We start from the raw sequence: 144,179 nt of genomic DNA, 5'->3' as shown, positions 1-144,179 counted from the left end.
AATGGGATTGTGGGAGACATAGCAGTTTGGATAAGTAATTGACTTACTGGAAGAAAATAGAGGGTTGTAGTTGATGGAACATGTTCATCTTGGTGTCCAGTTAGTAGCGGCGTACCACAAGGGTCAGTGTTAGGTCCACTGCTGTTCGTCATTTTTATAAATGACCTGGATGAGGGCTTAGAAGGGTGGGTTGGCAAATTTGCAGACGACTCTAAGGTAGGTGGAGTTGTGGATAGTGATGAAGAATGTAGTAGGTTGCATAGAGACATAGTTAGGATGCAGAGCTGGGCTGAGAGTTGTCAAATGGAATTTAACGTGGACAAGTGTGAGGTGATACACTTTGGATGGAGTAATCGGAATGCAGAGTACTGGGCTAATGGTAGGTATCTAGGGAGTGCAGATGAACAGCGGGATCTCGGTGTCCATGGACACAGATCCCTGAAAGTTGCCACCCAGATTGACAGGGTTGTTAAGAAGGCATACAGTGTTTTGACCTGTATTAATAGAGGGATTGAGTTCTGGAACCGGGAGGTTATGCTGCAGCTGTACAAAGCTCTGATGCGGCCACACTTGGAGTATTGTGTACAGTTCTGGTCACCGCATTATAAGAGGGATGTTGAAGCTTTGGAGAGGGTGCAAAGGAGATTTACTAGGAAGTTGCCTGGTATGGAGGGAATGTCTTACGAGGAAAGGCTGCGGGCCTTGAGGCTGTTCTCGCTAGAGAGAAAGTTGAGAGGTGACTTAATAGAGACGTACAAGATAATCAGAGGGTTAGATAGGGTGGACAGGGAGAACCTTTTTCCAAGCATGGGTAGGCAAACACGAGGGGATACAGCTTTAAAGTGAGGGGAGATATGTATAAGACAGATTTCAGAGGTACTTTCTTCACTCGCAGAATAGTAAGGATATGGAATGCATTGCCTGCAGTGGTAGTAGATTCGCCAAGTTTAAGTTCATTTAAGTCTTCATTGGGCAGGCATATGGATGCAAATGGAATAGTGTAGATGGATGGGCTTCAGATTAGTAAGACAGGGCGGCGCAACATCGATGGCCGAAGGGCCTGTACTGTGCTGTAATGTTCTATGATCTATGTTCTATGTGTTCATGAGGAGATAACGCAGCTGAATAACAGATACACCATTCACCAAAATGAACAAACGGAATATCATCACAGGACGAAGGTGACTGGCATGCCCACAGAGGAACAGGAATCGCTCATAATTCGTTGTAACTTTCTTGGTTTCCTTTCAGTTCTGGTTAACGATAAAAAAAAGTCATTAAGCATCCTTTGTCTCACTCATTTAGACAGTAACAGCGACAGTTTTGAATTGTCATGAGCATTAGCATCATTGATCATCGAGTGTGGTGACCATCCTTTGTCATTACTGGAAAGTGCATGGCATACGCTTATTGTTTTAGATTCGTGACTACATTTCCAAGGGACAGCTGAGAGGGCAGTGTACTGAAGTATATTTAAGACTGAGATAGATAGATTCTTGGTCAGGAGGGGAATCAAGGGTTATGGGGAAAGGATAGGCAAATGGACATGAGGAACCAGCAATCAGCCATGATCCCATTCGAAGACAGAGCAAGCTAAAGGGGCCGAATGGCCGAATGCTGTTTCTATTTGTTATGGCCTTCTGATATGGAATGTTCTTGAATTGCTGCTGCAATGAAACTTAGAAAAAAAGTTTAGACAATAAAGCTGAGCAATATTAAAGGACTTGCACAGAGTTATGCATGGCATGGAAAAGGCAGAAATTGGGTATTGCTTCAAATTCGGTATTCGCTTGCTTCAACATTTTCCAGAAACACGACGTTAATGGAATGTAAAATAAATATTCTAAATCCAATTTTTCTTTTCAAGAGTCATTAACTGATTAAGCTCAACTCAAAGCTTGTCAGTGGGATCTAATTATTCGAGGGAGATACAGCAATGGTGCAAATATATTAATTCAGATTTTAATGTTAATTGCATTTTATTAAAGTTTTGGCAATATCTGATGTGATGACCAAGTTTGCGTTGCACAACTGGCGAAATTATAATTCTGACGATATCAATAGGGAAACATGTTTACCTCAATTTTCAGAAGGAAGGTCATGAATTAACCAAAGTTATTAACTTTGTTGAAGGTATAATTGAAACAGCTGAAAGGGCTAATGATGCAAACTTTGCATGCTTTAATCAGTAATTTGCCCTGAGCAAGTCACCCTTGTGTTGGGTCAGAAAGGACATTAGAAAATCAGGAACCGTTGAACAGCTCACAAAGTCTCGAATGCTCTGGAGACAAAGATTGAACAGGGAGAAGTGGTTAAAAGCAACTCTTCCCTACGTTCACCCTTGTCCCTCTCCGTTTCTTTTTTAACAGACACTGGTTATAGTAGAGAAAAACATAACAATAAAATTGTGCCCATCGAATTTCATGCAGGATACGGTCTCAGTTGTTCAAGGTAATAAATATCTTTGCCAGTGGGGGTTCTGAAAACACCGAACTGGGAGGATAATACTGGAACAAATAAACAATGGATAAAGTCAACACACCTCTAATTGATATGGAACTTGATTACTGAAGACTAATAGATCATCTATTAACAATGCATGTCTCTCTGGCTGAGAACGATTTTAAAGAGAATAGTTAGCGGGTACAGAGAAATTTCAGACCAATTTGTGGGCAAGGTATAAACTTCACATCAAGGAACTCACTGCATTTGATTATAGAAGACTGAATCTCCTTGCCCCACCATAAAACACACACGGAAACTAACATACTCACTAACACACTCTAACACACCAATTAACGCTTTAACACAACAAAACACACCCCAACGCATTAACACAGGCATTCTATTCCATGTTACCTTAAATAATATGACAATACCAAGAAAGTAAGTTCATAATAGAGTCAGGAGCAGATTTGATAACGACAAAATATTTTCACTAGTTGAGGAAATCAAGAACAGGGTCTATATAGTCTTCGAATTAGGGCCAGTGCATTCAGAGGAAATGTTAAAATGTATTTCTATACACAAAGATAAGTAGAGGAACTCTCTTTCGCAAACGGCAGTGAAGGCTGGATCAATCACTCATTGTAAATCTGAGATGGATTTTTTTTTTGTTAAGCAAAGGTATCAAGGGAGATTAGCCAAAAGCAAGTATATGTAAATTAGGTGACAGACCAGTCATGATCTTATTGAATGAAAGAACTGGCTGGAGAGGCTGAATGGCTTCCTCCTGTTCCAAAGTTCCTATGTTGCATGTATTAACAATTCTAGATTTGTCTTCAGCATGCGATTTGTACTGACAGGTTTGATCTTTGTGGAACCCCACATCGCACCACAGGGTTCTCTGTTCCCCTAAACTGGTGGTAATGCACTGTTATGTTAATAGTTATACCGAGTGATGACCCGTCATTTGCTGAAGTGATGAATCTGCAAGCACACACTCAACATAATGTTGCAAATGCTCACCCATTACTCCTTGGATCATGCACTTTCCACGGCTGTGATGCTATTTATGTTCCTCACGGCATCCTCTGCCGTATACACAATAGTATCGTGCTCTCATGGAGTTAAACCCAGCAATGCTGCAACAATAAGGCACATCATAGATTTCTCATCAATTTGTTATTACACATCGCCAGACCAGGATAGACTTGAAACCAGGCCTCCTCGCTTAGGGGTAGCGACACTGCAACTAAGCCACAAACGCCCTAAAACAACAAGAGTGACCTGTGTTTCTGTTTGAGCAACTACACCTAATGCACACTGACAGTGACACAGCTGCAATGTGAAAGAACACAAGTGGTCTATAGTTCTTAACCATGCTGAACAGATTCTACAGTCCTTGATGTCTACAGCACAACAAAAAGGCCTTTCAAACCATCAAGTGCAGATCAGAGACAAAGCTGTATTCTTCTGATCCTATGCAATTATGATTGACACTCAATCTTGAGTTCCCTTGACATCAGAAAGCCTGGTAACATTTTGAAGACTTTCACTCGATCACATGTTACCATTTTAATTTGGAAAAAAAGGAAATAAGGGGCACCGTTTTTTTTTTAATTCAGCAAAAGCCAGAATTGGACAATATCTCAGTCCATATGGTAATATGGGACGCCCAGCACACCCAATCCAGGCTCAACCATTCAGAATTCACGTCAGCACCCTACTCAGTTTTGCTCTCTTGGCTCATCATCAGTAATCCCTTTGTTTGCCTCTCATTTATTTAAAAAATCGCTATTCGCACCATCTATTTATGCTATTGACTGCCTCCCCTTCTGCCCCAACTGCTTTCGGTTCAGGTGAAGATTCAGTTGTCTGGAAATGCTCAAGTTGTTTCTCTCTTCACAAACGATACCAAACATTCTGAGTTTCTCCAGCATTCTCAGTAATAGTTTCACACCTCCATTATCCACAGGTGTTTGTCTTATTTCACATTTCCTTCTCCCGCTATTCCCAGGTGCTGCTCTAAAGGATCACTTCCAACACACTGAATCATCTTTTCAGGAAAATAAATGGACCGGGCAGCTATTCTGCTCATAAAGGAAATTTACTATCCTGTTCTTGCAAACATCATTGTCCTTGGTGAATGAACATTATTTTTCATTATTAATTTGTATAAATTACCTGAGGATACTTGATCATAATCTCAAAAAGTAGTATCACCAGTTCAGTTGTTAGTCAAAATCCATGAGCAACCATATATCCCTTTTCTGACATATTCCATGAACTGTTTAATTTAATGTTAACATGATTATTATTGAAACAATATAAAGATTTTCAGAGGAAGACTGACCCTGAGACCAGCTTGGCAATAAGCACCTCCAGAACCAAAAGCCATAATTAAGGTATAGGGCAAGCCTTTTCCGCACTATGCTGTGCTCAGGAGCAATGTCTTAACCCCGAGAGTGGTGAACCTGTGGAGTTTTATTTTGCCAAAGGAATGTGTTGAGGCAAAAACATTGAAGACATTCAATGAAGATGTAGATATAGTTCTTTGGAAAACAGAGTTAATAGGGTATGGTGAGGAATTGGGAGCAGATACTGAGTTGGACAATCAGCCACGATCATAGTGAGAGTCGGAGCAGGCTTGACCAACTGAATGACAGTCTACTGTTCCTTTTCACGATGTTTATTTATTTCTATGTCAATAAAATGTGCTGAGAATCTTCAAGGCTCATTGTCTAAAAGGCTCTGACTGAGCAGTACACGAGTACGATACAGCGAGCTCTGATTGTGCAGCAGACCAGTACCATACAGCATATTCTGATTGTGTAGAAAACTTGTACAATACAGCGTGCACTCTGCAGTGGATTTGCTCGATACAGCGTGTTCTGAAGATGAAGCACGATACAGCATGCTGGGTACAGTAGATCAATATGATGCAGCACTATGAATGTGGAGTAGACCAGTACGATACAGCATACCCTGATTGTGCAGTAGACCAGCACAAAACACCGCTCTCTCATTGTGCAGCAGACCAGTACGATACAACATGCTCCGATTGTGCAGTAGACAGGTACAATACATCACGCTCTGATTGTGCAATAGACAAGTACAATACAGAGTGCTCTGATTGTGCAGTGGACCGGTACGATACAACGTGCTCTGATTGTGCAGTAGACCACTGTTATGCAGCGTGCTCTGCTTGTGCAGTAGACCAGCACGATAGAGCGTGCTCTGTTTGTTCAGTACACAAATACAGCATGTTCTGACTGTGCAGCAGACCAGTTCGTGACAGCGTGCTCTGATTCTTTAGTCGACGAGAATGATGCAGCATGCTCCGTTTTGCAGGGGACAAGTACAATACAGCACACCCTGTGAGGTCAACCAGTACAATACCGCATACTCTGTGCAGTAGATCAGTATGGTACAGCACATTCTGACTGTGCAGTAAGCCAGTATGATACAGCGTTCTCTGTGCAGTAGACCAGTAGATGCAGTGTGCGTTGATTGTTCAGTATAGCAATATAATCAGCACGCTCTGATTGTGTAGTAGACTTGTATGATGCAGCATGCTCTGATTGTTCAGTAGACCTGTATGATATAGCGCACTCTGTACTGCAGACCAATACGATATAATGCACTTTCAGCAGTAGACCAGTATGATACAGCGTGCTCTAATTGTGAAGTAAACCAGTGTGATACGTCATGGTCTGACTGTGCAGTACACGAGTATGATACAGCACGCTCTGATTGTGCAGCAGGCCAGTACCATACAGCGTGCTCTGATTCTGCAGTAAACCTGTACAATACAGTGTGCAATCTGCAGTGGACAAATTCGAAACTGCGTATTCTGATAGTGAAGCACGATACAGCATGCTGTGGGCAGTAGAGAAATATAATGCAGCGTGCTCTGATTGTGCTTTACACCAGTACAATACCTCATACCCTGATTGTGTAGTAGAATAGTATTTAAAAAACGTGCTGTCATTGTGCAGTAGACCAGTACGATACAACATGCTCCAATTGTGCATTCGACAAGTACAATACATCGTGCTCTGATTGTGCAGCAGACCTGGACGATACAGCACTTTCTGATTGTGCAGTAGACCAGCACCATACAGGGTGCTCTGATCATGTAGAAAACTTGTACAATACAGCGTGCCCTATGCAGTCGACCAGTTTGAAACCGTGTGTTCTGATGGTGAAGAACGATACAGCATGCTCTGTGCAGTAGATCATACAATGAAGCATGCTCTGATTTTTCCTAGACCAGTATGATACAACATGCCCTGATTGTGCAGTAGACCAGTACGAAACAGCGTGCTCTGATTATGTAGTAGACCAATATGATATAACGTGCTCTGATTGTGCAGTAGACCACTGTTATACGGCGTGCTCTGCTTCTGCAGTCGGCTCGGGACAGTGTGCTCCGATTCTTTAGAAAACGAGTATGATTCAGCATGCTTTGATTTGCAGTAGACAAGTGCGACACATCACGCTCTGGGTGGTCGACCAGTACAACACAGCGTGCTCTGTGCAGTAGACCAGTATGGTACAGCACATTCTGACTGTAGAGTAGGCCAGTACGATACAGCATTCTCTATGCAGTAGACCAGTAGATGCAGTGTGCTCTGATTGTGCAGTAGACCAATATAATAAAACGCACTCTGTAGAGTAGACTAGTACAATACAGTGCACTTTGAACAGTAGAACAGTACGATACAGTGTGCTCTAATTATGCAGTAAGCCAGTGTGATACGTCATGCTCTGACTGTGCAGTACACGAGTATGATACAGCACGTTCTGATTAAGCAGCAGACCAGTACCATACAGCGTGCTCTGATTGTGCAGTAAACTTGCACGATACAGCTTGCACTCTGCAATGGACTAGTTCGAAACAGCTTGTTCTCATGGTGCAGCACGATACAGCATGCCATGTGCAGTAAACCAGTACAATGCAGGGCTCTCTGTGCAGAAGACCAGTTCGAAACAGTGTGCTCCGATTGTGCTGTAGACAGTACGATATAACATGCTCTGATTGTGCAAAAATCCAGGACAATACAAGATGCTCTGATTGTGCAGTAGACCGGTACGATACAACATGCTCCAATTGTGCAGTAGACAAGTAAAATACATCGTGCTCTGATTGTGCTGCAGAACTGGACAAACAGCAATTTCTGATTGTGCAGTAGACCAGTACCATACAGCGTGCTCTGATTTAGAAAACCTGTATAATACAGCGTGCCCTGTGCAGTCGACCAGTTCAAATGAGTGTGCTCTGATGGTTAAGAACGATTCAGCATGCTCTGTGCAGTAGATCAGTACAATGCAGCACGCTCTGATTGTGCAGTAGACCAGTGCGATACAGCATGCCCTGATTGTGCAGTAGACCAGTACGATACAACGTGCTCTGAATGTGCAGAAGACCGGTACAATACATCATGCTCTGATTGCGGGGTAGTCAAGTACAATATAACGTCCCCTGATTGTGCAGTAGACCAGTACGATACAACGTGCTCTGATTGTGCAGTAGACCAGTACGATATAACGTGCTCTGATTGTGCAGTAGAACACCGTTATACAGCGTGCTCTGCTTTTGCAGTAGACCAGCACACTACAGCGTGCTCTATTTGTTCAGTACACACGTACAATATGGTGTGTTCTGACTGTGCAATAGATCAGTTCGCGACAGTGTGCTCTGATTCTTTAGTAGACGAATATGATATAGCATGCTCTGATTTGCAGGAGACCAGTACGATGCAGCATGCTCTATGAGGTTGACCAGTACAATGCAACGTGGTCCAAGCAATAGACCAGTATGGTAGAGTGTATTCTGACTATGCAGTAGGCCAGTACGACACAGCGTTCTCTGTGCAGTAGACCAGTAGATGCAGCATGCTCTGGTTGTTCAGTAGAGCAACATTTTCAGCACGCTCTGATTGTGCAGTAGACCAGTATGATTTAACATGCTCTGATTGTGCAGGAGAATAGTATGATAATGTGTGCTCTGATTATGCAGTAGAACTGTATGATACAGCACACTCTGTACAGTAGACCTGTACAATACAGTCTGCTTTGTACAATAGACCAGCATGAAACAGCGGGCTCTGATTCTTCAGTACACCAGTGTGATACAGCATGCTCTGATTGTGCTGTAAACCAGCTCGAAACAGCGTGCTCTGACTGTGCAATAGATCAGTTCGCGACAGTGTGCTCTGATTCTTTAGTAGACGGATATGACATAGCATGCTCTGATTTGCAGGAGATCAGTACGACGCAGCATGCTCTATGAGGTTGACCAGCACAATGCAACGTGCTCCGAGCAGTAGACCAGTATGGTACAGCACATTCTGACTGTGCAGTAGGCCAGTACGATACAGCATTCTCTGTGCAGTAGACCAGTATATGCAGAATGCTCTGAGTGTTCAGTAGAGCAATATAATCAGCACGCTCTGACCGTGCAGTAGACCAGTATGGTACAGCATGCTCTGATTGCGCAGGAGAATAGTACGACAATGATTGTGTAGTAGAACTGTACAGTAGACCAGTACAATGCAGTGTACTTTGTGCAATAGACCAGTATGATACAGCGTGCTAAAATTTTGCAGTCGTCCTGTGTGATAAAGCGTCCTCTGACTGTGCAGTTGACCAGTATGATTCAGTATGCTCTGTGCAGTAGAACACTATAATAAAGCACACTCTGTGCAGTAGACCAGTAGGATACAGCGGGCTCTGATTGTGCTGTACACCTGGACGAAACAACGTGCTCTGTGCAGTAGACCAGTACGATACAACACGTACTGATTGTGCAATACACCAGTACAATATAGTGCACTCTGTATAGTCCACCAGTACGATACATTGTGCTCTGGTAGTGCAGTGGACCAGTAGGACAGAGCGTTCTCTGATTGTGCACCAGACCAGTACAATACAGTGTATTGTGCAGAGTACTGTAGACCAGGACGATACAGTATGCTTGGATGATGCATAAAACCAGTACAATGTAGTGCACTCTGATTGTGCAATAGACCAGTATGACACAGCGTGCTCTGATTGTGCAGCAGACCAGTACAATACAGTATCCTCTGATTGTCCAGTAGACCAGTATGATATAACATGTTCTGATTGTGCAGTAGATCAGTACGATATAGCGGGCTCTGATTGTGCAGCAGACCAGCAGGATACAGCCTGCTCTGATTGTGCAGGAGACCAGGAGCATACAGCCTGCTCTGATTGTGCAGGAGACCAGTACGATAAAGCATGCTCTGATTGTGCAGTGGACCAGTACGTTAAAGAATGTTCTGATTCTGCAGTAGACCAGTGTGATAAATAGCGCTCTGACTGTGCCGTAGACCAGTAGGATACAGCAGGATCTGATTGTGCAATAGACCAGTACAAAACAGTGTGCTCTGTGCAGTAGACCAGTACAATACATCGTGCTCTGATTGTGCAGTGGACCAGTAGGAGAGAGCATTTTCTGATTGTGCACCAGACCAGTACAATACAGAGCGCTCTGTGAGTTGACAAGTATTGTACATTGTACTCTGTGCAGTAGACCAGTATGATATAACATGCTCTGATTATGCAGTAGACCAATAAGATACAGCGTGCTCTCATAGTGCAGTCACCTATTATGATACAGTGCACTCTGATTGTACAGTAGACGAGTATGATACAGCGTGCTCTGAAAGTTCAGTAGACCAGTACAGTGTCATAGAGTCATAGAGTCATTGAAACTTTATTGCTGGAACAGCACAGCAGGTCAGGCAGCATCCAGGGAACAGGAGATTCGACGTTTCGGGCACAGGCCCTTCTTCAGGAATGAGCAGAGACTGTTCAGCAGGAGAAGATAAAAGTTAGGGAGGAGGGACTTGGAGGAGGGGCGTTGGAAATGTGATAGGTGGAAAGAGGTCAAGGTGAGGGTGATAGGTCGGAGTAGGATGGAGGCGGAGAGGTCAAGAAGAAGACTGCAGGTCAGGAAGGCGGTGCCGGGCTGGAGGGATTCGGCTGAGACAAGGTGGGGGGAGGGGGGATGAAGAAACTGGTGAAGTCCAAGTTCATCCCCTGTGGTTGGAGGGTTCCCAGTCGGAAGATAAGACGCTCCTCCTCCGACCGTTGCGTTGTTGTGGTTTGGCGGTGGATGAGTCCAATGACCTGCAACACGGACAACACGGACATCTACTACAAACCAACCGACTCCCACAGCTACCTGGACTACACCTCCTCCCATCCTGCCCCCTGCAAAAACGCCATCCCATTCTCCCAATTCCTTCGTCTCCGCCGCATCTGCTCCCAGGAGGACCAGTTCAAAGTACGTACAACACAGATGGCCTCCTTCTTCAAGGACCACAATTTCCCCCCCGACGTGGTCGACGGTGCCCTCCACCGCATCTCCTCCACTTCCCGCTCCTCCGCCCTTGAGCCCCGCCCCTCCAACCGCCACCAGGACAGAACCCCACTGGTCCTCACCTACCACCCCACCAATCTCCATGTACAGCGCATCATCCGCCGTCACTTCCGCCACCTCCAAACAGACCCCAGCACCAAGGATATATTTCCCTCCCCTCCCCTATCAGCTTTCCGTAGAGACCACTCCCTCCGCGACTCCCTTGTCAGATCCACACCCCCCACCGACCCAACCTCCACTCCCGGCACCTTCCCTTGCAACCGCAGGAGGTGCAACACTTGCGCCCACACCTCCCCCCTCACTTCTCTCCAAGGCCCCAAAGGAAACTTCCATATCCGCCACAGATTCACCTGCACCTCCACCCACATCATCTACTGCATCCGCTGCAGCCGGTGTGGCCTCCTCTATATTGGGGAGACAGGCCGCCTACTTGCGGAGCGATTCAGAGAGCACCTCTGGGCCACCCGGACGAACCAACCCAACCACCCTGTAGCACAGCATTTCAACTCCCCCTCCCACTCCACCAAGGATATGCAGGTCATTGGACTCATCCACCGCCAAACCACAACAACGCGACGGTCGGAGGAGGAGCGTCTTATCTTCCGACTGGGAACCCTCCAACCACAGGGGATGAACTTGGACTTCACCAGTTTCTTCATCCCCCCTCCCCCCACCTTGTCTCAGCCGAATCCCTCCAGCCCGGCACCGCCTTCCTGACCTGCAGTCTTCTTCTTGACCTCTCCGCCTCCATCCTACTCCGACCTATCACCCTCACCTTGACCTCTTTCCACCTATCACATTTCCAACGCCCCTCCTCCAAGTCCCTCCTCCCTACCTTTTATCTTCTCCTGCTGAACAGTCTCTGCTCATTTCTGAAGAAAGGCCTGTGCCCGAAACGTCGAATCTCCTATTCCCTGGATGCTGCCTCCCTGCTGTGCTGTTCCAGCAATAAAGTTTCAACTTTGATCTCCAGCATCTGCAGACCTCACTTTCTCCTCATAGAGTCATTGAGGCATATGTATGTACAGCATGGAAACTGACCCTTCGGTCCAACCCATCCAGGCCCACCACATATCCCAACCCAATCTAGTCCCACCTGCCAGCACCCGGACCATATCCCTCCAAGCCCTTCCTATTCATATACCCATCCAAATGCCTCTTAAATGTTGCAATTGCACCAGCCTCCACCACATTCTCTGGCAGCTCATTCCATATACGTACCACCCTCTGCGTGAAAAAGTTGCCCCTTAGGTCTCTTATATATCTTTCCCCTCTCACCCTAAACCTATGCCCTCTAGTTCTGGACTCCCCGACCCCAGGGAAAAGACTTTGCCTATTTACCCTATCCATACCCCTCATAATTTTGTAAACCTCTATAAGGTCACCCCTCAGCTTCCGACGCTCCAGGGAAAACAGGCCCTGCCTGTTCAACCTCTACCTGTCCTCTGATTGTGTGTAACACCATTACAATGTGGTGCACTCTGTGCAGGCGACCAGTATGATACACCATGCTCTAATTATGCAGTAGACCAGTGTCATACAGTGTGCTCTAATTGCGCAAATTCCCATACAATATAGTGCACTCTGTTCAGCAGACCAGTATCATACAAATTGCTCTGTGCAGTAGACCAGTACGATACAGTATGCTCTGATGATGCATAACACCAGTACTATGTAGTGCACTCTGCGTGTGCAATAGACCAGTATGATGCAGCGTGCTCTGGTTGTGCAGAAGACCACTGTGATACAGTGTGCTATGAATGTGCAGCAGACCAGTACGCTACAGTATCCTCTAAGTGTCCAGTAGACCAGTAGGTTATGGCATGTTCTAATTGTGTCGTAGTCCAGTACGATATTGTTTTCTCTGATTATGCAGCAGACCAGCTGGGTACAGCATGCTCTGATTGAGCGGAAGACTAGCACGATACAGCGTGATCTGATTGCGAGGTCTACCAGTACAATACTGCATGCTCTAATTCTGCAGTAGACCATTGTGATAAAGAGAGTGGTGACTGTGCAGTAGACCAGTAGGATACAGCATGCCCTGATTGTGCAGGAGACCAGTACGATATAACATAAATTGATTGTGCAGTAGACCAGTATGATACAGCATGCTCTGATTGTGCAGTAGACCAGTACGATACAGCATGCCTTAATTGTGCAGGAGACCAGTACGATACAATGTGCTCTGGTTGTGCAGTAGACCAGTACAATACAGCATGCGCTGATTGTGCAGTAGACAAGTAAAATGCAGCGTGATCTGATTGTGCAGTAGACCAGTACAATACAGCTTGCTCTGAATATGCAGTAGACCAACACGATACAACTTACTTTGAATGTGCAGTAGACCAGTGTTATACAGTGTGCTCTGCTTCTACAGTAGACCAGCACGATACAGCGTGCTCTGTTTGTTCAGTACACAAGTACAATACAGCGTGTTCTAACTGTGCAGTGGACCAGTTTGCGACAGAGTGCTCAGATTCTTTAGTCAACGAGTGTAATACAGCATGCTCTGCTTTGCAGTAGACCAGTACGATGCAGCAAACTCTCTGCAGTAGACCAACACGATACAACATACTCTGCACAGTAGACCAGTACGGTACAGCATGCCCTGATTGTACAGGAGACCAGTACGATACAACATACTCTGATTGTGCAGTAGACAAGTGTGATACTGCGTGCTCTGATTGTGCAGTAGACCAGTACGATACAGCATGCCTGAATTGTGCAGGAGACCAATACGATACAATGTGCTCTGGTTGTGCAGTAGACCAGTACAATGCAGCATGCGCTGATTGTGCAGTAGGCAAGTAAAATGCAGCGTGATCTGATTGTGCAGTAGACCACTACAATACTGCTTGATCTGAATGTGCAGTAGACCAACACGATACAACATACTTTGAATGTGCAGTAGACCAGTGTTATACAGTGTGCTCTGCTTCTACAGTAGACCAGCACGATACAGCGTGCTCTGTTTGTTCAGTACACAAGTACAATACAGCGTGTTCTGACTGTGCTGTGGACCAGTTTGCGACAGAGTGCTCGGATTCTTTAGTCAACGAGTGTAATACAGCATGCTCTGATTTGCAGTAGACCAGTACAATGCAGCAAACTCTCTGCAGTCGACCAGTACAATACAGCATACTCTGTGCAGTAGACCAGTACAATAAAGTGTGCTCTGTGCAATAGACCAGTACGATACAGCGTGCTCTGTGCAGTAGACCAGCACAATAAAGCTTGATCTGATTGTGCAGTACACCAGTACGATACAGCGTATGCAGATTGTGCAGTACACCAGTACGATACACCATGCTCTGATTGTGCAGTAGAACGGTCTGATACAGCGTGTTCTAACGGTGCAGTAGACCAGTGCCACACAGCTTGCTCTGTGCAGTCGCCCAGTACGATGCAGCACGTTCTGATTGTGCAGTGGAACAGTGCAATACACTGCGCTCTGACTGTGCAATGGACCAGTATGATACAGTGTGCTCCAGTTTAGCAATAAACCAGTGTGATACATAGCACTCTGTGCAGTACGCAAGTACGATACAGCGCGTTCTGATTGAGCAGAAAACTTGTAAGATATAGCGTGCCCTGTGCAGTCGACCAGTTCGAGACAGCGTGTTCTGAGGGTGAAGCACAATACAGCACACTCTGTGCAGCAGATCAGTACAATACAGCGTACTCTAATTGAGCAGTAGACCAGTACGGTACAGCATGCCCTGATTGTGCAGTGGACCAGTAGGAAACAGCAAGTTCTGGTTGTGCATAGACTAGTACAATACAGCATGCCCTGATTGCGCAGTAGACCAGTACAAAAAGGTGTGCTCTGATTGTGCAGTAGACCAGTACTATACAGCATGTCCTAATTGTGCAGTAGACCAGTACGATACACCTGCTCTGATTGTACACTAGTTCAGCACGAAACAGCGCGCTCTGATTGTGCAGTAGACCAGTACTACACAGCATGCCATGATTATGCAGTAGACCACTACAATAAAGCGAGCTCTGATTGTGCAATAGACCAGTACGATACAGCATGCCCTGATTGTGCAGTAAACCAGTCTGAAACAGAGTGCTCTGATTGTACAGTAGACCAGTATGGAACAGCGTGCTCTGATTATGCAGTAGATCAGTACGTTATCGCATGCCCTGATTGTGCAGTAGACACGTACAATACAGCATGCACTGATTGTGCCGTAGAATGGTATGATACAGCGTGTTCTGAATGTGCAGTAGACCGGCATCATACAGCTTGTTCTGTGCAGTAGACCAGTACGATACAGCGTGTTCTGATTGTGCAGTAGATCAGTGTGATACGTCGTGCTATGAGTGTGCTGTAGACCACTATGATACAGCACGTTCTCATTGTGTAGTAGATCAGTGTGATACATCACGCTATGACTGTGCCATAGACCACTACGATTGTGCAGTAGATCAGTGTGATACATGGCGGTCTGACTGTATAGTACACGAGTATGATACAGCACCTACTGATTGTGCAGCAGACCAGTATCATACAACATGCTCTGATTGTGCACTAAACTTGTACGATACAGTGTGCCATGCGCAGTCGACCAGTTCGAAACAGTGTGTTCTGATGGTGTAGCACGATACAGCACATTCTGTGCAGTAGATCAGTACAATACAGCGAGCTGTGATTGTGTGGTAGACCAGTACGACATAGTGTGCACTGACTGTGCATTAGACCAGTATGAAACAGCGCGCTCTGATTGTGCAGTAGATCAGTACAATGCAGCATGCTCTGATTGTGCAGTCGACTAGTACGATGCAACATGCTCTGAATGTGCAGTAGGCCAGTACAATACAGCATACACTGATTGTGCAGTAGACAAGTACAATATAACATGCTCTGATTTTGCATAGACCAAGACGATACAATATGTTTAGATTGTCCAGTAGACCAGCACGATAAAATGTACTCTGATTGTGCAGTAGACCAGAGTTATACATTTTCCTCTGCTTCTGCAGGACACCAATACGATACAGTGTGTTCTCTTTGTTCAGTATACAAGTACAATACAACGTGTTCTGACGGTGCAGCAGACCAGTTTGTGACAGTGTGCTCTGATTATTTAGTAGACGAATATGATACAGCATGCTCTGATTTGCAGTCAATCAGTATGATGCAGCATGCTGTGTGAGGTCGACCAGTGAAAAACAGCGTCCTCTGTGCAGTAGACCAGTACAATACATTCTGCTCTGTGTAGTAGACCAGTACAATGCAGCATGCTTTGTGTTGTAGACCAGTAGATGCAGTGTGCTCTGTTTGTGCAGTAGACCAATACAATCAGCACACTTTGATTGCGCAGTAGACCAGTATGATGCAGCATGCTCTGATTGTTTAGGAGAAAGGTACGATAATGCGTGCTCTGATTGTGCCATAGACCGGTATGAATCAGCATGCGCTAATTATGCAGTTGACCAGTACGATACAGCATGACCTGATTGTGCAGTGGATCAGTTTGAAACAGCGCGCTCTGATCGTGCAGTAGACCAGTATCATACAGCTTGCTCTGTGTAGTAAATCAGTACGATACAACTTGTTCTGATTGTGCCATAGATCGTTGTGATACATCGTGCTCTTAGCGTGTGGTAGATCAATATGATTCAGCACGTTCTGATTGCGCAGGAGATCAGTGCAATACAGTGCGATCTGACTGTGCAGAAGACCAGTATGGTACAGCACATTCTGATTGTGCAGTAGACCAGTACGATACAGCATGCCGCGCTTGTGCAGTAGACCAGTACGAAATAGCGTGCTCTGATTGTGCAGTAGACCAGTACGATACAGCATGCTCTGTGCGGTAGACCAGTGTGAAGCAGCGTGCTCTGATTGTGCAATAGATCACTACGATGCAGCGTGCTCTGAGTATGCAGTCAACTAGTACGATACAGCATGCCCTGATTGTGCAGTATACCAGTACGACACAAAATGCTCTGATTGTGCAGCAGACCAGGACAGTACAGCAGACCAGTACAGTACAGCATGCTCTGATTGTGCAGTAGCCAAGTACAATACAACATGCTCTGATTGTGCATAGATTGTGCAGACCAGTACGATACAATATATTTTGATTGTACAGTGGACCAACACGATATAGCATGCCATTATACAGTGTCTTCTGCTTCTGCAGTAGACCAATGCAATACTGCGTGTTCTCTTTGTTCAGTACGCAAGTACAATACAGCGTATTCCTACTGTGCAGTAGACCAGTTTGCAACAGTGTGCTCTGATTCTTTAGTAGACGAGCATGATACAGCATGCTCTGATTTGCAGTAGACCAGTACGATACAGCATGCTGTGTGAGGTCGACCAGTGCAATACAGCATCCTCTGTGCAGTAGACCAGTACAATACAGCATGCTTTGTGCAGTAGACCAGAAGATGCAGTGTGCTCTGTTTGTGCATTAGACCAATACAATTAGCACACTATGATTGTGCAGTAGACCAGTACGATGCAGCATGCTCTGATTGTTTTGGAGATAGGTATGATAATGCTTGCTCTGATTGTGCAGTAGATCAGTAGGATACATTGTACTCTGATTGTTCAGTAGACCAGTATCATACAGCTTGCTCTGTGCAGTAGACCGGTATGACAGTGTGCTCTGATTATTAGAGAAGACCAATATGATATTGTGTGCTCTGATTATACAGTAGACCTGTATGATATAGCGCTCTCCATGCAGTAAACCAGTACGATGGAACGCACTTTGTTCAGTAGACCAGTATGATACAGCATGCTCTGATTGTGTAGTACAACAGTAGGAGAACATGTCCTCTGCAGTCGACCAATACGATACTGTACGCTCTGTGCAGTAGAACAGTACAATACAGTGCACTCTGTGCAGTAGACCAGTAGAATACGTCGTGTTCTGATTGTGCAGTGGACCAGTAGGAGAAAGTGTTCTCTGATTGTGTAACAGACCAGTAAAATATAGCGTACTCTGTGAGTAGACCAGTATGATACAGTGTACTCTGTGCAGTAGACCAGTATGATATTACGTACTCTGATTATGCAGTACACCAATATGATACTGAGTGCTTGATTGTCCAATAGACCAGTACAATACAGCATATGCCGTGCAGCAGACCAGTATTATACAGAGTGCTCTGAATGTTCAGTAGACCAGTACGATACAGTGTGCTGTGATTGTGCATAACACCAATGCAATATAGTGCGCTCTGTTCAGGAGACTAGTATGATACTGCGTTCTCTGATTGTGCATTAATCGAGTACAATTCATCACACTCCATCTGGTTTATTGTGGTAAACACTGTCCCCTCAGAGCCGGCTCAGAACACCATGAACCTGTCCCCAGCGGATCCCACCTGTCTGCCCTTTTTGAGGAACTGGCAGCATCGTGTCTGCACTAATCATCTGTCAGGTGGCATCAGCAGCATAACCTTTGTGCCCAACCCCCAGTCGGCAGTCTTGGCTGGACCCTCTCAGAAACTCAGGGTGGGGTGGGGGGAGAGCGGTCCAGGGTGTTGGTAGGTGTTTGTGGACTGACAGCTGCCAAGGCAGTCAGCACATGCCCACATCCACCTACTCCCTCTCCGGCACATGGTTGTCCCCAGACCACCCACATATGAATGGAAGGGGATTGAGCACCTTCCAGCTGGTCAGTTCTACGATGTCGTCTTCTCAGTGCCAATTGCAGTCAGTCAATTGTGCCCAAACACAGGCCCCAGCACCGATCACACAACAACCAGCACCCAGCACCTAGAATCTAGCGTCCAGCATCCAGCGCTCAGCTCGCACCACCCAACATCCAGTACATAGCACCCAGCGCACAGCGACCAACGCCCAGCACTCGGGGAGACACAGATCTGTATCTGAACCCTGCTATCCCGGGGACTGAGGATATAGCCCATGTCCCCAGAGATTGAGATGTCGGGGCAGTAGTGTTAGGATTTGGGTGGAGTGAAGAGATATAATCAGTCACTGATATAGAGATGTATAGCATGGAAAAAAGACCCTTAGGTCCAACTCATCCATATTAATCATGCAGTCAAAGAGTCATAGAAGTATACAGCACGAGAACCCCTTTGGTCTGTTTCCCCAAAGTAGGGATTCTATTAAAGAGGCAATGACTTAGAACTGATATTCAAGTACTCCCTAAGTACTAAGACTATGACAGAGTTGCAATACCTGTATCATGGGTATCTCCTTTAAATCTCCAGAGCCAGACAGAAACTCTGAAAATAACGCACTCCCTCATTTCCAACCCTCAGTAAAGGAAGTACTCGCTCAGTACTAATCGTCTGACAGTGCCTCGATACTGTCTGTGTCCTCACCCTCTAATCATGTAGCGGCCATCAATTCTGACCTCATTACACTCAGACACGGAGGGAGTGCATCAGTAACAGATGGTCAATATTCAGCCAGTGCCTCTTTGTAATGGGGTCAGAATTGAGGGGGTGCTGCACAATTAGAGGATCAGTACTGTGATGTTAAAGCACTGTCAGAGGTTGAGAACTGAGGGAGTTCTTCCTTGTCAGAGGGTCAGAAGTGAAGAAGTGTCTTGTTGTTTGAGGTTCAGTTGTGAGGCAGTGACGTCGCAGCCAGTGCTGCAACATTGTCTGAGAACTGACAGAGTGCCCGAGCCCAATTCTCCCATTTTGTGGTGCCCTATTCTAATTCTCCCATCCAGTGCTGTCCTACCCCAATTCTCCCATTTACTTCTACACTGCACCAGTTCTTCCATTATCTTATGTGCTGTTCTAAATTCTCCCATTCAGGCGTGACCTGGCTGAATTCTTCCATGTCATAGTTCCTTGCAATTGTTCTCCCATTTATTGGTCCATTGACAGAATTTTTAAGTTTCCATCATGTACATCTCTGTGATTGTATGACTCTATTTAGGGCTCTGCTGCTCTTCACCAATTATCCAATTTACCAGTCCTGCACAAATCCTGGAACTGCACCATCTCTCCCATTGCGTATTATCCTGCCCCAGTTCTCCCACTTAGTGGCACCCTGCACCAATTCTCATATTCAGTGACACCGGCATGAATTCTCCAATTATCGATGCTCATTTGTCTTTTCTCTAGTGCATCTGTTCCATGTATTGTTTCCATACTCAATTTTGTTTTCATTTTGTCGTGCGCAGAATTGAATTTCCATTTTACTGATACGTGCAGCATTTCTCCTTTTGTGATTGCTGCTCTCATTTATACCCTCTCTGCTCAAATTCTCTAATTTTTTGGCACTGCCACAAGTTTTATAATGTAACGGCACTGTGCACCAAACTCCCATTTACTAATGTCGACCAATTCTGCCATTTACTCATACCCTGATGCTAATTCTTCCATTTGCTGATGCCCTAGCTCAATTCTACCATTTAGAGGTGCCCTACTCTACTTCTCGCATTTAGATGTGCCATGCCACAGTTCTCGCATTTACTTCCACTGTCCACCAGTTCTTCCATTTAACATTTCCTTGCAACAATTCTCCCATTTAGTTGTCCGCTACCAGAATTAGCTAAAATGGCCGGGCCGTACATGAAATCTCAAAATTACCAATCCTGCACAAATCCTCCCTTTAGTCGTGAACTGCACCCAATCTCCTATGAATTATTGTCTTGCCCAATTCTCCCCTTTGCTAATGTCCTGACCAAGTTCTCTTCTCATTGTTGTCCTGCATCAAATCCGATATTTACTGATGCCCTAGCCTAATTGTCCCATTTAGGAGTGACATAACCTATATCTCTGATTTAATGGTGTTGTACCCCAATTCTCTGATATATGTCCACTGTGCAGCTCTTTAATTTTGTTGTCCCTGCAACGATTCTCCAAATTAGGGCCCCACTTCCCTACAACAATTCTCCCAAATACCAATCTGGCACAAACCTTCTTTTGGATGGCAAATCTCCAATTGAGTATAGTCCTACCCCAGGTCTACCACTTCGTGTACCTATTCTCTAATTGACACAAATTCTCCAATTGTTGGTGCCCTGTATTAATACCCCCATTTAGTTGTCCCCTAATACACTTGCTTTCTCATTCGTGATGAGCTGAACCAAACCTCTAATTTACTGATACTTGCAACATTTCTGTTTTTTTATGTGATTCCCAGCCAGTATTCTACTAATAAGGACTGATCTAATACAATTCTTTAATGCATTGACAATCCTCACTAATTTTCTAATGTAATCGCATAGTGTACCAAATCTCCCAATTACTGATGCCCACCAATTCTCTCACATTGATTCCCTGACACCATTTCTCCCATTTATTAATGCCCTACCATTTGACTTATTGCTACATTGCATCAATTCTGCTATTTAATACGACACAGCCCAATTCTCACATTTCGTATTACGTTGTCCTAGTTTTCCCATTTCGTCTGACATGAATAAATTCTCCCATTAGTAGAACACTGCAGCAGTACTCCTGTTTAATACTAACTGCTTCAATTCTCTCATTTAGTGCCGCACTGCACTAATTCTCCAATTTCGTACTACACTGCACCATTTTTTTCTGTTTAAAACTACACTGCATAAATTCTACTGTTTAGTACTACATTATACCAATACTCCCATTTAGCGCTACATTGCCCCAGTTCTCCCATGTACAGCTACAATGCACTGATTCTCCCATTTATTGTCACACTGCACTAATTCTCCCAGTTAGTTCTGCACTGTACCAATTTGACCATTTCGTACTGTACTGATCCAATTCTCCTCGTTCATGCTTCAATGACACAATTCTCCCATTTAGTGCTAATCTGCACCAATCCACCCATTTCGTGCCACACTTCTCCCAATTCTCCTTTTTAAACCAAAATTCACCAAATCTCCTATTTAATTCTACACAGCACCAATTGTCCCATTTAGTGCTACTAAATTCTCCCATTTCGTGCTACATTGCATCAATTCTCCCATTTAGTACTACGCTGTCCTCATTCTCCCATTTAGTGCGATACTGCCGAAGTTCTTCCATTTAATATAACACTGCACCATTTTTTCCATTTAGTGCTACACTGCAGCAATTATTCTGTTCAGTAATACACATCTTCAGTTCTCCCATTTAGTACTATATTCCCATTTAGTGCTACACTAAATTCTCCCAATTAGTGCTGTACTGCATCAATTCTCTCATTTAGTGCTGCACTGCACCAATTCTCCTATTTAGTACTACACTGCGCCACTTCTCCAATATAATGTGAAACAGCACCAACGTTTCCATTTAGAGCCGACTTGCACCAGTTGTGTAATTTAATGATACACTGCTTCAATTCTCTCCTTTAGTGACGCACTGCACAAATTCTCCCATTTAGTGTCACTCTGCTTCACTTCTCCCAATTATTGCTGCAATGTGCCAATTGTTGCATTTATTGCAACGATACCTCAATTCTCCCATGTAGTGCTGCACGACCTAAGTTCTCCCTTTTAATAATACACTGGCCTAAATCACAGTCATTTACTGATACACTGCTTTAATTTTCCCATTTTGTGCTACACTGCACCAATTCTCTCATTTACTGGCACACTGCGTCAATTCTCGCATTTAGTGCTACACTGCAGCAATTCTCCGATTTAGTGCTACAATGCGGCAATTCTGCTATTCAGTGCTACACTGCCCCCCAATTCTCCCATTTACCACCGGACTGCACCAATTCTTCAATTTATTGCTGCACTGCACTAAATCTCCAATTTAATGCTACACTGCACCAATCTCCCGGTTAGGACTACACTGCTCCAATTCTCCCATTGAGTGCTACAATGCACCAACTCTGCTATTCAGTCCTGCACTGCATGTATTCTCCCTTTTACCACTACACTTCACCACTTCTCCCAATTAGTGCAACTTTGCACGAATTCTGCCATTTATTGCGACACTGTACCATTTGCCCCATTTAGTACTACACTGCTGCATTTCTACAACTTAGTGATACACTGGCAAAATTCTCCCGAGAAGTGCCAAGATGCCCCAATTCTCTGTTTTATTACTACACTGCATCAATTCTCCTATTTAATGCTGCACTGAACCGAATTCTCCTTTTAGTACTACACTGCACTAATTCTCCTGTTTGATGCCACACTGTCACAATTCTCCCTTTCAGCACCACACTGCACCAATTCTTCAATTTCGTGCAACACTGCGCCAATTCTTCCAGGTAACTCTATATTGTCTTAATTCTCCCATTTAGAGCTTCATTGCACCACTTCTGCCATTTATTGCGACAGTAACCTAATCCTCCCAATTATTTCTGAACTGCACTAGTTCTCCAATTTAGTACTACACACTAGCAAAACTTCCATTTCGCCCTTAACTGGATCGGTTCTCCCGTTTAGTTCTACACAGCATCACTTTTCAGCAATTCTCCCAAATTGGTGCATCACTGCTACAGTTCTCCATGGGAAGATACACATATAATTCTCCATTTTATTGTTACTCTCACCAATTCTCCCGTTTAGTTCTACAGTGCACCAATTCTTTAATTTAGTGCTGCACTGCAACTACTCTCCAATTTGTTACTACATTGCACCAATCCTCCAATTTAGTACTACACAGCAGCAATTCTCCCATTTCGTGCTACGAAATTCTTTCTTTTAAAAATATACTTAACCAATTCTCCCTTTTATTGCTACACTGCAACAATTCGCTTGCTTACTATGACACTGCGCCAATTGTTCTGTTTATAGCAACACGACATGAATTCTCCCATCAAGTGTTACACTGCACCAATATCCCTTTTGAGTATTACACTGTAACAATTCTCCCATTTAGCATTTCATCACACCAATTCTCCCATTTACTGATACACTGCACCAGTTCTATTTTGTTGTACACTGCACTAATTATCCCAATCAGTGCAATGGTGCACCAAATCTCCCAATTAGTGCTACACTGCATGAATTATTCTGCTTAGTGCTGGGATGCATCGATATTCCAATTTTGCACGACTTTGCACCATTCTCCCATTTCGCACAACACTGCATCAATCCCCCCATTTAGTGCGACAATGCATCAGTTCTCCCATTTCGTGCTACATTGCACGTAATGCCCCATTTAGTGCTACAATTTATTAATTTTCTTAGTTTGTACTGTACTGCACCAATTCGCCCTCGTAGCGCGACACTGCATCAGTTCTTCCATTTAGTGCTACACTTCAACAATTCTCTCATTTAGTGCTGCACTGCCTCAATTCTCCCATTTAGTGCTACTTCGCCCCAATCCTCCCATTCAGTGCAAAACTTCATTAATTCTCCCATTTATTGTTACACTGCAACAATTCTGTAAATTAGTGATACACTGACCAATTTATACCATTTTGTACGACGCTGCAGCACCTTTTCCATTTTGAGCGACAGTGCACAAATTCTCACTTTTTTGTCCGACACTGTACCAATTCTTACATTTAGTATTACACTGTAACAATTCTCCAATTTGGTACAACACAGCACCAATTCTGCCTTTTTAGTACTACACAGTGTCAATTCTCCCACTTAGCATTGCACTGTCCCAATTCTTCCATTTAGCATTACATTGCAACAATTCAACTACCTAACATTACACTGCACCAATTCTGCTGTACAGTACTCCACTGTCCCAATTATTCCATTTAGCATTACACTGCACCAATTCTCCCAATTAATACTAAACTGCACCAATTCTCTCATTTGTTTGCTGCACTGCACCTTTTTTTCTTTTGCAAATTGGTCCGAGACTGTGCCAATTCTCATATTTCGTATTACACTGTACTAATTTTCCCATTTAAACTGCGCTAAACAAGTTCTCTCATTTCGTGACATACTTCACCAATTCACCCATTTGGTACCACACTGAACCGAGTCTTCAATTTCGTGATATAGTGCACCAATTCTGCCATTTTGTGCCACACTGCACGAATTCTCCCACTTAGTACTACACTGTACCAATTGTCCCATTTATCAGTCCACTACAACAATTCTCCCATTTAGTACGACACTCATCCAATTCTCTCAATTCGTTTTAGACTGCACTAGTTCTCCCATTTAGTTCTACACTGCACCAATTCTACATTTTTATAATGCACTGGACGAACGCTCTAATTTAGTATTACACTGCACCAATTCTCCCTTTTCACATTACAGTGCACCAATTCTCTCTAGTAGTTCTGCACCACACCAATTCACCAATCTATTGCAACGCTGTACCTGTTCTCTCATTTAGTGCAACACTGCACTATTTCTCCCATTTAGTGCCTCACTGCACCAGTTCCTCCATTGAGTGCCAGACTGCCTTTTCTCCAACCCATCCATGCCGACTAGATATCACAACCCAACCTAGTCCCACCTGACAGCACCCGGCCCATATCCCTACAAACCCTTCCTATACATATACCCATCCAAATGCCTTTAAAATGTTGCAATTGTACCAGTCTCCACCACTTCGTCTGCAGCTCATTCCATACACGTTCCACCCTCTGTGTGAAAATGTTTTCACTTTTGGCTCTTTTATAGTTTTCCCCTCTCACCTTAACTCTAACCATATGCCCTCTCCTTCTGGACTCCCCCAACGCAGGGAAAAAGACTTTGTCTATTTCACCTCATAATTTTGCAAACGTCTATAATGTCACCCCTCCGCCTCTGACACTCCAGGTAAAATAGCTCCAAACTGTTCAGCCTCTCCCTATACCTCAAATCCTCCAACGCTGGCAACATTCTTGTAGATATTTTTTGAAACCTTACAAGTTTCACAACATCTTTCCAATAGGAAGGAGAACAGAATTGCACGTAATATTCCAACAATATCCTGTACAGCTGCAACATGACCTCCCAACTCCTGTACTCAATACTCTGACCGACAAAGGAAAGCATACCAAACGCCTTCTTCACGATCCTATCTACCTGCGAGTCCACTTTCAATGACCTACGAATCTGCACTCCAAGGTCTCTTTATTCAGCAGCACTCCCTAGGACCTTACTATTAAGAGTATAAGTCCTGCTAGAATCGCTGTATCAAAATGCAGCACCTCACATTTATCTGAATTAAACGCCATCTGCCACTTCTCAGCCCATTGGCCCATTCAATCAGGATCCCATTGAAATCTGTGGTAACCTTCGTCGCTATCCACTACACCTCCAACTTTAATGTCATCTGCAAACTTACTAACTGTACCTCTTATGCTCACATCCAAATCATTTATATAAATGATGGAAGGTCGTGGACCCAGCACCAATCCTTGTGGCACTCAACTGGCACAGACCTTCAGTCTGAAAAACAACCCTCCAACACCACCCTCTGTCTTCTGCCTTTGGGCCAGTTCTGTATCAAATGGCTCGTTCTCCCTGTATTCCGTGGGATCTAACCTTGCTAACCAGTCTCCAATGGGGAACCTTGTCGAACGTCTGACTGAAGTCCATATAGATCACATCTACCACTCTGCCCTCATCAATCCTCTTTGTTACTTCTCCAAAAAATTCAATCAAGTTTGTGAGACATGATTTCCCACGCACAAAAGCCATGTTGCCTACGCTTAATCAGTCCTTGCCTTTCCAAATACATGTACATCTTGTCCCTCAGGATTCCCTTCAACTACGTGCCCACCACCTAGGTCAGACTCTCTGGTCTATAGTTCCCTGGCTTGTCCTTATCACCTTTCTTAATCAGTGGCACCACGTCAGCCAACCTCCAGTCTTCTGGCACCTCACCTGTGACAATCGATGATACAAATATCTCAGCAAGAGGCCCAGCAATCACTTCTCCAGCTTCCCAAAGAGTTCTGGGGAATACCTGATGAGGTCCTGGGGATTTATCCATTCTTGTGCGTTTCAAGACATTCAGCACTTCATCCATTGTAAAAAGGACATTTTCCAAGATGTCACCATCAATTTCCCTACAGTCTATATCTTCCATGTCCTTTTCCAAAGTAAATACTGTTGCGAAATACTCGTTTAATATCTCCCCCATTTTCTGTGGCTCAACACAAAGGCCGCCTTTCTGATCTTTGAGGGCCCTATTCTCTCCCTAATTACCCTTTTATCCTTAATGTGTTTGTAAAAACCCTTTGGATTCTCTGTACCAATTTTCTAATTTAGTGCTACATTGCCCCAATCCTCCAATTTATTGCTGCATGACACCAATTCACCCATTAGTGTTACACATCACCAATTGTCACATTTATTGCTAGTCGGCAACAGTTCTCCCATTTAGTCAAATTCGTTCATTTAATGCTACACTACAACAATTCTTCAATTTAGTGCTACACTGCATCGAGTCTACCATTTAGTGCTCCACTGCACTAATTCTTTGCTATTCTGAACTAATTCTGCCATTTATTACCACCCTACAAAAATTCACCCCTATCGTGCTACAGTGCACCTATTTTTCAATTTCGTGCTACACAGCCAAAAATCCCTAAATTAGTGCTACATTGCCCCAATTCTCTCATTTACTGCAACACGTACAAACTCTCCCATTTCGAGCTAAACAGTCCCAATTCACCCAATTAAATTTATACTGCGCCAATTCTCCCGTTTGTTGCTACTCTGCGTCAATTCTCCCATTTCCTTGTTTGTTGCACCAATTCTCTCATTTAGTGCCCAACTGCACTCATTCTCCCGTTAAGTGTAACACTGTTCCATTTCTCCCACTTAGTGCAACATTGTCTTAATTCTCCCTTACAGTGCACCAATTCTCCAAGTTAGTGCTCTGTTGCCCAATTCTCCCTTTTTCTACTGCACTGCACTGCACCAGTTCTCCCTTTGAGAGCTGCACTGCACCGCTTCCACTGGGCCAATACTCTCATTTGGTGTTACACTGTCCCAATTATGTTTTAAGTACCACACTCCAGCAATTCTTTCATTTAGTGCTACACTGCACCAATTCCCCCATTTAGAACATAGAACAATACAGCGCAGAAAAAGGACCTTTGGCCCTTGATGTGGCGCCGACCTGTGAACTAATCTAAACCCACGCCCCTCCAGACTATCCCATCATCATCCATATGATTGTCTAAATGCCCCTAATTTGGCTGAGTTAATGCATGAGCAGGCAGGGCATTCCACACTCTCACCTATCTATGAAAAACGAACTTATCTCTGACGTCTGTATGAAAGCTATTACCTCTCAATTTGCAGCTATGCCCTCTCGTTTGAGCAGATACAATAATCCTAGGAAAAAGACTCTCACTGTCCACGCTATCTATTCCTCTGATCATCATGATTGTCTCTATCAAATCCCCTCATAGCTTTCTTCTCTCCAATGAGAACGGACCCAAGTACCTCAACTTTTCCTCATAAGACCTTCCCTCCAGAACAAGCAACATCCCGGTAAATCTCCTCTGCACCTTTTCTAATGCTTCCACATCCTTCCTGTAATGAGGTGGCCAGAATGGTGCCCAATATTCCAAGTGAGGCTGCATTAGCGTTTTGTGCATTTCCAGCAGAACATCACGGCATCGGAACTCAATCCCTCTACCAATAAAATCTCACACACCGCATGCCTTCTTAACAGCACTATTGGTGGTGGGCAACATGTGGGAGGGAATCCTGAGGGACAGGATGTACATATATTTGGAAAGGCAAGGACTTATTAGGGATAGTCAATATGGCTTTGTGCGTGGGATATCATGTCTCATGAGTTTTTTTGAGGAAGTAACAAAGAGGATTGATGAGGGCAGAGCAGTAGATGTGATCTATATGGACTTCAGTAAGACGTTCGACAAGGTTCCCCATTGGAGACTGGTTAGCAAGGTTAGATCTCATGGAATACAGGGAGAAGTATCCATTTGGATACAGAACTGGCTCAAAGGTAGAAGACAGAGGGTTGTTTTTCAGACTGGAGTGTGGTTTTTCAGACTGGAGGCCTGCGACAGGTGGAGTGACACAAGAATCGGTGCTGGGTCCTCTACTTTTTGTCATTTACATAAATAATTTAGATGCGAGCATAAGAGGTACGGTTAGTAAGTTTGCAGGTGACACAAAAATTAAAGGTGTAGTGGACAGGGAGGAAGATTGCCTCGGATTACAACAGGATCATGACCAGATGGGCCAATGGGCTGAGAAGTGATAGATGGAGTTTAATTCTGATAAATACGAGGTGCTGCATTTTGGGAAAGGGAATCTTAGCAGGACTTATACACTTAATGGTAAGGTCCGAGGGAGTGTTGCTGAACAAAGAGACCTTGGAGTGCAGGTTCATAGCTCCTTGAAAGTGGAGTCGCAGGTAGATAGGATAGTGAAGAAGGTGTTTGGTATGCTTTCTTTTATTGATCAGAGTACTGTGTATAGGAGTTGGTTGGTCATGTTCCAGCTGTACAAGACATTGGTTGGGCCATTGTTGGAATATTGCCTGCAATTCTGTTCTCCTTCCGATCAGAAAGATGTTGTGAATCTTGGAAGTGTTCAGAAAATATTGACAAGGATGTTGCCAGGGTTGGAGGATTTGAGCTGTAGGGAGAGGCTGAACAGGCTGGGACTGTTTTCCCTGGACGTCGGAGGTTGAGGGCTGATCTTATAGAGGGTTACAAAATTATGAAAGGCATGGGGAGGGTAAACAGGCAAAGTCTTTTCCCTGGGGTCGGGGAGTCCAGAACTAGAGGGCATAGGTTTGGGATGAGAGGGGAAAGATATAAAAGAGACCTACGGGGCAACATTTTCACACATAGGGTGGTACGTGTATGGAATGAGCTGCCAGAGGAAGTGGTGGAGGCTGATACAATTGCAACATTTAAGAGGCATTTGAATGGGTATATGAATAGGAAGGGTTTGGAGAAATATGGGCTGGGTGCTGGCAGGTGGGACTAGATTGGGTTGGGATATCTGGTCGGCATGGACGGGTTGGACCGAAGACTTCCATGCTGTACATCTCTATGACTCTATAACCTGGGTGGAAACTTTCAGTAATCTCCTTCCTGGACACCAAGATCCCTCTGCACATTCTCACTGCCAAGAATTTTTCCATTGATCCAGCATTCTGTCTTCCTTTCTTCTCAAAGTGAATTACCTCAAATTTATCTACATTGAACTTTATTTGCCACCTCTCAGCCCAATTCAGCAGTTTATCCAAGTTTATGACCCTGCAACCTGCAACATTCGTCCACACTGTCCACCATCGACTTTAGTGTCATCTGCAAACTTACTTACCAGTCCACCTATGCCTGCATCCAAGTCATTTATAAAAAAGAAAAGCAGCAGTTGTCCCAAAATAGATCCTTGTGACGCACCACTAATAACCGGAAAGCAGGCTGAATATTTTCCATCAACCACCACTCGTTGCCTTCTTACAGAAAGCCAGTTTCTAATCTAAACTGCTAAATCACCCTCAATGCCATGCCTCCGCATTTTCTCCAAAAGATATTATTGAAAACTTATCAAAGGCTTTACTGAAGTCCATGTACAGCATGTCAACTGCCCTATCCTCATCCACATGCTTGCTCACCTTCACATAAAACTCAGTGTTGTTTGTGAGACACGACCTACCCTTGACAAAACCATATTGACGATCTCCAATCAAATTGTTGCTTGCCTAATGATTATAAGTCTTATTTCTTATAATCGTATCCAAAGCTTTTCCTGCAACAGACGCAAAGTCCACTGGTCTACATGTACCTGGGTGATCTCTACTGCCCTACTTGAACAAGGGCACAACATTTGCAATCCTCCAGTCCTCTGGTACTATACCTGTAGACAATAAAGACTCAAAGATCAAGACCAAAGGATCCACCATCTCCTCCATCGCTTCCCAGAGAATCACTGGATCATTCCTTTCTTGTCCAGTGGACCTATCTAGTTTCATACATTCTCGAATTGGTCACACCATCTTCTTACTAACCTCAATCCTTTCTATTCTAATAGCCCGTATCTCTGTCTTTTCCTCTACAATATTCTCCTATTCCTGAGTGAAAATAGATGATAAATATTACTTTAGCACCACTCTGATTTCGACAGAGTCCACACACAAATTCCCACTTTTACTGGCCCTATTCCTAACCTAGTTGTCCCTTTATTCCTCACATACCAATAAAAAGCTTTTGGGTTCTCCTTTATTCTACCTGCTAAAGACTTCTCATGTCCCCTCCTTGCTCTTCTTCACTCTGTCTCTAAATCCTTCCTATCTAATCTATAACTCTCCATCGCCTCATCTGAACAATCTCGACTGATTTTCACATAAGCCTCCCTCTTCCGGTTAACAAGAGATGCAACGTATTCAGTAAACCAGGTTCCCTGATCTTACCACTTCCTCCCTGCCTGACAGGTACATACCTGACGAGGACACGCAGTACCTGTTCCTTAAATCAGCTCTGCCTTTCGATTGCCCCCATCTCTACATTTAGAAAACCTATTCTGTGCATCCTAAGTCTTGCTTAATTGCGTTATAATTGCCCTCCCACCATCTATAACTCTTGCCCTGAAGCATGTACCTATTCCATTCCATCGTTAAACTAAACGCTAACGAATTATGGTCACTCTCTCCAAAATGGTCATCTACCAAAAATATCAAACACCTAGTCTTGTTCATTTCCAAATACCACATCCCGCATAGCCTCCCCTTTTGTCAGTCTTCGACATACTATGTCAGGAAACCCTCCTGCACACATTGGACACAAACTGATCCATTCGATGTCCGAGAGTTGTAGAATTTCCAGTCAATGTTGTGGAAGTTATAGTCCCCCATGATGATCACCCTGTTCCTTTCAATCCTACCTAGATTCGCTTTGTCAATTCTCTCCTCCACGTCCCTGCAAATTTGTGGAAGCCAATAAAAAACTCGCAGCCGTGTGACCACTCCTCTCCTCTTTCTACACTCAGCACGTACCACCTCAGTCAACGAGTCCTCGCCAAAAGTGATTCCTCGTCAAAGGTTCTTTCAGCCACCGGCACACTGTCCTTGACTAACACAGCCAAACCTCCCCCTCTTTTACAACCATCACTGATCTTAGGGCTTCAGATTCGTAGACAATTGGGAACCTTCTGGGGAAGGTGGGACATGTACATGAAGGACGGGTTGCACCTGAACTGGAAGGGGACCAATGTCCTGGATGGAGGGTTTAAACTAGTATGGCAGGGGTGTGGGAACCTGAGCTATACACCGGTGGTGAGAGTTGATGGAGATGAGGCAATAGCAAGAGGTAACGCATCCATGGGAAGGAATTTCCTGAGAAAGAACCAAGGGATCAGTTAAAGTGTGTTTGCTTTAATGCAAGGAGTATCAGGAATAAAAGTGATTAGCTTAGAACATGGATCAGTATCTGGTGCTATGATTAGATTAGATTTAGATTACATTACAGTGTGGAAACAGGCCCTTCGGCCCAACAAGTCCACACCGACGCGCCGAAGCGAAACCCACCCATACCCCTACATTTACGCCTTACCCAACACTACGGGCAATTTAGCATGGCCAATTCACCTGACCCTGCACATCTTTTGGACTGTGGGAGGAAACCGGAGCACCCGGAGGAAACCCACGCAGACACGGGGAGAACGTGCAAACTCCACACAGTCAGTCGCCTGAGGCGGGAATTGAACCCGGGTCTCAGGCGCTGTGAGGCAGCAGTGCTAACCACTGTGCCACCGTGCCGCCCACTAATGATGTTGTGGCTATAACAGAGACGTGGTTTTCTCAGGGGCAGGAATGTCTAAATCCTGCATGTTCCAGGGTTTAGAACATTTAAAAAGAGTAGGGAGGGGGGAAAGAGGAGGGGGTGTAGCACTGCGAATCAGAGTGGGTATCACAGCTACTGAAGTTACTATTGTCGAGGAGGATTTGCCTAATGAGTCAGTATGGGTGGAAATTAGGAACAGTAAGGGAGCAGTCACCTAATTAGGGATTTACTACAGGCCCCCCAATAGCAGCAGGGATATTGAAGAAAGCATAGGTCGGCAGATTTTGGAAAAGTGTGAATGTAGTAGGGTTGTTGTAATGGGTGACTTTAACTTTCCCAATATTGATTAGAACCTCCTTCGAGCAGATGTTTTGGAAGGAGCTGTTTTTAGGAGGGTTTCCTAACTCAGTACGTTGACAGGCCGACGAGGGGAGAAGCCATTTTGGATTTGGTGCTCGGCAATGATCTTGCAGTGGGATCTTGCAGTGGGAGAGCATGTTGGTGATGGTGACCACAACTGCCTCACATTCTACATAGCTATGGAGATGGAGAGAAGCAGGCACAATGGGAGGATATTTAACTGGGGAAAAGGAAACTGTGATGCTATCAGACGTGAGTTGGGAAGCATGGACTGGGAGCAATTGTTCCATGGAAAGGGCATTATAGACATGTGGAGACTGTTTAAGGAACAGTTGTTGCGAGTGATGCATAAATGTGTTCCTCTGAGACAGGCAAGAAGCGGTAAGATAAAGGAACCTTGGATGACGAGAGCGGAGGAGCTTCTCGTCGAAAGAGAGAAGGCAGCTTACTTAAGGTGGAGGAAGTAAGTGTCTTGCTCAGCTCCAGAGGATTACCGGCAGGCGAGGAAGGAACTCAAAAATGGTCTGAGGAGAGCTCGGAGAGGACATAAAAAAGGCATTGCAGGAAGGATTCAGGAGAATCCAAAGGCATTTTGCACGTCTGTGAGGAATAAGAGAATGATCAAAGAAAGAGTAGAGCCGATCAGAGATAGCATAGGGAACTTGTGTGTGGAGTCTGAGGAGATAGAGGAAGCCCTAAATGTGTTTTTTTGCTTCTGTCTTTACTAAAGAAAAGGACCTTGTAGTGAATGAAACCATTGAGGAGCTGGTAAACCTGCTGGAACAGATAGAGATTGAGGAAGCTGATGTGCTGAAGATTTTGACAAATATTAAGATTGACAAGTCGCCAGGGCCAGACCAGATTTGTCCTCGGCTGCTTTGGGAAGCGAGAAATTTGATTGCTTCACCCCTTGCGAAGATCTTTTTATCCTCGCTCTCCACGGAGTCGTACCTGAGGACTGGAGGGAGGCAAATGTAATTCCTCTCTTCAAGAAAGGCAATAGGGAAATCCCCGGCAATTACAGACCAGTCAGTCTCACGTCTGTCATCTGCAAGGTGTTAGAAAGGATTCTGAGGGATAGGATTTATGACCATCTGGAAGAGCATAGCTTGATTAAAGGCAGTCAGCACCACTTTGTGAGAGGCAGGTCATGCCTCACAAATCGTATTGAGTTCTTTAAGGATGTTATTAGACAAGTTGATGAGGGTCCAGCGGTTGATGTGGTGTATCTGGACTTCAGCAAGGCATTTGATAGGGTTCCCCATACTAAACTCTTTCAGAAGGTCAGGAGGAATGGGATATAGGGAAATTTAGTTGTCTGGATACAGAATTGGCTGGTCGACAGAAGACAGCGAGTAGTCGTGGAAGGAAAGTATATTGCCTGGAAGTCAGTGGTGAGTGGTGTTCCACAGGGCTCTGTTCTTGGGTCTCTACTCTTTGTAAATTTTATTAATGACTTGGATGAGGAGAATGAAGGATGGTTTAGCAAGTTTACAGACGACACAAAGGTTGGAGGTGTCGTTGACAGCATAGAGGACTCTTGTAGGCTGCAGCGTGTCATTGACAGGATGCAGAGATGGGCTGAGAGGTGGCAGATGGAGTTCAACCTGGATAAATGCGAAGTGATGCATTTTGGAAGGTCGAACTTGAAAGTTGAGTATAGGATTAATGACAGGATTGTTGGCAGTGTGGAGGAACAGCGGGCTCTTGGTGTGCAGGTATATAGTTCCCTTAAAATTGCCACCCAAGTGGACAGGGTTGTTAAGAAAGTGTATAGTGTTTTGGCTTTCATTAAAAGGGTGATTGAGTTTAAGAGCCATGAGATCTTGTTGCAGCTCTATAAAACTTCGGTTAGACCGCACTTGGAATACTGTGCCCAGTTCTGGTCACCCTATTATAGGAAAGATGTGGCTGCTTTGGAGAGGGTTCAGAGGAGATTTACCAGGATGCTGCCTGGAATGGAGGGCTCATCTTACTAAGAGAGGTTGACTGAGCTCGGACCTTTTTCATTGGAAGAAAGAAGGAAGAGAGGGGACCTAATTGAGGTGTACAAGGTAATGAGAGGCATAGATAGAGTTGAGAGCCAAAGACTTTTTCTCAGGGCAGAAATTGTTAACACGAGGGGTCATAGTTTTAAGCTGTTTGGTGGAAAGCATAGAGGGGATATCAGAGGCGGGTTCTTTACGCAGAGAGTTGTGAGAGCATGGAATGCGTTGCCAGCAGCAGTTGTGGAAGCAAGGTCATTGGGGATATTTAAGAGACTGCTGGACATGCATATGGTCACAGAAATTTGAGGGTTAGTACATTAGGTTTACTTTACATGAGGATCAATTATCGGCACAACATCATGGGCTGAAGGGCCTGTTATGTGCTGTACTGTTCTATGTTATACGTTTTATTAATGAACGATCTAAACCCTAGAACCTGCAACACTCAATTCTGACCCTGCTCTATCCATGTCTCATAAATAGCCACTACACTGAGGTTCCAAACACCAATTCATGCTACAATCTCAGCTACCTTATTTTGGATACTCCAGGCGTTGAAGTAGACACAACACTTCAGTCTTGGCAGCTGGCTGTCACCACACTTCTTTGACCGTGAAATCCTGTTTATATCCGCCATATTCGCATCCTCCTGTGCAGTGGAAGTACACTACAGGTTCCCATTCCCGTGCTGAGCTAGTGTTAACCCACCCAAATAGCATGAGCAAATTTCCCACACAGAATATTCGTACCAGGATATTTAGTATTATGCTGCTCCAGTTCTCCCGTTTATTGTTACACTGCCCCAAGTCTCCAATTAAATACTACTCTGCACAAATTCTCCCATTTAAGTCGACACTGCACGAAATCTCCCTTTTGTTGCTACACTGCACCAATTCTCCCAATTAATGTTATGCTAACAAAACTCCCCCTTTTACTACTACATTGCACCAATTCTCCAATTTAGTGCGACACTGCACACATTCTGCCGTTTATTGCAACACTGCACCAATACCCCCATTTAGTGTTACCTGCCTCAATCTCATCAAAAATTCGAATTGACGTGCGACCAGTTTTTGGAGCTTGGAAACTAAGGCAGACATTGCTGCAACGTAACTTTGTCTCAAGCATTCAATGTAAAGATGTTCTGGAATTTGCAACTTAATCACTCACAAAGAGCTGTCTCCGTTTCCTACCTCTGCAAGGATTTATAAATGGAAATGTTTCTGTACACATTCACCCCTCTCCCTCAGTCAGACACCTTAGATTTTTTCACAGCCACTGTTTTATATTAACAGAGCACTGCTAGCGACTGTATAAATAGATAAAAGCTAGAGACATCAACATAGTTTGAAAATATTGGTCCCACACTAACATCTAGATTCTCTGACACCAATCCCACCGACACAGTGGACTGGGTAGATCATGTAGGGATAATTGCTGAGGTCCTGCCTCAGAATTTTCCTGCCCTCAGTGTGACTTCCAGGTATAACTCTGTGTGTCTTATATTTGTATATTTCCATCTAACACGTTGATATATCTGTGTGTGTGTGTGTGTGTGTGTGTGTGTGCGCGCGCGCGCGCACGCGCGCGTGGGCGCTTGTGCGTGTAGTGGAGAGAGAGAGATTGAGTTTCTGACTGTAAATGAGTACCGAGAGCGCGCCCCTATGCGTGTTCAATTTGAATGTCAATGATTTGATGATGGAACTCCTAACAGCGTCAGAGGCTGAGGTGTGACCTTATAGAGCTTTATAAAATCCTGAGGGGCATGGTTAGCAAAAATAGACAAGGTCTTTTCCCCGGGGTTGTGGAGTCCAGAACTACTGGGCATAGGTTTAGGGTGAGAGGGGAAAGATTTAAAAGTGACCGAAGGTGTAACATTTCACACAGAGGGTGCTGTGCATATAGATTGAGCTGCCAAAGGAAATGGCGGAGACTGGTACAATGACAATATTTAAAAGCCATCTGGATGGGTATGTGAACGGGAAAGACTTAAAGGCATATTGGCCAAGTGTTGGTAAATGGGATTAGATTAATTTGGGATAACTGGCCGACATGGCTGAGGAGGACCGAAGGTTCAGTTTCCTTGCTCTACATCTCTAGCAAGCTTGCTGACCCTGTGTCTTATCCAGATGAGGGTAAACCAATGAACACAGTGCATTGACAGTTTAACATCAGAAAAATTAAACGATGGAACAGGGAGTACAGACAAGTGAAAAGAAACGTGAAATATTTCAGTCCAGTTACAGGGCAGTGGACCATCTGATATTGATATATCACAGCTTGGCACTCTGCATCTGTCTCCGCCAAATCCAGAATGTCACCACAAATATTATTGGAACAGACCTAACACTGTGACAACAGCAAGAACCCGCAAATGATGCGAATTCTCCAATGATCAACTCCCATGCCTTGTATCAATGCCAACCCATCCCACCACATGGTTAGTGTTATAATCCAGGGCCTGACCTCAGAATCGGTATGACAATTTATTTAGGGAACAGGAACTTGTTTTATCTTTATTGTAATTACATTGTCACAGTGTGACCATGAAAATAAATCACATGTTTTCACAATTTAAACAAATAAGCTAAGGTTTGGTACAGACTGAGAAAGAGAGAACAATCGAGGATGTAATTATCTATCTCCATAGTTTTTGACTTGATTTGGACTGGGAACTTGGACTGCGGTTTAGAAATAATACAATGGACAGCAGAAGGAAATCGCTTTCTTTATGTCAATTGAATTCCAGTGAAGACTTTGAAGCAGTATGTTGTAATGTCACTAGATTGCAGACGATTGTGAGCTCCATGTGGAACAGTCAAGTAGACTTACATCAATATGCTCTCAATCTACTAGAGGGTAAACTATTGTGAACTGTACATGGAGCAATCAAACAGATTTACTTCATCATGAAAGACTGAGCACACATCACTCTGGCAAAAATCATAATAGCATTATATTAAATGTTTCCTTTGTTAGGAAAAATACTGTTATATTTTGGTAAAGATAACAAGTTTGGGAAGATTTAAAGATCCTTAAGGTAGCAATCTGAGCTGAAACGATTTGAAATTCGGTACAACCAAAGAATAAAAACAAGATATCTTCTGCAGACATTAGTTTAACTCAGCATGTATACCAAAAAATCAAGGAAACATCAATCTGGTGGAAATCAGAAGGGTTATGCACGATATGTCAACACTTTTGTTCCTCAGATGCTGTACCTGTTGTACCTTTCCCAATATTACACTTTATTGATTGCTTTAATGTGTGCTTTGAAAGGCAAAGCAGTAACAGTTCCTACTATGTTACATCTTACTGAACCTCAGTGTGGTGGGAAGACACAACGATCATTAAAGCAGAAATCTGAACCGAAATGAAATTTGATAAAATTACAGACTTAAACCGGAATGTATTCAACACACATTCATTTAATGCAAAACTGGTTTTACAAGCTAATGCTACATGATTTACTTTAACAAGTCCAGAAAATTATTGGATATCACATTAAGAGGACAGAAACATCATAATTGCCTATTAAGACTACAGAATACCTAAAGAAGAGATGTTGAAATGCATGAAGGATTTGCTTCAAAACATGAAATCATAATATGAGATGTTGTAGGTTATTGGCGTATGCAACTTACCTATTACAAACAGAGAGAGAATGATGTGGTTTGATTCAATTTCCCATTCACTGTGGTGTGTGCTGCATGCAAGATGCACTGGGGTTCTTAGGAAACCTTGCAAACGTACAACAACTACCATCCGGAAGGACAATGTCAGCCAATACATCGGAATACCACCGACTGCAAGTTCCTCCACAAGCCACTCATCATCCTGACTTAGAAATATAACGCTGTTCCTTCAGTTTTGTGAGGGATGGACTTCGAGGAATTCGATCTCAGGGAATTGCGTGTCTACATATGGCATATAGACAGCAGCAGTTCAAGAAGGCATCTCAACACCATCTTCACAAGGGGTAACTAGGGATGCTGGGGCACTAAGAAAGGAAAAGGTCAAGGGAATACAGTCAACTCTGACCTTGGTTCACATGAAGGAAAAGAAATTGAAATATAATGGATGTGGTGTACAGACTTCCTGTTGTAGTAATGCACTTTGCCAATGAGTTAGTTAAGAAAGTAGAACAGATTAACACCTTACATTAGTGGTTGAAATTTGTATTCTAACTTCCATTATCAATTAGAAGCAGCGTCTTTTTTTTTCAATAACAATTTCAATTGATTCTCGGAGAAAATTCTGAAGCAATATGGTCTGAATCCACTAGAGGGCAGACTATTGCAAATTCAACATGCACTTGCTTCACAACGAAAGGTCAAGGGAATTGCAGTTCGAACGATATCAGAATAAAATTGCATTCAATATTTGCACTGAAGACAAGAGCAGTATACAGTTTCCAACATTTCACATCTTGGTGAAGCACACTGTAATGAGAAGGAGAAAAGATCCACAAGGTAGCAATTTGAACCCAGCAGCATTTGGATATAATTACAGATCAATAAGAAGATATCTTCACCTGCAGCATTCTGTATACGTCCAAATATGACTTGATCCACTTATACACCCCTAAAACAATTATGCTGCAGAAGTGATTGGAAATAACATTAAGCATGAAACCATAATGTCATAAGACAGAGTAACAGAAGTTAGGCAATTTGGCATAAAACACTCTGCTCCGTCATTTTGCCATGTCTGATAGTTTTTTTTTTCAAACCAATTTCCCCACTTTCTTTTTGTAACCTTTGTTCTCCTTGGCAGTCAAGAAATTATCTAACTCACAGCTTTAAATAAACTCAATGATCTGGCCTCCATAGCTTCTGAGGAAATGGATTCCACAGATTCACCATTCTCTGGACGCCGAATTACATTGGAGGCAGGTCAGAACAGGTGCACTCGATTGATTTCTGTGATCAGTTGTTTGTCTTGTGAAGTGAGATTGAGCAGTTTAGGTAGACGCTCTCCGGAGTTGGGGAGATGGAGAGGAGGTCTCACTGAGGTCTATATGATACTCATGAAGCTTGAGAAGACAGACTGGAAGCTCAACAGTTTCCTGCATCCATTCTGCCACAATTAAGTTCTGAGCGGCATAGCCACTTTCTGAAAAAAATGGAATGAGGAGATGCTGCTTATTGCACCTGTTTGAAGGACTAACTGAATTTGTCAAATTCTTCGTACGGATAGCTCCACATTCTACTTAAAATTGAAACCACTTTAACACTTAAGATGGGAAAGGAAAAGTACTCATTCCTGCACAAAAATTTCACCAAAGATTATTACCACATACAATCTAGACTATCTTGATCCTCATCAAACCGTACTGGTACATCTTTTTACCAGTTAATTGCCCACTACCAGTAAATTATCGTGTCATTTTTTTATTCATTTGTGATATGTGGGCACTGCTGGTTGGCCAAAATTGATCATCCATCCCCAGTCGTCGTTTCCAATTGAGTATTTTACAAGAAAATGCCATTAAGGGCAGTGCAAACCGCAACTGCAAGATGTTTTTTGCTGAGATATGGGTATCACTGACCAGCCAATCGTATAATTCCCCTTTGGTAAGTTAACTGTCAGCTGCATAATGGTATGTCTCCCATTATATTTATACCAAACAAGAGTTTTGCTAGGACTCAAATGTCTGAGTTATGTGGAGAGTTTGTTCAAGCTCGGTCTTTTTTCCTTTCAAGGGTAGCAGACAGGTGTGTGTGTGTGAGGGGGTGGCAGGGGGTGGGGGGAATCATATAGAAGTGTGTAAGATCATGACAGGCATAAATGGAGCGAATGCACTCAATCATTTTTCCCAAGGCTGCGGAATCGATTACTCGACGGCATCCCTTTAAGGTTGGAGGGGAAAGAATAAGAGGAAACCTCGTGGGAACATTTTTCCACAGAGGGTGGTACGTATATGGAATGAGCTGCGGCTATATTAACAACATTTAAACAGCATTTGGACAAATTCGTTGATAGGAAAGTATTCGAAGAATATGAGCCAAATGCAGGGGAATGGAGTTAGTGTGCACGGACATTTTGTTCGGCTTGAACCATTTGGGGTCCTCGGGCCTGGTACTGTACTGAAGGAATCTGTGACTCCTAAGTCTGTGACTTCAACGATGATTTGAATCGTGCCCACACACTGTAACAAATTTCACATTTTTTACTTCATTGATGCAACTTATAAAACATCACCTATGAGAAATGGAGTATAGCTGAATAGTTTTCACTCATTCGTGAAGCATTCAAAGAAAGTAAAATATAAGGGCCTCATTTCTTCTCCTCAGAACTTTCAAAGGCAGAAGAAGACAAAGGAGGTGGAGATAGTGTTTTCCTTTTATTACTCTTTCTTTCCACTGACCAGCACGAGAATAAATGATCAAGGGACCGTCGACACTTCCTACAGTTGTTCCCTGAATTGACTTTGTGTGGCTGTATAAACACACACGTTAATGCATGAAATTAAATACATGAGCATGTAACCAGTTTCAGTGTCAATGTTGGCAGGAGCTGTGTAATTACCTCGATAATGTGGGTCATCTGTGGGTGGCACGGTGGCACAGTGGTTAGCACTGCTGCCTCACAGCGCTAGAGACCCGGCTTCAATTCCCGACTCAGGCGACTGACTGTGTGGAGTTTGCACGTTCTCCCTGTGTCTGCGTGGGTTTCCTCCGGTTTCCTCCCACAGTGCAAAGATGTGCAGGTCAGGTGAATTGGCCACGTTAAGTTGCCCGTAGTGTTAGGTAAAAGGGTAATTGTAGGGGAATGGGTGGGTTGCGCTTCGGCAGGTCGGTGTGGACTTGTTTGGCCGAAGGGCCTGTTTCCACACTGTAAGTAATCTAATCTAATTTGTTATCCTCGTAGATAAAAATGTCACAGAAAAATAAAACTTTCCAATATAATGAAGAGTAAAATAATGGACCTTTTCAGATTAGATTCCCTACAATGTGGAAACAGGCCCTTCGGCCCAAGCAGTCCACACTGACCCTCTGTAGAGTAACCCACCCAGAACCATTTCCCTCTGATTGATGCACTTAACACTATGGGCAATTTAGCATAGCCAATTCACCTGACCCGCACATCTTTGGACTGTGGGAGGAAACCTACACAAACAGTTACCAGAGGCTGTATTGATCCTGGGACTGTGAAGCAGCAGTGCTAACCACTGAGCCACCGTGCCGCCCACCTTCTTCAACCTTCCATCTCTCGGTCTCTTTGGCTCTCACTATTGCGTCCCCGGACGAGGTCTATTGGCAACTACAATTCTTCTGATGGTCAAGGAATTAAATGCGAATAGCAAAGAAATGGAAGCCAAGAAGCTAAAATACTTTGTAACCTGGAGAATGTACCCAATGGCGATGTGAAGAAGTTAAACTTTGTGCGGCAACCTCACTGTAAATGATTAATTACTTGTTCAGGTGCATGTGCAACCCAAAAAGGGTCAGAGATGGGGTGACCATTATAACTGTAGCCACTGACCTCACTCTGCAATACTTTGCTTTCAACCTCTCACAACATACTGCCACATATCGATCAAATCTGAACAAGACTGTGAACTACACTGTCAGTGACAAGTTGACTGAGTTCAGAACATTAAGTAACTTATAAACACCGATAGGAAAGGAAAGAATGTGTGAAGTTATCACTGAAAATGTAAAACACATTTATGTTGAAGATCAAGATCAGTAAAGCTGCTGTTGTCATGGTCACCATGGAAAGGCTGCAGTTTCCCCTAGAGAGAATTATCATTTTCAAAATGTTTTCTGTAAGTTAAATGAATGAAAGTTATTTAAAAAAGGAATGAATCAGGGAAAATGTCTCCAAATTTTGGGGTGAAATTTAGAAACGCTTGCGACTCAGAATTCCGTGCAATGTTATTTTTCATACGAGAAACAAAACGTGGGGACTGCAGATGCTAGAGATCAGAGTCGAAACGTGGTGCTGGAAAAGCACAGCAGGTCGGGCAGCATCCAAGGTGCAGGAGAGTCAACATTTTGAGCATAAGCTCTTCATCAGGAATTCCTGATGAGGAGCTAATTTTTGAAACTTCAACTCTCCTGCTCCTTGATGTTGTCTGACCGGCTGTGCTTTTCTAGCACCACACTTTTCGACTCTATTTTTAATACGAGTAATGCAAAGTGCGTCATTGAATAACAAATCACTGAGCACTCAGAATGCAGGGCCTGATATTTTGGCCTGTTTCCAGCTTTCTCCAGTGAATTCCTTTCAACTATTTGAAAATGTAAGAAAGATGTTGTGCTTAGAATAGATTGTGTTTGTTCAGATATGAAGACTGACAGGCAAATCAAATCAGTTTCCCTGTCCTTGTGTTTACAAAGCAGGAAAATTAAATGCTCAATGCCTCACAAAATTGATCTCAATGGTTCCTAAACAGACTCTTTGAAATGCCAGAACTAGACATTGTGAATAACCAATACTAGATACAAGGTCTATAAATCAAAGACTAAACTATTTGTTCACAATATATTAACCGAAGCAGAGCAATTTTAAGCAACAAAGTAATCGAATTATTAATTAACTTTTAACCACAATCCTCTTTAATTAGAACCAGTTCTCTGACACCAAGACAGAAAGACAACCAGGGACATTCAGAAATAAATGAAAAAAGAAAAAAACTAAATACGATGTACTAGTAACCTTGACTTAGCTGTTCCTATAATCTGCAAAACCACAAGAGATTGTACCTTTCTTGGTTTCAGATGACACTGATACAAGCAGAAAACTTACTGTAGGCTCCAAAGATATATTCATTTGATTCTTAGAACTGCGATTCTATTCTCTGAACTCTAAATATGTTGGCAAGAAAAGGACATTCAGGGAGCAAACAAAACTTTGTGCTATAGCTTTAACAGGCACAATCCTTTTGCTACAAACGCAGCCCAAGCACTTTCTCAGCCTCTGGCCTCTTCTACAATACGAAGAAAGCAGAGATACCGAAAATAGAATCTCAGTTTTAACGATCAAATGAATATTCATTGGAGACTGCTATGGGAAATCTCTAAAGAGATTTTAAGGCTTTTGATTAGGGTGAGGGTTTTGTGCTGAAGGGAGAGGATGAATTGAATGGGACTATTCTCCCTGGAGCATCAGAGGTTGAGTGGTGACCTTTCTGAAGTTTATAAAATCATGAGGGTCACACATCATGTGAAGAGATAAGGTCATTTCCCCAGGTTGGTGGGCTCCAGAGCTAATGGGGCATAGGTTTACGGTGAGAATGTAAAAAGTTTAAAAGGGACCTCAGGGACAACATTTTCATGCAGTGGGTTTTGCATGAGCTGCCAGAGGAAGTGGTGGAGGCTGAGACAATTACCACTTTAAATAGTGTCTGGATGGCAATATGAATAGGAAGGGTTTAGAGGAATATTGTTCAAATGCTGGAAAATGGGACTATATTAGGTCAGGATATCTGGTCGTCATGGACGAGTTAGATAAAAATGTTTGGTTCAATGCTGTCTAGCTATCTGACTCTTTCAGTGAGTGGAAAATGATTTGGTAGTTCTATGTACCAAGAGATTGATTTCTATGGAACTACAAAAATGCAAGCCAGATTTGAGAGAGATCTTTTTATTAACATGATGAAGCTAGTCTTCGCGAATATTTTGCTACTTGCAAATGCAAACACTACCAGGGAATATAAGATATGCAATTATTTCTTTTTCTATTGTTTGCTACATATGCGTCAACAGCTGTACTGGAAATATACGAGCCATTCTCCTGAATGAAAAATAAAGGTTCTGTATTCCTCTTCTTTGTGTTTCATCCCGTTATTTCTCTCTGTCCCCCCAGTGGGTATGAAAGACCCTTCTGTGTCTCCATCATGTACAAAATCCCCATCACCCCACATCCCCTCCCCACTGAGCCCTCGCCACAGGGCTAAAAGCAGTGGGGGTAGGGGGGTGTATATGCACTGACTATCTGACGTACCTTTCAACTGTGTGTGTCTTCATGCACAACAAGATCCCAAACTTCCCCCACCCCCTCAGCTCAGTGAGAAGGGGGCTTTATCTCCCCCAAACCCGCCCACCGGTTGGACAACAATGGGAGACACAGGGAACAACAAGATCCCACTGTGTTAACAGCATGTGCAGCACCAAGTGCTACTGAGTCCAACTCTACCCAGGGACAGGAACAGTGGTGCAGATAGCAGGATAGGGGGGAAGGAACAGATAGGGAGGGGGAGAGAATCCAAGCTAGATGAGGGACAGAGAGGTAGGGACAGACACGAGGGAGAGACAGAAGGAGAGAGATAGGAAGAGTGAAAACTGCTGAGTGTGAGCGACAGAGGGAGAGGCAGAGTGTGAAACCAGGGAAAGAGGGAGAGATCGAGAAACGCCCAGAAAGCGACAACGTAGGACAGAGAAAGACCTCAGGGAATGAAAGATGGACGCAGACTCCCAGGTAAACAATTGAAGTACAAACAAGATGATGAGAAAGAGCAGCCATTGAGAGACAGAGAGAGAGAGATTGACAACAGAAAGCAGGTGAAAGGGTGGGTGATTGTATTTGACAGATAGGACAATCCTCAACCAGGAACTGCAAGATCCCCCAGGGTTGATGGAGAGAGAAAGGTATGGGGGTGGTGAGCAGGGAGGTTGGGGATTGAACAGTTGAACAATTCCAGGAAAGAGGGAGGGCCCAGAGAGTTGTAGGAAGGGAATCTACGGGATAATGTGAACAGGATGGAGATGGGAATCACACAGCAACATTTAAGAAGCATTTTGACAGCGAAAACAGATACTGCGTGTAGTCAGGTAGCATCAGTTTCAAACGTCATCATGTTTGACTCAATAATGGTGGGCCGAAAGGCCTGTTGCTGTGCTGCATTGTTGTGTAAGTAGGAAATCAGTAATTAATGTGCCCAAGGCTGAATTAAAAAGAATTTTGATAGGCCATAGTGTTATCAATGTGATTAGAAATTATGCACTTTATGGTAAAATGCTGGGGAGTGTTGCTGCACAAAGGTACCTTGCAGTGCAGGTTTGTTCTTCCTTGAATGTGGAGTCGCAGGTAGGTAGTATTGTCGAGAAGGCGTTTGGCATGCTTGCCTTTACTGGTCAGTGCATTGAATATCGGAGTTGGGAGGTCATGTTGCAGCTGCACATGATATTGGTTAGATCACTTTTGGAGCATTTCATGCAGTTCAGGTTTCCCTCCCGTCGGAAGAATGGAATGAAACTTGAAAGAGCTCAGAAACGATTTGCAAGCATGTTACATAGGTTCGAGGGTTTGAGCTACAGGAAGAGGCTGAACAGACTGGAGCTGTTTTCTCTGGAGCGTCGGAAGCTGAGGGGTGACCTTATAAAATCATGAGGGCATGGATAGGGTAAATAGACAAGGTCTTTTCCCTGGAGTGGGGGAGTCCAGAACTAAATGACGTAAGTTTTGGTAAAAGGAAACTGAAGGGCATTTTTTTTCACGCAGATGATGCTGCATGTATGGGAATGAGCTTCCAGAGCAAGTGATGGAGACTGGGCTTAGAGCATTAGGGTCCACGTACTGGAAAACAGGACGAGATTAACTTGTGAAATCTGGTCGGTCTGAACGAGTTGGACGGAAGGGTCTGTTTCCATCCTGTGCAAAGTTGTGAACCCATGACTCTTAACTATTTGCTGGACACAGCACATAAACGTTTCAGCTGGAAGACCATTACCTTGCTTTTCTTAAGTCTTGGAAAATTTGAAAGGGTTTGAAAACACAACGATAACTGGAACCCCAACCAAGGACACTCAGAGACAGATCAGGAAGTAGGGACTTTCTCTCGCAGATATGAAAGACTCACATTTCGACCTTCATTGGTATCTAATCTGTTATAGAGTCATAGAGTCATAGAGATGTACAGCCCGTCCAACCCGTCCATGACGACCAGATATCCCAACCCAATCTAGTCCCAACTGCCAGCACCCGGCCCATATCCCTCCAAACCCTTCCTATTCATATGCCCATCCAAATGCTTCTTAAATGTTGCAATTGTACCAGCCTCCACCTTCCTCTGGCAGCTCATTCCATACCCATACCACCCTCTGTGTGAAAAGGCTGCGACTTGAGTCCCTTTTATATCTTTCTCCTCTCACCCTAAACCTATGCCCTCTAGTTCTGGACTCCCCACACCAGGGAAAAGACTTTGTCTATTTATCCTATCCATGCCCCTCATAATTTTGTAAACCTCTATAAGGTCACCCCTCAGCCTCTGATGCTCCAGGGAAAAAAGCCCCAGCCTGTTCAGACTCTCCCTGTAGCTCAGATCCTCCAACCCTGGCAACATCCTTGTAAATCTTTTCTGAACCCTTTCACGTTTCACAACATCTTTCCGATAGGAAGGAGACCAGAATTGCATGCAATATTCCAACAGTGGCCTAACCAATGTCCTGTACAGCCACAACATGACCTCCCAACTCCTGTACTCAATGCTCTGACCAGTAAAGGAAAGCATACCAAACGCCTTCTTCACTATCCTATCTACCTGCGACTCCACTTTCAAGGAGCTATGAACCTGCACTCCAAGGTCTTTTTGTTCAGAAACACTCCCTAATACCTTACCATTAAGTGTATAAGTCCTGCTGAGGTTTGCTTTCCCAAAATGCAGCACCTCGCATTTATCTGAATTAAACTCCAAATGCTACATCTCAGCCCATTGGCCCATCTGGTCCAGATCCTGTTGTAATCTGAGGAAACCCTCTTCGCTGTCCACTACACCTCCAATTTTGGTGTCATCTGCAAACTTACTAACTGTACCTCTTATGCTCGCATCCAAATCATTTATATAAATGACAAAAAGTAGAGGGCCCAGCACCGATCCATGAGGCACTCCACTGGTCTCAGGCCTCCAGTCTGAAAAACAACCCTCCACCACCACCCTCTGTCTTCTACCTTTGAGCTAGTTCTGTATCCAAATGGCTAGTCCTCCCTGTATTCCATGAGATCTAAGCTTGCTAATCAGTCTCCCATGGGGAACCTTGTCGAACACCTTACTTAAGTCCATATAGATCACATCTACTGCTCTGCTCTCATGAATCCTCTTTGTTACCTCTTCAAAAAACTCAGTCAAGTTTGTGAGACATGATTTCCCACGCACAAAGCCATGTTGACTATCCCTAATCAGTCCTTGCCTTTCCAAACACATGTCCCTCAGGTTTCCCTCCAACAACCTGCCCAACGATGGGGGCGGGGGGGCGTGAGACCTGGCCAGGCCCCCCTGAGTCAGGCAGCTGAGACCAGGCAAGTGGCGCTGAGCTTGCTGCCCATAACAGTTTGGCATCGACTATGTAATGAGCTGAGAACAATGTAATCAGGCAGGAAAACCTCCCTTCTGCTTGTCCACTCTACCTTCTCAGTCAAGAAGAAAGAAGCAAATTCACTGCAGGAGGGACAAGGACATCAGTAGATTGGAAAATTGAGGAGCTAATGGAGATGATGGATGAATGGGTTGTGGTGCATCAGAGTGACTGAGCTGTGGTTAGAACCAACACAGACACAGAGCAAATAGGAACAGGAGTAGGACATTTGGCCCTTTGAGCCTGCTCTGCCATCCAATATGATCAAGGCTGACTATCCAACACAGGGCCCTGTTCCCGTTTTCTCCTCAGATCCTTTGAGCCCTAAGAACTATATCTAACTCCTTCTTAAAACCATTCGATGTTTTGGCCTCAACTGCTCTCTGTGGGAGAGAGTCTCACAGACTCCTCAACTCACTCATAAACGGCCTACCATATATCCTTAAACTGTGAGACCTACCCCCACCTCGATTCTGGATCCTCGGGAACATCCTTCCTGCATTTCCCCTGTATCGTCATGTCAGAGGAGAGTTACACTTTATGTGGGGTAGAAGGTGCATGCATTCACAGGATCTGACCTTCTCTGACCAGGCCAGCATTTATTGCCCATGTCCACATTGTAGTCACATGTCGACCAGACCAGGAAAGGATGGCAGTTTCCTTTCCTAAAGGGCATTAGTGAACCAGATGGGGTTTTCCGACATTCAACAATGGTTTTATGATCACCATTGGACTTCAATTCCACCATCTGCCATGGCAGGATTTGAACCCTGGTCCCCAGAACATTACCTGGGTCTCTTGACTAATAGCCTAGCGATAATGCAACTAGGCCATTGCCTCCCCTTAATAGGTCATAGGCAGGGTCATTATATTATTAATCATAACTCGTAGTTAAACCCTGGTAAATGGAAGTAGATCAGGAGAAGCTTGTTGAAGCTCATTGGCTTCCTCTGGTTCAACTAGTTCTGCATTGTGATGGGAATTACTATAAAACTTGCGTGATCTGCAGCTCCAATCTCAGGGAGCAGTGTGATGGGGGAAAGGGGTGTTGCTACAGGATATATAGGAGACTGTGAATAGCCAAGACCCAATCCATCAATAACTCTGTCAGGAGATGACTCCTTGTGAATAGCAGGAACTTGCCACAAAATATCACAGAGAGATGTGAAGGGATTTTTGGAAATTGGTGTTAACCCTTTCATGTTACTGTTTGTGAGAAAATGTCAGAAGCAATAGGAAAGAATGATTTATAATCTTGATCTCTTTTCTCTGAAGAAAATGTACTGTATAGAATGTACATTAGTGGGAGAAAGCTATAACAGTATACATATATCAAGACATTTATAGAATGCACTCTATAATACAATCAGATTTCTCAGCAACTCACCATCAACATCTCCAGGGTAGTTATGGATGGGAAATAAATTCTGTCCCTGCCAGCAATGTCCACATCAAAAGAAGACATTTAAAAAATGTATCATGTTAATTATCTCTTGATTTGACAGTAATTATATATCATTATAGATCCCACACTACCTTACATGCTATTCTTCCCATTCCTTGGCTAAATTGTCAAGCTGTCCAGTATTCAGTAATGCACAAACAGAAGTTTTCTCTGAGATGTTAGGATAACGGTTGCTATCTGGTGGATAGGTGATAGCCTAGTGGTATTATTGCTGGACTGTTGCTCCGGAGACCCAGGTGGATTTCTGGGGACCTGGGTTCAAATCTTGCCAATGCAGATGGTAGAATTTGAATTCAAAAAGAAATCTGCACTGAAGAGTCTAATGATGACCATGAAATGGAAAAACCCATCTGGTTCATTCATGACCTTTAGGGAAGGAAACTGCCATCCTCGCCTGGTCTGGACCCACAGCGATGTGGTTGATTCTTAAACTGCTCTCTGGGCAATTAGAGATGGGCAATAAATGCTGACCTAGCCAGTGACACCCTCATCCCATTAATGAATAAAAAAACCCAGTAGATTTCCTGGTCACTGATTCCAACCCTCTCACCAGCAAATAAATGGAGCCTAAATCAATCTGTGGGCAACTTCACCTTCATACTGGGCTCTAACGTGAGCTTGTTTCCACCATTACTAAAAAACAACAATTTTCTGTTCTGTAACTCACCTTTGCATAATTATGTACATTTTCTTTAAATTTGCTACCTTTAATTTTAACAGTGGTTTCTCCTCTTAGAATTTTTCTTTTTCAGTGGAAAGCAACTGTTCTGTGTATTCTGAAACATTCCATTTGTCAGCCACTGCAACGGTATTGACATTAATCTTAACCTAATCTTAAGGGGTGGCAAGGGACCGGGGTTTGATTCCAACCTTGGACGACTGTCTGTGTGGAGTTTGCACATTCTCCCCGTGTCTGCGTGGATTTCCTCTGAGTCCTCTGATTTCCCTCCACGGTCCAAAAATGGGCAGGTTAGGTGAATTGGCCATGCTGAATTGCCCATAATATCCAGTGATGGGAAAAGTGAGGTCTGCAGGTGCTGGATATCAGAGCTGAAAATGTGTTGCTGGAAAAGCGCAGCAGGTCAGGCAGCATCCAGGGAACAGGAGAATGGACGTTTCGGGCATAAACTTCCTGAAGAAGGGCTAATGCCCGAAACGTCGATTCTCCTGTTCCCTAGATGCTGCCTGACCTGCTGCGCTTTTCCAGCAACACATCTCCATCTCTGATCTCCAGCATCTGCAGACCTCACTTTCTCCTCAAAGATTTCTGCCCACCACTGAGGTCAGGCTCACCGGTCTATAGTTCCCTGGCTTGTTTTTATCGCCCTTCTTAAACTGTCTTCTGCCACCTCACCTGTGAATATTGATGATACAAACATCTCAGCAAGAGGCCCAGCAATCACTTCTCTAGCTTCCCACGGAGTTCTCGGGTACACCTGATCAGGTCCTGGGGATTTATCCACCTTTAACCGTTTCAAGACATCCCGCACTTCCTCCTCTGTAATCGGTAATTTTGCAAGATTTCACCATCCATTTTCCTACAGTCTATATCTTCCATTTCCTTTTCCACAGTAAATACTGATGCAAAATATTCATTTAGTAGCTCCCCCATTTTCTGTGGCTCCACACAAAGGCCGCCTTGCTGATCTTTGAGGGGCCCTATTCTCTCCCTAGTTACCCTCTTGTCCTTAATATATTTGTACAAACCATTTGGATTCTCCTTAATTCTATTAACCAAAGCTGTTCGGAAACAAGAAACGAAATTACGAAGAAATCTCGCTGAAACTCTTGAGAAAGAGTCACTTGACCCGAAGGGGTAGCTCTGATTTCCCTCCACCGATGCTACCGCAGCTGCTCAGTTTTCCAGCGATTTCTGATTTTGTTTTTGATTGCCACTATCCGCCCTTCTTTCGGTTTTTATCTACTCTATCCAGTGTGTTTTAACACAGGCGGTTTCCACACACTCCCCACAGTTCAAGCGCAAAAATAACACTTCAACTCTCCCAAATAAATGCTACGGAAGGAATTAAAACTTTTTAACCTGTGGCAGAGTTACGTGGACGGTACAAAGAACACGTTCGAATTTCGTTCGCCTGCTGTTTCTGCGCAATTTTGTCGTTTGAGACTTCAAACACATCACATTCGACCATATGATGACTGTTTCGACACAAGACTGATAACTCCTATTTAAAAGGAACGCCCGAACAGGGACTTGAACCCTGGACCCTCAGATTAAAAGTCTGATGCTCTACCGACTGAGCTATCCGGGCTCTGCTTGATACACGGTTGCAGTGACACACACTGGTGAGCACAGAACAGTGTATTGATCTACTTTTGACTTCGTGGGTTGTTTGCACACTTTTCCTTTCTCATTGTTTTCCCCTATTCCCACAGTGCGTTCACAATCACATTACATCTGCAACAATACATCTCCGATCCTGCACCAGTTCCACACTCTCTCATCTTTTTCTTTCTCTGCGGTTGACTTGCAAGTTGCTTCCTAAAAATCAAAAAAAAAATTGCTCAAGCCTTCCAAAAAGTATTCACAACAACAAGGACACAAATTGCTCGTGAAAATTAACAGCTCTGGCAGCAACTGCCCAGAGAAAACACGGTTAATGTTTCCAGCCCAGTGAGAATTCGTCGCAGGTCACAAATTGCAATTCACCACAAGCTGCTCTCGATATAAAAAAAACACTCCGTTTTCCAAATGGCTGCAACAAAATGTCTCAAGCAAAGCATACGACGTGTAAGCGCTGCTGTTGGACTGGGCTGGACAACGCCAAAAATCACACCACGCCAGTGAGCGGTGCTCCGGAACCATTTCTCAATTTATGTTGGTTCCATCGTGTAGTGGCTTTCACGTTTGCTTTACCTACAGCAGGTCTTGTGTTCGAGCTCCAGTGGAGCCATCGTGTTTTAGTGCACTGTGACTGAAATGGGTTGGGAAATTGTAATACCCCGCAATTTGGCATTCAAATCTGAACCAACAATCCAACGTGCTGAATGAAAGATTGACATGTCACGCAGGGGCCCAAGGGGGACCAGACAGTTCGACAGTCATAGAGGTGTACGGCACCGAAATAGACCCTTCCGTCCAACTCATCCATAATGACCAGGTATCCTTAGCTAATTTAGAGTCATAGAGATATCCAGCATAGAAACAGACCCTTCGGTCCAACCCGTCCATGCCGACCCGATATCCCAACCCAATCTCGTCCCACCTGCCAGCACCCGGCCCATATCCCTCCAAACCCTTCCTATTCATATACCCATCCAAATGCCCCTTCAATGCTGGAATTGTACCAGCCTTCAACACTTCCTCTGGCAGCTCATTCCATACACGCACCACCCTCTGCGTGAAAAAGTTGCCACTTAGGTCCCATTTTAATTTTTCCCTCTCCCCCTAAACTTATGCCCTCTAGTTCTGGACTCCTACAAAGCAGGGGAAAGACCTCGTCTACTTACCCTAACCATGCCCCTTCATCATTTTATTAACCTCTATCAGGTCACCCCACCGCCTGCAACCCTCCAGAGGAAACAGACCCTGCCTATTCAACCTCTCCTGATAGCTAAAACCCTACAACCCTCGAAAAATGGTTGTAAATCTGTTCTGATCTCTTTCAAGTCCCACACCTGGGGACATGTGCAGGGTGTTAACTCCTCTTCTCGAAACGTCGACTCTCCTGTTCCTCGGATACTGCCAGACTGGCTGTGTTTTTCCAGCACGACAGTGTTCACTTCAAAAGGCATCTGGATGCGTATATGGATAGGTAGCCCCTCCCATCACCCAATATCCCCTACCTCACCATTGTATTATTGCTCCACACCCGTGTACTATTATACCCCGACACATACTGCCTGCCCAAGTACTCCCCACCCCCGATCAAATTACCCCCTCCCCAGACCTTTTTGCCCCCAAACCCTGCAGTGCCCATATTTTAGCATCTCACAATTCTTCCCTTCACCGCCCCTCGCACCGAATCGTACTGTCTCCCCCCCCCCCCCCCCCCGCCACACACACACACGTTTTGCCTCTCCCTCCACCACTCCTCCCAATCTTGCCCTTCCTGATTGGGCCACCCAGCGTTAGAGAGGGAAAGGGTTAAAAATGAGGGGGGTGAGGAAGGGGGAACACATTTACCCTCACTTTCTAACCTGCCTCTCTTTTTCTGCTCCTTCCCTAAGTTTTGCTTCTGCATCAATTATGAGGCCCTCCTCTCCATTTTTCACACGTTGCATTTTGGCTCCCTTCACTCCCCCCCCCACTCCTCCGTGCACTGTCCCTTTTGCCCCTGTCCCCCCTCACTCCATTATGCCTCCTGACATAAAAGCCCCTCTTCACTTCCCTCTATGCCCTATATTCAACTAAGTTCCTGGGCTTTGGCTAAATGAGTCTGTGTGGACGGATTGGCCCATGACTGTATCGCCTCCCCGCAACTCCATCGATGCACAGCAAGATCCCAGTCCCAAAATCCCTCAGGAAGAGGATGTTCAGCCCATCGTGGCTGCCCCCTCCACTCCATGAAATGATGTTGGTCCTCAGGATTTGCCCCCGAATGGCCCCCATTAAATCCCATTTGCTGTGGAGACCTCTCCTCCTTGCTACCCCATCATGCCCCCAAACCGTGAGTGTGTACAGACACTGATCATGGGATTGCACAGCAAGATCCCAGTGGCCTGCCATTCCCTGTCGCTCACCATCATTGAGAAAGGGGCTTTATCCCCTTTAACACCCGCCCAGTTTGTCCCTTTCCCCAAATCCCCCCTCCCCCAACATTACATTCCCATGGTTGTTCAGTCTGTCCCCAGTTTTGCACTCCCCACAAACCTTTCCCACCCACACCCTCCTGTCTAATTGCCCCCTGCTGGTGTAGCTTTATGTCCTCCACAAACCTATATCCCACATAGATTCCCCCTCCATATTTGATGCCCCCATCCTGTAGTACCTACTATTTTGCATTTCTCAACCTTGCCTCCCAACCAAATTGTACACCTCCAGAATTACCCCAACACGTTTGCCCCCTGCTAATTGTGCCCAGAACTGGAAGAGTAAAAATGGGATGGGGGGGCAAGAGCATAATTGCCCTCATTTTGTCCCCCTCCATTTTCTGCCTCCCTAGGTTTGTAAACCTGCACCAATTAAGCAACTTGAGAGACCTCCTTCCCCATTTCCGAGCCCATGCCGACCCCTTGGATTTCTGTCCCCATCCAACTCTTGCACTTTCCCTCAAACCTTTTGGCCCCCACCTTGTCCTGGTCCAATTGCCCCCTCTGCAAAAACTGCTACCTGCGTCATTCCTCTCTGCCCCCTCACTGGGTATTAAAAAAAACTCTCTGTGTCTCCATCACGTGCAAAAACCCCCATCATCCCGCCCTCCCCATTGAGCCCTAGCCCCTGGGCTGAAGGCGGTGAGGGCAGCGGGTGGATGTACACTGAGATAGAGGAGGAGATAGTGACATCTGTGTGATCAGATTATGCAGCAGTTCCCTCTCCAACTTTTTGCTCCTTTGTTCGCCCCTCCGTGGTAAAAATTCCAGAGACAGCCTAAACCCCACAATTCTTTTCTCTGTGTGTAAATAAACGACAAGGAGACAGGACAGTTTCTGATTATTCTCTCTCTTTGTCTCTCTGGTCCCAAGCCCTCCTCTGACAATTTCACAGGGCAGAAACGATGTGATTCTCTGTCTCTGCACCGTCCCAAGTTTCAGTTGCCGGATCCAATCTCCTCCTCGGCGGCTGGGAAGTTGCGGGGGGGGTGGGTGGGGGGGGGCTGGGGAGGGGGACGCACAGAGAAATAAAAATTGAGTTGAAGTTAGGTTATTAGATTACTTACAGTGTGGAAACAGGCCATTCGACCCAACAAGTCCACACCGACCCTCTGAAGAGCAACCCACCCAGACCCATTCCCCTACATTTACCCCTTCACCGAATACTACGAGCAATGGAGCATGGCCAATTCACCTAACCTGCACATTTTTGGACTGTGGGAGGAAACCGGAGCACCCGGAGGAAACCCACGCAGACACGGGGAGAACGTGCATGGCACGGAAAGCACAGCAAGATCCCACCGTTCTCTGTCTTCCACAATCTCAAACTTTACCCCGGGGCACTGGTTCAGTTTAATTATTGCATAACATCTCACACACACATAAATGTTTCAGCGAGAACGACCATTATCTTGCTTTTCTTAAGAATGGGAAATTTTGAAAGGGTTTGAAAACACAACCGTAACCGGAACCCGAACCAAGGACACTCAGAGACGGATCAGGAAGTAGGGACTTTCTCTCGCAGATCTGAAAGATTCACATTTCGACCTTCGTCAGTATCTAATCTGTTCGGAAGCAAGAAACCAAATTCTGAAGAAACCTCGCTGAAGCTCTTGAGAAAGAGTCACTCGACTCGAATGGGTAACTCTGACTTCTCTCCACAGATGTTACCATAGCTACTCCCTTTTCCAGTTAAAAATCACACAACACCAGGTTATAGCCCAACAGGTTTAATTGGAAGCACTAGCTTTCCAAGCGCTGCTCTTTCATCACCTGAAAGCTAGTGTGCTTCCAATCAAACCTGTTGGACTATAACCTGGTGTTGTGTGATGTTTAACTTTGTACACCCCAGTCCAACACCGGCATCTCCAAATCATTTTAACCTGTGGGAGTGTTATGTGGACGTTACTCAGAATGAGTTCGAATTCAGCTCGACTGATGTTTCTGTGCAATTTTGTCTTTTGAGACTTCAAACAAATCAGGTTTCACCATGTCACGCATTGATTGTTTGGAAAGGACTGAGAACTCCCATCTAAAAAAAAAAGCAACACCCGATCAGGGACTCGATCCCTGGACCCATAGATTGGATAACTGATGCTTTACCGCCTTAACTACCCAGGCGCAATCGCACTCAGTAGTGCAGTGACACACGCCAGTGAAGAGAGAATATTGCATTGATTTAACTTTTATCTTTATGGGTTTGTCGCACACATTTCCTTCCTAACTGCTTCCCCCTACTCTCACCATGCGGTCACAATCGCATTTCACTGGGAAGGTGGAGCGATAAATAGGAGGGGGTGGTTGGGGTAAGGCAGCTGAGTGTGCGGTAGGTAGATGGAAGCGGAGGTAATGGTGATAAAGTCGGAGAGGAGGGTGGAGCGGATCAGCGGGAAGCGGGATGGAGAGGCAGGACGTCATGAGGGCAGCAAGTCAGCTGCTCACTCGAACGGGCAGACCAAGTGTGAAACCCCCCTACACTGATATATGCAAAGACTGTAATACTGAACATTAAACAATCACTTTTCATTTTCTAATGCGTACTATGAACTAATGGATACAACATTTTTTTTTCCCTTTCTGTTTCACTCGGTTTGTGTATTTTGTATCGAAGATGCGTACCGGTGGCACAGTGGTTAGCACTGCTGCCTCACAGCGCCAGATACCTGGGTTCAATTCCCGCCTCAGGCGACTGACTGTGTGGAGTTTGCACGTTCTCCCCGTGTCTGCGTGGGTTTCCTCCGGGTGCTCCGGTTTCCTCCCACAGTCCAAAGATGTGCAGGGTCAGGTGAATTGGCCATACTAAATTGCCCATAGTGTAAGGTAAGGGGTAAATGTAGGGGTATGGGTGGGTTTCGCTTCGGCGGGTCGGTGTGGACTTGTTGGGCCGAAGGGCCTGTTTCCACACTGTAATCTAATCTAATCTAATCTAAATCTAAAACCTCGGTATTTTGTAGCTCAAATGGCACCAAGTGGGCCTGTACAGCAGACCCTTCTCTGCAGAGACAAAAGAAGTGCGGATGCTGGGAATCTAAGTAGCTGCAGGGAGAAGCTGAATTGACTGGGTCTGTATACCCTGGAGTGTTGGAAGCTGACCGTGATCCAACAGAGGTTTATGAAACCATGAGGGAAAAGAATAGGGGCAATAGGCAAGTTCTTTGTCGTGGGGTGGGAAAGATGGCACAGATCTAGGTGAGAAGGGACAGGTTTAAAAAGGATCGAAGTGGCATTTTTTTTTCACAAAGAGGACGGTGCAACAATTACAATATTTAAAAGGCACCTGGGAGAAAGTGAGGACTGCAGATGCTGGCGATCAGAGTCAAAAAGAGTGGCGTTGGAAAATGCACAGCCGGCCAGGCAGCACCTATGGAGCAGGAGAGTCGACGTTTCGAGCATAACCTGCTGCACCTCGGATGCCAGCTGAAGGGCTGTGCTTTTCAGGGACCACGTGTTTTGTCTTGAAAAGGCATCTGGTTGAGAAAGCTTTTCAAGGGATATGAGGCTCATACTGGCAAATGGGACGAGATTAATTTAGGATATCTGGTCAGCATGGACGAGTTGTACCGAAGGATCTGTTTCCATCCTGCACAAATCTTTGAACCTGTGGCTCGGACAATGCTATGGACACAGCACACAAATGTTTCAGCTGGAACACGCATTATCTAGTTTTTAATAAGACTGATTAAAAGTAACAGGGTTTGGAAATGCAACCTGCACCCGTACTGGAACCCTGGATGCTCAGAGACACATCAGAAAGAAGGGATTTTTCCTCACAGATCTGAAAAATTAATATTGTTTAAATTTTGGCCTTTATCAGTATCTAATCTGTTCGGAAACAAAAACAGAAATTATGAGGAAAGCTTCCTGAAACTCTTGAGTAGGAGTCTGGGTGTGAGGGGAAAGATATGAAAGGGGCCGAAGGAGGAACTTTATTCATGCAGAGGGTGGTGCGTGTATGGAATGAGCTGCCAGAGGAAGTGGTGGAGACTGGCACAATTACGGCATTAAAACGGCATCTGAATCGAGACATGAATAGAAAGGGTTGAGAGGATATCGGCCAAGTGCTGGCAAATGGGAGTAGATTAGGTTGGAATATCAGGGTGGCATGGACAGGTTGGACGTAAGGGTCTGTTTCCTTGCTGTATATCTGTATGACTCTCTGACTCTACCATCCTTAGAAATGGGTTCTGAACCCTTTCAGGTTTCACAACTGGGGACTGGTGCGGGGAGTCAGTGGCTCACCAGCACGGGCACAGCACATGCGCAAACCTCCTGCACTGATCTACTGATAGATTGTATTACTGAACATTATTACCTCACTCTCATTTTTCTAACATATACTATTAACAACTGGAATGAAAGCAAAATTGTTTTGTTCCATCGATTTCTGCATTCTGTATCAAAGGTGTGTACCTGGTACTGTTTACCTCAGATGGCGCCACATGCAACTACACTGCAAACTTTTCTCTGTAAAGACAAAAGAAACTGCAGATGCTGAAATCCAAAGTAGTTCCAGGGAGAGACTGGATACGCTGGGTCTGTTTTCCATGCAGCGTCGGAGGTTGAGAGGTGACTTCATACAGTTTCATAAATTCATGAGGGCAAAGAATAGGGTAAATATAAAAAGTCTTTTATTCTGGGGACAACGTTTTGGTTGAGATGGGAAAGATTTAAAAGGGATCAAAGGGGCATTTATTTTCACGCAGATGATGTCGCGAGTATGGAATGATTTGCCAGAGGAAGTGATGGATGCTGGTAATATTCTAACATATAAAAGGTATCTGGGAGAAAGTGATAACGGTGGGTGATGGAGATCAGCGTCAAAATGTGTGGCGCTGGATAAACACAGCTGGTCAGGCAGCATCCAAGGACCAGAAGATTCGACATTCATGTGAAGAGTTTATGCTCCAAATGTCGACTCTCCTGCTCCACGGGTACTGCTTGATCACTGTGCTTTTCTAGCACAACACGTTTTGACTTTAAACGGCGTCTGGAAGAGTATATAGACAGGGAGGGTTGAAAGGGATATGGGGCACTTGCTGCCAAATGTGAGTACATTAATTTGGGATATCTTTTCAGCATGGATGAGTTGGACTAAAGGGTCTGTTTCCATCTTGTACAAAGCTATGAAACTATGACTCTAAAAATTTCCTGGACACAGCAGATCAAGGTTTCAGACCGAACGCCCGCTATCTTTCTTTTCCTAAGAATGGCAAAATGTAAGGGGGTTTGAAAACACAACCTGTTTAGTAAACCGAACCCTGGACACTCAGAGAGACAGACCAGAAAGTCGGGATTTTCCATCGCAGATATGAAAAACTACTATCATTCACATTTTGACCTTCATCGGAATTAATCTGTTTGGAAACAAGAGTCAGAGACAGAGTCACAGAAATGTATAGCACACAAACAGACCTTTTGGTCCAATTCGCCCATGCTGACCAGATATGCTCACTTAATGCAGTTCCATTCTCTATTTATCCTATCCATGCCCCTCATGATTTTGTCAACCTCTATAACGACACCCCTCAGCCTGCGATGCTCCAGGGAAAACAGCTCCAGCCTATTCAGCCTCTTCCTGTAACTCAAATCCTCAACCCAGGACAACATCCTTTCAAATCTTTTCCAAACCCTTTCAAGTTTCACAACATCCTTCCAATAGGAAGGAGTCCAGAAATGCATGCAATATTCCAAACGTGACCTAACCAATGTCCTGTACAGCTACAACATGACCTACCAACTCCTAAACTCAGTGTTCTGACCAGTAAAGGAAAGCAGACCAAAGGCCTTCTTCATTATCCTGACAAACTGTGACTCTACTTTCAAGGAACTATGAACCTGCACTCCAAAGTCTCTTTTTTCAAAAACATTTCCCAGGACTTCCCATTAAGTGCATAAGTCCTGCTCTGCTTTGTTTTTCCAGAATGCAGCAGCCCGCATTTATCTAAATTAAACGACACCTGCCACCCCTCGGCCCATTGGTTGCTCTGAGCAAGATCCCATTGTGTTCCAAAGCGACCTTCTTCGCTGTCCACCATCCAATTTGGGTGTCATCTGCAAACTTACTTTTAAAAAAAACTGCTGTTGCTCGGAAAGTACCCTCAAACTCTTGATTTGGAGGTCCCGGTGTTGAACTGGAGTGGACAAAGTTATAAATCACACACCAGGTTGCAGTCCAACAGGTTTAATTGGAAGCACCAGCTTTCGAAGCGCTGCTCCTTCATCACGTGGTTATCGCCTGATGAAGGAGCAAAATTTCGAAAGCTAGTGCTTCCAAATAAATCTGTTGGACTATAACCTGGCGTTGTGTGAGTTTTAACTATCAAACTCGTAAGAAAGAGTTGCTCAAACTGAAAGGATAACTGTGATGTCTCTCTCCACAGATGTTACCAGGCATGCTGAACGTTTCCAGCAAATTTCTGGTTTTGTTTCTGATTGCCAGCGACCACTCTTCTTTCGGATTTCATCTACTCTGTCCAATACGCTTCTGTCACTAAGCCGTTTCCACACACTTCCTACAGTTCAAGGGCACGAACTGCACTTCAATACTGAAAAATAAACCCTCCAGTAGGCTTTGGAACATATGAACCAGATTCTGGATTAGAGGTGCTGGAAAAGCACAGCAGTTCAGGCAGCATCCGAGGGGCAGTAAAACCGACGTTTCGGGCAAAAGCCCTTCTTGCGAATCCTCTTGCAAGGATGCCTGCCTTGAAGAAGTTATCCTCCTCTCTCTACAAGGTATTCCTGATGAAGGGCTTTTGTCCGAAACGTCGATTTTACTGCTCCTCGGATGTTGCCTGAACTGCTGTGCTTTTCCAGCACCACTAATCCAGAATCTGGTTTCCAGCATCTGCAGTCATTGTTTTTTTTACCTAACATATTAACCAATGGGCGTGATTCGTGGCTTGAGTTCGAAAAATCCAGTCTGTTGTTTACTGAGCAATTTTCATTTTTCACACTCAAAGCATGTCAAAGATTGATTGCTTGGAGAACTGGGACTCAAAAAACAGCATTTCAACGGGTTCTTCGACACGGGACGCTCAGATTCGAAGCCCAACACTCTCCCCAATGAGATATTCAGGCTGGAGAAGTGATATTCATTGGTGAACACAGTCTTGAAAAAAATCAGGTTTTCTCACGTCACGAATTGATTGTTTAGAGACAGTACTGAGCAATCCGATTTTAAGACAGTGCCCGAACACGGACTTCAACCCTGGAGCCTCTGATTAAAAGTCAGATGCATTACGGACGAAGGTAAAGAGGCCCTGATTGCGAAATACCATCAGCGATACTGGTTAGTAGAGAATATTGCATTGATTTCGTATTTTCTGTCTGAGTTTGTCGCACAGATTGCCTTTCTCATTGCTTCCCCATATTCCCACAATGAGTTCACAATCACATTTCACCGGCACCAATACATCTCCGATCCTGCAACAATTCCACACACTCTCATCTTTTTTCTTCCTCTGCGTTTGGCTTGCAGACTGCTTCCTGAAATCCAAAAAAATAACTTCATCACTTCCAGCTCAAGCCTTCCAAACGCATTCACAACAACAAGAAATTGCTCGTGAAAAATCAACACCTCTGGCAGCAAATGTCGACAGAAAACACGGTTAATGTTTCCAGGCCAGTGAGACTCTCAGTGCTGAGAGAGAGAGAGAGAAAAACTCCATCTTTCAAATGGCTGCAAGCAGAAGGTCTCAAGCAAAACACATGAGGTGTAAGCGGCGCCGTTGGACTGGGCTGGACAAAGTCAAACATCACACCACACCGGGTTTGTGTCCAACAGGAAGGACAGTGAGTGAACTGAAGAAGAGGCGGAACTCCGAAATTGTCTGGTTCCAAATCAAGCCAAACACAGGCACCTGTGATTCACAGATGTGACTGCTTGCCTATAGGTTCCATAGTGTAGTGGTTATCACGTCTGCTTTACACGCAGAAGGTCCTGGGTTCGAGCCCCAGTGGAGCCATCATACTTTCTTGCACCTTGACTAAAATGAGTTGCTAAATTATGATTACTTGCGGTTAATGTGTAATGATGTCAGTAAGGCCGTTTGGCAAGGTTCCTTCCTGTAGGCTATTGCACAAAATAGGGAGGCAGGGGATTTAGTGGTTTGGATCAGAAATTGGCGAGCTAAAAGAAGACCGACCGGTGGTGGTTGATGGAAAATATTCATCCTGGAGTTCAGTTACTAGTGGTGCACCCCAAGGATCTGTCTTGGGTCCACCTGCTGCTTGTCATTTTTATAAATGACCGAGGTAAGGGTGTTGGAGATGGGTTAGTAAATTTGGTGGAGTTGTGGATAGTGCTGAAGGAAGTTGCAGGTTACAAAGGGACATAGATAAACTGCAAAAGCTGGGCTGAGAGGGCGCAAATGGAGTTTAATGCGGATAAGTGTGAGCTGATTCACTTGGGAAGGTGCAAGAGGAATACAGAGTACTGGACTAATGGTAAGATTCTTGGAAGTGGAGATGAGCAAAGAGATCTCAGTGTCCATGCACGTAGATCCCTGAAAGTTGCCACCCAGGTTGATAGGATTGTTAAGAAGGTGTAGGGTTTGTTAGGTTTTGTTGGTAGAGAGATTGAGTTTCGAAGCCACAAGTTAATGTGCAGCTGTACAAAACTCTGGTGCGGCTTCACTTGGAGTATTGCGTACAGTTCTGGTCACCGCATTACAGGAACGCTCTGGAAACTTTGGAGAGGGTTCAGAGGAATGTTGCCTGATATGACAGGAAGGTGTTATGAGGAAAGACTGTGAAACTTGACACTGTTTTTGTTAGAGAGAAGGTTGAGAGGTGACTTAATTGAGACATATAAGAAAATCAGAGGGTTAGATAGGGTGGACAGTGACACCTCTGATGGTGATGGCGAGTACAAGAAGCTTTAAATTGAGGGGTGATAGATATAGGAGAGTTGTCAGGGGTAGTTTTGTTTACACAGAGTAGTAGGGGCGTGGAACGCACTGCCTGCAACAGCAGTAGACGTGCCAACTTTAAGGGCATTTAAATGGTCATTGGATAGACAAATGGATGAAAACGGAATAGTGTAGGATAGATGGGCTTCAGATTAGCTCCAGAGGTCGCCACAACATTGAGGGCCGAAGGGCCTTTGGGGCGCAGTCATAGTCATGCATGTTCCATGTTCCCACAATGCGTTCACAATCGCATTTCACCGGCACCAACCCATCTCCAATCCTGCATCAACTCCACACTCTCTCATCTTCTTCTTTCTGTGCGGTTGGCTTGCAGGTTGCTTCCTGAAGTCAAAAAATAAATTCATCACTTCCAGCTGAAGCCTTCCAAACGCACTCACAAGGAGAGGGACACAAATTGTTCGTGAAAATCAACAGCCCTGACAGCAACTGTCGAGAGAAAACACGATTCATGTTTCCAGCCCAGTGAGACTCTCAGTGCTGAGAAAAAAAACAAATCCATCTTCCAAATGGCTGCAAGCAGAATGTGTCAAGGAAACCATGTATCGTGTAAGCGCCGCAGTTGGACTGGGCTGGACAAAGTCAAAAATCACACCACGCCAGAATATAGTCCGACAGGTTTATTTGAACGCACAGGAAAGGCAGCGAGAGAACTGAAGAAGGGGCTGTGCTCCGAAACCCTCCGGTTCCAAATCAGGTCAAACACAGTCACGGGTTGCTTTCAGAGCTTGTAGGTTCCATGGTGTAGTGGTTATCACGTCGGCTTTACCTGTAGAAGGCCGTGGGTTCGTGCTCCTCGACTGAAATGAGTTGGGAAATTATGATTGCTTGTATTTTACCATTCCAACGTGAACCATAAATCCAAAAGTTGCCAGTTATCGTGGAGGCCCGAGCGCACCACGCAGTTATAGAGCTTTAAATCATAGAAATACACCCACACCCTTCGGTCCATACAAGCCAGATATCCAAAGCTATGTTAGCCCCATTTGCCGGCTGCTGGCCCATATCTTTTAAAACCTTCCTGTTCATGCACATATCCAAATGCCTTTTCAATGTTGTCATTGTAGCAGCCTGCACCACTCCCTCTAGCCGCTCATCGCACACATGCACCATCCTCTGCTTGTAAAAAAAATTCTCCTTGTAACATTATCCCCTCTCACCCTAAATCTATGCCCTCTCGTTCTGGACTCGCACACTCCAGAGAAAACACTTAGTCTATGTATCCTATCCATGCCTCTCATGATTTTATAAACTTCTCAGTGGTCACCCATTAGCCTGCAACCCCCCAGAGGATACAGTCCCAGCCTATTCAGCCTCTCTCTATAGCTCAAGTCCTCCAACCTGGCAACAACTTTGGAAATGGTTTCTGAACTCTTTCAAGTTTCACAACTGGGGAAATTATGAATAAATCTCGCTCAGACTCTGCAGAAAGAGTCACTCGACCCAAACGGGTAACGCTGATTTCTCTCCACAGATGCTACCATAGGTACTCAGCTTTTCCAGCAATTTCTGATGGCCAGCATCCGCAATTCTTTCGGCTTTTATCTACTCTGTCCAATGTGTTTCTGTAACACAGTCATATCCACAATCTCCCCATAGTGCAAGCGCAAAAACTATACTTCAACAGTGTCAAATAATTACCAGGGAAGGAATTGAAACATTTACCTGTGGTAATGTTACGTGGATGAACAGCAGAATGAGTTTGAAATCAGCCTGTCTGCTGCTTCTGGGCGACGTGTTTTGTTTCAGTCTTGAAACAAATCAGGTTTTCTCGTCTCACGAATTGATTGTTTAGATACAGGACTGAGAACTCCATTTTTAAAGGCAGAGCCCGATCAGGGACTAGAACCCTGCACCCTCAGATTAAAAGGTGTGACGCGCTACCGATTGTACTACCCGCCCCAACACCTCCCTCACTCATACACACTGGTAAGTAGAGAATATTGCATTAATTTCGAAAGTCCTCACTTTCTCCTGGCCTAATTTATGTACCTAGGCCATATGGTCCGCCCGGCTTGCTGTGTTCTTCCAGCCTCCTGTTTGCAAACTTTTCACTGTTCTCCTGTCCTTGAGCGTACGTGGCAATAAAGGACATTCTAATTCTAATTCTAATTCTATATCCTGGTGAGCTTTCTGCAAACTGACTCCGAAGAAAACCTGACTGCATGGCTAAAAATCACACAACACCAGGTTATAGTCCAACAGGTTTAATTGGAAGCACTAGCTTTCGGAGCGCTGCTGATGAAGCGCCTGAAGGAGGAGCAGCGCTCCAAAAGCTAGTGCTTCCATTTAAACCGGTGGTTGTGTGATTTTTAACTTTGTACGCCCCAGTCCAACACCGGCATTTGCAAACCATGACTGCATGGCTTCCTTAAACAAAGCATTCCCCGTCCTCCACCCCCGTCCTCCACCCATCCCTCGCTGGGCTCTGGAACACGTGATCTCCTGTTGTCTCTCTCCCCCGAAAGTCCAGCCCCGCCCCCTCACTCACGGTCGTCCCTCCCCTTCCCGCGCATGCTCAGTACGTCTCATGCCGCAGCCGGGCAGCCTCCTTGCGCATGCTTCCCGAGTGGGTGCGGCTCCGCTTTTTCACGGGCGGGGAGGGCCGCGCGATCGGGAGAGAGTGCGCACGCGCCGATCCGTCGGCCCCTGCCTCTCGCGCACGCGCCGATCCGTCGGCCCCTGCCTCTCGCGCACGCGCCGATCCGTCGGCCCCGGTCCCGCGCGCACGCGCAGGCGCACCGCCGCCCCTTTCCCTCCCCAGCCCGTCAGCGGCGTGACCGCGCATGCTCGGTGCTGGCAGTGCGCGCAGGCGCGGCCAATGGCGGCGGTCGGGATGGGTTAGCGACGGAGTGGCGAGAGTCGGAGCCATGTCCCGGGACATGTTCGCGCTGTCGGACCGGCAGGTGAGCCGAGCGCGGCGGGCAGTTGGGAGGCGAAACGGCCGCTCGATTCCCCACCGTGTGCGTCTGTGGTGAGGGGGGGATTGAGGGGCCAAGGCCCGGGCTGAAGGCCGCGGCCTAACCCCCAGGGTCTCCCCTCACAGCGGGAGAGGAAGGGGTTCAGGTATCGGCCTGAGAAACCTCCCTCCTCCGCCTCGCTTCCCGCACTGAGAACAGGAGGTCTGTGAGGAGAGAACCCGCGTTTAACGTTTCAACTTCTTGTTTCTCTCCTCCCCCCCCCCCCCCAGGGGCGGACGCTCTACCCCCTCCCCAGGGGCTGTGACTTGCCTACCCTCCCCCCCCCCCCCCCCCTCAGTGGGTGTGGCGTTCGCCCTCTCCCGCCCCCCCCCCCCCCCCTAACCTCCCCGAAGTGCTGTGACCTCTCCCCAGGTGCTGACCTCATCTAGATGCTGTGACCCAACCCCAGACACTGACTCTGACCAAACATTGCCGTCTCCCCTTCCAGACTGGTGATCCCTCCATCTTGTAATTTCTACCCCCACCCCCAACAACCTCCCCCATATCTGTGGCTCCTCATCCTAAACACTGTGATCCTCCCTGTCCGCCCGTTAAAGTGTGTGGTGTTGTCCACACCGTTTGGATGTTAACAGTGGTGAATTCAGTGAATGTAACACGATTTAATACAGAATCTGTGACCTCCTACCTCACCCCTCTCCCCCCACTGATCCTTGAACTTTGTGCCCTGCCTGTGACTTCCTCTACACCCAAGAACCATGACCTCTACCCAACTACTACGAGCTGAGAGCACTACTCCGTCCTCAGACACGGTCATTCTCCTCAAATCTCTTGGTATTGTAATCCCACCCTATCTCTCCAAAGACTGTGACTCTTGCACCCTTCCCTCCTCTCCCTCATCCAAACTTCCAATCTAACCCTGGGAAGTGTGAAACCTCACCAAACGATGGGAATTGTGGCCCAAAAGAATACACACACACCGACAGTTGTGAATATCCACTTCCTGCGCCTCCCTATTCCCAGGTTTTGGACACTGACTTGGACCGCCATCTTCACCCTCAACTCAAACTATGACATCCCAGTTTCTCCACCCTGCCACATAGCCCATTGTTCAGTGAACACGACTGAGGGAGCCATGCTATGTTAATGAATCGAGAGGGAGAGCGCCACACTGTTGAGAGGTTAGTGCTAATGGACTGCCACACTGTCAGAGGGTCAGTGCTGAGGGATCGCCGCACTGTCAGAAGTCCAGTGCTGAGGGAGCGCTGCATTGTCAGAGGGTCAGTACTGTGGGAGGGTCTGTGCTGGGGGAACGACGCACTGTCAGGGGGTCTGCGCTGATGTAGTGGCGTGCACTACTTGAGGGTCATTACTGAGGAACGCTGCAGTTGGCAAAAGTGTCACCTTTATGCTGTGAAGTTCAATGAGGTCAAATGTTCCCTCTCAGCTAACTCCAAGAACTGTTTGCCCGTTTGTTGTGCTCAATGTGTATTACGTCACATCTCAATGCCGGTTCACCATAGTGTGGGACTTGATGAATACAAGTCAGCTGCTATGTTTTGAAGCATTTATTTCTTAGCTTCATTCATATCACACTTCCCTCCAACCCCCAACTTCCCTCCCCTCTCCCTGCAGGGATGCAAGGCGATTTTCAGCTCTATGCACGGAAGTCTCAAAAATTTGTTTTAGATTAGATTACATTACAGTGTGGAAACAGGCCCTTCAGCCCAACAAGTCCACACCGACCCGCCGAAGCGCACACCCACCCATACCCCTACATTTACCCCTTACTTAACACTACGGGCAATTTAGCATGGCCAATTCACCTGACCTGCACATCTTTGGACTGTGGGAGGAAACCGGAGCACCCGGAGGAAGCCCACGCAGACACGGGGAGAACGTGCAAACTCCACACAGTCAGTCGCCTGAGGCGGGAATTGAACCCGGGTCTCCGGCGCTGCGAGGTAGCAGTGCTAACCACTGTGCCACCATGCCGCCCATAAAACCAGAGCACCCGGAGGAAACCCACGCAGACACGGGGAGAATGTGCAAACTCCACGCAGACAGTTGCCCAAGGCTGGAGTTGAACCCAGGTCCCTGGCGCTGTGAGGCAGCAGTGCTAACCACTGAGCCACCATGCCACTGTGTTCAGGTGTAAGTAAAATATTCAAGGCACACTGTTAGCTTTCTGTTAAACATATTTGAGGTATCAGAGTATGGAGTTTGTGTATTTGATGTTACAGCACTGTGCTGACACACATTTGTAGCGCCGTAGTTCTGTCTGTTCAACACCGCTCTGAACAATCTATGGGGTGTTGTGGCAAAGGTAGTGTCTGCATGTGTTTTATTTATGAGGTGACAATAAGCAAGCACTTCCAAGGGAAGTTGGATAGTTGTTTGAAGGAAATAAATCAGTGGGGCTAAAGGTGAAGCCTGAGATTAACTGGATAGATCTCTGGGGAGTATCTTGACTTGAGGGGCTGAATGGCCTGCTGCATAACTATCTCTTGCAGAAATTAGACTTTTATCTTTGCACTGAAGCTTGAGTCTCAAGTATTTTCAAATAATGAAGTGTGGCAAAGAATTATAATATATTATTGTTTGGGACTTTGGTTATAAAATAGAGGTCAGTGAGTTTTTGGTTTTTGGTACAGTGAAGGTGACTTTATGAAATGGTCCGAAACAATCTTTTTGCCAATAGATCATCATCTGCTTTGAGTAAACTCACAAGACAAGCAAAACGCTACATGGTGAGATGATTGCTGAACTAGAAGTATTCACTGACTTGGAAGATTTATGACCCAAAAGGAGACAGATTGACAGAAAATGTCAGCATATCCAGTTCAGAGAGAAAAGATGCATTTTGCGTCGAGAAATTTTGATATTGGCAGTCTCTAGGTCTTCAGAACTGGAAAAAAAAGGTCAGAAGCTACTTCAGCAGTCCAAGTAGATAGGTTTGGGAAAAGCCCTCGTTCTCATCTTACACTTCTCAGCTGGAGTGACTGAAGCTGGTGAATACAGTAATTCACTGATAGCTTGTAGCCTTTTCCGTTGATTTAAAAAAAAAGGAATCAAAGTATTAGTTTTACTTCACTGTGTATCTGTGAAGAATTTTGTGAGGATATAGTGTTTTACCTTTTTTCTGATCTTTGCAAAAAGGTATTTCCAAGGTGTCTTTTGTCACTGTAATAAAATGTGTGTTTTTTCATACAAAGTACATGCACAACTGTACGTGTGTGTGTTCGCATGCACGTTGCATTTGTATAAATTCAGTGGCTGAACTTATGGTGAAGAAATCAAAATGTAAAACTTAGTTCACCAAGCCAGATTTGATTCTGGAACCTGACTTGTTCAGTATTGCCATCAGCTAGGATCAAAACAAAAAGGGAATTGATAGCTTGGAATAAACAAACACATGCTCTCAGGGGAAACTGAAAACGCCAAGGCCTAATTTTGTTCTCGACAGAACATATTGGAAATAGACATAGAGATAGACAGCACAGAAACAGACCTTTCGTCCACGTTGACCAGATATCCTAAATTAATTTCGTCTGATTTGACCCATGTCCCTCTAAGACCTTTCTTTTCACATACCCATCCAGATACCTTTTAAATGTTAGAAGGTACACAACGCCAGGTTATAGTCTAACAAGTTCATTTGAAATCACAGGCTTTCAGAGTGCTGCTCCTTCGTCAGGTCGAGTGAAGAGAAGCACGGGGCAAATAATTTTCTCGGCAGAGAGATGTTGTAATTGTACCAGCCTCCACAATCATCCCTGGCAGCTCATTCCAAACACAGTACCACCCTCAATGTGAAAACATTCCCCTTTAGGTCCCTTTTAAATCTTTCCCTTCTCACCTTAAATCTATGCCCTCTAGTTTTGTACTCCCCGACTTTGGAGAAACGATGGCCGTCTATTCACCCTATCCATTCCCCATATGATTTTATAAACCTCTACAAGGTCACTCCTCAGCCTCTGATGCTCCAGGGAAAGCAGCTCCATCCTACTTAGCCTCTCCCTGTAGCTCAACACCCCCACCCCCAAAAAAACCCTGGCAACATACTTGTTAATCTATTGTGAACCTGTTCAAGTTTAACAGCACCTTCCCGATTGGGGAGAGACCAGAACTTCTGTAACTACATACTTGAAAAATGGGTGGGGATGGATGGGTGGGTTTCTTTCTTCGTGGGTGAACATTTGATGCTCTTTTCAAAGTCTGCGTGAGCTGACTAACTTGTCCATTCCAATTCAGTGAACACACAAGTCCACCACATGTAAGCCTGTCACTGATTAATCAGACCAAGTAAGGTGAATCAAATTGGTTTCTGTAACAATTGCTGTTGGTTTCCGATTCTGAGACTAGCTGTTAATTCCAGATTTATCAATTTACTTCTTAAAGTTCTATCAGGTGCATTAATGGGATTTGAACCCTTGTCCCCAGTGCACTTGTCTGGGCGTCTGGATATCTGCTCCAGTGACATAATCACGACCCACTATCTCCCTCTAGTTTGGAGCTTTCAGACTTGACTGTCTTTGAGCTTTGTTTGATTTACTGTGTATCTGACCCTGTCCTGGGAATGTGAGCTTAGATAACAAATTCCTCAAATTAACACAGACTGTTAAAATAAAATCCCTGAAGGTGAAAAGTGAATATGTCAGGTTGAACTCCTGTAAATGATTTCCCCTGGAGAGCTGTCTGGCTGGTCTACTTCGGGGGCGGAGGGGGGGGGGGGGGGGAACATGATGATGATGATTAAGGTAAAGTGCATGTTTCATGTTTGTAATACGTATGAGTGGGGGAGGCTGGTGATGAGGAACGGAGAATGTTGAGAAAGAGCAGCAGAGACGGAGGGCAAGCCTGGGTGTGCAGTCGAGTGAGAAAGATAGACAGCGAATGAGAAGATGACCAGGTAGGCATGGGATGAGGCATTGTAAAGCACGAGATTGAGATGAGCTGTGGATAGGTGAGTCACGAGATTAGATTAGATTACTTAAAGTGTGGAAATAGGCCCTTCGGCCCAACAAGTCCACACCGACCCGCCGAAGCGCAATCCATTCCCCTACATTTACCCCTGCCCCTAAACTACGGGCAATTTAGCATGGCCAATTCACCTCACCTGCACATTTTTGGACTGTGGGAGAAAACCCACGCAGACACGGGTGAGAATGTGCAAACTCCACACAGTCAGTCGCCTGAGGTGGGAAGATTGTGAGGCGTGATAGCAATGGAGATGAAGAAAGAGAGATGGGTGAGAGATGGAGAGGAGAAATTGAAGGCAGCTCAAGAGACTCAAAGGGAGAGGCAGCGATCAGGAAGAGTCTTATGCTGTGAGAAATCTTTGTTGGGAATAAAGTGTACTTTCCTAGGAGCCAGCAACATCGGCAAAGTCAAAATCTCTTGTCATTCAGTCATGTGCAGGAAGGCAGGGATTGAGTGAAATGGGGTCTTCTCTATGGTTTGATATCCATATTAACAAGGAGTTTGGTTTCTTTTGCCGTAGATTGGGCTGGGACAGTTGATCAAGTACAATCTAGCAAGAAACAGCCTGCCTTCCATTGTGATATAACTCCAAAGAGTCACAAGTGTTGTCAGGCATAAATAATCAATCCCCACATATTCCAGCTTGCTTAAAATAGGGATGATCAACTGAGATGCTGGCCTATTTTGAGAATGTATTTCTGTAATACATATTTACAACGTCAGAGTTGTATTAATTTCAAGGCAGAGAGGCATCCTTATTTTGTGGCAAAGCAGTATCATAGAATCTCTACTGTGTGGAGGAAGGCTACTCAGCCCACGCCGACCCTCTCAAGAGCTTCCTATCCCCTGCCTTATCCCTGTAACCCCGCATTTTCTGTGGCTAACCCACCGAGCATGCACATCCCTAGACACTGAGGGGCAACTTATCATGGCCAATCCACCCGAATCTGCACATCTTTGGAGCGTGGAAGGAGACCAGAGTACCTGGAGGAAATCCATGCCGACACGGGGGAAAATGTGCAAACTCCACACAGACATTCATCCGAGGTTGGAATCGAACTCAGGTTCTCGATGCTGTGAGGCAGCACTGCTAACCACTAATCCAACGTACCAGCCAGCTGGATTTTTGTGGATTTTAATCTTGCAACTGTTGGTCGTCGTTCGTCCAGCCGCCTGGGCTCTGAGCTCTGGAATTTCTTCCCTGAATCTGAATTTTCAAACTTTGAAATCCATCTTGTAGATCCAGATTTGGTGACCAGTGTTGTTGGTATCTCTTCATCTCACTCTAGGTGAGAATTGTTTTGCTATTAACTGATCAACAAGGTTTCTTTAATCTGTACCCAGGATGGGTATGTTTCACTGGCTGGACCAACATTCATTGCCAACCAAGTCACAGCGCCAACAGTGTGTATGAAAATGGTGCCCGTGTAATTGACCATGCTGAGGTTTGTGGTGACCTGCTGTTTTGAAGCAGGGACATAGTGACAATTGTGGGTCTCTTCGGAAAGGAGTTTCAGGATTTTGAACCAGCCCCAGTGGAAAAGCATCACTAAGTAGTTCCAATCCAGTATGGTATGTGACTCTTTTTGATGGAGCAGGGGTAGAAGCAGTTCAGGTCATGGGTCAGAGGAGCCCTGGTCGGTTAATGTAGGTGGTATGCACTGCTGCCACTGTTTTACGTTGAATGTGGTAGATGGAGTGCCAAACAAGCAGGCATCTTTGCCCTGGGTGCTGTGGACCTTCTTGAATAGTGTTGAGGCTGCACTCATCCGGTCATCTTGAGAGTTCTCCATCAGACTTGTGACGTGTGCATTACAAATGGTGGACAAGGCTTTGGGGAGATCAAGGCCAATGATTGACAAGTGGGAAGTAACATTCATGCCACAGGCATCTCCAATACGAGACAATCTAACCACACCAACCATCCCCGCCATTCACTGACTTGACCATTACTGAATCCCTCAGTCAACGTGCTGGGGTCACCAGTGACCAGCAACTGAGTTGGCTTCGTCATAGAACACTGTCGCTACAAGAGCACGTCAAATACTGTGAATCTTGCAGTGAGCAACTCATCCTCCTGACTGGCCAGAGCCTGTCCACCATCTACAAGGCACAAACTGGGAGTGTGCTGGAATACTCCCCACTTGCCTGGGTGGATACAGCTCCAACAAACCTCAAGAAGCTTAAAACCGTATGACGTAAGAGCAAAGTAGGCCATTCAGCCCACAGAGTCTGCTTTGCCATTAAATTGGGTCAAGGTTAATCTGCTAATCCTCAACTTCACATTCATGCCTTTTCTCAGTACCCTTTGATTGCCCTCCAGTTTAAAAATCCATCCATTTCAGTTTTGAAGCGACCCAGCTATATCAGCCCTCTGCGGTGAAGAATTCCACAGATGCACTCCCTTCTGAGAGATGAAATTCCTTTACAGCTGTCTTAAATGTACAACTTGTATACAGAAATTAAACCCTCTGGTATGCACCCATCCAGGGTGGAGGTGAGTTCCTCACTGGAGTATGTTCCTAGTGTCAGACCTGCTGTGTATTTATCTGGCAGGTCCAGTTGAGTTTCTGGTCAATGGTGACCCTAAGGATGTTGACACTGGAAGTTTGTGATGATAATTGTATTGAATGTTCACGGAGTAGTGGTTGCATTGTCTCTTTATAGAGATGGTCTTTGCTTGGCAGTTGTGTGGTATGAACATTATTGGCATATGTCAGTACAAACGTGAGTATTGTCCAGATCTTGTTGCATTTGAACCTGGACTGCTTCAATATCTGAGGAGGTGCGAATGATGCTGAACATTGTGCAATCGTTGGCATTGGATCTGTGTGGCATCTCATCAAACGGCTTCTGAAAATTGGCTGTATGAGCTCGCCTTCAGTGCCCTGAAATATCACGATGTCACGAGATATTGATTAACAGTTGCTTTTGGCCAATGCAGCGAATTGTAAACAGAGCACAGAACATGAGCGAGAGGGATAGAATTAGAGGTCGTCCTTCACAGATGTCCAAGCTAATAACGGGAAGGACCATTGGTGATCAGTGGCATTTTGACATCGCCGGTGATCTGAGTCTCTTGATTCAACAAGTGTGACTATTACTATGTTGAACGATTACCAAGATCATAAATTCCAATGAAGAAATATCTCAGAAGCAGAACAGGGTGTGTAATACCAGAAATTAGAAAAGTAGAGCAGAGGCATTCTGTCTTTCATCTCCCCAGCAGACAGGAGACCTCATTATGAACACCGAATACAGCAGATTGGATTGAATGAAGTGCAGGTGAATTGCTGCGCTCCCTGGATGGTGTATCTAGGTCCTGAGGTAATGAAGAAGGAGGGGGTAAACGGGCAAACGTTGGACCTTCTGCGATTTCGTGGGAAGGTGCTGGGTTGTTGAGAGCAGAGGAGGAGTGGACCAGGGTGTCCTGGGTCCATATGGATTGCTGCCAAGTGTGGGTCGGGGGGGGATATAAGTCTGTGTAGCATCCCGCCGGAGGTGGTGGTAATGGTGGCTTGTGGTGCTTTGGATGTGAAGGTAGGAGTGTAAGCACTTGGTGTCTTTGTTTTTTAGATCTCCATCTCCTGCAGTTCTTTTATTATTATTATTATTATTATTATTATTATTATTATTACTGTTCGTGGAAACTGTCCAAAAAAACACAGTCTGACTTCTTCCTCGTGGCTATCTCTGCCAATCTGACCATCCCAATCTGCATTAAGATTAAAAATACCAATGATTAATATATGCTTTTGTTATGGCAGCTGCTTGGCAACCTGTGTGCGACTGCTGCTGGAGTCATCTTCCCCTTTTTATTTCTTATTTTCCACCGATGTGGGTTCTGTATCTTCCGATCATTAATAATTTCTTGCTGTACTGCTTATTCCATCCCGTGCTAACAATGCTACCCATCATTCCTTACTTCCTGTCTGTCCTTTCGAAATGTCACATTGCTCTGAATATTTATTTCCCAGCTTTCAGTTCCTTGTTAACATGTCTCCGTAATGGCTGTAAGATCATACCCATTTCCCTGTCCTTGTGCTTGTTCTGAATGTTGCGTACGTTCAGGACACCATCCATGACAGAGCAGCTTGTTTTGTTTGGCACCACATCCAGAAATGTTGACTCTCTCCATGGCTCATGCTCAGCAACTAACGGTGTATGCTATCTGCAAGATGGACTGCAGAGATTGGCCAGAACTTTCAGGCAGGATTTGCCAAACTGTCCAGAAGGAGAAGGACAAGTAAATCCACTTGAGTACAATAGACCAAAAAAAAATTAATTCTAATTCATTCTGAACACATAGAAACAACACCACCTGCCAGTTCCCCTCCAAGTGATTTGGAATTGACATCTTTCAAGTTTGGAAGGTGTACAGTGCTCCCATGTGTCTTTGAATCATAGAGATGTACTGCATGGAAAACAGAGCCTCCAGTCCAACTCGTCCATGCTGACCAGATATCCCAACCTAATCTACTCCCACTTTCCAGCACCCAGCCCATATCCCTGCAAACCCTTTCCCTTCATACACCCATCCAGATGCCTTTTCAGTGTTGCAACCAGCCTGTACCACTTCCTCTGGTAGCTCATTCTATGCATGCACCACCGTGTATGTGAAAAAGCTGCCCTTTTAAATCTTTACCCTCACCCTAAACCTATGCCCTCTTGTTCTGGACGTCCCCACCCCAGGGAAAATAACTTGTCTATTTACCCTTCCTGTGCCCTTTCTGATGTAATATAGAAACAGGAACTGCACACAATAACTCCCAGAATGATATGCACTCTGCCTGCTGACTCTGAGAAATATCGAAATGTGCACTCTGCACAGTGGTCTTGTATGATGTGGAGATCAGAACTGTGCACAGTAACACCCAGTATGAAATGAAGGTGACAACAGTGTACAGGAACTCTGTATGCTATGTTTATCAGAACTCAGTAAGTAGAAACCACCTAAGTAGAGGCAGGGAAGGCAGCTTGGCCCATCGATGTTGCTTTGCTGTTTGATTACCTCAATACCATTTTTCTGCACTATCTCTGTTATTTACTACCCTTAACATTCAGGCATTCCTCGATCTCTCTTTTGAATATTTTCAGTGAGCCTCTAAGTCCTGGTGGTAGACGGGCCAACAAGTTTGGATCACACACAATGCAGGGAGAGCCAGCCATTTGGATACAGTACTGGCTCGAAGGTAGCTGATGCGGGCTGATGGTGAAGGTTTGCTTTTCAGACTAGAGGCTTATGACCAGTAGAGTGCGGCAAGGCCCGGTGCTGGGTCCACTGTTTTTCGTCGTTTATATAAATGATTCGGATGCAAACTTAGGAGATACAGTTAGTAAATTTGCAGATGACACCAAAACTGGAGGTGTAGTGGACAGCGAAGAATGTTACCTCAGGTACAACGGGATTCTGATCAGATAGGCCAATAAGCTGAGGATTTTAATTTAGATCAATGTGAGTTGCTGCCTTTTGGAAAGGCAAGTCAGAGCAGGACTATTACACTTAATGTTGTGGTCCTGGGGAGTGTTGCTGAACAAAGAGACCTTAGAGTGCACGTTTATAGTTCATTAAAAGTGGAGTTGCAGATAGACAGGATAGTTAAGAAGGCGTTTTGTATGCTTTCCTTTATTGATCAATGCATTGAGTATGGGAGTTGGTGGGTCCTATAATGGTTCTACAGAATGTGAGTTTGACCACTTTTGGAGAATTGCGTGTGATTCTGGCCTCCCTCCTGTGGACACGATTTTGTGAAACTTGAAAGGGTTCAGAACAGATTTACAAGGATGTTGCCAGGGTTGGAGGATCTGAGCTAGAGGGAGAGGTTGAACAGGCGGGGGCTGTTTTCCCTGGAGCGTCGGAGGCTGAGGGGTGACCTTATAGAGGTTTACAAAATTATGAGGTGCATGGATAGGGTAAATAGACAAAGTCTTTTCCCTGGGGTAGGGGAGTCCATAACTAGAGGGCATAGGTTTCGGGTGAGAGCGGAAAGATATACAAGAGACCTAAGGGGCAACTTTTTCACGCAGAGGGTGGTACGTGTATGGAATGAGCTGCCAGAGGATGTGGTGGAGGCTGGTACAATTGCAACATTTAAGAGGCCTTTGGATGGGTATATGAATAAGAAGGGTTTGGAGGGATATGGGCTGGGTGCTGGCAGGTGGGACTGGATTGGGTTGGGATATCTGGTCGGCATGGACGGGTTGGACCGAAGGGTCTGTTTCTATGCTGTACATCTCTATGTCTCTATAACTGGACACAGTACTCCAGAAGAGACCTCACCAATGTCCTGTGCAACTCCTATGCGCCAAGGTCTGAGCAATGAAGGCTAGTGTGCCAAATGCCTTCTTAACCATCCTATTTATCTGTGTCACAAACTTCAAAGAATTATGTACCTGAAGCCCGAGGTCAATTGGTTCTGTGACACAACCCAAAGCCCGACTTTTAATTGTATAAGTCCTGCCCTTGTTAGCTTTACCAAAATGCAGCACCTTGTTTTTATTCAAGTTAAGCTCCCTCTGTCACTCTTCACCCCATTGACCCAATTGATCAAGATCTCTTTGTAACCTTTGCTAACCTTGAGCATTTCCTCTTCTGGTAATGTGACCTGTTTTCAAAACATGGTTAGGTATTTATTTAGTAAGGACCTTCCAAGTCGTGTCAGTGCTAAATAGCTTGCCACTTTTTCTGAGACTCTGTGCCCTGCTTCTCGGCCCCGCTCTCTGCCAGGGGAATGTCCTTTCTGCAACTTAGCCTCCGTGCTTTGTTGAACCCACCTCTTATTTTTCCAAACCCTTGGGGATGCAGGTCCAGTCTTGTCACTTCCTGAGGGCATTTCCAAGCCTTGCCTGGCCAGTAATGATATGCATCTTGTCCTTTCAGTCCCTCGATGACAGCCCGATCGAGGAAGATGAAGAAGCTCTCCAAGAGGAAGATCACGATATCGACCAGTTCAATGACGACACGTTCGGGCCTGGTGCGGTCGGTAAGTCATGGCGTGGGAGGTTTGTTCAAATGCCCCCTCAGCAATCATTTGCAGATATTCCATTCTTGTCTGCCTTGTCCATCTGACTCTCACTGGGGTCTGGCTGCTGGACCATTGTGACAGCTTGAACAGCAGTTGCATGTCAGAACTCTGTTCTGTGAGGCTGTTTTCGGGGATGCTGAGCTGCTGCTGCTGGAGGACCACCAACTTAGTGGTCAGCACAAATTCACCAGCTGGAAGCTTGTGCATTGTCTGCTTATTCTCCATGTTTCCCCACATCAGAGTGTTGCCAGACAGGCACGTTGCAATGACCAGGTCTACCATTTAGCTGTGTTCTAAATGGTCACGGCACAGTATGGAAAAGCTAACATGTAAGGTTTTTCATCTTAAGTTGCCCCTTAGCTCTCAAACCCTCTTGGGAAGTATGCTTGTTATTAGATGTAATGTAATTATATTGAAGCACTGAAGAGTGCAGAGTGCTCAGTGTAGAAATGCTGACCGCTGTTGTTCGTCATGCAGTGCCCTGTTTGAATTGACTTGGAATATGCTCTTGGATATGTTGTATAAAAGTTATGTTTCAGAAAATCAACTTGACATCACAATCGGGGAGATCTCTGACTGTCAGTACATTGGCTGTGTGTTACGGGTGACTGTCTATGGGCAGAGGGTTGATGGTGAATTGGGGGGTTTGCGCGCGTGTTTGGATCGCTGCTGAATGACGTAGTTGCCTGGCAAAAAGAGCCAAAGCTCCGTCTGACTCTCTTGAATTTCGGCTTGGCAGAGGACTGGGAGGAGCAGCATGACGGCCTGGCTGATCCGACAGGGGACCCAGATGACCTGTTGAAGGAGAGCAACTTGGCGGAGAGCATCAGCAAGCTGGTCATTGACAGTGACCTGGAGGACCCAGCCATCATGAGGGCAGTGCCGTCTAACCTTCCGCTGCAGGTGAGTCGAGTCCAGCCCAGCCTGTCCCCACAGCGCCAGCTCCCCCACTCTCTTGTGCACTGACACCTCGGGCTGGTGTCTTCGAGACACTTTCTGTATGATCCCTGCCTGTTTAAAACTCTCTCACTGCCTCCTTGCTCACAGGCACCCCCTCGACCGAACCCCAGCATGTGGGAAGGGCCCATGGTGTTCGGTGGAATCGGAAATCCTTTCCTCTCCCACTTAGAGGTAAGTCAGATCACTTACTGTTTACTTCACCTCGATCACTGCGAAGTGAACTTTACTGCTCCCTGCTTTATTAACAGAATCAAAATTGATTTCTGTATTACCGAACGAGGTGTTGCATTTTCCTGTGCACCTTTAGCTCTTCTGCTTATTTACAGGGTGTGTGTGTGTCACACTGGGTCATCTTTATAAAATAGGAGGTACAATTCAGAAGGAGTGCAGGAGCAAAAGGACCCAGGGAGTATGTGTACACAGATCCTTGGGGAGATGATGGCCCAGTTATATTAGCACTGGACTCTCAATCCAGAGACTCGGGTGGTATTCTGGGGATCCGGGTCCGAATCCCTCCATCGTGGAATTTAGATTCACTAAAAATCTGGAGTTAACAGTCTGGTATCAATTGTCAGAAGAACCCATATGGTTCACTTATGTCCTTCAGGGAAGGAAATCTGCTGTACTTCCTTGCTCTGGCCTACATGTGACTCCAGACCCACAGCGATGTAGTTGTCTTTTAACTGCCCTGGCAATCAGGGATGGGCAATAACTGCTGGCCCAGCCAGCAATGCCCACATCCCACGAGCAGCAAGTAAAGCAGACAGGGTTTGTGACACTGTTAATAGGAGCATTGAGAATAATAGAGACCTGATGGTGCAGATAGATGAAACATTAAAAGTGGCACGGGATGAAAAAATTGTTAATTAAAATCGACAGAGTAAGCATTGGGGATTCTTTTCAGGAAGAGGGGAATCGAATAGCCATCAACATGGAAGTTGGCTGAACTTCGCTCAAGCAGACTGTGGTCTCTTTATTGATTGGTGCAGCAGGCTTGAGAGGCCAAATGGTCTGGTGTTGTTCGAGACAGACCGCCCACATTCTGTGTTACTGAACCCCGCGTGTTCACAAGCCAAGGTCCTGGCTTTGGTTTTCTGGAGCAAGAAGGTGTCCCGAAATCTTTCCGACGGAAGGCACGTGGTCAGTGCTGGAACTGGCCATTCCACTCCAATGTTGCCAGTTGGTTTTGACGTGACACAGGAGAAACTGCCGTCCCTGGAGACCAGTGAGCATCTGGAACTCGCTCCCACAGACCACGGTTGATGTGAACGGTGTCGCAGTATCTAAGGATGAGCAGAGTAGTGAGAAAGGACTGAAAAGATCTTCTGCTGATGTGAGGATGGGTGGGGCCTGGTGAGGAAGGCAGACACCAGTGCAGACTAGTTGAGGCAGGCAGCTGGTTCCTGTGCTGCACGCTCTCTTTGACCATAGTTCGTGTGTTGAACCGGTCAGAGATTTCCTCAAACAAACACAGGAATTACTGGAAAAGCTCAGCAGGTCTGGCAGCATCTGTGGAGAGAAATCAGAGTTAACGTTTTGAGTCCAATGACCCATTTTCAGAAATCAAAAGTTGACCTTTTTTAAATACTGAGACAATTCAGGGAACCCCTTCTCAATATTGGAACGACCAAAGAACCTGCACACCTCCACAGCTGCCCCTTCCCCAAGCCCATACAGCAAGTAATTAATTAATCAATGACAGGGACTCTCCTGAAAGCACTCACAGACCTCTGGGACATCCCCTCTCCTCTTTAATGATTAGGACATGTGCAGTAGCCTCCCCAAAAAATCTGAATGTGCCTTCAAGGGCTCTGTCCCCACAACCAGAACGCTAAGGCATCAGAGTCAGAATCATACAGCATGGAAAACAGACCCTTCGATCCAACCTGTCCATGCCAACCATAGTCCCACCTGCCTGTGTTTGGCCCATATCTGTCCAAACATTCCTCATTCACGTACTTATCCAAATATCTTTTCAAGGCTGTAACTGTACCCGCATTCACCACTTGCTCAGCAAGTTCATTCCGCACGCGAACCACTCTGTGTTTTAAAAAAAAAAATTGTTGTTTTAAAATCTTTCTCCTCGCATCTGAAAAAGATGTCCCCTAGTCTTGAAACCCTCTATCCAAGGGAAAAGGCACCTGCCGTTCACCTTATCTAAACCCCTTGTGATTTTATAAACCTCTCCAAGGTCACCCCTCAACCTCCTACGCTCCAGTGAAAGAATTTCCAGCTTATCTAGCCTCTTGTTATGACTGGCAGTGTCCTGGTAAATCTCTTCTGAACTGAGATAACAAGAATCCAGAGAAAGTATATTCCTGTCAGGGTGAAAGGGAAGGCTGGTAGGTATAGGGAATGCTGGATGATTAAAGAAATTGAGGGTTTGGTAAGAAAAAGAAGGAAGCATATGTCAGGTATAGACAGGATAAATGGAGTGAATCCGTAGGAGAGTATAAAGGAATTAGGCGAATACTTAAGAGGGAAATCAGGAGGCCTAAACGGGGACATGAGACAGCTTTGGGAAATAGAATTAAGGAGAATCCTAAGGGTTTTTACAAATATGTTAAGGACAAAAAGATAACTAGGGAGAGAATAGGGTCCCTCAAAGATCAGCAAGGCAGCCTTTGTGTGGAGCCACAGAAAATGGGAGAGATACTAACTTAATATTTTGCATCAGTATTTACTGTGGAAAAGGCTATAGAAGATACAGATTATAGGGAAATAGATGGTGACATCTTGCAAAATGTCTAGATTACAGAGGAGGAAGTGCTTGATTTCTTGAAACGGTTAAAGATGGATAAATCCCCAGGACCTGATCAGGTGTACCCAAGAACTCTATGGGAAGCTAGAGAAGTGATTGCTGGGCCTCTTGCTGAAATATTTGTATCATTGATAGTCACAGGTGAGGTGTCAGAAGATTGGAGGTTGGCAAACGTGGTGCCACTGTTTAAAAGCGATAAAGACAAGCCAGGGAACTATAGACCGGTGAGCCTGACCTCAGTGGTGGGCAAGTTGTTGGAGGGAATCCTGAGGGACAGGATGTGCATGTGTTTGGAAAGGCAAGGACTGATTCGGGATAGTCAACATGATTTTGTGCGTGGGAAATCATATCTCACAAACTTGACTGAGTTTTTTGAAGAGATAACAAAGAGGATTGATGAGGTCAGAGCAGTAGATCTGATCTATGTGGACTTCAGTAAGGCGTTCGACAAGGTTCCCCATGGGAGACTGATTAGCGAGGTTCGATCTCATGGAATACAGGGAGAACTAGTCATTTGGATACAGAACTGGCTCAAAGGTAGAAGACAGAGGGTGGTGGTGGAGGGTTGTTTTTCAGACTGGAGGCCAGTGACCAGTGGAGTGCCACGAGGATCGGTGCTGGGCCCTCTACTTTTTGTCATTTACATAAATGATTTGGATGCGAGCATAATAGGCACGGATAATAAGTTTGCGGATGACACCAAAATTGGAGATGTAGTGGACAGCGAAGAGGGTTTCCTCAGATTACAACAGGATCTGGACCAGATGGGCCAATAGGCTGAGAAGTGGCAGTTGGAGTTTAATTCAGATAAATGCGAGGTGCTGCATTTTGGGAAAGCAAATCTTAGCAGGACTTATACACTTCACTGTAAGGTACTAGGGAGTGTTGCTGAACAAAGAGACCTTGGAGAGCACATTCATAGCTCCTTGAAAGTGGAGTCGCAGGTACATAGGATAGTGAAGAAGGCATTTGGAATGCTTTCCTTTATTGGTCAGAGTATTGAGTACAGGAGTTGGGAGGTCATGTTGCGGCTGTACAGGACATTAGTTAGGCCACTGTTGGAATATTGCGTGCAAGTCTGGTCACCTTCCTATCAGAAAGATGTTGTAAAACTTGAAAGGGTTCAGCAAAGATTTACAAGGATGTTGCCAGGGTTGGAGGATTTGAGCTATAGGGAGAGGCTGAACAGGCTGGGGCTGTTTTCCCTGGAGCATCAGAGGCTGAGGGGTGACCTTATAGATGTTTACAAAATTATGAGGGGCATGGATAGGATAAATAGACAAAGTTTTTTCCCTGGGGTGTGGGAGTCCAGAACCAGAGGGCATAGGTTTAGGGTGAGAGGGAAAGGATATAAAAGGTACTCAAGTAGCAGCTTTTTCACACAGAGGGTGGTATAGGTATGGAATGAGCTGCCAGAGGAAGTGGTGGAGGCTGGTACAATTTCAACATTTAAGAGGCATTTGGATGGGTATATGAATATATGAAGGGTTTGGAGGGATATAGACCGGGTGCTGGCAGGTGGGACGAGATTGGGTTGGGATATCTGGTCGCATAGACAGGTTGGACCAGTGGGTCTATTTCCGTGCTGTACATCTCTATAACTCAATGACTCTCCAGCTTGATAGTATCCTTCCGATAACAGGGAGAGCAGAACTTCCTTTGTTGCTGTGAAGTAGTGGGGGCAATCACTTCCTGCAGATGCTCACACGCTGTGTCAGAGGTTGAGCTATGGTAAAAGGCATTCTTGCAGCCAGGTGCCAGCGTCACACTCGGTTAATGGCATTGTCGCTCCAGGTTTACCCTGGATAATTCGCAAAGGTAGCACGCGACAGAATGCCACGAAGGTGGGGTTTGGCCAGAGGTCGGGTATTGTTATATTGAATGGTGAAGCAGGCTTATGCTATAATCTGGTCTACTCTTGCTTTTGGTGTTGTATCCTGCTATGTTGCTGAATGGCCTCCGACTGTTCCTGTTTAACAGACTGGAGAAGCAGGTGAATGGCCCGCTGTTCCCCTGTGTAACAGGCTGGAGAATGGGCTGAATTGCCTCCTGCTGTTCTTGGGGAATGTTAGGGGTGCTGTAGTGACTACACTGAACGTGTATCCCAAAACCTGATATGAAATGACAATACGCCAAAAAGTTAGAATTAAAAGCTGACATTGTGGTGACCGTACCCACTGTTAATTGTCGCAACATCCCAGCTGGTCACTCGTGTCCATCAGAGAAGGAAGTTGTGCCGCCTTTACCTGGTCTGACCTCCATGTGACTCCAGACCCACAGCAAATCACTCAGTTCGAGGGCCGTTAGGGAGGGTCAACAGATCCAGGCCTTCTCAGTGAAGCTGAAGTCCCGTGGACAAGTTGAGAGAAAGTTGGTGAAAGGGCTGAATGGCCTAGTCCTGTTTCTGTGTAGCAGGGTTAAGGGCCGAATGGTCTCCTGTGTGTGAGGTCGGAGTGTGCAGTGCAATCTGGATGAGCTGTGTCACGATCCGTTCCTCCTGCTCTAGGACGGTCGCGCTCTGTCTGGCTCGAAGGACTCCATTCTGCCCAAGAGACCAGCCTTCGGGCGTGGCGAAGAGCGGGACCTGTCAGATCGTGCCCCTCCGCCCAGATCCTCGTCTCCCGTGATCGGGAGCCCCCCCGTATGGACCGCCCCCATCGGAACGCCTCCCAAGCACATGAGCCACCCCACCTCCACCCAGCAGGTAGGTCTTCACAGCTTGCCAGCTCATTGACTTAACCCAGGGTCCCACCCCAGACTGTTTCAGCATTCCTCACCTTCGTTTCTACGTATCCCACAAAATCATGTTTGTCCAACCTGCCTTGTCCCTGTGGATCCACGTGGACTCCTGGTTATAAAATTCAATGTTTTTTTTGTCTCTCTTTCCATTGTCGTGCTTAAATTATTCCATGCCTCATCCCTTTCCCCATCTCTCTAACCAATTCCAGCCGCTGCACTCCTCCCTATCTGAAACATACTTCAACAACGACAATCATTGATCACTGTAATCTCAACTAGCCTTCACAGTTATTCCTATCTCTGTACCGTCTTCCAGCCGCTGCAGTCGTCCCTATCTCTGCTACCTCCTCCAGTCCCGACATATTTCCCTACCTCTGTCACCTCTGCTGGCCACTGCACCCCTCCCTATCCCTGTCACCTCCTTCAGCCCCTACATCCCGCCCTATCCCTGTCACCTCCTTCAGCCCCTGGAGCCCTGCCTATCTCTGTCACCTCCTCCAGCCCCTACACCCCTCCGTCTCTGTATAACCTCCTCCGACTCCTGCACCCTCCCTATCTGTGTAACCTCCTCCAGCTCCTACGCCCCCTCCCTATCTCTAACCCCCTCCAGCCCCTACACCCCCTCCCTGTCTGTAATCCCGTCCAGCTCCTACACACCCTCCCTATCTATGTAAACCCCTCCAGTCCCTACATCCCCTCCCTACCTGTGTAATCTCCTCTAGCCCCTACACCCCCTCCCTATCTCTGTGTAAACCCCTCCATTCACTCCCTATCTATGTAAACCCCTCCAGTCCCTCCATCCTCCCCCCGTGTAACTTCCTTCAGCCCCTACACCCCTTCCCTACCTCTGTAACCTCCCCAGCCCCTACACCCCCTGCCTATCTGTGTAACCTCCTCCAGCCCCTACACCCCCTGCCTACCTCTGTAACCCCCTCCAGCCCCTACAACCTGTCCTTCTCTCTGTAACTTCCTCCAGCCCGTCCATCCTCTCCCTATCTCTGTAACCTCCTCCGGCACCTACACCCTGTCCCTATATCTGTAACTTCCTCAAGCTCTTACACCCCCTCCTACCTGTGTAACCCGCTCCGGCATCTACACCCCTCCCTGTTGCTGCAATCTCCCATAGCCGCTACAGCTGTTCTCTCATTTGGGGTTGTTGGTTTTTCCTTTGTGCCCCTTCGGGTTAGGCTGTAACTAATGCCTCTCTGCTCTTTCAGCCATCCATCCTGTGCCCGACCCCTGTCCACGTGCGAGCTCCGATTCACCAGCGATTTTCGGCGCCCTTCAACGAGAGGATGTCACCGACCCAACTGCTGAACGTTGCGGTGAGGGCTGTGCTGGGCAGAGGAGAGAGGCGGCGGTGTGTGTAAAGGAGAGCGGCTGGGTCAATCATGGGGAGCATGGTGCATAGGCAGGGAGTGTGCAGTATGAGAGAGGGGATTGCAAAGTGACTGTGAGGGAAACTGAGAGAAGTTGACTCACATTGTGGGGTGGGGGGGAATGCACGGAAACATGTGGGAGACGAGAGGAGGTCAACATTGGGAGGGCAGCAGGGAGAAAACGGTCCAGAACGTACCGTGGGAGAGGGTGTTTGGTTACGGCAGGGCAAGACGGAGGCTGTGGACGTGGGGTGACAAGGCGAGCGAGAGAAGGGGCGTTGGGGTTGCTGAGCGAGAGCGGGGGATACACAGCAAGTAAACAAGGAATCCTTCCACTGTAGCATAGGAGCTTGAGGGGTGACTGTACAAGGGTTGATGAAATGATGAGAGGCATACATCAGGTGAGCAGCAGGTATCTTTTCCCTAAGGTGGGGGATTTCAAAACTAGGGGCGTGTTTTTAAGGTGAGAAGATTTGAAAAAAACATGAAGGGCAATTTATTTTGTACAGTCTGGCTAGTGTGTGCAATGAGCTTCCAGAGAAAAGTGGTGCATGTAGGTACAGTTACAATGTTTAAAAGATATTTCCTATTCACTGACTTGTGAGATGAGATGAGATTTAGATTAGATTCCCTATAGCATGGAAACAGTCCCTTCAGCCCAACAAGTCCACACCAACCCTCCAAAGAGGAACTCACCCAGTCCCATTTCCCTCTGACTAATGCACTGAATACTATGGGCAATTTAACATGGCCAATTCACCTAACCTGCACATCTTTGGATTGCTGGAGGAAACCGGAGCATCCGGAGGAAACCCGCGCAGACACGGGGAGAATGTGCAAACTCCCACTGACAGTCACCCTAGGTTGGAATAGAACCTGGGACCCTGGTGCTGTGAGGCAGAAGTGCTAACCACTGAACCACCGTGCTGCCCATTCTCTAAATGTTCAGAGCGATATGGACCAAGCGTGGACAGGTGAGACTAGTTTGGTCTTGGGTTATGGTCGGCATTAACTAGTTAGATTGAGGGTCTGTTTCTGTGCTGTGTGACTCTGAAAGCAGTTTTACTCAGAGAACCACCTGAATGAAGGAACGGCGCTCCGAAAGCTAGTGTTTTCAAATAAACCAGTTGGCCTATAGCCTGGTGTTGTGTGATTTTTAACCTTCCTCAGAGAAGGTAGTGCTCAGACAACAGCAAAGGGAAGACCATGATTGTAGATTAGTGAGAAAGAACAACACAGGAAGAGGCAAGGACAGAGTGGCGTACAGTGGGAATTAGAAACACTTGGTGAGACAGTGTGGGACGTGTGGTTGGAATTGTTGAGGGGCAGTGACTAGATGGACACCTTATTGGGGTATCTGTGGACCTTGCCGTTTACTTGTCGTTTTCTCCCTGTCTTGTAGAATTCCTCACTACGTGCCCACCATTTCCAAAGCGGCGTCACCCAAGTGCTGAACCCACTTCTACTTGGAACGGCCCAGGTAATGATGGCAGGGAAGAATGAATGTCTCGGGGGAGCCGTGATTTTGTATCTCCTTTAGCTCTTGACTGCTGTCTTTCTGCTCAGTTCATGCCTCCTATCTCTCACTGGTGCAGGGCTCCTGACACACAGCAGGTGTCAGTCACTCAATGTTTTTCTGATTTATGACCATGGAGTACAGCACAGAACAGGCCCTTCAGCCCACGATGTTGTGCCGACCATTGATCCTCATGTATACACCCTCAAATTTCTGTGACCATATGCATGTCCAGGAGTCTCTTCAATGTCCCCAATGACCCTGCCTCCACAACTGCTGCTGGCAACGCATTCCATGCTCTCTCAGCTCTCTGTGTAAAGAACCCGCCTCTGACATCCCCTCTATACTTTCCTCTATCTATCTATGTCTCTCATTATCTTGTATACCTCAATTAGGTCCCCTCTTCTCCTCCTTTTCTCCAATGAAAAAAGTCCGAGCTCAGTCAACCTCTCTTCATAAGATAAGCCCTCCAGTCCAGGCAGCATCCTGGTAAACCTCCTCTGAACCCTCTCCAAAGCATCCACGTCTTTCCTATAATAGGACGGCCAGAACTGGACACAGTATTCCAAGTGCGGTCTAACCAAAGTTTTATAGAGCTGCAACAAGATCTCACGACTCTTTAACTCAATCCCCCTGTTAATGAAAGCCAAAACACCACATGTTTTCTTAACAACCCTGTCCAGTTGGGTGGCCATTTTAAGGGATCTATGTACCTGCACACCTAGATCCCTCTGTTCCTCCACACTGCCAAGAATTCTATCCTTAATCCTGTACTCAGCTTTCAAATTCGACCTCCCAAAATGCATCACCTCGCATTTATCCAGGTTGAACTCCATCTGCCACCTCTCAGCCCATCTCTGCATCCTGTCAATGTCCCGCTGCAGCCTACAACAGCCCTCGAGACTGTCAACGACACCTCCAACGTTTGTGTCATCTCCAAATTTGCTGACCCATCCTTCAATCCTCTCATCCAATCATTAATAAAAATTACAAACAGTAGAGGCCCAAGGACAGAGCCCTTTGGAACACCACTCACCACTGACTTCCAGGCAGAATATTTTCCTTCTACTACCACTCGCTGTCTTCTGTTGGCCAGCCAATTCTGTATCCAGACAGCTAAGTTCCCCTGTATCTCATTCCTCCTGACCTTCTGAATGAGCCGACGATGGGGAACCTTATCAAATGCCTTGCTGAAGTCCACATACACCATATCCACAGCTCGACCCTCATCAACTTTTCTAGTCACATCCTCAAAGAACTTGATAAGGTTTGTGAGGCATGACCTGCCCCTCACAAAGATGTGTTGACTGCATTTAATCAAGCCATGCTCTTCCAGATGGTCATAAATCCTATCCCTCAGAATCCTTTCTAACACCTTGCAGATGACAGACGTGAGACTGACTGGTCTGTAATTGCCGGGGATTTCCCTATTTCCTTTCTTGAAGAGAGGAATTACATTTGCCTCCCTCCAGTCCTCAGGTACAACTCCAGTGGAAAGCGAGGATGCAAAGATCTTCGCAAGTGGCGAAGCAATCACATTTCTCGTTTCCCAAAGCAGCCGAGGACAAATCTGGTTCGGGCCTGGCGACTTGTCAATCTTAATGTTTGACAAAGTTTTCAGCACATCAGCTTCTTCTATCTCTATCCATTCCAGCATGCACACCTGCTCTTCAAAGGTTTCATTCACTACAAAGTTTGTTTCTTTCGTAAAGACAGAAGCAAAAAACTCATTTAGGGCTTCCCCTACCTCCTCAGACTCCACACACAAGTTCCCTATGCTATCCCTTATCGGCTCTACTCTTTCTTTGACCATTCTCTTATTCTTCACATAAGTGAAAAACGCCTTTGTGTTCTCCCTAATCCGTTCTGCCAAGCCTTTTTCGTGTCCCCTCCTGGTTCTCCTCAGACCATTTTTGAGCTCCTTCCTCGCTTGCCTGTAACCCTCTAGAGCTGAGCTTGACCCTAGCTTCCTCCACATTATGTAAGCTACCTTCTTCCTTTTGATGAGACTCTCCACCGCTCTCGTCATCCAAGGTTCCTTTATCTTACCCCTTCTTGTCTGTCTCAGAGGGACATATTTATTCATCACTCGCAACGACTGTTCCTTAAACAGTCTCCACATGTCTATAGTGCCTTTACCATGGAACAATTGCTCCCAGTCTATGCTTCCTAACTCATGTCTAATCGCATCATAGTTTCCTCTTCCCCAGTTAAATATCCTCCTGTTTTGACTAATCCTCTCCTTCTCCATAGCTATGTAGAATGTGAGGCAGTTGTGGTCACTATCACCAAAATGCTCTCCCACCACAAGATCTGATACCTGCCCCGGCTCGTTTCCGAGAACCAAGTCTAGAATGGCCTCTCCCCTCGTCGGCCTGTCAACGTACTGAGTTAGGAAACCCTCCTGAACACACCTTACAAAAACAGCTCCATTCAAATCTTCTGCTCGAAGGAGGCTCCAATCAGTATTGGGAAAGTTAAAGTCACCCATTACAACAACCCTACTACGTCCGCACTTTTCCAAAATCTGCCGACCTATGCTTTCTTCAATCTCCCTGCTGCTATAGGGGGGGCCTGCAGTAAACCCCTAACGAGGTGACTGCTCCCTTGCTGTTCCTAATTTCCACCCATACTGACTCAGTAGGCAGATCTTTCTCGACAATGGAAGCTTCTGTAGCTGTGATACCCTCTCTGATTAGTAGTGCGACACGCCCTCCTCTTTTTCCCTCCTACCATTTCTGCCCCTGAGAAACCCATGTCTCTGTTATGGCCACAACATCATAGCACCAGGTACTGATCCATGCTCTAAGTTCATCACTTTTATTCCTGATACTCCTTGCGTTAAAGCAAACACACTTTAACTGATCCCTTGGTTCCTTCCCAGGAAAATCCTTCCCACTAGCTGGTCTACCTCTTGCTATTGCCTCATCTCCATCAACTCTCACCTCCGGTATACAGCTCAGGTTCCCACCCCCCTGCCATACTAGTTTAAACCCTCTCCAACTACTCGAGCAAACCTTCCACCCAGGACATTGGTCAGAAGATAATGGCTTCCAGCCCCACCCGTGGACATCAAGCCCCATATTCTCAATTATTAATCCCAGTGTCAGATTAAAGGGACCATTGCGTCTTCTGGGTGAGTCCAGAGTGAGCACTGCTCTGTCGGAGGGTCAGTGCTGAAGGAGGGCCCCACTGTTAACAGGTCGGTGCTGAGGGAGGGCCACACTGTTGGAGGGTCAGTGCTGAGGGAGGGCCGCACTGTCCAAGGGTCAGTGCTGAGGGAGGGCCGCACTGTCCGAAGGTCAGTGCTGAGGGAGGGCTGCACAGTCAGAGGCTCGGTGCTTAGGGGACACTAGGTTTGCCCTGAAGGAGCTCGTTGGTTAACGTTTTTTACCCAGTTGCTATTTATTCCTTGAGGGAGCCAATAATGGCCCTGTCACAAGTGGACCAAGAGACCCGAGTGAATGTGCTGTGGACATGTGTTTAAATCCCAGCACGGATGCATTTGAACTCAAACTGAGTCTAATGGGATTGTGAAACCACCAGTTCTCTGCAAAACCATTGGTTCACTGATGTGATTTATCGAAGGAAATCTGCCGTTCTTGCCCAGTAGGGCGTACAGGTGTCTGCATAGCCGTGGAAATATGACTGATTCTTAAGCACTTTCTGAACTGGCTTAGTTGTCCACTCAGTTTTATCAAACCACTATCAAAGTCAACATGACTGAAATTAGACAGACCACTCTATTTCAACCTCAGTATTAGAAACTGTCCTGGCGGGATCTACAGGCATGTCCCAAATTTGGGAGCGTTGCCTTGCAGAGATTGGTCAAGCAGCAGCCTCGTAGTCATCCTCTCTGCGTCATGCTTGACAATGTCCAAGAGATGACCGTCATAATTTTTGCACATGTGCATGAAACAGTTGGTGACTGCCCTTCAAGCTAGCAGTTGACCAAGTGTCTATGTACCTGTGCGGGAAAAAAATATGCAGTGCCCCTGCCTCCGAGGTTTCCTGGAGAAGGAAGTTCCCAAGTTTCGCCACCCTGTGCAAGGAACAAGCTTTTGTCTTGCCCATCTTAAATGGGAGACCCCTGGATTTGTCAAACTGTGCCCCTCGCTCCCGACCCCCTCAGTTCTCGTCACTGCACAAGGGGGGAATGATGTTTCTGTATCTGTTCGATCAAGGTCCCTCAGGATGTTGTACTTGCGAGGAAGATCACTGCTCGTTCTTGTGAACGTGAATGGACACAAGCCCAGACTGTCTGGCCTTTTTCTCCGAGACAGTGTTGTGGACCAGACCAAACCCTTGCAAAATGTGTTCAGAAGATTGCCCAGTCCCAACTTTTTCTTATCTTAAAGGGAATTGTAAGGTGATGCGTTCCAAACACAATTTGATTGGTCAAACTTTAAGCAAAGCGCGCTTTATTTTTTTAACACTGCAGTCAAAATACAGGCAGAATAAAAAAAGAATTGGCTTGCCTGTAACTCTATCGAAACGCTCCACAAAATGGATATTGAAAGGGAGTTTCCTCTTCTGGAGGAGCATCGTTTTAAAAGTAGGGAGCCACCCATTTAATGCGGAGACGAAGAAATAGCTTTTCAACACACTCTGTCTCAAATGGTAGAGTGCGTTTGGAGTTCCATTTCCTCAAAAGGTAGCAGATGCAGAATCTTTCAATAATACGAAGGCAGAGATGGTGTTTTGATAACCAAGGGGATAAAAGATTGTCACAAATGTCGAGTTGTGTTCAAAATCAGATAAAGCATGATTTTATTGAATGGCAGAGCAGGCTCAAAGGGCCGAGTGGCCTCCTCTTGTCCCTTGTTGGCCCAGTTTCCCCCTCTCCAATCCATTGCAGTGAGTGACCGTGTCTCAGTGCATCTGGAATAGGGGGAAATGACTGATTTGATTTGTTATTGTCACATGTACCAGGCCCAGTGCGAAGTTTAGTTTTGTACAAGCAGATCGTACCGTACAAAGTACCTGAGGGTAAAGCAACAGAGCAAGGAAGACGACTGCAGGGAAGGTGCACAGACAACGAGATCAACGTTAAGTTTAGAATTTGAGAGATCCACTCAAAATAACAGTGGGGATTAAGCTGTCCTTGAACCTGTTGGTAGAAGCTTTGTATCTTCTGCCTGTCGGAAGAGGTTGGGAGAGACTCTCACTGGGGTGGGAGGGGTCTTTGATGTTGGCTGCCTTCCTGAAGCAATGAGCAGTGTAGGTTGAGTTGATAGATGGAAGGTTGGCGTGTGTTATGGACTGGGCCCTTGTAGTTTCTTCCACTTGCTGTGCCAAAACATGAAGCATCGAAACAGAATGCTTGCTGTGGTGCATCTATAAAAAAAAATGGATGAGAGTCTGGAATGCTCAGAAAACTTTGGAATCGTCAGCACTGTCAAGCTTACTGGTTTGTGGTTTCCTTCTTTGGGACACCATCCTTTCTTAAGTGGAGTTTGCTGCTACCTGATCTGACGGGACCTTTTGCGAGTGAAGTTTCTGTGAAGTTTCATCGAAAGACAGTGGATGCAGAACCTTGAAATGTTTTCTCGGGTCGGGGTGGATTTTTAATTGATCAGCAGCCATCTTTCTAAATAGCGGAACAGTCTCCAGAGGGAAAAGTAGCCTGTTCTTATCCCTTCATCAGAACTGAAAGGAGTGCAGATGCTGGAAATCAGAAACAGGAGCAGGAATTGCTGCCAAAGCTCAGCTGATCTGTCAGCATCTGTGGAGAGAAATCAGTGACCCTTCCTCAACTGAGTAAGGCGGGCGCGATTTTCAGGGTTAATGTTTGACATTGTGTCTTGTTGACCTCCCCCCTCCCCGGTGCAGACCTGACCCTCGGTGTCTGTTGTGTTTGACCTTGTGCCTTGTTTATTCCCACCACAGCAAACAGGAAGGATGTCACCCAGCCACTTTGCCCGGGTCCCAGGGTTAATGGGCAGCCCGCTGACTGTAATGAACACCAATCTGCTGCAAAGCAGGATAGGACAGATGATGCCGCCCATCACTGGTTTCCAGCCATATTTCAGCCCAGCAGCGACAGGACAGCTCCAGAACATCAGGTACCGTGGGGCTTGGGGAGGGCAGCTGGGATTTTTTTCCCGTGACGATCACACGAGGGCAGTTTGGTTTGCACCCCATTTGTTCAGTGCCCAGCTGTGGAGGAATATTTAAAGGCTGCCCATCAATCAACTCAGCTCAGCCAACCTCAGCCCTCCATCAGCCGGCTTCCTGTTTTGCACCCTGTATCGTCTCAGTTTGTTTCTGAACTCAGTCCCTTGTCAATGCTCACTGACTGTTCGGGTCACACCTTGGTTCCAGTGCTCCAGCTCTCTGTTGCCCTCTCCGCTGGGCTCAGACTACTCCCTCTTATGTCTTTCTGCACCCCTCCAGTTGTGGCCCCCTGTACATTCTTCCAAGTTGATCATCTGACTAACTGTGGCTTCAGGGCTAGCTCAGCTCCAGACTTCCTCCCCTCCCTGCACCACCCCCGCCACCCCGTGCTCATCCTCCTACCCCGCTCTATCACCCACCCCTGCTCTCTCTCTCAACCCTGCTATTTCTCTCTTGCCCCCTACTCTATCCCACCCCCTCTCTTTTATCTCTGCTTTCTATCTCACCCCCTAGGTCTCTCGCTCACCCCTCTCTCTCTCTGATCCCTGCGTTCTCTCACCCCTACTCTCTCTTTCTCAGCCCCCTCACACCCGCCCGTTCTCCCACGTGCTCTCTCACCTCTGTGCACACTCTCACTCTCTCACCCTGCCCCTCTCTCACCCCCTTTCTCACCCCCGCTCTCCCCATTTCTCAACGCCACTGTCCCCCCTTTCTCACCCCCCCTTTCTCACCCCCCCTTCCCCTTTCTCAACCCCCCCCTTTCCCACTGTCCCTCTCCCCCCGTTCTCACCCCCGTTACCCCCCCTTTCCCCCTTTCTCACACCCACGCTCCCCCCTTTCTCACACCCGCACTCCCCCTTTCTCACCCCCAACTCTCCCCCCTTTCTAACCCCCGCTCTCCCCCATTTCTCACCCCCGCGCTCCCCCCTTTCTCACCGTCCGTCTCCCCCGTTCTCACCCCCCGCGATCCCCCCTTTCTCACACCCCGGTCTCCCCCTTTCTAACCACCCCCTCTCTCCCCCCTTTCTCACCCCGCTCTCCCCCCTTTCTCACACCCCACTCTCCCCCCTTTCTCACACCCCACTCTCCCCCCTTTCTCACACCCCACTCTCCCCCCTTTCTCACACCCCACTCTCCCCCCTTTCTCACACCCCACTCTCCCCCCTTTCTCACACCCCACTCTCCCCCCTTTCTCACACCCCACTCTCCCCCCTTTCTCACACCCCACTCTCCCCCCTTTCTCACACCCCACTCTCCCCCCTTTCTAACCACCCCCTCTCACACCCCGACGCTCCCCCCTTTCACACCCCACGCGCTCCCCCCTTTCACACCCCACGCGCTCCCCCCTTCTCACCCCCCGCGCTCCCCCCTTCTCACCCCCCGCGCTCCCCCCTTCTCACCCCCCGCGCTCCCCCCTTCTCACCCCCCGCGCTCCCCCCTTCTCACCCCCCGCGCTCCCCCCTTCTCACCCCCCGCGCTCCCCCCTTCTCACCCCCCGCGCTCCCCCCTTCTCACCCCCCGCGCTCCCCCCTTCTCACCCCCCGCGCTCCCCCCTTCTCACCCCCCGCGCTCCCCCCTTCTCACCCCCCGCGCTCCCCCCTTCTCACCCCCCGCGCTCCCCCCTTCTCACCCCCCGCGCTCCCCCCTTCTCACCCCCCGCGCTCCCCCCTTCTCACCCCCCGCGCTCCCCCCTTCTCACCCCCCGCGCTCCCCCCTTCTCACCCCCCGCGCTCCCCCCTTCTCACCCCCCGCGCTCCCCCCTTCTCACCCCCCGCGCTCCCCCCTTCTCACCCCCCGCGCTCCCCCCTTCTCACCCCCCGCGCTCCCCCCTTCTCACCCCCCGCGCTCCCCCCTTCTCACCCCCCGCGCTCCCCCCTTCTCACCCCCCGCGCTCCCCCCTTCTCACCCCCCGCGCTCCCCCCTTCTCACCCCCCGCGCTCCCCCCTTCTCACCCCCCGCGCTCCCCCCTTCTCACCCCCCGCGCTCCCCCCTTCTCACCCCCCGCGCTCCCCCCTTCTCACCCCCCGCGCTCCCCCCTTCTCACCCCCCGCGCTCCCCCCTTCTCACCCCCCGCGCTCCCCCCTTCTCACCCCCCGCGCTCCCCCCTTCTCACCCCCCGCGCTCCCCCCTTCTCACCCCCCGCGCTCCCCCCTTCTCACCCCCCGCGCTCCCCCCTTCTCACCCCCCGCGCTCCCCCCTTCTCACCCCCCGCGCTCCCCCCTTCTCACCCCCCGCGCTCCCCCCTTCTCACCCCCCGCGCTCCCCCCTTCTCACCCCCCGCGCTCCCCCCTTCTCACCCCCCGCGCTCCCCCCTTCTCACCCCCCGCGCTCCCCCCTTCTCACCCCCCGCGCTCCCCCCTTCTCACCCCCCGCGCTCCCCCCTTCTCACCCCCCGCGCTCCCCCCTTCTCACCCCCCGCGCTCCCCCCTTCTCACCCCCCGCGCTCCCCCCTTCTCACCCCCCGCGCTCCCCCCTTCTCACCCCCCGCGCTCCCCCCTTCTCACCCCCCGCGCTCCCCCCTTCTCACCCCCCGCGCTCCCCCCTTCTCACCCCCCGCGCTCCCCCCTTCTCACCCCCCGCGCTCCCCCCTTCTCACCCCCCGCGCTCCCCCCTTCTCACCCCCCGCGCTCCCCCCTTCTCACCCCCCGCGCTCCCCCCTTCTCACCCCCCGCGCTCCCCCCTTCTCACCCCCCGCGCTCCCCCCTTCTCACCCCCCGCGCTCCCCCCTTCTCACCCCCCGCGCTCCCCCCTTCTCACCCCCCGCGCTCCCCCCTTCTCACCCCCCGCGCTCCCCCCTTCTCACCCCCCGCGCTCCCCCCTTCTCACCCCCCGCGCTCCCCCCTTCTCACCCCCCCGCGCTCCCCCCTTCTCACCCCCCCGCGCTCCCCCCTTCTCACCCCCCCGCGCTCCCCCCTTCTCACCCCCCCGCGCTCCCCCCTTCTCACCCCCCCGCGCTCCCCCCTTCTCACCCCCCCGCGCTCCCCCCTTCTCACCCCCCGCGCTCCCCCCTTCTCTCACACCCCGCGCTCCCCCCTTTGTAACCATTCCCTCTCTTCCCCCCCTCTCTCACCCCCGCGCTCCCCCCCTTTCTCACCGTCCCTCTCCCCCCTTTCTCACCGTCCCTCTCCCCCCTTTCTCACCGTCCCTCTCCCCCCTTTCTCACCGTCCCTCTCCCCCCTTTCTCACCGTCCCTCTCCCCCCTTTCTCACCGTCCCTCTCCCCCCTTTCTCACCGTCCCTCTCCCCCCTTTCTCACCGTCCCTCTCCCCCCTTTCTCACCCCCCCTTTCTCACCTCCCTTCCCCTTTCTCAACCCCCCCTTTCCCACTGTCCCTCTCCCCCCGTTCTCACCCCCGCTACCCCCCCTTCTCCCTTTCTCACACCCGCTCTCCCCCCTTTCTCACACCCGCTCACCCCCCTTTCTCACACCCGCTCTCCCCCTTTCTCACCCCCAACTCTCCCCCCTTTCTAACCCCCGCTCTCCCCCATTTCTCACGCCCGCGCTCCCCCCTTTCTCACCGTCCCTCTCCCCCGTTCTCACACCCTGCTCTCCCCCCCTTTCTCACACCCCGCTCTCCCCCCTTTCTTACCACCCCCTCTCTCCCCCCTTTCTCACCCCCACGCACCCCCCTTTCACACCCCACGCGCTCCCCCCCTTCTCACCCCCCGCTCCCTCCCTTTGTAACCATTCCCTCTCTTCCCCCCTCACCCCCACGCTCCCCCCTTTCTCACCGTCCCTCTCCCCCCTTTCTCACCGTCCCTCTCCCCCCGTTCTTACCCCGCTCTCCCTCTGCTCTCACCCCCGCTCTCCCTCTGCTCTCACCCCCGCTCTCCCCCCTTTCTCACCCCCGCTCTCCCCCCTTTCTCACCCCCGCTCTCCCCCCTTTCTCACCCCCGCTCTCCCTCTGCTCTCACCCCCGCTCTCCCCCCTTTCTCACCCCCCGCTCTACCCCCTTTCTCACCCCCCGCTCTACCCCCTTTCTCACCCCCCGCTCTCCCCCCTTCTCACCCCCCGCTCTCCCCCCTTTCTCACCCCCCCGCTCTCCCCCCTTTCTCACCTCCCGCTCTCCCCCCTTTCTCACCCCCCGCTCTCCCCCCTTTCTCACCCCCCGCTCTCCCCCCTTTCTCACCCCCCGCTCTCCCCCCTTTCTCACCCCCCGCTCTCCCCCCTTTCTCACCCCCCGCTCTCCCCCCTTTCTCACCCCCCGCTCTCCCCCCTTTCTCACCCTCCGCTCTCCCCCCTTTCTCACCCCCCGCTCTCCCCCCTTTCTCACCGTCCCTTTCCCCCGTTCTCACACCCCGCTCTCTCCCCCCCCCTTTCTCACACCCCGCTCTCCCCCCTTTCTCACACCCCGCTCACCCCCTTTCTTACCACCCCCTCTCTCCCCCCTTTCTCACCCCCACGCTCCCCCCTTTCACACCCCACGCGCTCCCCCCTTCTCACCCCCCGCTCCCCCCCCCTTTGTAACTATTCCCTCTCTTTCCCTCTCTCACCCCCGCGCTCCCCCCTTTCTCACCGTCCCTCTCCCCCCGTTCTTACCCCGCTCTCCCTCTGCTCTCACCCCCCGCTCTCCCCCCTTTCTCACCCCCCGCTCTCCCCCCTTTCTCACCCCCCGCTCTCCCCCCTTTCTCACCCCCCGCTCTCCCCCCTTTCTCACCCCCTCTCTCCCCCCTTTCTCACCCCCCTCTCTCCCCCCTTTCTCACCCCCCGCTCACCCCCTTTCTCACCCCCCGCTCTCCCCCCGCTCCCCCCCCTTTCTCACCCCCCGCTCTCCCCCCTTTCTCACCCCCCGCTCCCCCCCCTTTCTCAACCCCTGCTCTCGCCCCTGCTCTCCTTCTTTCTCCCCCCTGCCCACCCTCCTTTCTCATCCTCGCTTTCCCGCCTTTCCTACCCCCTGCGCTCCTTCCCCCCTTTTCTACCCCCTGCGCTCTCTCTCCCCCCTTCCTCTCCCCCCGCGCTCTCTCTCCCCCCTTCCTCTCCCCCCGCTGTCCGCCTTTTCTCATTCCCCGCTGTTCCCCCTCTCTCTCCCTCAGTTGTCCCCGGTAAATAGGAGGATCTTTTAGTTAATAAGAGTCTGAGCCAAATACAGAGTGACAGACTTGCTCATGGTTCAGGTGGAGATGAGAAATAGTGAAGGCTAGCAACGTTTGTGGGAGTGGTGTACACGCCTTTAAGCAGTGACCACGCGGACGGATGGATTACCAAAGAAGACAAAATGGCACCTTGTTAGAAAGCAGCCATCATGAAGCAAGGCAGGAAAATCGGCCAGATGACAAGTTCATGACTGTTTCCAGGATGGTTTTTAATTTTGGAGCCAAGCAAAGAGCAAATTTTCCTCAACATGATATTGTGCAAAATGAAAGGGCGAATTAATTAACTCATTTGGCGTCACCCCTGTGTGTCAGCAACTGTAAAATGCATTGCGTTTGGATGGAGGAAGGGGGAGTCCAAGACAAATATTGTAAACTTAATGAGGGGATAGGAAGACATGCTGGCAAACTGGATCAGTGGGATAGATTAGTGGAGACTGAGCGGATGTTTAAGGGAATATTTCAGAATGGAATCGTTTCCAGTGAGACAGCGAGGGCAATTTCACCCACCATCTGTGTTGTGAGCTAATAAATGTTGAAGCAAATATCAAACACATTTGAGAGAGTTCCAAAATTTTGACCCACCCAACACAGGGTGCGGCCACTTATTTTTAAGTTCAGATGGTGAATTCAGCTCGTGACATTCCCATGTCCTTTCTGTCACCGAGGACAATACTTGGGAACCTCAGAGCTTGAGCCTGCAAGTTTCTCTCCAAGGCCCTCGCCATCCTGACTGGGAATTTTGACTTCCCGCCGAGTTTCTGAGAGGTGACTGGCTGGGTTGTAGCCCCACTCCCTACGGAAGGTTCGTCAGGCCTGTTTCAGAGGGCCCGAAGGAGTCCACCTCATTACAGCGAGACTGGATTCACGTGTAGGCCCATCCGGGGAAGAGTGGGAGGTTTCCCTTCCCGAAGTCGACCAGGTGGGCTTTTAACAATATTCAACCTTCGCTCCATGGTTGCTGTTGAAGCCTTGTTCCCAAAGCTGTGCTTTAGGCCTTTGAGCTACTAATGCAGGAAATTACCTCCACTGTCCTTTCACTGCAGGGATCCCCCGCTTTTCAAAAGCTCACTTTGCGCCACTTGGCTTTTCCGAAAGACCGACATCAGTATCTGTTTTCGCTGACCGAACGAAATCCAGAGTATTTTCGCTTTTACAAAGAAAGGCAAATTTTTTCCCACATAAATTAATGCTGCTTCCCTTCATACCATTTCGGCTTAAGAAAAGTTTCTGTGGAACGCTGTCCTTTCGGATAGCGGGGAAAGCCTGTGTCACTATTTGTGCCTGTTTTTTTGGGCCACTTTTACCATTCGTTCATGGGAATGTGAGCATCGCTGGTTAGCTCGGTTTTATTACCCAGAGAGCACGTTGTCGTGGATCTGGAGTCATAGGTAGGCCAGACCAGGTAAGGACGGCAGTCTCCTTCCCGAAAGGGCATCAGTGAACCAGGCGGGTTTTATTTGGAATTGTCGACAATGGTTTCCCACTCATGGGCTCACATTCCGATCTGCTGGGGATGGGATTCGCACTCTCACCTCCAGAGCATTACCTTTCGGGTTTTGGATGACGACGGTCCAGCAATGACACCACGACAGCTGGCCATGGAAACAGCTTGCCTCAACCTCACCGAGAGCAGATAGGGGCAGGCAGTGCTTACTGACCCAATCTGAGCAAGAGAGAAAGGTGCATTCCAGATGAGTCTGTGTCTATAAATCCGTGCAGCTTCCAAGATATGTATCCCGTCAATTTTAAAAATAAAATCCCACAGTCTCTCCAGGAGAAAGTATAGGAGACTCGCCCGGACATCATTATTAAGGTTTTGCCCCAGCAAATCCCCCAGTGGAAAACCTCATTTCCCTGTGTCTGGGAACTTCGAGCATTGCATTGTCTGCCGCGTTACGTCACTGACCAAACTTGAAATGTGTTTCCTTCGCTGGTTGGGAACACTCAGGGGTAGTGGGAATCTTCTTCAAAGTTCTCTCCAGTTTGACACCTTACTGCTTGTGAAATGTCTGTGTTTGGCCGCGATCAAGGATGTGTTCGCAAGTGACTGTTTCCTTGGCTCTCTGACGTTTCCAGGTCTTCCCAGTCCATGTTCCGGCCGGACACCACCCACCTCCACCCCCAGCACCGACGGCTCCTCAACCAACGCCTGCAGCTGCAGAACTCCAGGAAGTAAGTGACTCTCGGAAGGAAGTGGCGGCTCAGTGGTTGGCGCCGCTGCCTCCCAGCGCCAGGGACCCGGGTTCGATCCCACCCTCGGGTGACTGTTGGTGTGGGGTTTGCGTGTTCTCCCCGTGTCTGCATGGGTTTCCTCCAGGTCCTCCAGCTTCCTCCCACAGTCCAAAGATGGGCAGGTTAGGCGAATTGGCCATGCTAAATTGTCCCATAGTGCCCAGGGATGTGCAGGTTAGGCGAATTGGCCATGGTAAATTGTCCCATAGTGCCCAGGGATGTACAGGTTAGAGTAGATTGGCTGTGCTAAATTGTCCCATAGTACCCAGGGATGTGCAGGTTAGGGTGGATTGGCCGTGCTAAATTGTCCCATAGTGCCCTGGGATGTGCAGGTTAGGGTGGATTGGCCGTGCTAAATTGTCCCATAGTGCCCAGAGATGTGCAGGTTTGGGTGAATTGACCATGCTAAATTGTCCCATAGTGCCCAGGGATGTGCAGGTTAGGGTGGATTGGCTGTGCTAAATTGTCCCATAGTACCCAGGGATGTGCAGGTTAGGGTGGATTGGCTGTGCTAAATTGTCCCATAGTGCCCAGGGATGTGCAGGTTAGGGTGGATTGGCTGTGCTAAATTGTCCCATAGTGCCCAGGGATGTGCAGGTTAGGGTGGATTGGCTGTGCTAAATTGTCCCATAGTGCCCAGGGATGTGCAGGTTAGGGTGGATTGGCCATGCTAAATTGTCTCATAGTGTCCAGGGATGTACAGGCTTGGTGGGTTAGTCATGCGAAATGCAGGGTTACAACGTCGGGAGGTGGGTCTGAATGGGATGTTTTTCAGAGGGTCACTGTTGACTCGATGGCCTGCTTCCACGCTGTAGCGATTCTATGATTCTTTCCTCCTGGTTCCAGACTTCAGCAAAGGCGAGATAGGAAGTTACCGGAACAGCACCGAGTGGTGAGGGATTTCAGATTCTCCAGTAGTCGTCAGGACCAGAATCTGAGTGGGATTTTGAATGCTTTGACAGGGTGTGGGAAGGCGAAAGTGAGGACTGCAGATGCTTGAGTGTCAGTTGAAAAGTGTGATGCTGAAAAAAACGCAACAGGTCAGGCAGCGTCTGAAGAGCAGGAGAGTCGACGTTTCAGTTAGAAGCCCTTCATCAGGAGGTGAGGGGGAGATTGACCCCAATGGTGTGCGGCTCGAAGGATTTCAGTTCATGTGCAGCTCTTGGTGTGGTATGGCATGTTCGTGACAGTGAGGATTAAAGGGCAGATTTGTTTGATGCATTAAAATTCAAGAAGAGTTTTGATTAAGTAATGAGAACTTGTTTCCTATTGGGCAGAGGATTGGAAACTGGACCTCACAGGTTTAAGAGTTCTGGGTCCAGATTGCCCTGTCTGAAAAGGAAGTTCAAACGGAAGTTCAAAGAACCCTTGCAAGGTGAAAAGAGCAAGGGGTGATGAGGTCAGAAAGTTAATCCCTCTCCCTCGAGCATGCTGGGTCCAGTCCAGCCACAGACAGAAGGGCTGAGTATGTTTGTACTGATCAGAAAACAGGAGTGTTGACTTGAATGACGTGAGGAGTGGTTGAGATTTCTCTGAATGCACATTGAGGGAAGTGTGTGGCGCTAAACACGACCTTGTATCTAACTCCATGCTGTCCCTGCCTTGGGAGTGTGTGATGACACAGTGTAGGAGGACCTTGGCTGTCTGTCTCATCCCATGCTCGACCTGTCTTGGGAATGTTTGATTACAGAGTGTAGAGGTAGCATGGCTCTCTATCTCATCCCCCATTGCCCCTGCTTTAGGATGGTTTGATTATATGGTGGAGAGAGAACAGGGCTCTCTGCCTCACCCCATGCTAGAACTGTCTTGGGAGGGTTTGATCACACAGTGCAGAAGGAGCTTGGCTCTCAATCTCACCCCATGCTAGACCTGCCTTGGGTGTTTGATGCACTAGCGGGGATTTTACCCCCCACCTTGGACCACAAACCCATCCTTGGGGATAATGTACTAGCTATTGAGACATTAAGGCAAGGCCCCTCACTGTTATCGATAGGGACCGACTTGGACTTACCATCCCTCACTTATCAGCAATGCCAAAGTTTGCACTCTGCAAGTGAACGGATAAACCGGTCTTCCTGCAACTTTGTTCCCAATCAGTGAGAATGTTGCTGGATTTGTTGCCTCTTTCAGAAAGCAGGGCAGGTGGAGTGGCCATATCAATGCCTGGTCCGAAGCACCAAGGGGACGTGGGAATGCAGAACCACAATCAATTCACTGAATACAGAGGAACCTCGATTATCTGAATTTCGGATTATCCGGACAAGATTCCAAAAACCCCATACTTAGCTAAACTGTGTTATCCGGCATTTGTTTGTCCGAAGAAAATATTCCCCGCCGTGTCGTTCAGATAATCGAGGTTCCTCGGTATGGTGTCATCCCGGATGTCAAGTTCACAATCCACAGAGCGATTGTTTCACCTCTGTCTGTCTCACGCACACTTCGCACCTTATGTTTTTTTCTCGGTGTCTACCTCTTGCTCTCTCTGCCTCTGCCTCTCTCTGTCTCTGTCTCTCGCTCTCTCTGTCTCTGCCTCTCGCTCTCTCTGTCTCTGCCTCTCGCTCTCTCTGTCTCTGCCTCTCGCTCTCTCTGTCTCTGCCTCTCGCTCGCACTCTCTGCCTCTCGCTTGCTCTCTCTCTGCCTCTCGTTCTGTCTGTCTCTGTGCCCCTCGCGCTCTCCGCCCCTCGCGCCCTCCGCCCCTCGCGCTCTCCGCCCCTCGCGCTCTCCGCCCCTCGCGCCCTCCGCCCCTCGCGCCCTCCGCCCCTCGCGCCCTCCCGCTCTCTCTGCCTCTCGCTCTCTCTGCCTCTCGCTCTCTCTCAGTCAACACAGAGGTCAGAATGGTTCTGGAGGAGACAGGCACAGCAGGGGCAGCTATCACGAGCAGGCGAAGAAGGACCCCTACAGCAACCTGATGACCCAGCGTGAGAAGGAATGGGTCAGCAAGATCCAAATGATGCAGCTGCAGAGCGCTGACCCCTACCTGGACGATTACTACTATCAGGTACAGAGGGCGGGGGCTCTCATTGGCACTTTGGGGGGATGCCAGCTCAGTGCCAGGTTAGCTTCTTAAGGAACATCAGTACTGAGAGTACTGCGTTCAGTTCTGGTCAACACATTACAGGAAGGATGTGGCAGCTTTGGAGAGGGCGTAGAAGCGGTTTAGCAGGATGCTGCCTGGATCAGAGGCTAAGAGCTACAAGGAGAGGCGAGAAAATCTCGGGTTGCTTTCTCCGGAGCGGTGGAGGCTGAGGGGGACTTGATAGAAAATTATGTAAAATTATGAGATTCATAGACAAGAATTGACAGTCAAGAGTCTTGTTACCAGTGTTGAGATGTCAAATACTTGGGGGCAGACCTTTAAGTGAGCGGAATGCAAAGGAGGCGTGAGGGGCAAGTTTGTTTTACACGGAGCGTGGTAGGGGTCGAGAACAGTCTGCCAGAGGTGGTGGTGGAGTCAGATATGATAGGCTTATTTAAGGGCCTTTTAGATTAGCACATGAATATGCAAGGAATGGACGGATATGGACCAATGGCATGCAGAAGGGATTGGTTTAGTTTGGTGTCATGTTCGGCGCAATATCGTGGGTCGAACGACCTGTTGCTGTGCTGTACTGTTCTATTTTTACGGTTCTATCACCATTAGGAGGGGGTTGGAGTTGGGGAGAGACCAAAATTACAGTCCATAAATACACATAATCATGAGAAATCAATCCAGCTCTGACTTGAGGGTAAACCGGGGCGATGTTCTGGCCCTGGATACAAAAAGAGAAAGTGCTGGAAAATCTCAGCAGGTCTGGCAGCATCTGTCAGGAGAGAAAAGAGCTGACGTTTCGAGTCGAACTGACCCTTTGTCAAATCTTAATAAAGGGAGAAATTGAGACGTATTTATACTCGGCTAAGAGAAGGTGAGTCATGGCTCCAGATGCAAAGGTAGCAATAAAGAGGTGATAATGACAGTGCATAGAGAGATTATAGGGAGATTAGGAGCTGCGAATGACCAAGGCTGAAGCCTGTGCTATGTGATAAAATATGTGGGGGATGGGAGGGGAATGGGTGAAGCTGGCCCTGGATGGTGCTCAGCACAGCTTTACAAGGATCAGGGGGTTAAATTCGTGAGCAATGATGAGGCCTTCATACTCTCGAATATAGATGGTTAAGGGATGATTCATTCGAGGTCTTCAGGATATAAACTGGGAAAGACACGGTGGATAAAGACAAAGTATTTTTGGTTGTTGCCTGGGGTTGGAGGGTTTGAGCTATAGGGAGAGGATGAATAGGCTGGGGCTGTTTTCCCTGGAGCGTCGGAGGCTGAGGGGTGACCTTATAGAGGTTTATGAAATCATGAGGGGCATGGATAGGGTAAATAGGCCAAGGGCTGGGGGAGTCCAAAACTAGGGCATAGGGTGAGAGGGGAAAGGGACCTTAAGGGGCAATGTTTTCACACACACGGTGGTGTGTGTATGGAATGAACTGCCAGAGGAAGTGGTGGAGGCGAGTACAATTGCAACATTTAAAATACATTTCAACGGGCATATGGTTAGGAAAGGTTGGAAGGGGTAGGGACCAGATGCTGCAAATCGGAGTTGATGAATTTAGGTTATTGGTCGGCATGGGTGAGTTGGACCGAAGGGCCTGTTTTTGTGCTGTATGACTCTGACACTGGTTGAAGATTCTAGGTGTCGGGGGTCTGGTCGAACAGCGAGGCCATTCAGAAGAGATGGTGAGAAAATACTTCGACAAGTGAAATCTAGGAGAGGTTCAGAACAGCAGTCGATGCAAATTGTGTTGTTCCGTTTAAATCTGAGGCATGTGTTTATTATTAAGCTAATGTATCAAGGTATCTGCGCCCAAGATGGGCCATGGATCAGCCATGATCCTACTGAATGGTGGAGCAGACTTGAGGGGCTGAATGGCCTCCTGTTACAACACAGGGTAAACCCCCCTCTCGCCCATTTAATTTAAACCAACAACACTGAAAAGATTTACCCCATGCAGTAATCTGTGAACATTTGATAAACGCCGGGAACTATTTAAAGTAAAAATTAACAACTTTGTTTCTTAAAGTATAACTGAGAATAATTAACTAACAACTATTTACAACTCCTTCCTCGAATCTAGCTTTTACTTTTCCTTCAGTGATACTCGACCGATAAAACCCCAGAGTAAGATTTACCAAAAATTCAAATTTCAAAACCAGGCAGCTGTCGAATCCTCTTTTTGTGTCTTCCTCTGTAGATTTGCTCTCAAGGTCCAAATCGATGTTTTTTTTCTCTCTGTGCAAACTCCTTCTCTGGACAGGTACCTCCCAGAGAGTTGTGACTGGCAGCCTACATCTGTTGGTCTTTTGGCAGTTCTCTCTCAACTGTTCAACTTTCCCCAGTTGTATACCCCTAAAGCATCGGATTGTGTCATTTGCTTTTAACATTGTCAATATGCTCAATTCAAAGCTGATTGGAGTTTACGTTTTTTGGGGGTGGGGGGTATAATTGAAAGGCATTTGGATGGGTATATGAATAGGAAGGGTTTGGAGGGATATGGGCCGGGTGCTGGCAGGTGGGAATAGATTGGGTTGGGATATCTGGTTGGCATGGGCGGGTTGGACCGAAGGGTCTGTTTCCATGCTGTACATCTCTATGACTCTAGTTTGAATTTGTTTTTGTCTCCAGGAAAGCAGCTACTCTAGCTGCTGCACCAAAGGTTTACCTTGTCTCTTGTTCCAAACACTTGTTGTCTGGTAGTTCTGCTAGCTTTAAACTCTCTGAAAGGTACAGTACCCCTACATCTTCATAGCACCCCTCCTCCTGTTGCTATATTGTTGCTGTTTTAAGCCGTGACTGAGACTGGCTTTGTGTTCCAGGTTTGTATTTCTCACCAGCTGTGGCTTGATCCCCACTGCCTTCTGTGCTGACCTCTTGCCCCGGCATTGCTCTCTCCTGCTGTAGAACTACTTTGAGAGGCTGGAGAAGAAGCAGGCGGCCCTGGACCTGAGCAACGAGGGACCCCGCAAGGAGAAGAAGGAGCGCATGAAGCTGATCACGCCACAGGTCGCCAAGCTGGAGCACATCTACCGGCCAGGTAAATCGACCGTTCCGAGCTCAGTTTGTCGGGAGGACGCGTGGACCCCCTCCTGCACTCTGTCAATTCCCTGCGGCACTTTTAGCACCCTCTCCCCGATCCCCCGGCTGCAACATCTCGCTCTCAGAAAGCACCCCAGAGTGGAGAGGCCACCCCCTCTGCCAACTCCCCACCAAGACCCATCCAGAGTGCTGCCAGCACCAGCCTCAAGGGGTGATGGGAAAGGTCATCCCCAAGTTAGGCCAATCGCTTTGGATTTGCCTCTCGCCTTTCAGCCTCAGAGTGGCAGACCGGTGGCATTTCATCTGGGAATTCTATAAGTTCAGAACCCAGGAAGCCAAGGGAGGAAATAAAACTCGGGGCATTCAGAGATAGGGAGGGTGGTAGGAGGTGACAGATAGGGAGGGATGTAGGGGCTGGAGAAGGTGACAGAGATAGGGAGGGCTGTAATGGCTGTTTCCTTGGGGATTTAGCCTCTGGATTTAGAGAGAGTCCTCACAAGAAGAGCACTTGTGTGGAATGATAATTTCACCATTAAAGAGCTGCAATTGACAAAACCTTGAGCTGCCTGACTGGGGGCGCGTCCGACAATCAGTGGACAGTCAATGGCTGGCACTCAACCCTTAATCCTGATGTAATCCCCATCTTGCCGGCGTTCCTTCTCTGTCCCTGGGTGCGAATCCTGAAACTCCTTGCCCAGTACTTTCTGGTTAGCCACAGGACCAAGGGACTCTCTCAGTCGGGGAAGGCAGGTTGCCTCTCGGCACCGCCAGGGTGGTGTGGGCCGGGGAACGGAATGCTCGGCCCGTCCGTGCCACGCCCTGCCAGCTGCCACTGCTAATGGCCATCTCATTGGTTACAGTGCAGTTTGAGGGCTCCCTGGGTAAACTCACCGTGTCCAGTGTGAACAACCCTCGCAAGATGATCGATGCCGTGGTGACGACGCGCTCGGACGACGACGTGAGTTGAATACCGTCTTGCTTTCTCCATCTTTGCTTTTCCATCCCTGACCCACGGTTCCACACCCCGTCATCCGTGGAGCCCTTGCTCAACTTCCCACCAATCAGGCGGCATTGTCCGTGAGGGGGGCCACGCATTGAGAGTGGTGTTCCGTGGGGGTGACGCTGTGAAAGACCATCAAACCATTGGAGGATGCGTGTTTACATTCTGCTGGAGATCTGTGTTCGAAAGCAGGGTCTAAGGGCGTCACCCTGCAGGGTGGGCGAGGGCACATTATATCTGGAGTCCTCCCTCCGATGGCGCTGCTTGAGGGTGGTGTTGGGGCCAGGCGCGTCAGTGGTTATCTTGAAATCTCCCTCGCGAGTACACTATGCGAGGGACAGGGGCTGGGCCTCGAAGGTTGTAGTTTTATTTGAAGAGTTCCCTTGCATTGTCCCGAGGGTCACTGGTCTCTCAGAGACCACCCAGCTGGCAGCGTCACACTGGGAAGGATCGGGAGGATGGGTGCAGCAGAAGATCTTCTCTCGAGGCAGGGCGAGGGGGGATAGTATTGAAGATTTGCAGCTATCCCCTTCCCCGGCAGCTTGCCTCTCCTGTGCATTGTGGAGGGGTGTGGGGGGGGGGAAGGCAGGTCCATTCAGAGACCACCCTCGCACAGACATCGTCCAGGTTGGAGGAGGGAGCAAGTTTGCAGTTCGCTCGCCCTGTGAGACCTGCGTTGTACGATAGGGTCAGGGAGTGAGAGCGGCGGGGTGGGGGGGGGAGAATGGGGGGGGGGCTGCAAACGATGCATTTCATTTCTCTGACCCTTCTCCCCATCTCAACATCTTGCCCTTTTAGGAGACAAAAGAGAAGCAAGTCAGGGATAAGAGGCGGCAGACTCTCTTCACCATCGAGCGGGTAAGTGCTCTCCCACCCAGTGGACATCTGGTTTGGGTGGGCCTTTGGGACTGGCATCAATGCCATGCGTGCCAGAGTCAGTATTTGATGCCTCCCACCGTGTCTCTTGCACCCTTCCTCCCCCCGCCCATATTACTGATGATATCTTGACTGATGTTCATCCAGCTGCCTCCCTGTCACTCAACTACGGGATCTCTTCTCATGGGTAAATCCAGCTTTCTCACCTTGTCCATCAGTGAACTCCCCCCCAACCCCCCCCCCCATCTCCTGCTCGGTCAACCCCTCAAGCACCTTGTGTGAATGGCATTCCATTCACCACCTTCTCGCCTACTCCGTCACACCCCCATCCCTTTCCCAAGCTGCTCTGTGCACGGCGCATGGTACTGTTGATCCATAATAAGGGAGCCTGGTGTAGGTCTTGCTTACCCCCTGTGACATGACTATCTCTATCTCTCTCTCTCTCTCTCTCTCTCTCTCTCTCTCTCTCTCTCCCCTCTCTATCTCTCCTCTCTATCTCTCTGTCTCTCCTCTCTACCTCTCTGTCTCCTCCCTATCTCTGTCTCCCCTCTCTCTGTCTCCTCTCTCTGTCTGTCTCTCTGACTGTCTCTGTCTGACTGTCTGTCTGTCTCCCCTCTCTCACTTTCTGTCTCCTCTCTCTCGCTCTCTGTCTGTCTCTCTCTGTCTGTCTGTCTCTCTCTGTCTGTCTGTCTCTCTCTCTCTCTCTGCCTGCCTCTCCCTCTCTGCCTGCCTCTCCCTCTCTGCCTGCCTCTCCCTCTCTGCCTGCCTCTCCCTCTCTGCCTGCCTCTCCCTCTCTGCCTGCCTCTCCCTCTCTGCCTGCCTCTCCCTCTCTGCCTGCCTCTCCCTCACTGCCTGCCTCTCCCTCTCTGCCTGCCTCCCCCTCTCTGCCTGCCTCCCCCTCTCTGCCTGCCTCCCCCTCTCTGCCTGCCTCCCCCCCCTCTCTGCCTGCCTCCCCCTCTCTGCCTGCCTCCCCCTCTCTGCCTGCCTCCCCCTCTCTGCCTGCCTCCCCCTCTCTGCCTGCCTCCCCCTCTCTGCCTGCCTCCCCCTCTCTGCCTGCCTCCCCCTCTCTGCCTGCCTACCCCTCGCGTGGTCTCTCTGTCTCCTCTCTCTCTCTCTCTCTGTCTCTCTCTGTCTCTCTTCATTCTCTCTCTCTCTCTCTCTCTCTCTCTCTCTCTCTGTCTGTCTGTCTGTCTGTCTCCTCTCTGTCTGTCTGTCTGTCTCCTCTCTCTCTCTCTTGCTGTCTGTCTCTCTTGCTGTCTGTCTCTCTTGCTGTCTGTCTCTCTTGCTGTCTGTCTCTCTTGCTGTCTGTCTCTCTTGCTGTCTGTCTCTCTCGCTGTCTGTCTCTCTCGCTGTCTGTCTCTCTCGCTGTCTGTCTCTCTCGCTGTCTGTCTCTCTCGCTGTCTGTCTCTCTCGCTGTCTGTCTCTCTCGCTGTCTGTCTCTCTCGCTGTCTGTCTCTCTCGCTGTCTGTCTCTCTCGCTGTCTGTCTCTCTCGCTGTCTGTCTCTCTCGCTGTCTGTCTCTCTCGCTGTCTGTCTCTCTCGCTGTCTGTCTCTCTCGCTGTCTGTCTCTCTCTCTCTCTCGTTGTCTCTTTCTCTCTCTCTGTCTGTCGTCTCTCTCTCTCTGTCTGTCTCTCTCTCTCTCTCTGTCGTCTCTCTCTCTCTGTCGTCTCTCTCTCTCTGTCTGTCGTCTCTCTCTCTCTGTCTGTCGTCTCTCTCTCTCTGTCTGTCGTCTCTCTCTCTCTGTCTGTCGTCTCTCTCTGTCTGTCTGTCGTTCCTCTCTCTCTCTGTCTGTCGTCTCTCTCTCTCTGTCTGTCGTCTCTCTCTCTCTGTCTGTCGTCTCTCTCTCTCTGTCTGTCGTCTCTCTCTCTCTGTCTGTCGTCTCTCTCTGTCTGTCTGTCGTCTCTCTCTGTCTGTCTGTCGTCTCTCTCTCTCTGTCTGTCGTCTCTCTCTCTCTGTCTGTCGTCTCTCTCTCTCTGTCTGTCGTCTCTCTCTCTCTGTCTGTCATCTCTCTCTCTCTGTCTGTCGTCTCTCTCTCTCAATCACTCCCTGCGTCTCCCTGTTTTGATCCGACCTGTCTCCCTTCAGACGTACAGCTTGGTGCTGGAGGTGCAGGACTTGGAGAAGAAGTTCCTGCAGGTGAGTGAGGAGGAGCGACCTGTCGTGCTGGAACACCGTAAGGCCAAGATCGCGCTGATGTACGAGAACTTGCGAGGGAAGCAGCCTCCCAGCTCCGACAGGTGGGCCTCTGCCTGTGTCTGCGCGAGAGCGTGGGCGGTGGGTTCACTGGGGAGGGGGGTGGGAAGGCACTGAGGCATTGTGAGGGGGTGTTGTTGTTTATAGTCCTGCTGTAACCTGCTCCCTGTGCCTCCCCCCCCCCCCCCCCCCCCCTCCCCCCTCCCCCCCACGCAGAGTCAGCGACGACCATTTTGTGCAGGTCATGTGCATCCGTAAGGGCAAGCGCCTGGCTGCCAAGGTCCTCCTGTTCCTGAGCACGGAGCAGGCTGCCAATGTGGTGTTGGCCACTGCCCGCAACCTCCCGTACCTGGTCAAGAAGGACAGCCAGGATGAGGTGAGTGACCGCCCCCCTGGGGGTGGTGGGGGGTAGGGGAGAGTGCGGCTGCCGTGTCCGGAGGTGAGGTCAACAGTCTGTAGTGTCCGATGGTGCTCCGCCTCGGGACGGCGGTGTGGTGAGGGGTCAAGGGTCGGCCTGAGGAGCGTACCCCTTGGTGTCGGGGGGTGGGGGGGGGGGGCGAGACATGACGTATATTCAGCAGAGATTAAAAGATCGGATTTGCAAGGCGTCACATAAGTTCCAACGCTGCAAGGGTGGTCCCGTGCATTGCGAGCCAGGGGCTGACCGTTAAAGGGCCCGGGCTTGGCCGTTGAGGATGGCAATGTGGAGAAATGGCTTCCCCGGCAACTCTGTGCCTCGGAGAAGGGTTGAGGCCAGGAAGGTTGTCCGCTTTCGCGCAGGAGGTGGACCTGCGACGTGGGGACGAAAAGACGGTGCTGGATGATCGTATCGAACAGGGGGGGGGAGAGGACGGAATGGCCTCTGTGTTCCATGTTCAGTTAATGTCAAGTCAGCCTGTGAGTGCAGTGTGCTATCACCAACCCCACACCACCCACTTAACCTCGCATTTCCCACCCCCAGCTTGTGTTTCACTTTAAGCAAAGAGGGCTTGTAATGGATTGCACTCCCAGAGCCCTGGGATTAGGCTGGGGGTGGGGCGGAGGTGGGTGTGGCGGGTTTGAGAGAGCGGGGTGGGGGGTGGGGGTTGGGGGTTGGATCTCGGATCTCAGCGACATGTGCCTGAGGGAGGCTTTGTGCTGCCTGCCCTCCCCCGTCCTGTCAAGCTGCTGCCTTGCTTTGCCTCCAGGTGCTACCCTGTCTGACTGAGGCCTGCTCCATCCTGGTCAGCCGGCTCCCGTCCAGCGCCCTGACTGAGCTGCTCCAGCAGCTGACAGGATCCACTCCGTCCGGACAACCCGGGAACCACTTCCCCACCATCCTGCAGAACAAGGTACCGGCACCGGGCAAGGGGTGTGGAGGAGCGGTGCCAGGTGGCTATGGGGCTGCGTGGGTATACCTGGCACTGATCGGAAACGGATTGGGGGAGGAGGAGGGAGGGGTAAACAGGCACAAGAATGGGGAACGGGCACAATCTGACAGGCTGCGCGGGGGTGTAAGGCATAGGGAGGGGGTGACGGAGCTAGGAAGGGGATGTAGGGGCTGGAGTCAGTGACAGATCGAGAGGGGTGTAGGGGCTGGAGGGGATTACAGAGATAGGGAGGGATGTAGGGGCTGGAGTCAGTGACAGATCAAGAGGGGTGTAGGGGCTGGAGGGGGGGTTCCACAGATAGGGAGGGGGTGTAGGGGCTGGAGGAGGTTAGAGAGATAGGGAGGGGGTGTAGGGGCTGGAGGGGGGTTCCACAGATAGGGAGTGATGTAGGGTCTGGAGGAGGTTACAGAGGTAGGGAAGGGGTTACAGGGTCTGGAGGGGGTTACAGAGATAGGGAAGGAGTGTAGGGGCTGGATGGGGTGATGGAGGTAGGGAGAGGGTATAAGGGCCGGAGGCAGTTAGAGATAGGGAGAGTGTGTAGGGGCTGGAGCGAGGGGCGACAGAGTCAGAGTTCAATATGTGAGGGAGGGTCTGCCCCATTGGGGGGTCAGTACGTGAGGGAGGGTCTGCCCCGTCGGGGGGTCAGTACGTGAGGGAGGGTCTGCCCCGTCAGGGGGTCAGTACGTGAGGGAGGGTCTGCCCCGTCAGGGGGTCAGTACGTGAGGGAGGGTCTGCCCCGTCAGGGGGTCAGTACGTGAGGGAGGGTCTGCCCCGTCAGGGGGTCAGTACGTGAGGGAGGGTCTGCCCCGTCAGGGGGTCAGTACGTGAGGGAGGGTCTGCCCCGTCAGGGGGTCAGTGTGAAAGGGAGCTCTCTGTCGGCGGGCGACCGGTCTGTGAATCCCGTGTGACGGAGTCTGTTCGTGAAGGGGCGGCAAGCCGAGGAAGGATCTGCTGTATCAGAGGGATGGGAATATCCCACTCCTGGGGACAGGTGTCGGGGCATTATTGGCAGTGCCGTGGCCAGTGTTGGTCACTCAGCCTCCCTCTAACCTGGTTCATGGTGGGAGGATCACCTGGCTGCTTTAAATCTTTTTGTTAAGTAGCAGGCCGTCAGTTACTGCAGTGGTAACGTTGAAGGATTCCATCGGCTGTTTAGTTTTGTTCATCCGCATGACATGGGCGTCACTAGCTGGCCCAGCTATTATTGCCCATCCCTAATTGCCCCAGAGGGCCGTTAAGAGCCCACCACATTGCTGTGGGTCTGGAGTCACGTGAAGGTCAGACCAGATACTGACGGCAGCTTCCCACCCTGAAGGGCCTGGTGGGATTTTGTAGCAAAGGACCCGTGGTCATCATGAGACTCTTAATCCCACATTTTAATTTTTTAAAAGTTAAATTTAAATTGCGCTGTGTGCCGTGATGTGGCCCCTGGGTCTCTAAGTGAACAGCCCAGTGAGAGTACCGCTTGACCGTCACCTCGCTGAGGTGCTCAGAGTGCCGGAACGTGACCGCGGGCTGTGTTTCCTGTCTGAACGATTGTGAATTGTTTCGGCAGTTCGGCCTGACCTTGTTCTACATGATCCTGAGCCAAGGGGAGAGGCTGCAGAGCTCAGAGGCGTCGAGCGAACTCATGCAGGACAACCGGTGGTGAGTGCGTTGGATTTCATTGCCTGCCCCCACCCAGCCAGGGGTTCGGTTCCCGTCCCAGACTGCGCTGCTGTCTCGGCGTGCCGGGGTTGGCGGGGAGCTGTCACACCCATCTTCCTAGAGTGTCGTGTCCCAGCTCTTAAATTCATGTCACGGAACGCGATGCCAAGGGGAGAATATCCTGTGTACTTGAGATTTGGAGGTGCCAGCATTGGACTGGGGGGGACAAAGTCAAAAATCCCACAACACCAGGTTATAACCCAACAGGTTTATTTGGAAGCACTAGCTTTCGGAGCGCTGCTCCTCCATCAGGTGGTTGAAGCAGAAGCACTCCGAAAGCTAGTGCATCCACATGTACCTGTTGGATCATAACCTGGTGTTGTATATATTTGAGTAATAGTTGATCTCATGTCAAAATCGACCCTCTATTTTTGGCCAAATGACCTGGAATTTCCCAGACATCTCGTGTAAAACTCAACCCTCGTTCTTCACAGATAACAGACGCACGTGTATGCGTCAGCACAGCTGTCATGTTGCGCTCCAGTATTCCAGTCTGCCGGTTCTTCCGCCCTGCTCCCAGTCCTCTAGCTGTTGTCTTCAGCTCCGGGTTTTCAGAGTTACCATAATTTATTTGTTTTATTATTCATTTAGAGATGAGTTAGGCTTCTGCTAATGACACAGTATGAATTTAGACGGGCACCAATTTCAGCCCCTCAAAAATAGTTGACCCCATAAATTTAACCGTAAAAAGTAGTCATAAAAATTCAACTATTACTCAAGTATGAATGGCATGCAAATCTGCTTCTGGGAAAAGCAGACTGGAGAGCAGCAGACACAAATCCTCGAATCACCCAGGGTCAAAACAAGGAGGCAGAACTAAAAGCACTCAGTCTGACTACGGGCAGCACTGTGAGAAGGTGAATTGATGGCTGTACTGGATGTACAAGAGGAACCTCGATTATCCAAACGACACAGGCAGCGAGTGTTTCGTTCCGTTAATCAAATGCCGGATGACGTGGTTTAGCCAAGCATCAGGACCTTGTTCGGATAATCCGAAATTTGGATGACCGAATGCCGGATAATCGAGGGCCGTCCATAAACAGCTATGATGCAATTGTCACAGTGGACATGTGGCTCCAGGGCAACCAAGCCAGGAATTGGAATATTATGGAATGGTATAGTGGACAGTAAAGGAGGTTATCTGGAAATGTAGTGAGATCTCAGTCAACTGGGCTAGTGGGCTCAGGAAAGACAGATGGAGTTGAATTTGGATAAATGCAAGGTGCTGCATTTAGGTGGGTCAAACCAGGGCAGGATTTATGCAGTCAACACGAGGGCCTCAAGAAGTATTATAGAACACAGAGACCGAAAGGTACGGGTTCACAGCTGCATGGAAGTGGTGTCGCAGGCAGGCAGGGTGGTGAAGAAGGCTTCCGGCATACTTGCTTTCATCAGTCAGAGCGTTGAGTTGGGAACGTCGTGTCACGGCTGCCGAAGACATTGGTCAGGCCACATTTGGAGCACTGCATAACATCCTGTTCACCCTGCTGTAGGATGGCTGTTATTAAACTGGAAAGAGTGCAGAAAAGATTTACAGGTATGCAAACCTTTATCCGAAATCCTTGGGGCCAGCAGTTCTTCGGGAGTTCAGAATAAATGATGTTTTCACAGAGGAATTAAAAAAATAATAATTTCCTCACAGCAGGCGCGCGGATAAATAGTATGAGCACTGAGGCACAATTGACACCTGTCGGTGCTGGGCCACGCCGTCACGTCACATCTGAGTGACGTGGTTCGAGTGAGTGTGGTGGTGGGTCGTGTTTGCACTCCTTGAAAAAAAATTCGGATTTCGGAATTTCAGGTAAAGGAATGTGTACCTGTACGAGGGTGCGACCTGGACTGGAAGATTTGTGTTAGAAGGAGAAGCTGGATAGTCTGGGGCTCTGTTCCCTGAAGCACAGGAGACTCTGAGGGGGTGACCCTGTTATTATTAGAGGTCTATGAAATCGTGAGAGGCATTGGTAAGGTAGATAGCGGACAGCTTCTCCCTGGCTGAGGGGAGTCTGAAGCCAGAGGGCATAGGTTCAAGGTGAGAGGGGAGGGTCAGAAAAGGGTTCAGAGGGACAGTTGTTTCACGCAGAGGGTGGTGAGTGTCTGGAGCGGTCTGCTCGAGGTAATGATGGAGGTTGGAACAATGTTGTCATGTAAGAAAGGTTTAGACACATGGATGGGATAGGTACAGAAGGATATGGGGGTCAAGATCAGAGTGGTGACCAAACGCAGACAGGTCAGGCTAGTTTAGTTGCGAAAACTGGATAGCATGGGCAAGTTGGGCCGAAGGGCCTATTGCCATGCTGTAATCCTCTGTGACTGTGGGAAGGAGAGAGTGGCAGTGGGGCAAAGGAACTGGCAGTGGCCTGAATCAGGCGCTCGGTCGTGTTTGAAAGGGATTGGGATTGGGAGGTGGGTGGTGGACCTGTTTGAATCAAGCCGCCTCCCCCCCCCCCCCCAGACTTTCGTAAGTCTGATTCAACCCCCTCCCCTCCTCTAATGCGCTTTCCTTCCTGTCCAGGACAGAACTGGTGTTTGCCGTGATCCGGGTGCTGCTGAAGGTGCCGCAGGCCTCGCTGGCCAAACCGTCGTTTGTGCCCACAAATCTCCTGACGCTGTTCTCTCACTACGTTGACCGGCAGACGCTGAGCCTGCTGGAGTCAAAATTACAGTGAGTATCAGACGGGGGGACCGGAGTGCCGGGAAGCGAGGAGGAAGCTGCTTTTCACACACCCCACCTCGGGGTGTTCCAAAGCTCCACGGCAAACGTTGGTGGACAAACGGGATGTGAGGGCAGGCAGTTAGGCCCCTGCTTGTCCATTGGTTGGAGCGATGGCCGATCGGCATCCCCTTGCCCATTACAACCCAGTCCCCACGTCCCTCGATTCCCTTTCAGGAAGGAGATCGGATGTGTGACTGTGGACCCCGAGTGGCTGACCTCTCCGTGCTGTGCGTAATGGCCGTGCGAGCCACTTGGATCCGGGGCAGCTGCTGGGGGGAGGGTGGAAACTTTGGGCACAGCCGGAACTGCCCACGTCGCATTGACAGAACAAAGAGCACCCGCAAATGAAGCCGACCCGCCCCAACCCGATACGTGCCAAGCTCCCGAACCCAAAAATCCCATCGGGCCCATTCCCGGCCGGCTGGGGGTCCACATGCCCCCCCTTCAGGGACTGTGAATTGCAAAAACAAAATTCTCTGTCCTCCTGCCCTCCTCACAACCTCACGCCCCCAGCTAGTGTTTGTTCTGAAAACATGTGGCCGGCCTCGATCGGTGCCACTGACGTTCTTTCTCTTCTGTCTGTCTCTCTCTCTGTCTCCCCCCATACTCCCTCCTCCCCTCTCCCTCATGGCAGGTTGTCCGGGAAACCGCGGTAGAAAAGGGAGGGGGAGGACGCCGTGGAGTCGACGCCAATCAGCCAGCCGGCGGCCAATTGCCATTCGTGGGTGGGCATGGGTTGCCGGTGACTGCCAAAGGGGTGGGGAGGGGGGGCGTGGGCGGGCGGGGGAGTTGGGCAAGAGCTGACGAGTGGCTTCTCATCCGGAACATTCCAACTTTATTGTTCTGAGGCCCCGGGTGGGTGGGGAGGGAATTGTGGGAGTGGGTGAGGGGGATACGTGGAGGGAGGAAAAGGAGGGGGAGGGGCGCAGAGAGGCGGTTACTTTGAGTCCCCCACCCCACCCATCCCGGGCGGGTCTCCGCATGCAGAGACCGAGTGAGCATCCTGTGGGATCTCCCTGTGCCATCCCCTCACACCCTCTGTCCCCCAGGTTATCCCCAGATTCCCCCATCTCCCAATGAATTGGCATCCCAATGGCCTCCCCCGGGGCTCACAGTGGTACAGTCTGACTGTGGGTCTGTCAGGTTCCCTCGTGGATGCAATTCATCTGGGGAGGGGTTGGGGGAGGGAGGGGGAAGGGGAAGGTGTGGTAAGCAGGTTTTGGGGGATGAAGTGAAGCGCATCCTCCCACCGCGATTGAGCTTCCACCCCAGACTTACCCTGGTTTTTATACCCGCTGTACCAAGGGGCTGCCCTTCCCCGCTCCCTTTCCTACCGGGGAGGGAGAGGGGAGGGACCTGCTTTGAGCAGCATTTATTTGGTGTTAAGGCTGTGGTAGGAAGATCTGGAAGGAGCAGAGTTGGTGCGGGAGGAGATGGCCTGGTGGGACGGCTCTATGATGGGCCCCATGTCTCCAGGAGACAGATGATACTGGAGCTGCTTTGCACAACGCTCAGTTGCACACTGTCACACATTCACGCATGCACACAGTCACCCTCAGTCCCGTGCTCTCGCAATCACTTGCACTCGCACACTCACAGGCGCACAAACACTCATACGCAGTCACACATCCACAGTCTCTGTCTCTCTTTCCCCCTCTCTCTCACGCACACTCGCATACACACGCACCCCCTAATGCGCACCCTCCCACACGGTCTTCATGCAAAACCCATCTACTCTTGACTCTCTCGGTTTGCCCTCCTCCCCACGTGGCTCAGAGTCCGCCAACTTGGTGCCGAAGACCTTGCGCTCCTCAAGAGTTTCAGAACAAACCTTCCTCATTTGGGGGGTTGGGGGTGTGGTGGAATCCACTTGAATTTCTTGGCTCCTTCCCCCACCCCCCACCCCCAACAGACTCAATCCCTCCTCTCTCGCCAGGCACCCGATTCCTTATCGGGAATGTGAATTCTCACTTTGTAAGAAATGGAAAGTCATTTGAATATATTTTAACAAGTTGCCTTTTTAAATCCCTTTCGGACAGGGTTGGAAAGATGTAGGGTTTAGCTGGTAATGAATCCTTGAACCTCTAAGCTGTGTGTGTGAAGGTGACATTGGTTAAACCTAGGGCGATATTTGCTATGCCCTCAAGCACACACAGACCACGCTGGGCTGTGATTCTCTTCCCTATTTTTTAGTTCCTTTTCCTTTTCTCCCCCTTTCCTTGTCGTTTTTTCCGGGTGCGGTCTGGCAGTCTCATGGACACCGGGGAAACGTTTCGCTTTTACACAATATAGTTTAATTATGTTTTTAAACCAAAATTCAACTTTTGTTTTTCTGCTTTTTTTTCATTAATAAAAATCTATATCCGACTTGGGAACTCGTGCTATGTTGTATTTCTGAAAGGGGAACAGGTAGTCTGAAATTGAGGGATATTTAAAGGCATCAGCCTGGGGAGGTGAGAGGTCGAGAGCGTGTGTGTGTGTGAGAGAGAGCGTGGTAGTCCTTGTGTGAAAGAGACAGAGCGTGCGGGCCCATGTGCAAGAGAGTGTGTTCATGTTCATGTACGAGAGAGCGCGTGTGAGTCTGTACAAGAGAGAGCGCGTGCGGTTCTGTTTGCGAGAGTGCATGCGAGTCCATGTGTGAGAGAGAGCGCGTGCAGGTCTGTCCACGAGAGAGAGAGAGAGCATGTGATTCTGTACGAGAGAGAGAGAGCGCATGCAAGACCGTGTGCGAGAGAGAGTACATGTGAGCACGTGGGAACCCATGTGGGGAAGAGCGAGCGCGTGCGAGTCTGAGAGAGAGCACATGTGAGAGAGTGGGTCCGTGTGCGAGTCCCAGTACCAGTGATTCCTGAAGAAGGGCTTATGCCCGAAACGTCGATTCTCCTGTTCCCTGGATGCTGCCTGACCTGCTGCGCTTTTCCAGCAACACATTTCCACCAGTACCAGAGAGCGCGAGCGGTGCAGTCCGTGTGCGAGAGAGAGCACGTGCAGTGGAGTCCGCGGGCGAGAGAGTGCGTGCGGTGGATTCCGCGGGCAAGAGAGAGAGCGCGCGGGCGAGTCAGAGTGCGTGAGCGAGAGACCGTGTGCGGCTCTGTACGAGAGAGAGAGAGAGAGCATGCGAGTCCAGTATGCGTGAGCAAGAAAGCGCGAGTGGCTCTGTAAGGGAGAGAGAGCGCAAGTGCGCGAGACCGTGTGAGAGGGAGAGAGTGTGCGCGAGCCCGTGTGGGGGAAGAGAGAGCGCTCGCAAGTCTGTGTGCGAGTCTGAGAGAGCGCGCATGTCAGACAGAGTACGTGAGTCTGTGTGAGAGAGACACAGAGCGAACAGGTCCGTGTGCGAGAGAGAGAGCGTGTGCCAGTTCGTGTGCAAGAGACAGTGTGATAGTGCACGTGCGAGACAGTGTGACAGTCGGTGTGTGAGAGAGAGAGCGTGACAGTCCGTGTGCAAGAGTGAGAGCATGTGCCAGTGTGAGAGCGACAGCTTTTGCAAGTCTGTGTGCGAGAGAGACAGTGTGTGTAAGAGAGATCACATCCGTGTCCGTGTGCAAGAGAGAGCCAGTGCGAGTCTGTGTGCGAATCTGAGAGTGCGTGCCAGTCCGTGAGAGAGACTGAGCGGGTGAGTCTGTGTGCAAGAGAGTGCATGTGCGAGAAAGAGAGCATGTGAGTTTGAGCAAGTGCATGTGCGAGTCCATGTGCGAGAGAGAGACAGACAGTGTGTCAATCTGTGTGCGAGAGAGAGAGCACACGTGCGAGTCTGTGTGTATGAGTGAGAGCGTGCGCACGAGTGTGCGAGCGAGCACGAGAGCGTGAGCTTGAGCGAGCCCGTGTTTGAGAGTGAACGAGCACGAGCGAGCCCGTGTGCGAGACAGACAGAGTGTGCCAGAGTCCGTATACAAAAGCCAGGCTGATTTCGAGCCTGCGAGTCCGTGTGAGGGAGGGAGAGAGAGATGTATAGCACAGAAACAGACCCTTCGCTCCAACTCGTCCATGCCGACCAGATATCCCAACCCAATCTAGTCCCACTTGCCAGCACCCGGCCCATATCCCTCCAAACCCTTCCGAATCATATACCCATCCAGATGCCTTTTAAATGTTGCAATTTTACCAGCCCCCCCCCCCCCCCCCCCCCCACTTCCTCTGGCAGCTCATTCCATGCACATAGCATCCTCTGTGTGAAAAGGTTGCCCCTTAGGTCTCTTTTATATCTTTTCCCTCTCACCCTAAACCTATGCCCTCTCGTTCTGGACTCCCCCACCCCAGGGAAAAGACTTTGTCTATTTATCCAATCCATGCCCCTCATGATTTTATAAACCTCTATAAGGTCCCCCCTCAGCCTCCGATGATTCAGGGAAAACAGCCCCAGCCTATTCAACTTCTCCCGATAGCTCAAATCCTCCAACCCTGGCAACATCCTTGTAAATCCTTTCTGAACCCTTTCAAGTTTCACAACATTCTTCTGGTAGGAAGGAGACCAGAATTGCACGCAATATTCCAACAGTGGCCTAACCAATGTCCTGTACAGCCGCAACATGACCTCCCAACTCCTGTACTCAATACTCTGACCAGTAAAGGAAAGCATTCCAAACACTGCCTTCACTATCCTATCTATCTGCTACTCCACTTTCAAGGAGCTATGAACCTGCACTCCAAGGTCTTTTTGTTCAACAACACTCCCTTGTACCTTACCATTAAGTGTATAAGTCCTGCTAAGATTTGCTTTCCCAAAATACATCACCTAATTTTTGTCTTAATTAAACTCCATCTGCCACTCCTCAGCCTCTTGACTCATCTGACCAATATCCTGTTGTAATCTGAGGCAACCTTTTTTGCTGTCCACTGCACTTCCAATTTTGGTGTTATCTGCAAACTTATTAACTGTACCCTTGTGCTCACATCCAAATCATTTATATAAATGATGAAAAGTATTGGACCCAGCACCGATCCACTGGTGACACTGCACTGGTGACAGGCCTCCAGACTGAAAAACAAACCTCCACCACCACCCTCTGTCTGCTACCTTTGATCCAGTTCTGTATCTAAATAGCTCGTTCTCTGTATTCCATGAGATCTAACCTTGCTAATCAGTCTCCCATCGGGAACCTTGTTGAGCGCCTTACTGAAGTCCATATAGATCACTTTGACTGCTCTGCCCTCATCAATTCTCTTTGTTGCTTCTTCATAAAACTCAATCAAGTTCATGAGACATGATTTCCCACGCACAAAACCATGTTGACTGTCTCTAATCAGTCCTTGCCTTTCCAAATACATGTAAATCCTGTCACTCAGGATTCCCTCCAGCAACTTGCCCACTACCGACATCAGGCTCACCAGTCTATAGTTCCCTGGCTTGTTCTTACCACCTTTCTTAAACATTGGCACCACGTTAACCAACCTCCAGTCATCTGGCACCTCACCTGTGACTATCGATGATATGTGCAAGTTTGTGTGTGTAAGAGAGTGTGTGTGTGTGGGTGTGTGCGCGCGAGTTTGTGTGAGAGAGACGTCACTGAATTAGTTTGTAAATCTGTGCTGCACACGGACATTTCTCCACATTATATTCCATCTGCCAATGACTTGCCCACTCTGAAGCTGGCCATATCGGGTCACAGCCTCTTTGGTTATCCCCACAGTTTTCTCTCCTATCCAACATGGGTTTTGTCAGTGATCCTGGAGACATAACACTTGTTAAATCAATATGGTAGTTGCAGAGGGACAATTGGGTTAAAAGGCTGATTTTATTCATCCATTCCTGCTGTGTAGAAATGTTAGGTTTGTTTTACAGAGGTAGGATATAAAGATCTCTATTCGAAGGGATATGCAAGTCTTGATTGATTAAGATGCTAATCCAAAACTCTATTGAAAGCTACTGTCCTAAGCTAATTACATTTTAACAGTGTTTGGCTCTCTTTCCAAACTTCAGGATAGCAGAGCAATAGAAATTTTCAAAACATCAGCTGCTGCATTGTGCGTGTGAGGCATTGTTCAGAGTTCAAATCAAAGTTGGTCCTGGGAATCAGGCTGGTTTTATCCTGACAGCAGGAATTTATGAAATGCCACACTGACCTGTGACTTGACATCTTTGTGTGAGTGTGAGAGCCTGTGTGTGTGTGTTGTCAACTGTTGGTATTGTGTGTGGCCATTCGATAGGACAGCAAACAAATTTGCATTGAGGTCAATAAATGAAATAATGGAAGTGGCAATACGGTAAACACTGTTACTTGAGGTATATCACTTTTGCAGGTTCATCGAGAAATACCTACAATAGGAATTAGTGTGAGGTCAGTCAGAGTTGGCAGACAATTTGAACTCTAAATAAAACCATGCACAAAGCTAAAATATGTACCATACATGTGTAGCACTATGCATTCGACGTTTCGGGCACAGGCGAGTAGCCATGGGCACCTGCATGGGCCCCAGCTATGCCTGCCTCTTCATAGGGTATGTGGAACAATCCATCTTCCGCAACTACACCGGCCCCACCCCCCATCTTTTCCTTCGCTACATTGATGACTGTATCGGCGCTACCTCGTGCTCCCACGAGGAGGTTGAACAGTTCATCCACTACACTAACACCTTCCACCCCAACCTCAAATTCACCTGGACAGTCTCGGACTCCTCCCTCCCCTTCCTAGACCTTTCTGTTTCTATCTCAGGTGACCGAATCAACACGGACATCTACTACAAACCAACCGACTCCCACAGCTACCTGGACTACACCTCCTCCCATCCTGCCCCCTGTAAAAACGCCATCCCATTCTCCCAATTCCTTCGTCTCCGCCGCATCTGCTCCCAGGAGGACCAGTTCAAAATACGTACAACACAGATGGCCTCCTTCTTCAAGGACCGCAATTTCCCCCCCGACGTGGTCGACGGTGCCCTCCACCGCATCTCCTCCACTTCCCGCTCCTCCGCCCTTGAGCCCCGCCCCTCCAACCGCCACCAGGACAGAACCCCACTGGTCCTCACCTACCACCCCACCAATCTCCATGTACAGCGCATCATCCGCCGTCACTTCTGCCACCTCCAAACAGACCCCAGCACCAAGGATATATTTCCCTCCCCTCCCCTATCAGCTTTCCGTAGAGACCACTCCCTCCGCGACTCCCTTGTCAGATCCACACCCCCCACCGACCCAACCTCCACTCCCGGCACCTTCCCTTGCAACCGCAGGAGGTGCAACACTTGCGCCCACACCTCCCCCCTCACTTCTCTCCAAGGCCCCAAAGGAAACTTCCATATCCGCCACAGATTCACCTGCACCTCCACCCACATCATCTACTGCATCCGCTGCAGCCGGTGTGGCCTCCTCTATATTGGGGAGACAGGCCGCCTACTTGCGGAGCAATTCAGAGAGCACCTCTGGGCCACCCGGACGAACCAACCCAACCAACCTGTAGCACAGCATTTCAACTCCCCCTCCCACTCCACCGAGGATATGCAGGTCATTGGACTCATCCACCGCCAAACCACAACAACCTGACGGTCGGAGGAGGAGCGTCTTATCTTCCGACTGGGAACCCTCCAACCGCAGGGGATGAACTTGGACTTCACCAGTTTCTTCATCCCCCCTCCCCCCACCTTGTCTCAGCCGGATCCCTCCAGCCCGGCACCGCCTTCCTGACCTGCAGTCTTCTTCTTGACCTCTCCGCCTCCATCCTACTCCAACCTATCACCCTCACCTTGACCTCTTTCCACCTATCACATTTCCAACGCCCCTCCTCCAAGTCCCTCCTCCCTACCTTTTATCTTCTCCTGCTGAACACTCTCTGCTCATTCCTGAAGAAGGGCCTGTGCCCGAAACGTCGAATCTCCTGTTCCCTGGATGCTGCCTGACCTGCTGTGCTGTTCCAGCAATAAAGTTTCAACTTTGATCTCCAGCATCTGCAGACCTCACTTTCTCCTAGCACTATGCATTCCCAACTTGCAAACTAACATGTATCAGTAGAGTGTGATGTAGCTCCAACAGTGCTGTATGGACTAACTGACTCCATCTAGTGGCAGCTCCCATGCACTGAACAGTATGTGTCACTGGTAGGACCTTAGAATGCGAGCATTCACAGGAGCTCACACAGAAACAACTGAACTATTCCCTAACTCCAAAATTAAGTCAGGCAGTGGGTGAGCTAAGGGGGAGGAGCCAGGAACACACCACTAGGAGGGACTTCCAACAAAGGCAAACATGCCACAGGTCTTTTTTTACTAGTTTCTCACCCTGTGCTGACACCTTCAGTGATCTGTGAACTTGGGTCCTCACATCCCTGTGCATAGCAATACTGCGAAGGGTTTTGCCCCTCACTGCATAATTTCCACCTGTACTTGACCTTCCGAGGTGCATCACCTCACGTTTGGCCAGATTAAACTCCATCTGCCATTTTTCTGCCCACTACCTTCGATTGATCTATATTCTGTTGCATCCTCTGAGAATCCTCCTCATTGTCCGCAATTCCAGCAGTCTTTGTATCGTCGGCAAACTTCCCAATTCGAACAGCTATTGTTTATGTCGACGCCAAACAGCAGAGGTGCCAGCACTGATCCCTGTGGAACACTACCAGTCACAGACCTCCATTCCTTCTGTCGCCTGTGACTAAGCACGTTCTGTGTCCAAGTTGCTAACTCACCCCTGATACCATGTGACTTCACCTTTTGCACCAGTCTGTGCCATGTCAGTAGCTTCACTGAAGTCCATGTGGACAGTGTCTACCGCTTTCCCCTCATAAATCATCTTCGTTATCTCCTCAAAAGCCATGATCAAATTAGTCCTCCTCCACACAAAACCATACTGTCTCTTGCTAATCAGTCCATTTACCTATAACTTGTCCCTGTGAATCTTTTCCAATAGTGGGTGGCACGGTGGCACAGTGGTTAGCACGGCTGCCTCACAGCGCCAGAGACCCGGGTTCAATTCCCACCTCAGGCGACGTACTGTGTGGAGTTTGCACGTTCTCCCCGTGTCTGCGTGGGTTTCCTCCGGGTGCTTCAGTTTCCTCCCACAGTCCAAATATGTGCAGGTCAGGTAAATTGGCCATGCTAAATTGCTCGCAGTTTTAGGTAAGGGGTAAATGCAGGGGTATGAGTGGGTTGCGCATCGGCGGGGCGGTGTGGACTTGTTGGGCCGAAGGGCCTGTTTCCACACTGTAAGTAATCTAATCTAATCTAATCTAGTTTCCCTATCGCCGACATGAGGCTCTCAGGCCTGTAATTTCCTGGATTATCCCTGCTCTTCTTAAACACTGGGGCTATGTTGGCTATTCTCCAATCCTCTCGGACCTCACCTGTGGCCAAAGACGATGCAAAGAAATCTGTCAGTGCTCCAGCAATTTGTTCTCTTGCCTCCCTCGATATTCTGAAAAAGATCCCGCCAGGACCCAGGGAATTATCTACCGTAATGTTTTTCAAGATGGATACCATCTCTTCCTTTTTACATATGCTTCCTTTTTCTTTTTGACCAAAGTCATAACGTCCCTGGGTCATCCAAAGTTAACATATCTTGCCATACCTATCCTTCATTCTCCCAGGCACTCCTGAACTCTTATCTACTGCCACTTGCAATACCCCCACATGACCGGTGTGCATTAACACTCAAAATAGCTGCCTCCAATCAAAATTTCCACCTCCTGCCTAATGTTGTTGGAGTTCACCTTCCCCTAGTTTAACACCTTCACCTGTTATCCCTATTCATAAGTATCTTAAAACTCGTGGTGTTATGGTCACTATTCCCAAAATGCTCCCCGGCGGGAAAGGAAGAAGCGGAGGGCTTTGAGTCCTTCATGATGGGGGATGGAGGTGTACAGGGACTGGATGTCCATGGTGAAGATAAGGCGTTGGGGACTTCTCTTTCCAATCCTCCCACTTCCTCCAAACCAAAGGAGTAGCCATGGGCACCCGCATGGGCCCCAGCTATGCCTGCCTCTTCGTAGGTTATGTGGAACAGTCCATCTTCCGCAGCTACACTGGCACCACCCCCCACCTCTTCCTCCGCAACATCGATGACTGTATCGGCGCTGCTCGTGCTCCCACGAGGCGTTTGAACAGTTCATCCACTTTACCAACACCTTCCACCCCGACCTCAAATTCACCTGGACCGTCTCAGACTCCTCCCTCCACTTCCTAGACCTTTCCATTTCTATCTCGGGCGACCGAATCAACACGGACATTTACTTTCAACCGACCAATTCCCACAGCTACCTAGACTACACCTCCTCCCACCCTGCCCCCTGTAAAAACGCCATCCCATATTCCCAATTCCTTCGTCTCCGCCGCATCTGCTCCCAAGAGGACCAGTTCCAATACCGTACAACCCAGATGGCCTCCTTCTTCAAAGAATGCAATTTGCCCCCAGACGTGATCGACGATGCCCTCCACCGCATCTCTTCCACTTCCTGCTCCTCCACCCTTGAGCCCCGCCCCTCCAATCGCCACCAGGACAGAACCCCACTGGTCCTCACCTACCACCCCACCAACCTCCATATACAACGTATCATCCGTCATCATTTCCGCCACCTCCAAACGGACCCCACCACCAGGGATATATTTCCCTCCCCTCCCCTATCAGCGTTCCAAAAAGACCACTCCCTCGTGAATCCCTCGTCAGGTCCACACCCCCCACCAACCCAACCTCCACTCCTGCCACCTTCCCCTGCAACCGCAAGAAATGCAAAACATGCACCCACACCTCCCCTCTTACTTCCCTCCAAGGCCCCAAGGGATCCTTCCATATCCGCCACAAATTCACCTGGACCTCCACACACATCATTTATTGCATCCGCTGCACCCGATGTGGCCTCCTCTATATTGGGGAGACAGGCCGCCTACTTGTGGAACGTTTCAGAGAACACCTCTGGGACACCCGGACCAACCAACCCAACCACCCCGTGGCTCAACACTTCAACTCCACTTCCCACTCCATCAAGGACATACAGGTCCTTGGACTCCTCCATCGCCAGACGATAGCAACACGACAGTTGGAGGAAGAGCGCCTCATCTTCCGCCTAGGAACCCTCCAACCACAAGGGATGAACTCAGATTTCTCCAGTTTCCTCATTTCCCCTCCCCCACCTTGTCTCAGTCAAATCTCTCGAACTCAGCACCACCTTCCTAACCTGCCATCTTCTTCCTGACCTCTCCGCCCCCACCCCCACTCCAGCCTATCACCCTCACCTTGACCTCTTTCCACCTATCGCATTTCTAACGCCCCTCCCCCAAGTCCCTCCTCCCTACCTTTTATCTTAGCCTGCTGGACACTCTTTCCTCATTCCTGAAGAAGGGCTCATGCCCGAAACGTCGATTCTCCTGCTCCTTGGATGCTGCCTGACCTGCTGCGCTTTTCCAGCAACACATTTTCACCTCTTCCAATAAAAGCTAACACACTGTTCACCTTCTTAACAACCCTATCATCCTGAGTCGCAACTTTCAGGGACCTATGTACACGGACACTGAGATCTCTCTCTCATCTACACTACTAAGCATCTTACAATTAGCCCAGTACTCTTTGTTCCTGTTGCTCCTTCCAAAGTGAATCACCTCACTTTTCCGCATTAAACTCCATTTGCCACCACCGCCCCCCCCCAGCTCAGCTCTGCAGTTTATCTATGTCCCTGTGTAACCTGCAATATCCTTCCACACTGTCCACAACTCCACCCATTTTAGTGTCATCAGCACATTTACTAACTCATCCTTCTACACCCTCAATCCAGTCATTTATAAAAATGCCAAACAGCAGTGGCCCCAAAACTGATCCTTGCGGTACACCATAAGTAACGGAACTCCAGGATGAATATTTCCCATCTGTCTTCTTTCAGCTTGCCAATCTCAGATCCAAAATGCTAAATCACCCTCAATGCCATGCCTCCGTATTTTCTTCAAAATGTTACCGTGGGGGAGCTTATCAAATACTTTACTGAAATCCATACACACCACATCAACCGCTTTCCTGTTATCCACCTGTTTGGTCACCTTCTCCGAGAACTCATTCAGGTTTGTGAGGTACGACCTACCCTTCACAAAACCGTGTTGACTATCCCCAATCAAATTATTCCTTTCCAGATTATTATAAATCCGATCTCTTATAATCCTTTCCAACACTTTCCAACAGTTCTATAGTTACCACAGTTGTCGCCACTCCCCTTCTTGAATAAAGGAGACAACAGTCTTCTGGCACTGTTTCTGTTGACAGTGACTACATAAAGATCAAAGCCAAAGGCTCTGCAATCTCCTCTCTAGCTTCCCACAGAATCCTAGGATAAATCCCATCCAACCCAGCGGACTTATCAATTTTCACACTTTCCAGAATTGCTAACACTTCCTCCTTATGAGTCTCAATCCTGTCTAGTCTAATAGCCTGTATCTCAGTATTCTCCTTCACTACGTTGTCTTTTTCTTGTATGAATACTGACAAAAAAAAATTCATTTAACGCCTCTCCTATCCTTTCGGACTCCTTCCCACTACTGTCCTTGACAGGCCCTAATTTTACTCTCATCATTCTTTTATTGCTGACATACAAATAGAAAGCTTTTGGGTTTTCCTTGATCCAACCTGCCAAAGACTTCTCATGTCCCCTCCTGGGTCTTCATAGCTCTCTCTTTAGGTCCTTCCTGGCTAACTTGTAAAACTCAAGCGCCCCCAACTAAGTCTTTGCGTCTCATCCTAACAAAAGCCTCTTTCTTCCTCTTGACAAGAGCTTCAACTTTTTTAGTACACTACGGCTCCTGTGCTCGACCACTTCCTCCCTGCCTGACAGGTACATACTTATCAAGGGCACATAGTAGCTGTTCCTTGAGCAAGCTCCACATTTCAATTGTGCCCATCCCCTGGAGTTTCCTTCCCCATCCTGTACATCTTCAGTCTTGCCTAATCGCATCATAATTGCCTTTCCCCAGCTATAACCCCTGCCCTGCAGTATATGCCTATCCCTTTCCATCACTTTAGTAAACTTAACTGAATTGTAGTCACTGTCACCAACATGTTCATCTGCCTCCAAATCTAACACCTGGCCAAGTTCATTACCCAGTACCAAATCTAATGTGGCCTTGCCTCTTGTTGGCCTGTCTGCCTACTGTGTCAGGAAACCCCTCCTACACACATTGGACAACAACTGACCCTTCTAAGGTAGTTGAACAATAGCATTTCCAGTCAATATTGGGAATGATAAAGTCCCCCATAACAACTACCCTGTTACTTTCACTCTGAACCACAATCATCTTTGCAATCCTTTCCTTGACATCACTGGAACTTTTCGTACGCCTATAGAGAACACTCAGTCGGGTCACCCCTCCTTTCCTGTTTCTAACCACAGCCTATACTACCTCAGTAGATGAGTCATCATCAAATGTCCTTTCTGCCCCTTTCTGTAATACTGTCCCTGACTGACAATCTGTTGCTGGAACAGCGCAGCAGGTCAGGCAGCATCCAGGGAACAGAAGGGCTTATGCCCGAAACGTCGATTCTCCTGTTCCCTGGATGCTGCCTGACCTGCTGCGCTGTTCCAGCAACACATTTTCAGCTCTGATCTCCAGCATCTGCAGACCTCACTTTCTCCTGACTGACAATGCAACACACCACCCTCACCGCCCCCCCCCCCCAGCTTTTTATCACCCTCCCTGTTCTGACTGAAACATTCTAACCCCAGAACCTGCAGCAACTATTCCTGTCCCTGCTCTATCCGTGTCTCAGAAATGGCCACAACATCGTAGTCCCAGGTACCAACCCATGTTGCGAGTTCACCCATCTTATTCTGGATGCCCCTGGCGTTGAAGTAGACACACTTTAAACCACCTTCCTGCTTGCCAGTGCACTCCTGCGACCTTGAAACCCTATTCATGAAATTTTTACTCTCAACCTCCAGTGCACTAGAACTACAATTTATGTTCCCATCCCCTTGCTGAATTAGATTAAATCCTCCCGAAGAGCATTAGCAAACCTTCCCCCACCCCCAACCACCCCCCCCCCCCACCCAAGGACTTTGGTACCCCTCTGGTTCATGTGGAGACCATCCCATTTGCAGAGGTCCCGCCTACCCCAGAATGAGCCCCAATTATCCAGGTATCTGAATCCCTCCCTCCTGCCCAGGACCGTAAGAAACTGAATTGAATTGAATTTATTGTCACATACTGAGGCACAGTGAAAAGCCTTGACTTGCCAATACAGGCAGATCACAACGTTAAGTCACGTACATAGTAAATAATAGGTATACAGCGGCAAAAACAAAAACACAGGTACAGGCGAATGTTAAGAGTTTGTGAGTCCATTTGACAGCATCAAAGACCCCACCTCCCCACTCTCCTACGACCCCTTCCGTCAGGCAGACGGTACAGAAGCTTGAACACACGCATGGGCAGGTTCAAGAACAACTTATTCCCTGCCGTTCTTAGACTGATGAATGGACCTCCCTAGCTTCAAATCATTGTTAATCTTGCTTTTTGCCCCTCCTGTGCAGCCAAAACCTTATACATCTTTCTCTGTTCTAAGCACCTTATGATCTGTATGTCTTCACTTACTGTAATCTACCTGGACTGCTGACAAAACAAGGCTTTTCAATGGACTTAGGTTTATGTGGCTACAGTAAATCAAATCAAATCAAAACCTGACGGAAGTTTATAAAATAATGAGGGATATAGATAGGGTTAATGGAAGTTGTCTTTTCCCGAGGATGGAGGATATCAAGACCGGGGGCACATTTTTAAGGTGAAAGAAAAGAAATTTTAAAAAGGCATGAGGGGCCAAATTTTTCACAGAGAGAGTGGTTCACGTGGTGAATGAGCTTTTTGACGAAGTAGTGGATGTGGGTACAATTTCAATATTGAAAAGATTTCAGAACAGGCAACAATGCAAACTGGCCGAGCAGAGGTTGATAGCCAAGTTCAGTACCCAGGGGGATGGCCTCCAACTGGGATATATATATATATATATATATATATATAATATATGCACACACGCACATACAATGTACTCACGCAGACCATCTCTCATACCCATGTTCTCTCTCATACTTTCACGCATACACTTACACCTACACCTGCACCCTCTCACAGACTGAGACTGCTTTACACTCACAATTACAAACACAACCCCTCCCCCACCCCCCGACCTCCACACAGACACATGTGTAAGTTTGTGGGGTGAATTTGAACATGCAGTATTACATTTTGCTGAAAAACTGCTCAAATCTATGTTAGATTCTGTAAATCCGCTGTTTAGATTAGAAATCAGTCTGACCATTGTGGCACAGACAGCCTCACACTGGGCAGCTCACAGCTTTAATGCATTATCTGACCAACATGACACCAATTGATAAAGTTCACTTGAGAATGTAACTTTGGAAAAGTTCTGTGATTTACATATGAAAGAACTGAAACCAAAATGGTCATTCTAAAAGATGAGAGACTTAACAAACAATCCAGGTCTTTTTCAATATATAATTTCAGTAAGCTTTTGCTATAAATTCTGTGTCATATGATCTTATACTCCACAACCACCCAATGAAGGAGCAGCGCCCTGAAAGCTAATGCTTCTGAATAAACCTGTTTGATTATAACCTGATGTTGTGTGATTTTTAACTTTGTACGCCTCAGTCCAACACCGGCACCTCCAGATCATGTTTAAAAGACATTTGGACAGGTATATGAATAAGAAAGGTTTGGAAGGAGATGGGCCAGGAGCAGGCAGGTGGGACTAGTATAGTTTGAGTCACAGAGTCATAGCATCATCGAGGTGTACAGCACGGAAACAGACCCTTCGGTCCAACCTGTCCATGCCGACCAGATATCCTAACCCAATCTAGTCCCACCTGCCAGCACCCAGTCTGTATTCCTCCAAACCCTTCCTATTCATATACCCATCCAAATGCCTCTTAAATGTTGCAATTGTATCAGCCTCCACCACTTCCTCTGGCAGCTTATTCCATTCACGTACCACTCTCTGAGTGAAAAGGTTGCCTCTTAGGTCTCTCTCATATCTTTTTCCTCTCACCCTGAACCTATTCCCTCTAGTTCTGGACTCCCCGACCCTAGGGAAAAACTTTGTCTATTTATCCTATCCATGTCCCTCATTATTTTATAAATCTCTACAAGCTCATCCCTCAGCCTCCAATGCTCCAGGAAAAACAGCCCCAGCCTGTTCAGCCTTTCCCTGTAGCTCAAATCCTCCAACCTGGCACCATCCTTGTAAATCTTTTCTGAACCATTTCAAGTTTCACAACTTCTTTTCGATAGGAAGGAGACCAGAATTACACGCAATATTCCATAAGTGGCCTAACCAATGTCCTGTACAGCCGCAACATGATCTCCCAACTCCTGTACTCAATACTCTGACCAATAAAGGAAAGCATACCAAACACCTTCTTCACTATCCTATGTACCTGCGACTCCACTTTCAAGGAGCCATGAACCTGCACTCCAAGGTCTCTTTGTTCAGCAACACTCCTGCGGACCTTACCATTAAGTGTATAAGTCCTGCTAAGATTTGCTTTCCCAAAATGCAGCACCTCGCATTTATCTAAATTAAACTCCACCTGCCACTTCTCAGCCCATTGGCTTATCTGATCAAGATCCTGTTGTAATCTGAGGTAACCTCCTTGGCTGTCCACTACACCTCCAATTTTGGTGTCATCAGCAAACTTACTAACTGTACCTCTTATGCTCGCATCCAAATCATTTATGTAAATGATGAAAAGTAGCGAACCCAGCACCGATCCTTGGCGCACTCCACTGGGCACAGGCCTCCAGTCTGCAAAACAATCCTCCACCACCTCCCTCTGAGATTATGTTCAGCATGAACTGGTTGGACCGAAGGATCTGTTTCCATGCTGTATGACTCTTGACTGGTTCAGTGAGTGAATGAGCGAGACATAGCCTGTGCAACATCATGTTGAGAAAAGTGAGGCTTTTTAGACTTGAAAGGATTTCAGAGTATTGTCGGAATTTTAGTCAAGGTTCTTAATCAAAAGAACAAAAGGGAAGTACAGAACATAAATAGGCCCTCCAATCCTGTGCTGATCACCATGCCCAAACTAAACTAAAACACAAACATTCTGCCTTTATTCGGTCCGTGACCCTCTCTTCCCTTCCTATTCATCTATCCATGCCTCTTAAATGTCACCAACATGTCTGCTCCTACCCCCTCTTCTCACAGTGTGTTCCAGGCTCTTACCTCTCTCTGTGGGAAAAACCTCCCTCGCACATCTCCCTTAAACTTGCTCCCCTCTCACCTTGAACCTGTGACCCCCTTGTAATTGAAACTTCAGTCCTCGGAAAAACTCTCAATCTGGATTAGAGTGATACTGGAAAAGCACAGCAGGTCAGGCAGCATCTGAGGAGCAGTAAATTTGACATTCTGGTCAAAAGCCCTTAATCAGGAATGGATGCTGGGAGCCTGCACGGTGGAGAGATAAATGAGGGGGAGGGAGAAAGTAGCATAGAGTACAATAAGTGAATGGGGTGAGGATGGAGGTGATAGGTCAGAGAGGAGGGTGGAGGAAGGTAGCAAAGAGTACAATGGGTGAATGTGGGTGGGGATGAAGGTGATAGGTCAGAGAGGAGGGTGGAGTGGATAGGTGGGAAAGGAGATTGGCAGGTTGGACAGGTGATGGGGACGGTGCTGAGCTGGAAGGTTGGAACTGGGGTAAGGTGGGGGGGAGGAGAAATGAGGAAACCGGTGAAGTCCACATTGATGCCCTGGGGTTGAAGTGTTCCGAGGCGGAAGATGCAAGTCTGTTTCAGGACATGGTTGATGAGCTTAAGGGCAGAGGAGATGACCTGGGGGTTGCAGTGAGAGAGAGACTCACTGAGATTCTTGCAGAGAGAAGAGGAGAACTTCTTCAAGGCAGGCATCCTTGCATCCTTACTGCGAATCTTCTTGCAAGAAGCTCCTCTGCCTGTGCTTGGTCCATACCTCTCCAAGCAACACTTAATCATGTACTTATGTAAATGTATTTTTTCTATATCTTGTGATTCTTTCTGTAACACTCCAGGTTTTTATAAACTGAAGTCAAATTTTTCCAATTTGAATCCTTATCCCTGGAATATCCCTCCTTCCTGGACTTGGTCCTCTGATTTAATTTCAGGATATCAGCTGCTGCAGGAATTTAGCTCCCGCTGACCACACCCACCCAACCTTTCAAACGCATCTGATTGACAGCCACCAGGACCGATCGGAGCACAGTCTGTTCCCTGCCGCACGTGGTCCAATCAGGCGCCCGGAACACAGCTGGAGGCGTGGTCAGCCCGTGCCACGTCACCTGGAAACGCCGCCTGTGACTGACGGGGAAATCTATCCAATGGACATCCGGCGCGTCCGCAGCGCTTGTCCAATGGGAGGACGGCAGCGCTGCTGTCCCGCCTCCCCATCCACGGATGCGAGTGACGTCCCCTTTCCAGCGCGCCTCTCCCCTTCAACAACGCAATGATCTCACCCTCGTCCTTTGATGGACATCTGGAACTGGCCAATGGGAGGAAGCCAAGGACCGTGGGGGGCATAAACCGCCAAAGTACGCAACGCCCCGCCAATGGCGGTCGAGGGGCCGACTTCCGTCCGCGGGACCGACCATTCACTGACCGACTCGGCGCCCTGCGCAATGATGGACAGACGTTACAACCAACAAGTGGCCAGGTTTGCATGACGACAGCTGGGGTGGGTGGGTTGAACACGAAATGGTCGACTGATCGACAGTAGCCTTGTCCAATGAAGGTTGAGGGACGCGCCCGGAGTCCGCCTGCTGACCAATCGGCGGTCGCAGCATGGCCCTCGCCCGCCCCCCACCAATGAAACCCTTGACGGACAGCCGTTACAACCAACGGGAAGGCGGAGCTGTGGGGATTTGGGGAAACGCAAGATGAAGGCGGGATCTGGGCTCTGACGGACGGCCCGACGCACCAATAGACGGCGGGGACAGCCCTGACAGACAGTGGCCCCAACAAATAAAACACAGCGACCATCGACCGACAGCGATTGGGACCAATGAGAGCTTGGGAAAGGCGGGGTTTAGCGGGCGATAACCCAAACCCGCCCCGCAGTAAGCGCCAATGGGGTGTGAGAGGGGGGGGGGCGGGGTGTTGTGGCAGGAGCTGGAGCTGGAGCTGGAGCTGGAGGAGGCGCCCGGGGCCTGGAGTGACGCTCGGGAGCCGGGCGGCCGTGTCACCGTCTCCTTCCTTCGCTCGGCCTCAGGCGGGGAGTCAGGCGGCCGGGAAGGAGTAGCCCCCGACACACACCGCGGTGACACCCCTCTCTCTGATCCCTCCCCTCCCCAGCCCCGTCCTCAAGGCCTCAGACCCCGACCTCCCCCCACAGTGAGGCCTCGGCCTCGGCCTCGGCCTCTAGGCCCAGCCCGCTTCACCCCACACCCCAGCAGTCGCTGCCGGTGCTGGCGGTGGGCCCCGCGTACACGGAGAGCCCGCGGGCCGCTATGTCGGAGCTGAAGTCGGCGTCGGACACCTACAAGGGCTGGCTCTTCAAATGGACCAACTACATCAAGGGATACCAGCGGCGGTGGTTCGTGCTGAGCAACGGGCTGCTCAGTTACTACAGGTACCCGCCCCCCCCGGGGATGGGGGTTAGGGAGGGGAGGGGCTGCTCAGTTACTACAGGTACCCGCCCCCCCCCGGGGATGGGGGTTAGGGAGGGAGGGGGGGCTGCTCAGTTACTACAGGTACCACCCCCCTGGGGATGGGGGTTAGGGAGGGGGGCTGCTCAGTTACTACAGGTACACGCCCCCACCCCCGGGGATGGGGGTTAGGGAGGGGGGCTGCTCAGTTACTACAGGTACCCGCCCCCCCCCGGGGATGGGGGTTAGGGAGGGGGGGCTGCTCAGTTACTACAGGTACCACATCTCCCCCCCCCCCCCCCGGGGAATGGGGGTTAGGGAGGGGGGGCTGCTCAGTTACTACAGGTACCCGCCCCCCACTGGGGATGGGGGTTAGGGAGGGGAGGGGCTGCACAGTTACTACAGGTACCCCCCCCCACCCTGGCGTTGGGGGGGGTGGGGGGCTGCACAGTTACTACAGGTACCCCCCCCCCACCCTGGCGTTGGGGGGGGTGGGGGGCTGCTCAGTTACTACAGGTCCCCGCCCCCCCACCGGGGATGGGGGTTAGGGATGGGGGGGGGGGGGCTGCTCAGTTACTACAGGTACCCCCCCTCCCTGGGTATGGGGGTTAGGGAGGGGAGGGGCTGCACAGTTACTACAGGTACCCCCCCCCCCCCCCCCCCCACCTTGGGGTTGGGGGTTAGGGAGGGGGGGGGGCTGCTCAGTTACTACAGGTACCCCCTCCCCTAGGGAGGGGGCTGCTCAGTTACTACAGGTACCCCCCCCTCCCTGGGTATGGGGGTTAGGGAGGGGAGGGGCTGCACAGTTACTACAGGTACCCCCCCCCTCCCTGGGGTTGGGCGTTAGGGAGGGGGGGGGCTGCTCAGTTACTACAGGTACCACCCCCCCCCCCCCCCCCGGGGATGGGGGTTAGGGAGGGGGGATTCTGCTCTTACTACAGGTACACCCCCGGGGATTTGGGGTGGGGGGGGGGCTGCTCTTACTACAGGTACACCCCCGGGGATGGGGGTTAGGGAGGGGGGCTGCTCAGTTACTACAGGTACTCCCCCTCCACAGAGATGGGGGCTAGGGAGGGGGGGGGGGGGGGGCTGCTCAGTTACTACAGGTACCACCCCCCTGGGGATGGGGGTTAGGGAGGGAGGAAGGGGGGTCTGTCTGCTAAGTTACTACAGGTACCCCCACCACCCCCGGGGATGGGGGTTGGGGAGGAGGGGGAGGGGGGTCTGCTCAGTTACTACAGGTACCCCCTCCCGGGGATGGGGGTTGTGGGGGGGGAGGAGGGGGCTGCTCAGTTACTACAGGTACCCCGTTGTCCCCCCCAGGGATGGGGGTTAGGGAGGGTTGCGGGCTGCTCTGTTACTACAGGTACCCCCTCACTCCCCGGGGATGGGGGTTAGGGAGGGGGAGGGAGGAGGGGGCTGCTCAGTTACTACAGGTAACCCCCCCCCAGCCCCGGGGGTATGGGCGTTAGGGAGGCGGGGGCTGCTCAGTTACTCTAGGTACCCCCTGGGGGTGGGGTCGTCTACTCAGTTGCTATAGGTAACCCCCTGGGGATGGGGGCTGCTCAGTTACTGCAGGTACCCCCCCTGGTGTTGGGGGCGTGGTGTGGCTGCGCAGTTATTACAGGTACCCCCTCGGGTTAGGGGGTGCCTCAGTTACTACAGGTATCCCTGCGGGATGTGGGTGGGTTACGGAGCCCCTCAGTTATTGCAGGTGCCCCCCCACCCGGGCGCGGGGTGGTATTAGGCGGTCTCTGTTATTGCAGGTAGCAGGCGGGGTTTGTGGTTAATGGGGATCTGCTCAGTATTTGCGGGTACCGGGGTGGGGGCCGCTCAGTTATTGCGGGTACTTCGGGGTTGGTAGGCCTCTCGGCTATTGCAGGTACCCTGGAGTTGGTGGGCTGCTCATTCCTACGTTTACCCCAGGGTGGGTAGGCTGCTCAGTTACTAGGGGTACCCCTAGTGCTCACTTACCAACAAAGAACATTACAGTGCAGGAATAGGGCCTTCGGCTCTCCAAGCCCGCACCAATCCATATCCTCTATCTAAATCTGCTGTCTATTTTCTAAAGATCTGTATCCCTCTGCTCCTTGTCCATTCATGGATCTGTCTAGATACGTCTTAAATGATGCTATCGTACCCATCCCTACCACCTCCGCTGGCAATGCATTCCAGGCACCCACCCCCTCTGCGTAAACAATTTTGCACACACATCTCCCCTAAACTTTTCCCCTCTCACTTTGAACTCGTGACTCCTCGTAATTGAGTCCTCCAGTCTGGGAAAACGTTTCTTGCTATCCACCCTGTCTACACCTCATGATTTTGTCGGCCTCTATCAGGATACCCTCCCCCCCCCTCAATCGTTGTCTTTCCAATGAAAATAATCAGCACAGTGGCACAGTGGTTAGCGCTGCTGTCTCACATGAGGGCAGCACGGTGGCACAGTGGTTAGCACTGCTGCCTCACAGCGCCAGAGACCCAGGTTCAATTCCCACCTCAGGCGACTGTGCAAACTCCACACAGACATTCTCCCCGTGTCTGCGTGGGTTTCCTCCGGGTGCTTCGGTTTCCTCCCACAGTCCAAAAATGTGCAGGTTAGGTGAATTGGCCAAGCTAAATTGCCCGTAGTTACAGGTGAAGGGGTAAATGTAGGGGAATGGGTCTGGGTGGGTTGCTCTTCAGTGGGTTGGTGCATTCACGTTATTTTGTTAATGTGGCAACCAAACTGTACGCAATATTCCAAATGTGGCCGAACCCACATTTGTAACATGACTTGCCAACTCTTGTATTCAATACCCCATCCGATGAAGGAAAGCATGCCGTATGCCTCCTTGACTACTATACTGACCTGCGTTGCCACCTTCAGGGAACAATTGACCTGAACACCCAAATCTCTGTGTACATCAATTTTCCCCAGGACTTTTCCATTTACTGTATAGTTCGCTCTGGAATTGCATCACCTTGCATTTATCCAGATTGAACTCCATCTGCCATTTCTCTGCCCAACTCTCCAATTTATCTAAATTCTGCTATATTCCCTGACAGTTCCCTTTACTATCTGCTACTCCACCAATCTTAGTGTCCTCTGCAAACTTGCTCATGAGGCAACCTACACCTTTCTCCACATCATTTATGTATATCACAAACAACAGTGGTCCTAGCCTGGATCCCTGTGGGACATCACTGGTCTCCGTTTTGAGAAGCTCCCTTCCACTACTGTCTCCTGTTGCTTAACAGTTCTCCATCCATTTGGCTGGAACCCCCTGACCCCATGCAACTTCACTTCTTCTTCTTCAACCTACCATGGGGAACCTTATCAAACGCTTTACTAAAGTCCATGTATATGACATCTACATCCCTTCCCTCATCAATCAACTTTGTCACCTCTTCAAGGAATTCTATTACTTTTGTAAGACATGATCTTCCCTGCACAAAAGCATGCAGCCTATCACTGATACACCCATTTGGAAGAAAATGGGTGTATATCCTATCCCTTAGTGTCTTCTCCAGTAGCTTCCCTACCACTGATGTCAGGCTCACAGGTTTGTAATTACCTGAATTATATTCCCTGCTATCCTTCTTAAACAGGGAGACAGCATTATTAATTCGACAGTCCGCTGGGAGCTCCCCTGTTTTCAAGGATGCTGCAAAGATATCTGTTAAAGCCCCAGCTATTTCCCCTCACCTCCCTCAGTAATCTGGGATAGATCCTATCCACTCCTGGGGACTTGTCCACCTTAATGTATTTTAGAGTACACAACACTTCCTCCCCCCTCCTGTCGACTTGACCTAGAGTAATCAAAGATTTATCTCTAACCTCAACATCCGCCATGTCCCTCTCCTCGGTGAATACCGATGCAAAGTACTCATTAAGAATCTCACTCATTTTCTCTGACTCCACACATATGTTTCCTCCTTTGTCCCTGAGTGGGCCAAGCCTTTCCCTCGTTACCCTATTGCTCCTTATATATGAATAAAAGGCTTTGGAGTTTTCCTTAACCCTGCTCGCTAAGGATATGTCAATGACCTCTTTTAGCCCTTTTAATTCCTCGTTTCAGATTGGTCCTACGTTCCCGATATTCTTCCAAAGCTTCATCTGACTTCAGTTACTTAGACCTTATGTACGTGTCCTTTTTCCTGTTAGCTAGTCTCAGAATTTCACCTGTCATCCATGATTCTCTCGTCTTGACATTTCTATCCCTCATTTTCACAGGAACGTATCTCTCCGAACTCTAATCAGCCTCTCTTTAAAAGCCTCCAACATATCGAATGTGAATTGCCTTCAAACAGCTGCCCCAAATCTATATTCCCCAGCTCCTGCTGAATTTTTGTATAGTTGGCCTTCTGCCAATTTAGCACTCTTCCTTTAGGACCACTCTCGTCTTTCTCCATGAGTATCCTAAAACTTATGGAATTGTGATCACTATTCCCAAAGTAATCCCCCACTGAAGCCTCAAGCGCCTGGCCGGCCTCAGTTCCGAACACCAGGTCCAGTATGGCCCCTTCATGAGTTGGATTTCTTGCGTACTGCTCCAGAAAACCCTCCTGGATGCTCTTTACAAATTCTGCTCCATCCAATCCTCTAACACTAAGTGAATCCCAGTCAGTGTTGAGAAAATTAAAATCTCCTTTCACCACCTTGTTGCTCCGGCATCTTTCTATGATCTGTCTACATATTTGTACTTCGATCTCACGTTTGCTGTTGGGAGGCCTATAGTACAGCCCCAACATTGTTACCACACCTTTCCTATGTCTGACCTCTGCCCATATTGCCTCACTGCTCGAGTCCTCCATCGTGCCTTCTTTCAGCACAGCTGTGATATCCTCACTGACCAGTAATGCAGCTGCAAAGTTTATAGTTCAGGTTGAGGTTTAGGGTGTAGGTTTGCTCGCTGAGCTGTAGGTTTGATATCCAGACGTTTCATTACCTGGCGAGGTAACATCATCAGTGGCGACCTCCAAGTGAATGCAACTCCTCCACCCCTTTTACCTCCCTCACTATCCCGCTTGAAGCATCGATATCCTGGGACATAGTTGCCAATCATGCCCTTCCCTTAACCAAGTCGCAGTGATAGCCATGACATCATACTCCCAGGAACTAATCCAAGCCCGAAGTTCATCTGCCTTAGCTACTATCCTACTTGCATTAAAACAAATGCGCCACTTCCTACTCAGATACTGCAGGTACCCTGGGGCTTGGGGAGAAGTGCTAAGTCACTGCAGGTACCCCAGAGGGTGGGGGGGTGCTGCTCAGTCACTGCAGGTACCCCAGGGAGTGGGGGGTGCTGCTCAGTCACTGCAGGTACCCCAGGGGGTGAGGGGGTGCTGCACAGTCACTGCAGAAAAGGAGAGAGGAGAGTGTGGAAAGGGACAGGGGAGGTGACAGGTGTGGTGGAGGCGGGAAGAGTGATCAATGCTGTGGAGAGGAGAATTGGGGAGAGTGGGGTGGGAGAAGAGAATGAGATGGATTGTGTTCCTGAAGAGGAGATTGATCACAGCCAGAGCATTTTGGTGCTGAATAGAGACTAGATGAGTTGCAATTGTTTTCCTTTGCGCAGACAAAGAGGGCGCGGTATTTAGACATACCGAGTTAATCTTTAGGAAGAAACATGTCCCTTTAGTCGAGGAGTTGATGACCAATGGGCATGGGTTTCAGATAAATAGCAGTAAGATTAAATTTGGTTTGAGGAAGGTTTTGTTTTCACCCAGTGGATGGTGAGGACCTGGAACTCATTGTTTGTAAGGGTAGTTTGGGACCATCACAATAGCTAAGTGCAAAAATAGAAACTCAGCAGGTCTGGCATTATCTGTGGAGTGAGAAAACAGCGTTCATGTTTTGGGTCCTGTAACTCCTCCTCAGAACTTGAACTACTTTTAAATATCTGTGTTTACCGGAGGCAGTATTGTGCTCAAGGCAATGGGATTAGAGTAGGTATGTGCTCAATGAAGGTGGAGGGGGCAAGGATTGGAAAGATGTTGTGAAACTTGAAAGGGTTCAGAAAAGATGTACAAGGATGTTGCCAGGCTTGGAGGGTTTGAGCTATAGGGAGAGATTGAATAAGCTAGGGCTGTCTCCCCTGGAGTTTCGGAGACTGAGGGGTGACCTTATAGAAGTTTACAAAATCATAAGGGGCATGGATAGGATAAATAGACAAAGTCTTCTCCCTGGGGTCAGGGAGTCCAGAACTAGTGGGCATAGGTTTAGGGTGAGAGCGGGCAAGATATGAAAGAGACCTAAGGGGCAACGTTTTCACACAGGATGGCACGTGTACGGAATGAGCTGCCAGAGGAAGTGGTGGGGGCTGGTACAATTGCAACATTTAAAAGGCATTTGGATGGGTATATGAACAGGAAGGGTTTGGAGGGATTTGGGCCAGGTGCTGGCAGGTGGGACGAGATTATGTTGGGATATCTGGTCGGCGTGGACGTGTTGGACCGAAAGGTCTGTTTCCGTGCTGTATATCTCTGACTCTCGGTGAAGACGGAGAGAGAGGTGAGGAGACAGAGAAGGATGCTGCTGCTGGCATGGCTCAGTGCAGGGTCAGAATTACCTGGAGGTTTCCTGGGTCTGAGTCACTGCTTCCTGCAGCAGTATCAACGTTCTGCTGGGCAGCAATTAGTACAGCTCAACAATTCAGCCAGCTATTGGGTTGTCTGCCTGCCTGAAATGGTCTTCCACTGGGGACTGTGTTTTGAAATGAACGAGGAGTCTTGATGTCACAATTGGCCAGGCAGGAGTACGTTGTAATAGGGCTGAGGTATTTTTGAAGCCGAATCTGTTTGGGCGATCAGTTTGAATGGGAGTGGAGGTAAAGATTGAAGTGTTTCTATTTGTGTCTCAGCGAGATGCAGATTGCTAATGATTGTAATTTGGGTTAACACAGCTGTTATAAAAATGAAAGCACTGGAGGTCGTTTCGAGAGGAGTAGAACTATGAGCAAGGAAGTGACACTGAACTTGTCAAGGCCTCCCTGGGAGCTCCTGTGCACAGTTCCAGTCTCTATATCACTCTGGGAGATAGTGCATGGTTCCCATCCCCACATTGCACTGAGAACTGCCATGGTCTGTTCTGGTTTCTGTGTAATCTAAAGGTTACTCAGCACAGTTCTGGTTTCCACATCATGCAAAAGGATAGGGGAGACGAGGGAGAATATGCAAAAAAAAAAGAAAATTCACGTGGATGATCGCAGCCTCAGAGGTGCAATGGCTCAGTGGTTAGCACTGCTGCCTTACAGCACCAGGGACCCTGGGTTTGATTCCAGCCTCGGGTGACTGTCCGGAGTTTGCACATTCTCCCCGTGTCTGCGTGGGTTTCCTCCCGCAGTCCAAAGATGTGCAGGTCAGGGTGGATTGGCCATGCTAAATTGCCCATAGTGTTCGGTGCATTAGTCAGAGGGAAAAGAGGTCTGGGTGGGTTACTCTTCGGAGGGTCGGTGTGGACTGGTTGGGCCGAAGGGCCTGTTTCCACACTGTAGGGAATCTAATCGAATTCTAAATTCTAAAAATGTATCAGGAATGGCCAGAAAGGCTGCAGTTCTCTCCTGGAGGAGAAAGTGAGGTCTGCAGATGCTGGAGATCAGAGCTGAAAATGTGTTGCTGGAAAAGCGCAGCAGGTCAGGCAGCATCCAGGGAACAGGAGAATCGACGTTTCGGGCATAAGCCCTGAAGAAGGGCTTATGCCCGAAACGTCGATTCTCCTGTTCCCTGGATGCTGCCTGACCTGCTGTGCTTTTCCAGCAACACATTTTCAGCTCAGTGCAGTTCTCTCCTG

General features: G+C 48.4%; 2 protein-coding genes and 2 non-coding genes across 6 annotated transcripts in view; 3 read left to right on the top strand and 1 right to left on the bottom strand.

Annotated features, from left to right (window-relative positions):
- Positions 1–51,722: 51,722 nt before the first annotated feature.
- On the bottom strand, positions 51,723–51,795 carry trnak-uuu (transfer RNA lysine (anticodon UUU)). The gene has a single exon. It is a non-coding gene; the product is annotated as a tRNA-Lys (tRNA).
- Positions 51,796–62,189: 10,394 nt separating this feature from the next.
- On the top strand, positions 62,190–62,262 carry trnav-uac (transfer RNA valine (anticodon UAC)). The gene has a single exon. It is a non-coding gene; the product is annotated as a tRNA-Val (tRNA).
- Positions 62,263–66,018: 3,756 nt separating this feature from the next.
- On the top strand, positions 66,019–117,634 carry patl1 (PAT1 homolog 1, processing body mRNA decay factor). Its single transcript, XM_087981765.1, has 19 exons — positions 66,019–66,131; positions 78,007–78,109; positions 78,891–79,054; positions 79,199–79,282; positions 84,379–84,576; positions 85,829–85,936; positions 87,393–87,470; positions 93,396–93,571; positions 100,792–100,887; positions 103,765–103,945; positions 106,887–107,019; positions 107,882–107,979; positions 108,820–108,879; positions 110,982–111,133; positions 111,306–111,465; positions 112,277–112,420; positions 114,015–114,106; positions 116,679–116,828; positions 117,514–117,634. The coding sequence occupies exons 1-19, from the start codon at positions 66,096–66,098 to the stop codon at positions 117,533–117,535; spliced, it is 2,235 nt and encodes a 744-aa protein (XP_087837891.1). The 5' UTR covers positions 66,019–66,095; the 3' UTR covers positions 117,536–117,634.
- An 18,324-nt stretch (positions 117,635–135,958) lies between these two features.
- osbp (oxysterol binding protein) overlaps positions 135,959–144,179 on the top strand; it is a 72,125-nt gene continuing 63,904 nt past the window's right edge. The window contains exon 1 of one of the 3 annotated variants that reach the window (XM_043683072.2): positions 135,959–136,392. In XM_043683072.2, the coding sequence (XP_043539007.1) occupies positions 136,271–136,392 (122 nt within the window). In that variant the 5' untranslated portion in view covers positions 135,959–136,270. Of the gene's footprint in view, positions 136,393–137,830; positions 137,845–138,065; positions 138,074–144,179 lie in introns of those variants that run through there. The other 2 variants (XM_087981670.1, XM_087981671.1) reach the window with 2 other exon arrangements.

Source organism: Chiloscyllium plagiosum, unplaced genomic scaffold (assembly GCF_037043375.1).
Source record: "Chiloscyllium plagiosum isolate Xiang-an unplaced genomic scaffold, Cpla_swu_hap1 HiC_scaffold_40, whole genome shotgun sequence".
Classification (NCBI taxonomy): domain Eukaryota; kingdom Metazoa; phylum Chordata; class Chondrichthyes; order Orectolobiformes; family Hemiscylliidae; genus Chiloscyllium; species Chiloscyllium plagiosum.
The sequence above is the reverse complement of the archived record's forward strand: the minus strand, read 5'-3'. Positions and strand labels throughout refer to the sequence as shown.

Coding starts and splice junctions, on each gene's coding strand:
- patl1 (XM_087981765.1), top strand. CDS start 66,096: ATGTCCCGGGACATGTTCGCGCTGTCGGACCGGCAG. Junction 79,283..84,378: donor CTTTCCTCTCCCACTTAGAG/GTAAGTCAGATC, acceptor CTCCTGCTCTAG/GACGGTCGCGCTCTGTCTGG. Junction 114,107..116,678: donor CTCATGCAGGACAACCGGTG/GTGAGTGCGTTG, acceptor CTTCCTGTCCAG/GACAGAACTGGTGTTTGCCG.